Source organism: Poromitra crassiceps (assembly GCF_964638095.1).
Source record: "Poromitra crassiceps genome assembly, chromosome: 10".
In the NCBI taxonomy this organism is placed as follows: domain Eukaryota; kingdom Metazoa; phylum Chordata; class Actinopteri; order Beryciformes; family Melamphaidae; genus Poromitra; species Poromitra crassiceps.
Window position 1 is genome coordinate 45,558,917 of NC_139631.1, and position 143,488 is coordinate 45,702,404.

At 44.1% G+C, this 143,488-nt stretch overlaps 2 protein-coding genes across 3 annotated transcripts; both read right to left on the reverse strand.

Annotated features, from left to right (window-relative positions):
* Window positions 1-9,522: 9,522 nt before the first annotated feature.
* Window positions 9,523-66,889, reverse strand: hira (histone cell cycle regulator a). Its single transcript, XM_083645074.1, has 24 exons — window positions 66,766-66,889; window positions 64,700-64,762; window positions 64,365-64,475; window positions 62,045-62,135; window positions 61,163-61,257; window positions 60,782-61,038; window positions 50,922-51,089; window positions 50,519-50,632; window positions 49,592-49,662; window positions 49,259-49,364; window positions 45,848-46,051; window positions 36,264-36,349; window positions 35,771-35,965; window positions 31,698-31,841; window positions 29,957-30,179; window positions 26,901-27,008; window positions 25,071-25,219; window positions 24,206-24,367; window positions 23,718-23,776; window positions 20,754-20,859; window positions 15,478-15,600; window positions 11,915-12,078; window positions 10,903-10,991; window positions 9,523-9,804 (listed from the first exon to the last, which is right to left on the reverse strand). Exons 1-24 carry the CDS (start codon window positions 66,800-66,802, stop codon window positions 9,688-9,690), a joined length of 3,042 nt encoding a protein of 1,013 aa, XP_083501200.1. The 5' UTR covers window positions 66,803-66,889; the 3' UTR covers window positions 9,523-9,687.
* A 4,177-nt stretch (window positions 66,890-71,066) lies between these two features.
* On the reverse strand, window positions 71,067-111,987 carry slc2a8 (solute carrier family 2 member 8). Of its 2 annotated transcripts, XM_083645076.1 has the most exons (12): window positions 111,797-111,987; window positions 111,186-111,300; window positions 107,948-108,110; window positions 105,720-105,926; window positions 104,194-104,293; window positions 92,467-92,577; window positions 90,232-90,332; window positions 87,148-87,297; window positions 86,750-86,858; window positions 80,839-80,988; window positions 74,396-74,541; window positions 71,067-72,421 (listed from the first exon to the last, which is right to left on the reverse strand). In XM_083645076.1, the coding sequence occupies exons 2-12, from the start codon at window positions 111,281-111,283 to the stop codon at window positions 72,272-72,274; spliced, it is 1,485 nt and encodes a 494-aa protein (XP_083501202.1). In that variant the 5' UTR covers window positions 111,284-111,300; window positions 111,797-111,987; the 3' UTR covers window positions 71,067-72,271. The 2 variants fall into 2 exon arrangements, with proteins under 2 accessions (XP_083501202.1, XP_083501203.1); XM_083645077.1 differs by lacking the exon at window positions 105,720-105,926.
* Between the last annotated feature and the right edge of the window lie 31,501 nt (window positions 111,988-143,488).

The window sequence follows — 143,488 nt, forward strand, 5'->3', positions numbered from 1 at the left end:
GGCGCATGGTCAGGAAGGGGGTGGGGCTAGGGAATAGGGGCCGCAGTTAGTGATAGGAAGGTCGTATTCAGCGTATGTAGTAACTTGACCCGGTTGTGTTATGACTTCCTGTTCAAAACACCATCTTTACCTGGTCACTAGTAGTACTGTAGGCTACTGTGACAGGAAGTAACTGGCTGACGCATGCATGGTTAGGATTAGGAAGGGGGATGGACTAGGGAATAGGGGCCGTAGCTAGGGATAGGAAGGTCGTAGACAGTCAGGATTCGAAGGGTGGCTAGGGGGAGTGGCTAGGGGCATGTGGGTGTGGGAGGGGCATGGTCAGGAAGGGGGAGGGGCTAGGGAATAAGGGCAGTAGCTAGGGATAGGAAGGTCGTAGAGTCGGGTAGTGGCTTGTGGGTGTGGGAAGGGCATAGACACTGCATGAGATAGGCCACGCCCATCACGGGGGAAAAGCTCCATTCATTTCCACACCAGCGTCATTTACCTTGAATTAAACATAGCTAAAAGCTGTTGTGTGGTGGGCTGCGCAGACAGCAGATGTAAAAAATCGCCAGTTAAAGTTTTTTTGTACTCCCGAGGAAAAGGAAGCCATTGAGAATTGGAGAGAAGAAAAATGTGGATGTTGCTGTCAATGAAGTAAGTTGGAGTGTTCATCTTCCATTTATACGATATTTTTGTGCAAAACCCAACCATGCACGCGACATAGGAGAACGCCAGGATTGGACAGGAGTTTGTGTTTTCCCCCGTTTTGGGCGTGGTTTCTGAATGATGACGCGTTCCGCAGTGTCTCTATGGTCAGGAGGGGCTAGGCATAGGGGTCATAGCTAGGGATAGGCAGGTTGTTAGAGCCACACTTTCTGTTCTCAGTAGGCTATGTGTATTTTGTACAGTGACATTTCTGTGTAAAATGCAGAATAAAATTGATTAGTCTTACAATGGAATTCATAGTATCCAATGTCGTCACATGCTTTTTTGATTGTAATCACAATCGTGATTGTATTACAATCTCCTCTTATGTTATTTTCCTGCGAAGATGACCTGTGGTAATGTAACGGAATGTTAAGTGTAGCAGCTAAATAGATGACCTGTGGTAATAATGTAACAGAATGATAAGTGTAGCAGCTAAATAGATGACCTATGGTAATGTAACAGAATGATAAGTGTAGCAGCTAAATAGATGACCTGTGGTAATGTAACAGAATGATAAGTGTAGCAGCTAAATAGATGACCTATGGTAATGTAACAGAATGATAAGTGTAGCAGCTAAATAGATGACCTGTGGTAATAATGTAACAGAATGCTAAGTGTAGCAGCTAAATAGATGACCTATGGTAATGTAACAGAATGTTAAGTGTAGCAGCTAAATAGATGACCTGTGGTAATGTAACAGAATGATAAGTGTAGCAGCTAAATAGATGACCTATGGTAATGTAACAGAATGATAAGTGTAGCAGCTAAATAGATGACCTGTGGTAATAATGTAACAGAATGATAAGTGTAGCAGCTAAATAGATGACCTATGGTAATGTAACAGAATGTTAAGTGTAGCAGCTAAATAGATAACCTGTGGTAATGTAACAGAATGTTAAGTGTAGCAGCTAAATAGATGACCTGTGGTAATGTAACAGAATGCTAAGTATAGCAGCTAAATAGATGACCTGTGGTAATGTAACAGAATGCTAAATGTAGCAGCTAAATAGATGACCTGTGGTAATGTAACAGAATGCTAAGTGTAGCAGCTAAATAGATGACCTGTGGTAATGTAACAGAATGCTAAGTATAGCAGCTAAATAGATGACCTGTGGTAATGTAACAGAATGCTAAATGTAGCAGCTAAATAGATGACCTGTGGTAATGTAACAGAATGCTAAGTGTAGCAGCTAAATAGATGACCTGTGGTAATGTAACAGAATGCTAAATGTAGCAGCTAAATAGATGACCTGTGGTAATGTAACAGAATGCTAAGTGTAGTTGCTAAATAGATGACCTGTGGTAATGTAACAGAATGCTAAGTGTAGTTGCTAAATAGATGACCTGTGGTAATGTAACAGAATGCTAAGTGTAGCAGCTAACAGATGACCTGTGGTAATGTAACAGAATGCTAAGTGTAGCAGCTAAATAGATGACCTGTGGTAATGTAACATAATGCTAAGTGTAGCAGCTAAATAGATGACCTGTGGTAATGTAACAGAATGCTAAGTGTAGCAGCTAAATAGATGACCTATGGTAATGTAACAGAATGTTAAGTGTAGCAACTAAATAGATAACCTGTGGTAATGTAACAGAATGTTAAGTGTAGCAGTTAAATAGATGACCTGTGGTAATGTAACAGAATGCTAAGTGTAGCAGCTAAATAGATGACCTGTGGTAATGTAACAGAATGCTAAATGTAGCAGCTAAATAGATGACCTGTGGTAATGTAACAGAATGCTAAGTGTAGCAGCTAAATAGATGACCTGTGGTAATGTAACAGAATGCTAAGTGTAGCAGCTAAATAGATGACCTGTGGTAATGTAACAGAATGCTAAGTGTAGCAGCTAAATAGATGACCTGTGGTAATGTAACAGAATGCTAAGTGTAGCAGCTAAATAGATGACCTGTGGTAATGTAACAGAATGCTAAGTGTAGCAGCTCAATAGATGACTTGTGGTAATGTAACAGAATGCTAAGTGTAGCAGCTAAATAGATGACCTGTGGTAATGTAACAGAATGCTAAGTGTAGCAGCTAAATAGATGACCTGTGGTAATGTAACAGAATGCTAAATGTAGCAGCTAAATAGATGACCTGTGGTAATGTAACATAATGCTAAGTGTAGCAGCTAAATAGATGACCTGTGGTAATGTAACATAATGCTAAGTGTAGCAGCTAAATAGATGACATGTGGTAATGTAACATAATGCTAAGTGTAGCAGCTAAATAGATGACCTGTGGTAATGTAACAGAATGCTAAGTGTAGCAGCTAAATAGATGACCTGTGGTAATGTAACAGAATGCTAAGTGTAGCAGCTAAATAGATGACCTGTGGTAATGTAACAGAATGCTAAGTGTAGCAGCTAAATAGATGACCTGTGGTAATGTAACAGAATGCTAAGTGTAGCAGCTAAATAGATGACCTGTGGTAATGTAACAGAATGCTAAGTGTAGCAGCTAAATAGATGACCTGTGGTAATGTAACAAAATGCTAAGTGTAGCAGCTAAATAGGAAACTGTAGCTGAGCTCACAACCAATTTAGAGGAACATGCATAGCATTAGCTACTTAGTTAACATTACTCATCAAATAGCCTTCACTGAAAGTGCGTATGTACGCAGACACACACACACACACGGTGAAGAAACGGCAGACAGGAGTTACCAAAAAAAACCAACTGTTCTTCCATTTAATTTTCAGTTTCTTCAAAAACAAAAAACAAGTTCAGCTCATTAACACTCATCCCTTCTCTTTTTTTTTTAAGAAAATGGAAACAAAAAATTGCCTTTACAAACATTTAAAAATGACTAACTGCAAAGAAAAAAAAAGAAAAGAAACAGAAATGCTGTACACATTAGTAAGGGAAGGGGAGGTGAACTGTTCCTGTGTCTCACTGCCTGCTGTCCAGACTGAACAGTAGTACAGCACTAAACCAGCTCTCACATATATATACACAGAGAGCATCACTGCTGTGGACAAAGAAAAAACACCTCAATGGAATTATTATTTGACTAGAATTGAGCTTTGACATGTTAATATGTGTTGAGTGGGACTGGAAACCACGTTACAAAGAGCAAAGTTGCTGGAAAGAGAGAAGAATAACGACCCCCCCCCCGCCCTCAGTCCGGACTGTCTGCAGGAGCTTTTGACCGACAACAGAGAATTTCTGCCGTTACTCCTCTTGGTTTTCGTCCCGCTGTAGCACCGATTTCTTTCTATTTACAAAATAGACAAGAAGTTAAAACGGACCAAAAAGTAAAATGACCGCACACTGAACGCCACACACACACACACACACACACACACACACACACACACACACATCTCGTCATCTCGTCTCTACAACGCGTTCTCGTCTTTAAATTCGCCGGGACGCCCACATCCGAAACATTTTTCTCTTTATGGATTTAAAAATCGATATCGAACAGATATTGCTCACTTTTTTTAAGTAGGGTTGATTGCGTTAGTGTGAATATAACTGAGAATTTAAATTCTCATCAACTTGGACTGCCGGATGCTGAAAGTGGAGCAGCTCAAATTCACGGGGTGACTTGAGTTTACATGAGGTTAGAAAAACTGGAGCTCAGTGGTTCAGGGTGTGTGTGTGGACTTTAATGCTTTTCTAATGGATGGATGTTCTTTTCCGCATGTTTTGTGTTCAGGACGTGAGAGAAGGGAATTTGAGAGAGAATCAACATTTTCAAGTTTGAGATCTGTTCAGCATGTCATGAGAAAAGTTACGCGAAATTAAGATTTGGTTCCAAAATTGGATATCCATAATTTGGAGAAGAGTAACGGATAACTTCACAAAATGAAGTGAGAAATTTACCAAATGTTTATATATATATGTATATGTATATATATATACATACACATATATATACATAAACATACATATACATAAACATACATACACATATATATATACATATGAGGGTGGGAATTACATGAAGCCCCCTCCCTCTGGCCGTGATGCCCTGAGATCCCTAAGGCCACCTTGGCAGTGCCCTGCTACCAGCCTGCTACTGTCAGCTGCTTTAAAAGCATCAGTGGTCTCAGTTTAATGTAACCTGCTCTATGCAAAGGATGTGTCATTGGCTCACATTTCAGAAAAATGGCATTTCACGATGTCAATAATAGCCTTTGTGCCCCGGCATGTGGCCCTTGTGCCCTAAAGAAAATTGCCATGGCCTGCCCCCTAAAATGACGAAATTCCCACCCCGATATATATACAGTACACACACACACAATTTTGGAACATAAATCATCAAATGCTCATTTAAATGGCTTTGAACATCCCGACAGCTTGAGGTGCGCTTGATTTAACTTCAGACACGTGGGGACTATCAGCCGCTCAACCGGGGTAAACCAAGCGCTCATTAAGCACGTTTGCCCCAGATAACATGATTGAAAGGTATTGTTGGTGATCAAGTCTAACGCACAGTGACACTTAGGGAGGTCGTGCTGTGACCAATCCAAGCTGCTGCAGATCTAAAGAGGGCGGAGCGTGCCTTGTCAAATACAAACATGGAGATGTTGTTAACGGTTGTGCTACCCTGTTTTCATTTCTTAACATCAGCTGATTGACCCTTCGACCTGCAGGATGTTTTCAGGTCAACATCAGCTGCAAGGAAACCAAATATCAAGTGCTTCTGTTGGCCCCACCCAAACACATCTGAACTCATCTGAACCCAAACACATCTGAACTCATCTGAACCCAAACACATCTGAACTCCATCGCATTTACATTTTCCAACTATTTTGATAATCGATTGATCGGTTTGAGTAATTTTTTAAGAAGAGAAAGGAAAAAGGTCAAAATTCTCTGACTCTCAGCTTCTTATCTTCTAGTTTCAGGACCGACTCACATGCTGCATATTTTGCACGCGCGAATCCTTCCATGTCGATGACGGCGTGAGGCAAACACGTGCAAACAGTGAGGCAAATGCGGTCGACCTCCATGACCACGGCACACTGAGAAAAAACATTCCAACTTTTTGGAGTGCCGCAAAGGCACCGCATTATAACAAAGTCGTTTTTGGTTGCTTGGCAACGTCAGGCACACCCGTAGCGCAACATCCACTTGATAAACGTTCTGTACTGTCTCATGTGTTTTAGAGCGCTGCATGTGAATTGGCCTATATCCTCTATGACAGTAATATCCTCTGGGAAAGACTGATCGAGATTGTTCATCATTTTATAGACCAAACAAGTAATCGATTAATCAAGAAAATAATGGGTCAGATTTATCGATAATGAAAATAATTGTTAGCTGCAGTCCTATTCCACTGGTCCCAGTTAGGGCTAGACCGATATACCGGTGTGTCGATATTTGAGGACGATATTACCGGTAGTCTTTTATTAAAAATCTGATCCGATATGATGCAGTTTGATTGATTTCATATTTACCGTTGAACTGATCAATACTATAGTATTGATCAATCAATACTGATCAATACTATAGTATTGATCAGTATTGATCAGGTAATTCAGCCACAAAATCCCAGCAATCGGCAGCTTGAATCCAAAAATATATCGGCATCAGAACCCATATCGGTCGAACCCTAGTCCGACTGTGTTTCTCTCCTCATCTCTACGTCTCAAGGCATCACTTTGGTACAAGCATATTGCTCCTATACATCAATTACCACTTCCATTTGTGTGAGAGGGACCAGCCTAGTGACAGGGTATCCTCTCTGTCACTGTTCTTACAGTGAGAGGGACCAGCCTAGTGACAGGGTATCCTCTCTGTCACTGTTCTTACAGAGAGAGGGACCAGGCTAGTGACAGGGTATCCTCTCTGTCACTGTTCTTACAGAGAGGGACCAGCCTAGTGACAGGGTATCCTCTGTGTGACTGTTCTTACAGTGAGAGGGACCAGCCTAGTGACAGGGTATCCTCTCTGTCACTGTTCTTACAGAGAGAGGGACCAGGCTAGTGACAGGGTATCCTCTCTGTCACTGTTCTTACAGAGAGAGGGACCAGGCTAGTGACAGGGTATCCTCTCTGTCACTGTTCTTACAGTGAGAGGGACCAGGCTAGTGACAGGGTATCCTCTCTGTCACTGTTCTTACAGTGAGAGGGACCAGGCTAGTGACAGGGTATCCTCTCTGTCACTGTTCTTACAGTGAGAGGGACCAGGCTAGTGACAGGGTATCCTCTCTGTGACTGTTCTTACAGAGAGAGGGACCAGGCTAGTGACAGGGTATCCTCTCTGTGACTGTTCTTACAGAGAGAGGGACCAGGCTAGTGACAGGGTATCCTCTCTGTCACTGTTCTTACAGTGAGAGGGACCAGGCTAGTGACAGGGTATCCTCTCTGTGACTGTTCTTACAGAGAGAGGGACCAGGGTAGTGACAGGGTATCCTCTCTGTGACTGTTCTTACAGAGAGAGGGACCAGGCTAGTGACAGGGTATCCTCTCTGTCACTGTTCTTACAGTGAGAGAGACCAGGCTAGTGACAGGGTATCCTCTCTGTCACTGTTCTTACAGTGAGAGGGACCAGGCTAGTGACAGGGTATCCTCTGTGTGACTGTTCTTACAGAGAGAGGGACCAGGCTAGTGACAGGGTATCCTCTGTGTGACTGTTCTTACAGAGAGAGGGACCAGGCTAGTGACAGGGTATCCTCTCTGTCACTGTTCTTACAGTGAGAGGGACCAGGCTAGTGACAGGGTATCCTCTCTGTGACTGTTCTTACAGAGAGAGGGACCAGGCTAGTGACAGGGTATCCTCTCTGTCACTGTTCTTACAGTGAGAGGGACCAGGCTAGTGACAGGGTATCCTCTGTGTGACTGTTCTTACAGAGAGAGGGACCAGGCTAGTGACAGGGTATCCTCTCTGTCACTGTTCTTACAGTGAGAGAGACCAGGCTAGTGACAGGGTATCCTCTCTGTCACTGTTCTTACAGTGAGAGGGACCAGGCTAGTGACAGGGTATCCTCTGTGTGACTGTTCTTACAGAGAGAGGGACCAGGCTAGTGACAGGGTATCCTCTGTGTGACTGTTCTTACAGAGAGAGGGACCAGGCTAGTGACAGGGTATCCTCTCTGTCACTGTTCTTACAGTGAGAGGGACCAGGCTAGTGACAGGGTATCCTCTCTGTGACTGTTCTTACAGAGAGAGGGACCAGGCTAGTGACAGGGTATCCTCTCTGTCACTGTTCTTACAGTGAGAGGGACCAGGCTAGTGACAGGGTATCCTCTGTGTGACTGTTCTTACAGAGAGAGGGACCAGGCTAGTGACAGGGTATCCTCTGTGTGACTGTTCTTACAGAGAGAGGGACCAGGCTAGTGACAGGGTATCCTCTCTGTGACTGTTCTTACAGAGAGAGGGACCAGGCTAGTGACAGGGTATCCTCTCTGTGACTGTTCTTACAGAGAGAGGGACCAGGCTAGTGACAGGGTATCCTCTCTGTAACTGTTCTTACAGAGAGAGGGACCAGGCTAGTGACAGGGTATCCTCTCTGTCACTGTTCTTACAGTGAGAGGGACCAGGCTAGTGACAGGGTATCCTCTCTGTGACTGTTCTTACAGAGAGAGGGACCAGGGTAGTGACAGGGTATCCTCTCTGTGACTGTTCTTACAGAGAGAGGGACCAGGCTAGTGACAGGGTATCCTCTCTGTCACTGTTCTTACAGTGAGAGAGACCAGGCTAGTGACAGGGTATCCTCTCTGTCACTGTTCTTACAGTGAGAGGGACCAGGCTAGTGACAGGGTATCCTCTGTGTGACTGTTCTTACAGAGAGAGGGACCAGGCTAGTGACAGGGTATCCTCTGTGTGACTGTTCTTACAGAGAGAGGGACCAGGCTAGTGACAGGGTATCCTCTCTGTCACTGTTCTTACAGTGAGAGGGACCAGGCTAGTGACAGGGTATCCTCTCTGTGACTGTTCTTACAGAGAGAGGGACCAGGCTAGTGACAGGGTATCCTCTCTGTCACTGTTCTTACAGTGAGAGGGACCAGGCTAGTGACAGGGTATCCTCTGTGTGACTGTTCTTACAGAGAGAGGGACCAGGCTAGTGACAGGGTATCCTCTCTGTCACTGTTCTTACAGTGAGAGAGACCAGGCTAGTGACAGGGTATCCTCTCTGTCACTGTTCTTACAGTGAGAGGGACCAGGCTAGTGACAGGGTATCCTCTGTGTGACTGTTCTTACAGAGAGAGGGACCAGGCTAGTGACAGGGTATCCTCTGTGTGACTGTTCTTACAGAGAGAGGGACCAGGCTAGTGACAGGGTATCCTCTCTGTCACTGTTCTTACAGTGAGAGGGACCAGGCTAGTGACAGGGTATCCTCTCTGTGACTGTTCTTACAGAGAGAGGGACCAGGCTAGTGACAGGGTATCCTCTCTGTCACTGTTCTTACAGTGAGAGGGACCAGGCTAGTGACAGGGTATCCTCTGTGTGACTGTTCTTACAGAGAGAGGGACCAGGCTAGTGACAGGGTATCCTCTCTGTGACTGTTCTTACAGAGAGAGGGACCAGGCTAGTGACAGGGTATCCTCTCTGTGACTGTTCTTACAGAGAGAGGGACCAGGCTAGTGACAGGGTATCCTCTCTGTCACGGACTCTCTCACACATTTCAACATCATCGCTTCAACTTCGTGAAGAGGGGGGAGGAGCTCGGGGGAGCAGACCCCCAGAACACATTTTAGTGGTTAAACGATACAGCGCCTCTTTCACTTCTCAGGCGGAGAAGTCCAGCTGAAGGTCTGGATGGGACCACTACTGATGTGCTCAAAACAATCAGAATGATGATCCAGGATTGTGGGTCAAGGGTCAAGTCAAAGCCAGAAGATGTTCCAGTGTCAGCGCTGACTTCATGGTGCAGAGCTGAACCAGGCCGGGCCGAGCCAGACCGCTTTATATTGAGTCCAAGTCCGAGTGTGTGTGTGTGTGTGTGCGCGTGCGTGTTTAGGTTTCTGCATGTATCTGTGTGTGTGTGTTCCTGCATGTACAGTATCTGTGTGTGTGTGTGTGTGTGTTTTGGTGTGTGTGTTATTTGTTGCGCAGCAGCTCCAGCTGGTCCTGGTATTCGGTGAACAGTCTCTGGAATCGAAGGTTTTGACCAATGACGGGCAACAACTCCCGCAGCAACTCGCGTTTACGTAGACCCTGAACACACACACACACACACACACACACACACACACACACACACACAAAGAGAATAGAATTGTAAGAATATATAATGGTATGTGTGTGTTGTCAAAACAGGATTTGCCAGACTAATGGACTGACTGGTTGACTAAAGCCAAGATTATACCTAGTGAGTCTGTCTGCGAGGGTCCACATTAGAGGTCTTCACGGGTCTACTCGGACCCTAGGACATGGGACCCGCACGGGGTCGGATCCATATTTATTATGGTCAATTAGGGTAAAATGACTTCCTCGTTTACATGCGTACGCAATGCGCACACATGCGCCTCAGGCAAACGAGGAAGTGATTTTCGTTGCAGAGAGGGAACCCTCTTGCTAGTTCCTCTCGCTACAGAGCTCAACAGTCATGTGACGTTTCTTGCCCCAGAAGTGAATTCCCCGTTCATTCATTTTCTCCATAGATATTTGGAAAAATCCTTATATAACGAGTTTTAAGGCTTGAACCAAGACAACCAGTCTTCCAGAGAATCATGACTGATCATAAAACATTTAATTTTCAGCAAAAACAAAAAAACAAAAATTCGACCCCCCCCCCTTTTTTTATTTGTTGTTTTTGCAGACTCGACCTGGACTGGAGATATAATAGTGACTTGACTACAACACTGGGCTTAGTTCATTAAAGGAACACTCCGCCCATTTTCAACCAGCTTTGTATCATTAGAACATCAGTAGTATATCAGAAAACTGTAAACGGTTTTGAAGTCTGTCATTTAATTTGACAGTTATTGAGTGTTAAAGTGTGGACCAGTGACATCACTGGTCCACACTAAATCAAATTAATAACTCATTAACTCAAATCAACTCTCAATAACTGTCAAACTATGCATCATTCATCTAGTTTGACAGTTATTGAGAGTTGATTTGAGTTAATGAGTTATTCATTTGAGTTAGTGTCACTGGTCCACACTTTAACACTCAATAACTGTCAAATTAAATGACAGACTTCAAAACAGTTTACAGTTTTCTGATATACTACTGATGTTCTAATGATACAACGCTGGTTGAAAATGGGCAGAGTGTTCCTTTAAGTGGTTGACCGATGGTTGATCTCACCAGAGTGGTCGGCTCCCAGGCTGTAGCAGCAGACTTGTGGACGGGACCCAGCAGCTCCTTACAGAGCTCTCTGAGACGATACTCTGACCCTGCACACACACGCACACGCACGCGCACGCACACGCACACGCACACACACACACACACACACACACACACAGGGGAAGATTGTATGTCAAACAATGTGTCAACAGCATGAAGGCCTTTGAAGTGTTATGTGAAGCCTTGTGTGATGAGTCTGCTAACAGCAGCACAGCATCACATGCTGCATCCACACAGTGTCTCAAGATGTCTCAAGAGAAAACTGGGGATCCAAACACGGAATGCTGAGCGATTCATCACATGGCCTCTAGAGGGCGGCATTGACTCAGAGTCTTGACTGAGACTCTGCCCGTGGCTGTCAGTAACATTCATACTAATAATAATTAATGTGAACACAAACACTAATAATACTAACGGCAGCACTGACACTAAGACAACAGTAACAATTTAATTTACAGTCATAATTCTGATGGTCATACTAATGCTAATTTTAACTACACATCTATAACTAATGCAGTACAGAGAGGGAGACAGAGAGAATCTGCCTAAAAGTCAGGTAAGGGTTAGAGGGAGAGAGAGAGAGAGAGAGAGTGGGGAGGGAGAGAGGCTGCCTTGCCTTCTTGAAAACCAGTGGAGAAAGTCAGGTAAGGGTTAACAATCATGTTGTGTCTTGAGAGGGAGAGAGAGGATGGTCGAGTGAGCTATAGTGTGCATGAAGAGAGCGAGCGTGCAAAGGAAACTAGAAACTTAAGCTAATGTTATTTTGCCTTGGTGAGAAAACTGTGAACTACGTGTGTGTGTGTGTGTGTGTGTGTGTGTGTGTACGAGCGCAGCAGCCCCCTTAGTTTGAGACAGACAGCAGCAAGAGAGAAGTGACACCAAACCACGGTAGAGACTCTCCACACAGTTTTTGACTATTTTGGTGACAGTGATGTGAGTTTTGTGTATGTAAGTTAGGTGTGTTTGGTACCTTCGTTGACGAGGAAGCGGGCGTAGATGAGCAGCCAGTAGCGGTACTCCTGGGCAGACAGCAGGGTCAGAGCTGCAGCCAGCTGGTTCTCTAGGAAGGCCAGCGTCATGCTCTGCTGCAGCTGGTGAGGTGTGGAGGACAGACGAGACGCCAGCCGCCCCGCACTAAGGGGGGAGAGGTTCGAGACACAACAACAAAAGAGATCAAGTTAGATAATGTTAGATAAAGATCAAGTTAGATCATGTTAGATAAAGATCAAGTTAGATAATGTTAGATAAAGATCAAGTTAGATCATGTTAGATAAAGATCAAGTTAGATAATGTTAGATAAAGATCAAGTTAGAGCATGTTAGATAAAGATCAAGTTAGATAATGTTAGATAAAGATCAAGTTAGATAATGTTAGATAAAGATCATGTTAGATCATGTTAGATAAAGATCAAGTTAGATCATGTTAGATAATGTTAGATAAAGATAAAGTTAGATAATGTTAAAGATAAAGTTAGATAAAGATAAAGTTAGATCATGTTAGATAAAGATAAAGTTAGATAATGTTAGATAAAGATAAAGTTAGATAATGTTAGATAAAGATAAAGTTAGATCATGTTAGATAAAGATCAAGTTAGATAATGTTAGATACAGATCAAGTTAGATAATGTTAGATAAAGATCAAGTTAGATAATGTTAGAAAAAGATCAAGTTAGATAATGTTAGATAAAGATCAAGTTAGATAATGTTAGATAAAGATCAAGTTAGATAATGTTAGATAAAGATCAAGTTAGATCATGTTAGATAAAGATCAAGTTAGATAATGTTAGATAAAGATCAAGTTAGATAATGTTAGATAAAGATCAAGTTAGATAATGTTAGATAAAGATCAAGTTAGATCATGTTAGATAAAGATCAAGTTAGATAATGTTAGACTTAAAGGAACACGGCAACATTTTGGGAGAATCGCCTATTTGACATCTTCCTGATCTTCTCTTCTCTGTGCGTGTAGTAGAAAAATAGCGACCACTGCTAGTTAGCTTAGCACAATGAACGTTAGTCAATGGTACTGGCTAGCCTACCCCCATTAACATGAGCAAAAACATAAAAGAAAAAAATCCATACTGCTGACCTGGTATAATCCAAGTCTCCACAAGCCCTGAGATGCCAAGTTGACTTGAAAAGACCCTGTTTATTTCCAGTTTCCACCCCCATTTTCTCCTTAATTGTAGTTGGCCAATTTCCCCCCTTGCTGCCCCGGTCGCTGCTCCACCCTCTGCCGATCTGGGGAGAGCAGAGACTAGCATAATGCTTCCTCCGACACATGCGCAGTTGGCAGCCGCTTCTTTTCACCTGACAGTGGGGAGCTTCACTGGCAGGATGTAGCACGTGGGAGGATCATACTATTCCCCACCAGTTCCCTTGCATCCCGACCAGGTGCCCTGACTGACCAGAGGACGCGCTAGTGCAGCGCCCAGGACACATAACCCCAATGGTGGAGGTGACACGGGGGTGCGAACCTACGACGACACGGGGGTGCGAACCTGCGACCCTCGTGTTGGTTCGTGTAATTAATATTCATCTATTGACTTCCATATTTATATCCTATTAACCTATTATAATCTAATATTTATATATAATATATATATATTATCTATATCTATATATATATCTATCTAGCTATATATATCTATCTATCTATCTATCTATATATATATATATATAAACACATACACACACACAGTATATATATAATATCCATATTTATAATCTAATATTTACACATATAGTGTACATTGATATGCATGCATAAATCTAAATAAATATATACTAAATCTGCATACATACACACACAATCAACAAAAGAAAATAGATAAATAATAATGAATTCTGTGTGGGAACGCCCACAAAATGTTATTACGGCTGGCACACGAGTGGGGTGAAAAAACATATCTCAATGGGCTGACTCACCAAAGGACGGTGCTGTGGCTCTACACTACAGGATTGGGGATTCTAGAGCAGTACTGTTGTCTGCCTGGGCTGGGCTAGCAGCTAAATGCTAACTATGCTGAATGGGGAGAACGGGAAGATTTACCCCACCCTGACTACACCCCCAGCCAGCTACCCGAGCGTCTATGACGAGACAGCGACTATCTATTACAATGTCAGTGATTATGCAGATGGGCAGCCTTTACCTTGTCTTCATGTTTTCCTGCATCGAGAGCTCTGCACTTTATCCAGCACTTCCATATCAGAATGACGCGTTACGTGTCATTCTGGACCAGTGTTGGGCAGTAACGTTCCTTAGTAACACGTTACTGTAATCTTATTACTTTTTCAGTATCTAAGTAATGTAAGGTGTTACAATTCCAAAACAGTAATCAGATTACAGTTTACTAATCCAAGTAACGCAGAGTTACTATTTTTGCTTTATGCATATATATATATATATATATTATATATATAAATATATATTAGGCCTGCGCGATATGAGGAAAATCTGTGATGTGCAATAACATTGTTCAATATAGCGATGACGATACGACTTGCGATAAATAAACAAATATTAAAGTATGCATATTAGCTATACAGTTTCTATGTCTTCCTGCTTTAATAATGCCAACATAGACCCCAAACATAACCTATGCCCACTGAATAAAGAAATGAAATACACACTGACTCTAGCTGAAACTACACACAGCGTGTTTGGGCTTTGGCAGAGGGGTGGAGCGCACTGTTGCAAGGGGACGGTGTACGCTGGATTTACAACACAAGACAAAATGATCAGATGCTGAGTGGGAATGCATGACGCATGTAAATAAAACCACTTTTGTTATTCATTGTGTTTCAGGCAGTCTTTGCGATGTGTTTATTGCGCATGTTCATATTGCGGTGACGATGAAAATACAATTAATTGTGCAGCCCTAATATATATATACTGTATCCCATCACTTCAGGTTTGAGAGGCTGCAATGTTTACTGTTGCTGCAATGTTTAATGCAGTTTGGCCGGTCGTGGACTCCTGTATTTCAGTCCAAAAAAGTGGGTTCATTGTATGTCAATTTTTCGTGGGTGAAAAAGAATGGGAAAGTAACGTAACTAGTAGTGTAACTAATTACTTTTGAAAAAGTAATCAGTAAAGTAACATTCATTTTTAAGGAGTAATCAGTAATCAGTAACTAATTACATCGTTGTTGTGTGCTCAACTCTTGTGCGCGCGACTGCAGGGGAAAATAAAACGAAGCCAAAAAAACAGCTCTGTGCGCTGTGTTTTGTGCACAATGGAAGCATGAGATCGACATGATTTTCATAGCGTTCTGACTGAAAAAAACGCTTTTGGTGTGAATGTCCCCTAAGAAGACCTTACTGAACCTTATTTTCTAAGAGTGTGTGGTATTACTCGTCAAGTAATGAGGAAAACATGACCTGGAGCAACAAGGCAAACAATCGTGCTGTGAGGGGAACGTGAAGCATCTATTACTTTTTGAATGTGTGTGTGTGTGTGCGTGTGTGAGGGAGTGTGTGTGTGTGTGTGTGTGTGCGTGTGTGTGTGTGAGAGAGAGTGTGTGTGTCGTACTTGAGGTTGCGTCCCTGCATGACGGCCAGCGGTCCCGAGGACACAGGTGCATCTTGGGTAAGCAAGCATCCCCTGAAGTCAGCGCACTGGACCAGAGAGTCTCCTTTATCTGCTATCAGAGTCCTGAGAGAGACACAGATCAAGACAGTTTATCTGCTATCAGAGTCCTGAGAGACACACAGATCTAGTGAGTTAAACAGGAGTTGTGTGGTCTTACCATGTCTCTAGTGAGTTAAACAGGAGTTTTGTGGTCTTACCATGTCTCTAGTGAGTTAAACAGGAGTGTTGTGGTCTTACCATGTCTCTAGTGAGTTAAACAGGAGTTTTGTGGTCTTACCATGTCTCTAGTGAGTTAAACAGGAGTTTTGTGGTCTTACCATGTCTCTAGTGAGTTAAACAGGAGTTATGTGGTCTTACCATGTCTCTAGTGAGTTAAACAGGAGTTATGTGGTCTTACCATGTCTCTAGTGAGTTAAACAGGAGTTTTGTGGTCTTACCATGTCTCTAGTGAGTTAAACAGGAGTTGTGTGGTCTTACCATGTCTCTAGTGAGTTAAACAGGAGTTATGTGGTCTTACCATGTCTCTAGTGAGTTAAACAGGAGTTATGTGGTCTTACCATGTCTCTAGTGAGTTAAACAGGAGTTATGTGGTCTTACCATGTCTCTAGTGAGTTAAACAGGAGTTTTGTGGTCTTACCATGTCTCTAGTGAGTTAAACAGGAGTTGTGTGGTCTTACCATGTCTCTAGTGAGTTAAACAGGAGTTGTGTGGTCTTACCATGTCTCTAGTGAGTTAAACAAGAGTTTTGTGGTCTTACCGTGTCTCTAGTGAGTTAAACAGGAGTTGTGTGGTCTTACCATGTCTCTAGTGAGTTAAACAGAAGTTTTGTGGTCTTACCATGTCTCTAGTGAGTTAAACAGGAGTTGTGTGGTCTTACCATGTCTCTAGTGAGTTAAACAGGAGTTGTGTGGTCTTACCATGTCTCTAGTGAGTTAAACAAGAGTGTTGTGGTCTTACCATGTCTCTAGTGAGTTAAACAGAAGTTTTGTGGTCTTACCATGTCTCTAGTGAGTTAAACAAGAGTGTTGTGGTCTTACCATGTCTCTAGTGAGTTAAACAGGAGTTTTGTGGTCTTACCATGTCTCTAGTGAGTTAAACAGGAGTTATGTGGTCTTACCATGTCTCTAGTGAGTTAAACAGGAGTTGTGTGGTCTTACCATGTCTCTAGTGAGTTAAACAGGAGTGTTGTGGTCTTAACATGTCTCTAGTGAGTTAAACAGGAGTTGTGTGGTCTTACCATGTCTCTAGTGAGTTAAACAGAAGTTTTGTGGTCTTACCATGTCTCTAGTGAGTTAAACAGAAGTTTTGTGGTCTTACCATGTCTCTAGTGAGTTAAACAGGAGTGTTGTGGTCTTACCATGTCTCTAGTGAGTTAAACAGGAGTTTTGTGGTCTTACCATGTCTCTAGTGAGTTAAACAGGAGTTTTGTGGTCTTACCATGTCTCTAGTGAGTTAAATAGGAGTTTTGTGGTCTTACCATGTCTCTAGTGAGTTAAACAGGAGTTTTGTGGTCTTACCATGTCTCTAGTGAGTTAAATAGGAGTTTTGTGGTCTTACCATGTCTCTAGTGAGTTAAACAAGAGTGTTGTGGTCTTACCATGTCTCTAGTGAGTTAAACAGGAGTTTTGTGGTCTTACCATGTCTCTAGTGAGTTAAACAGGAGTTTTGTGGTCTTACCATATCTCTACTAAGCCGTTTTCCCACATGCGTTTTGTACCGCTAAATGACCGGAACGTGGTCTAATGCCTGCATGTGTGAAAGTCGTCGTGCCGGTATAAGCGCGACCCCGTCATCGCGGAGATTTCACCAGTTTCGATCCAGTCAGAAGAGCGGTATGCTCTTAACTCATTCATGGCCAAAGACGTCTTTGACGTGTTATCAGGAATAGCCCTCCCAGCCAATGACGTGTTTGACGTGTTTTTGTTTTTATTAGTGCAGCGCGTAGTTCAAACACTTCCCCAGCCTGTGACATGTTATCAGGTCCCTAGCCTCAAAGACAAGCCGACAACACGCGATCAAACACATACCGCAGCTGTTGTTTTGAAATGAGCAGGAGGAAAAACATAAAACAGAGAAACGCGCTTCCTTGTGCAGAGAGGAGAAACGCCATTGAAACGCCCCTCGGCGCGCTGCACGAACTGGTCGGCTTGCTGCAGGGCAGCGGACATCGATCAGTTGTTCGCGGTAGTCAAACCCGTGACCAACATGATCGATCCTGGTCCCTGGACCCCGTTCCTGTGCCCGAAAGAGACGAGACAGAGTCACAACTTTGTGAGCAGGAGAACAGCAGCCTCGCCACAGAAATGGCTTTCACACAGAGCCAAGCAGCACAGCCACTTTCCTGTCGAGGGCGAAGAAGACTGGACTCCAATGCGACAGGACCCGGATGATCTCGCGGTAAGGAGTGTGTGTGTGTGTGTGTGTGTGTGTGTGAGAGAGACTACACTGATCTCTGCATTCTATTCTATGATCACACTCACTCACACTGAGTAAACTGTATTGTTGAATGTAAAAAAAGCACTTCATGTATATATATATATATATTTTTTTTTTTTGTCATTTGTGTCATAACGAATAATATTTACATGTCTGATGTCAATACAGTTCAAAATAAAAGAATTGAGAGCGAGTTCTGCCTGAGATTGTGTGCTGTACAAAAATGCCATTTTCTGCAATTTCTCTTCTCAGAGAGACCTTTTTGGTGAAAACAGGGTGTATATAAATGGCTATGAGTAGAGTACAGAACATGCTAAAAGCTCACTTTTTTTTTCCTGGTGAACCCAGAGACGTACATCTTCATTTTGAGGTATTGCAAATCACTTTGGTGCAAATAGATAATTTACTGTGGGTCTTGAAAGATGACCAACAATTATGAAAATCTTTGGCCTGTGCTAAATATTGGCAGTCCTAAACTGGCCATGAATGAGTTAAGGGGACGCAAGTGGAAACGGGTCCAGTCATTTTCCGCGACAGCGGTCCTTCAATCATGGGCAAGGTGTAGCCTACACACGTTGCTTAATGTTCCAGCGGGCATAATCGAATCATTCGCGCACATTAAAGCAAACTGGCGAAATGATCTTGTGATAGCCTAATAAGAGCAGTATGTCAGCTTGCTGATTTCCGAAGGCAACCCCGGACACATCAAACGAAGCCAGTCTGTAAAAAGTGCTTCAACGCGACGCAGGTGAACGGATAAACATCGAACCAGCAACTATTTCTCTCAGACACGGATCCCAACTTCTTCAAAGTGCATCATCTAATCATTCGCGCACATCAAAGCAAACTACTTCCACATTTCGCTTCGTGCATTTGCTTTCTCTACATACATACAAGCGTTGGGCAGCTTGCCTTGCAAGCCTCTGCCATTCTCGCTGTGTCTGTCCTGTGTCAGGCTGCTGCGAAGTACGGAGGACTGAGTGAAGGACTGGCCTCTCTCAGAGGGGAGGGGGGAAATCGGCTGTGTTTATTACGCTGGCTTGACGCTGCTCTTGTCAAACGAGTGTGATTTATTGTGTGGCAAGTTTTGCCGACCCCCCAAATAAGCTCCCCCCTCCCCCCAACATACCGGCTATTTGACGACTAGATTCCCACATGCGCGCGCTAAGGTGTGAAGGGAAATTCAGGGAAATGTCCGATATTGACTTACAGGTAATTTTCCGGTACGCATGTGGGAAAACGGCTCTAGTGAGTTAAATAGGAGTTTTGTGGTCTTACCATGTCTCTAGTGAGTTAAACAGGAGTTGTGTGGTCTTACCATGTCTCTAGTGAGTTAAACAGGAGTTGTGTGGTCTTACCATGTCTCTAGTGAGTTAAACAGGAGTTATGTGGTCTTACCATGTCTCTAGTGAGTTAAACAGGAGTTTTGTGGTCTTACCATGTCTCTAGTGAGTTAAACAGGAGTTTTGTGGTCTTACCATGTCTCTAGTGAGTTAAACAGGAGTTTTGTGGTCTTACCATGTCTCTAGTGAGTTAAACAGAAGTTTTGTGGTCTTACCATGTCTCTAGTGAGTTAAACAGGAGTTGTGTGGTCTTACCATGTCTCTAGTGAGTTAAACAGGAGTTTTGTGGTCTTACCATGTCTCTAGTGAGTTAAACAGGAGTTGTGTGGTCTTACCATGTCTCTAGTGAGTTAAACAGGAGTTTTGTGGTCTTACCATGTCTCTAGTGAGTTAAACAGGAGTTTTGTGGTCTTACCATGTCTCTAGTGAGTTAAACAGGAGTTATGTGGTCTTACCATGTCTCTAGTGAGTTAAACAGGAGTTTTGTGGTCTTACCATGTCTCTAGTGAGTTAAACAGGAGTTTTGTGGTCTTACCATGTCTCTAGTGAGTTAAACAGGAGTTTTGTGGTCTTACCATGTCTCTAGTGAGTTAAACAGAAGTTTTGTGGTCTTACCATGTCTCTAGTGAGTTAAACAGGAGTTGTGTGGTCTTACCATGTCTCTAGTGAGTTAAACAGGAGTTTTGTGGTCTTACCATGTCTCTAGTAGGGATGGGCATTTCTAGCAAAAACACTATTCGAAATTCGCTGGCCAAATTCGAATTTAATTCGAAATTCGAAAATAAAAATAAAAATGTAAAAAAAATTAAAAATGTATTTTTTTTTTTTTTTTTTTTTTTTTTTGTGAGTGAAATGTTGCATTGTCTCCCCTGATTCTAAGTCTACGGCTTTATATAAAAAGCTTCTGCTGTGGATTTTTAGCTCAAACAAGCATTGCACCACTGAAGTAAAGAACATGTTACATGACATTGACATTTTCGAAAATAAAAAACAGTTTTGACAATCATGAGTGGTTCATTAAATATTTAGTAGGCTCAGGTCTGAGTGCCAAAGGGGTGCCAAAGTCACCCCCTCTCCCTCTTCATGGGATTTCATCCGCCATTCATTTTTCCATAAACCTTGCTTAAAATGCTTATAAAAATTGTTTTACTTGCTCAAACCAAGCGATTTGACTAAACTTAGAATCAGGGGAGACAATGCAACATTTCACTAAATTTTTTTTTTTTTTTTCCCCCCCCGAATTTCGAATTTCAATAATAAAAGTCGACCTTGATAATAACAACGATTATTCGAAAATTCGAAATTCGATGCCCATCCCTAGTCTCTAGTGAGTTAAACAGGAGTTGTGTGGTCTTACCATGTCTCTAGTGAGTTAAACAGGAGTTTTGTGGTCTTACCATGTCTCTAGTGAGTTAAACAGGAGTTTTGTGGTCTTACCATGTCTCTAGTGAGGAGTTGAAGCAGTAGGATTTCCCGTTGGACAGACCGATGACTGGAACTCCCTGCTGAGTCAGCAGAGACTGAGACACTGTGGTGTCAGCCGCTACAGAAAGACAAAGTGTCAAGAATTTGGTTCCAACATCAAAACTACACATGTGGACAACAGAGCATCTACTCTTACAAAAGTATAGACACAATGAAATAGGCCGATAAAGAACAAAGAAGAGAAAATAGAGGGCTTTCTTAGCGAGTTAAATCAAGATGAAGATAAAGGCAAAACTAAATTTCCAAGGTAGAATTCAGCTGCATCAAACAGGTGAAACATCCCCTTCTCAGGTGTTCTGGAGTGTTCTAGTCTCACCTGACAGTATGGTGAGCAGAGACAGTCTCACCTGACAGTATGGTGAGCAGAGACTCATTGGAGTGTTCTAGTCTCACCTGACAGTATGGTGAGCAGAGACTCATTGGTGTGTTCTAGTCTCACCTGACAGTATGGTGAGCAGAGACTCATTGGTGTGTTCTAGTCTCACCTGACAGTATGGTGAGCAGAGACTCATTGGAGTTAGAGCTGCCGAAAATAATCGATTCAGAGATGCATCGCGATGCTTAATAGGACGATTCTGAATCGATTAACAAATATCAAAAATCGATTATTAAAAAAAAAAAAAAAAAAAATTATAATCAAATAAAATAGAATGTAAGTACATGCAGTTGTTTATTTTAATTATGGATCATAATACAATGCAATTCCAAATGCACTTTTATTTTAAAAGTAGCCGCACAGTGAGGAAAAAGAAAGTGAGAAAAAATAAATCATGTATTGCGGAAAAAGTGATGCATCGATTTAAGATGCATCGTATAATCGAATCGAATCGAATCGTAGACTTGTATAATCGAATCGTATCGAATCGTGAGATCAGTGAAGATGCACAGCTCTAATTGGAGTGTTCTAGTCTCACCTGACAGTATGGTGAGCAGAGACTCATTGGAGTGTTCTAGTCTCACCTGACAGTATGGTGAGCAGAGACTCATTGGAGTGTTCTAGTCTCACCTGACAGTATGGTGAGCAGAGACTCATTCTGGAGTGTTCTAGTCTCACCTGACAGTATGGTGAGCAGAGACTCATTGGAGTGTTCTAGTCTCACCTGACAGTATGGTGAGCAGAGACTCAGTGGAGTGTTCTAGTCTCACCTGACAGTATGGTGAGCAGAGATTTATTGGAATGTTCTAGTCTCACCTGACAGTATGGTGAGCAGAGACTCATTCTGTGTTCTAGTCTCACCTGACAGTATGGTGAGCAGAGACTCATTAGAGTGTTCTAGTCTCACCTGACAGTATGGTGAGCAGAGACTCATTCTGGAGTGTTCTAGTCTCACCTGACAGTATGGTGAGCAGAGACTCATTGGAGTGTTCTAGTCTCACCTGACAGTATGGTGAGCAGAGACTCATTGGAGTGTTCTAGTCTCACCTGACAGTATGGTGAGCAGAGATCCATGCTGTGTTCTAGTCTCACCTGACAGTATGGTGAGCAGAGACTCATTCTGTGTTCTAGTCTCACCTGACAGTATGGTGAGCAGAGACTCATTGGAGTGTTCTAGTCTCACCTGACAGTATGGTGAGCAGAGACTCATTGGTGTGTTCTAGTCTCACCTGACAGTATGGTGAGCAGAGACTCATTGGAGTGTTCTAGTCTCACCTGACAGTATGGTGAGCAGAGACTCATTGGTGTGTTCTAGTCTCACCTGACAGTATGGTGAGCAGAGACTCATTAGAGTGTTCTAGTCTCACCTGACAGTATGGTGAGCAGAGACTCATTCTGGAGTGTTCTAGTCTCACCTGACAGTATGGTGAGCAGAGACTCATTGGAGTGTTCTAGTCTCACCTGACAGTATGGTGAGCAGAGACTCATTGTAGTGTTCTAGTCTCACCTGACAGTATGGTGAGCAGAGACTCATTCTGGAGTGTTCTAGTCTCACCTGACAGTATGGTGAGCAGAGACTCATTCTGGAGTGTTCTAGTCTCACCTGACAGTATGGTGAGCAGAGACTCATTGGAGTGTTCTAGTCTCACCTGACAGTATGGTGAGCAGAGACTCATTCTGGAGTGTTCTAGTCTCACCTGACAGTATGGTGAGCAGAGACTCATTGGAGTGTTCTAGTCTCACCTGACAGTATGGTGAGCAGAGACTCATTAGAGTGTTCTAGTCTCACCTGACAGTATGGTGAGCAGAGACTCATTCTGGAGTGTTCTAGTCTCACCTGACAGTATGGTGAGCAGAGACTCATTAGAGTGTTCTAGTCTCACCTGACAGTATGGTGAGCAGAGACTCATTCTGGAGTGTTCTAGTCTCACCTGACAGTATGGTGAGCAGAGACTCATTCTGGAGTGTTCTAGTCTCACCTGACAGTATGGTGAGCAGAGACTCATTCTGGAGTGTTCTAGTCTGACCTGACAGTATGGTGAGCAGAGACTCATTCTGGAGTGTTCTAGTCTCACCTGACAGTATGGTGAGCAGAGACTCATTAGAGTGTTCTAGTCTCACCTGACAGTATGGTGAGCAGAGACTCATTGGAGTGTTCTAGTCTCACCTGACAGTATGGTGAGCAGAGACTCATTGGAGTGTTCTAGTCTCACCTGACAGTATGGTGAGCAGAGACTCATTCTGGAGTGTTCTAGTCTCACCTGACAGTATGGTGAGCAGAGACTCATTCTGGAGTGTTCTAGTCTCACCTGACAGTATGGTGAGCAGAGACTCATTCTGGAGTGTTCTAGTCTCACCTGACAGTATGGTGAGCAGAGACTCATTGGAGTGTTCTAGTCTCACCTGACAGTATGGTGAGCAGAGACTCATTAGAGTGTTCTAGTCTCACCTGACAGTATGGTGAGCAGAGACTCATTGGAGTGTTCTAGTCTCACCTGACAGTATGGTGAGCAGAGACTCATTCTGTGTTCTAGTCTCACCTGACAGTATGGTGAGCAGAGACTCATTCTTCACCCGGGCCGTCTGCTTCTGGACGTCCCTGCACAAACAACACTTTACTTTATGTTTTGCTTTTTAGTCAAGTAAACATTTAGTATTATTTTGTACAAATGAAAGTAGCGACTTAAGCAGATTTGCAGTTAATTGTATTGCAGTAACACACTGCCGTGCCAGCATTGAAGACATAAATATATAGAACATAGACATAGATGAAAAATATTATATTATATTATATTGATAATATTCAATACCGACCCAGGCGTAGTGCGGGTCAGGTTTGTCATAAAGTACTGTGCAGAGCGACAAAGAACATGAACAGAGATACAAACTGAGAGACACCAACAAGGAAAGTTGGTGTCGTACTCGTCCTAAGAACAGCCAGTGAGCTCATGAATTAAAGGGATGACAACATCGTACTAAGAACAGCCAGTGGGGTCATGAGTGAAAGGTATGACATCAGCGTACTGACCAGACGGACAGCATGGCTCCCGCGGTCAGAGCCATGACGTAATGCCCGGAGCAGTGCAGTGCCGACATGGGCGTGGCCAGCTGGATGGCCGGGAGCAGCCGCCGCCCACAGGAAGAGAACACCGACAACATCCTGTCCTCGCACGCCACCGCGATGACATCACTGTGGGAGAGGAGCACGACTGGTTGACTAAAACAAGTCTGATGGCTGATTGACAGCTGCAGTAAGGCGGGACATACAGAAGTGATGGTACGTGATTTTGATGGCGTGCCAAGTCACGCCCTCTTCCGGGTTCGGCAAGGGACCGAAGGGATTTCATTCCCCATTCATTTATCCATAGACGTTTCATAAAATCCTTATGAAAAGAGTTTTACTTGGTCTCACTCCATTTCCCCTCTGGGATCAATCAAGTTATTCTGATTCAAATCAAGCAATTATGCTATATTCACAATCACAAGAGACAATAGCACATTTCACTATGACAGAAAAGAAGAAAAAAGCACTTTTTCTTGTTTTTTACTTTTTATCTGAGTGTCTCTCCTGATTCTAAATATAGCCAAATCGTGTCAAACTCTTTTTATAAGCATTTTACGAAATGTAGATGGAAAAATGAATCGTGGATGAAATACTTTGGTCAGTATGCTGAATGCGGAAGAGCGCCTGACTTTGGCTCTATAACTCATGTGTGAGAAACAAAAAGAGTCATAACAAACTAGTCATGACGCACGTGCACGCACGCACGCGCGCGCGCGCGCGCACGCACGCACACACACACACACACACACACACACACACACACACACACACACACACACACACACACACACACACACACACACACACACACACACACACAGCGGCCCACCTGCTCCCAGCAGCAGTGATGATGGAGCTGGGCAGCAGGGTGTCCCAGTCGCGTCCGTCTCTGGAGCATCTCAGCTGGCTGAGTCTGGACCCGGCCACCACCGACACCTCGTTCTCCACCTCCAGGTACACACAGGGCTCCATGCTCACCTACACACACACACACACACACACACGGCACACGCACACATACACATATTTTAATATCATTATTTGGGTTCATGTTTAGTTAAGAAATCCTTGCGCTATTAGTATTTTCTTGGACCATGGTGAAAGATTTTCATGCAAATGGAAAATCTGTCTTGAGAGATTACTGGAACAGCAATCATAAAGGCAGTATGGAATATGTGTATATATATATATATATATATATATATTAGGGGTGTCACAATATATCGTCCCACGAAATTTCGCGATAGTAAAACGTCACGATATGTATCGTTGAGATGAAATCTCATATCGTGAAAAAAAAAAAAAAAAAAAAAAAAAAAAAAAAAAAAAATTTCAAAAGTAGACAAAGAAACGTCTTTGTTTGTTGAAGTTCAATGTGTGGAAAGTAGTTCAGTTGAACAAGTCTCTGAAGAGACACATGAGAAGTTATACAGGAGAGAAACCATTCAATTGAGTTTCTGGCAAAACTGTTTACTTGACAGGAAAAACTGAAGATGGATAAAAAATAGACTAAGAAAAGTCTTGTTGTTTGAAGAAAAACTGAAGATGCATAATGAGAATTTATACTGCTGAGAAACCTTTTAGTTCAAAGTAAATCTAAGTGACGGTGTAACTCATTCTATTTCAAGATAAGCCTTATCTCCAATCTCATGTTTTTTCTAGTTGTTATTGTAATAACAATTTCCCACAACAGCATGTTTTGTATTTGTGCATTTCAAATAAAATACTACTTTTCCAGTCATATATTGTCATTATTCAAGTTTAAAAAAATATTGTTAAAATCGTATCGTATCGTTATCGTGAACCCAGTATCGTGATACGTATCGTATCGTGAACTGAGTGTATCGTGACACCCCTAGTAATAAGTAATGAGTTCCTCTACACAGACAGTAATATTGTAAAGTAACTTATTACTTTTAGATGAAAGTAACCAGTAATATGTAGTATATTACATTTAGAAAGTAACTTGCCCAACACTGGTCATGGCATAGTAAAGCCAGACTTCCTAAGCGTGTGTGTCTTGAGAGAAGTGCCACAGGAGTTTATTTTGGTTCAAAAGAGTGCAGTGAAGATGTTGAACTTCTTTTATATCTCAACTTTAGAACTGTTAAAGAGTTAAGTAGTAATCAGAATGAGACTCCGCTTTATTGGCCAACGTATAGACATCCAAAGGTTTTTGACTTGATATACATGCTAAAACAAACAAGGCCAGAGTTGACAGAGGAACATAAAACAAGTAACTGCTATTTACAATATATACAATAAGTGTGATGTAGAGTGACGGTTATAAATATGTATATAATAAGAAAAGGCCCATATGTAAACCACACTGGCTTAGTAAACTAGGCTATAAGTCAGATATTGCACAGTTGTTTACCGATCTACAACGGAAAATTTAAGACAGTTATTGTTACAGTTAACACATTTCACCTTAGAGAGAGAGAGTGTGTGTGTAAGAGTAAAACAAAACTTAGAATATGACATGTTCTTATTAGAAAATAAATACAGTTGTTTAGTGTGATTTTGATGCTGAAACAACAACAGCAAAAACAGAAAATTGGTGAAGAATCATCCTTGAAGGCAAACCTGCTGTGACAACACACTCTTCTTTGCTGTAGATGGCAGTAAAGAGGACAGACACCAGGTGTGGTGGTGGTACCTGCAGGCTGAAGGTCTTCTTTGTGGTGGGGGTTGGTAGTTTGAGGACGGCTACAGGAGCTGAAGAAGCTACTACTCTGCTGGGCTCCCTCTCTGACGGAGGAAGCAACTGGAGGAGAGAGGAACATTCATTCATTCATCTGTCTGCCTGCCTGTACATGTCTGTTCATAGGGGAGGTGTTCCTGTCAGAGACACATTTAAGACTTTTAAGACCCATTTAAAGACCAAGAATAACAAAGTGTAGAAAACAAGCTCAGAACAATTCCATGGCTTTCCATAATTAAAGCGCTATGTTAAAGTCGAGGTGAACCCATTGGTCACGTGCATCTGAGTCCGTTTCAGACTGAAACCAAATTGAGAGGCGGACCATATACAGTGTCGATGATTTGATTTGACAATTCTGTCGACTGGCTTTGGCATCGGCCAATCCTGGCGTGTTCCACCCCCAAATCGGGTGGGATTCAGCGTGTTGTCGTGCTACGCGAGTGGGATCCGCGGAGTACCAGGCAGCCACCGGCTTCGTGCGGAACGAGCGGACAATCGGAAGCATGGGTGCTGCCCGCCTGCCTGGAATCTCCGAGAGACGACCCCTGACAGCCAGGGAGGCTGTCAGGCTCGGAGGCGCGCGCCATTATCGTTATAAATGTAAATAATATTCCTGGCATGCGTGTTTTAACGAGCCAGTTACATTTCTTTGCATTCTTAGACATTACCATTTGATTTAGTTTGGACTAGAAACTCTGCCAGATGACAGCCACTAGGCGCCATTTTCCCTTTCATTTGGAAGAGAAAATTATCCTGAAATGAAGATTTGATTGACAGCTGCATGTCGTGAAATGATTGGTTGAAATGGGGTAGACATTTGATAGTACTAGGTGACGTCAGCAAACTGTACATTACTGTTATCAATGAAATCTTGAAAAATGAAAAGTTATTTTGGGGTTCAGCTCGACTTTAAAGGTCCCAATTCGTGCAGCTGTAACCTCTTAAAAACGTGTGTCTCTGGTCCATAAAACATGATTCTGGATTAATTTGTCGAAAATATAGCAACCCCGTTTGTTGTGACGGAGTTCTCACTTCCTCATCTCGTTGCGTCCCAAGAATGGTCTGTTTCTATTAGGGCTGCACGATTATGGCAAAAATCATAATCACGATTATTTTGATTGATATTGAGATCACGATTATTTAACACGATTACTCATTGACATTGAGAACATGATGAATTTATTGAACATTTACACTGGCTTTTTATTTAACATTGGATGTCTTTGGATTTTAGATATAATTGAAAATAAATAAGTGAAAATAAATAATAAAAGTGCAAAGATTTAGAAATAAAATAAAAACTAAAATAAATATACATGTATATAGGCCTACTATGTTGCAGTGAACTGCCACAACCAACTGCAACTATTAATCTACATTCAATATGTTGGTGAACTAGTAGTCCTTAAACCTCAAAACTAACCAAATGAGAACGCTAGTAACGTTCGTTTACATTACATTAAATTACTCATTTGGCAGATGCTTTTATCCAAAGCGACTTACGTCGTTTAGGTTCATAATAGGCTATTGTTAATGTTTATCTGTGAGCTCGTTAGCTGTTGAATATGCGGTCGCATTGTAAAGAGTGTCCTGAATCGATGACTGTATGCGGTGGCAGTAACTAGATGGGGCTTTGTATTTTTGTTCGTTTAGCGTTTATTGCTTGGTCATAGACCACTTTGTGAGTGGATTTCAAGTGATTAAACAAAGAGGGAGAGGTTGTGTGCTGCCACGACCGCGCATATCTTGCGCTGTTTGTTCCAAGTCTGTGGCTGTGATTGACAGGTGGGTCAAAACTCGCATCGCAATTCCGTGCTGTATATTCGCATCGCTCTTGATGTGTGGACCTTTAAACTCGGCGAAACCATACTAGTGTATCCACCCCACATACGTTGTTTCACCTCTCCTCTCGACCAGCGGCTCTCTTTCTGTGACTTCTCTCATCTTATTCTTGTGCTACCACGGAAATAAGCGGGGAGGAGAAACATGCAGTGGCTCTCTGTTCACATGACAGTCATTCCCAACTCGAGCGGTGTGTGTGTGTTTTGGGCTTTGGGGGAGGGGCCGAGCACACCGCTGCAAAGGAAGGGGTGCGCTCGTTTTACAACACAAGACAGAACGAGAGTGACAAGAGCCGCAAAATCGTTGTATGTCGATTATCTTGTTTTCATAATCGTGGACAGCCCAAATCGTAATCATGATTAAAATTCGATTAATCGCCCAGCCCTAGTTTCTATAATATATTCAGAACTAACAGTTCCAATTGGCCGCTGAGGAAGAGCCCGCCCCAGGCTCCCAGCGGCCAATCAGATTAGCGTCTGTGGACCAGCACGCTGGGTTGTGTCCACAACTAACGCTATCGCTAACTTAACGTTGCTACGCTAAAGAGGACATCTCAAAATGCCTAGACTTACCGAATGCACCTCCGCAGTTGCTGGATCACGTACAGTTGGCGTCGCTCCAGCTAGAAGTGTTAATTTTGTGGCTATAGACAAAATGGTGCAGATAGCTTGTGTGAGAGAGACCCGCGCAGTATGATTGAGGACCATCGTGACGTCCCGATACCCCGTCTGGGGGAACAGAGCGTTTGGGGGTGTGGCTTGAAGGAGACTGCAGGGGGAAGCTGGATAGGGACAAATCCAACTGTGGCAGTTCTGAGCTTGTGACCACTCATTACAGGGAGGGATGACAGCAGTATATATGCATTTACAAGTAAAAACAGCTTTTGCACGGAATGGGACCTTTAAGGAATGCTTCCATAACCTAGACATGTTCTTCCTTGCCGTTCCTAGTGCCGTTTCTCCACTCTCTGACCCATAAGCATCTAATGCAATGAATGTGTGAAACAAGTTGCCTTAACCAGAGACTTGACCAAATCCGCCTTTCTGAAAAACACACCTGAAACTTCCATGATATTCCAGGAATTCCATGACCAATGGGAACACTCCATCCATAGCCCTAGCCCTAGCCCAAACCCCAACCCAAACCCCGCAACCCCCCCCATGCTGTACCTGGGCGAAGGGCTGGGACATGGTGACGGCCATCTTGTCTTTCCTGGGTCGTCCCTTCTTCCTCTTCTCCACCACCTCTCCTCCCTCTAGCAGCAGGTCGGCCTTCCTCTTGGTCAGGTTCGTCAGGTTCCTGTTGATGGCGACCACCTTGTCCTCGCTGTCGCTGCTCGTCTCCTCTTTGTTCTTCACGTCCTTCAGGAGCGAGCCGCCATCTCTCACCCTGCTGCAGCGGGACACACACAGACCTTTACTTTTCCATGGAAGGGTTTGGGTGAGCACGTTTTTCGTTTTTTTAGCTTTACATATTCACACAGACTATCTGCCTCAGAAAGCCTACGTTAGGCAGTTTTAAACAACATCATTGGAATGTCAGTCTCACATGGTCACAGGCATTTCCGGGTTTTCCTGCACGAAAAGTGGCGGGAGAGCCTCTGATTGGCTGGGCTTTAACAGATGTTCGGCTCTCTGCGTCCACTGGTGCATCATTCAAAATGTACCGCCCCACGAGTTGCGTCGCGCAAATAAGGAGGTCCGTGGTTGGTCAATTCATATGTCTGTCACGCATTTTGTTTTGGTCTTAGGGGGCGATCCTCAGCCACTTTTCAAGAGTTGTGCACCAGACGTAGACATCTACCTATGGCTGGCTACTGCCTGAATAATGCAATGTTAACCATAGCAACATAGCAGAGAGTAGAACCCAAAAGACTGCTGTGTGCTGTGATTGGCTAGTTATGTTCTAGATAACCCTGATAGGTTGCCGGGTGTCAGACCAACTCAACCAAAATTGTAGTGAAATAATATTGCCTATAGAGACAGGGACGACTGAGCAAGAGAGTTGTTATTATTTTTTTGTTTAGACACTCTCTTTAATGTTAACATTTTAATGCAACCTGGAGTTAAATTTAAGAGCAATTTAACAACCAAAATGAAGAAAAAAGCAGCATATATCTGACTGAACAGTGAACACAGCTGCTCAACGGACAACAAGACATCGAGTGTTTAGGTACAAGATGCCCAACTGTGCTGAGAAATGCTTCAGTTGCAACAGTTGATTTCACTAAGTCACTTTGGATAAAAGCATCTGCTACATGACATAATGTAATATAATGGATATGCAATGAAAACAAAATATGTTTGTCATATTGTATTAACCCTGCTCACTATCTTCCATTAAATATCACAGGATGAATTTGTCAGTTCACTATCTAATTCTACAGTTGTATGAAACTTAAGAAACCTGAAACATTGTAACATGAACATGTAATTACTGAATGTATTTTAACATTTTTAAGGCCTTACATTCCGGTCAATTTTTAAGGCATTATGGAAACTCTGCTACAGAAACAAACTCAATATTTCATCCACAATCCATCTGAACTCCGATGTCCAAGCATTTGACTCTAATTCACCAAGATAAACTTTCTCCATGCATTTTGGTTTGTGAGATTTTATTTATTGTAATTTACTGTTTGGATTTGAAAGCTTAAAAAGCCCCAGCCACTGCAGCAAATACATACAATAACTTTATGTCTTGAAAAATAGATTTTGCCAGCAGCATCTCTTACTTTTTCCATTGTCCAAATACAGTATCAGAAATCTGATTTTTATTTATTTATTTTATTTATTTATTTTAATTTTTAACTCTGCTTGTTGTATTGCATGCTAGCTGAATGAAAAATGGAGTTACAGAAAATCCTCCTTAAAGACGCAGCTGATTCTACAGAGGAAACGAGTCGGTCACCTGTCTAGCGGTGTGAGCCCGGCGGTGGAGGAGATGGCGGCCATGACGCCCGGCGTGGCCTTTGACCTCTCGGTGAACCTGGAGTCCAGAGCTTTCATTGGCTCGATCTTGGAGGCGGAGGTCAGCAAGAGGCTGGACTTCACTCTGGAAGACAGAGAATCGAGAAGATGAGCAGAACCAGAAGGAGAGTGGAAATAAAAGGACGATAAAACAAGAGAAATGCGAGCGGACGACAAAAGGATGAAAAGAGAGAGGGAGAAGTAACTATAGAGCTGCAAATGAATCACCAACTATTTTTTTTTATTATCAATGAATCCTTTAGACACATTTTTAAGAAGAAAAAATACATTTTCTCGTTCCAGCTTCTTAAATGTGAATGTGTTGTAGATTCTTTAGTCTTCTGACAGAAAACTGATTATCTGATCTGACAAAAGAAGACATTTGAGGATGTCATCTTAGGGTTCGGGGAAAAAAGTGATATTTTATAGACCAAACGACTAATCGATTACTCAAGGAAATAACGGACAGACAGATCGATCTATGATGAAACATTATTGCAGTCCTAACTGAAACAGCACATAATAATTTAGAAATAAAAAATAGAAGAAAAATAGAACAGGGGGAGAAAAACAGAAGAGAGGAAAGCAGAGAGCAGAGCAACAACCTGAAAAACACATACCCACATCCTCACACACAAATAATAATAATTAAAGAAAGAAAGAAAAATAAAATAATGAAAATATATAAGAAAAACAAAAATGAGAACAAGAGAAAATAATGAATGAATGAATGAATGAATGAATGAATGAATGAATGAATGAATAAATAAATAAAATAACATTTCAATTCAATCACATCAAATAAGGGACTGTCTGATATTTACGTGGGGTAAGTTGGGGTAAAATACCGGTATGATATATTTTTAAATCAACTGCCCTCCCTGGCATTTATATATTATTTTCTCTCTGCCGTCCTCCTGCACCTGTAAAAAAAATTAACTGCCCTGCCCCACCCCACCCACAAGTTCAGCCTTTTATAATTTCATACACAACTTAAAACAGCAATATGAACTTTTTGTCACGTAACCATCATATCTGGTGAGACAGTGAGAGCCATTGGATTGCAATTGTATTCCTCCTATGCGCAGCAAGGGCAGCAAGGTTTAATGTGCTTTGAGCTGTTATAGAAAAAATAGCCTATGCACGGTAGATATTGATTTGGTACCTGTATAATTATGATTTAATGAGACGTGCGGCAGCTCTACTGCACCTATGGACAGATATCACGATCATATGGTGCCATTTTAATTAGAGACACAGACGGGATCACGGAATTGACCAATAAAAATACAGGACACTGAACGTAAGTAGAGCTGAAGCTTGAGGCAGGCACAGGCTGAACTGACGCCTAACCGTTCACACAAGAAGCCTTCTCTTTCCTCTCAGCGCCTCCTCGGCGCGCCTTGAACCCGCCCACAACTCCCATTGACTTGATGCCTGGCAGCTTCAAGCTTCACGCGTCACACCTGGAAAATAGGACTGAATCCTGAACGATCGCTCCAGCACAGCTTCAGCGTGGCTTCGGCATGGCGTGTGTGAGCGGTCTCACCTGTTAACAAGGACGCCCAAATGAAACTGCGTGGCTTCAGCGTGGCTTCAGTGTGGCTTTGGCGTATAGTGTGAACGGCCACTAAGATTCATGTGGGGAGTGGGAGCGGCTATCTGAACTCTTCTTCTACTGTCAGTCGGTCTACTACTGTCTTCATTTCACAGCATCTCAAAAGTGACCATTTTACAATAGTGTCCGACTGTCCGTAGTGGTGGACTGTAGAATACATGTAAATGACAGAACACAGATTTCTGTCTGTCTGAAGTCTGTCTAAAAACTCTGACTGAAGTGAATGTTTTGTTCATTTGTTTTTTCTTTACTTGAAGCACACAATGAGAAGCGTCTAACTAAGCACTTTACAATCAAAAAATGTAAATCATTTAAATATAATGTTTTGTACAGTCATCTACTATTTCTGACTTGAAGCACTTGTTAAAAATAGTGCACTGTTGTGTTGCATTAAATTGACTGTTGTATCTTATTAAATTGCGGACATTTGATAATTCCCAGTTCCCACTATTAGACACTATTCTGATGGTAAAATGAGTGTAAAAAGCAAAACACATGTCAGAACAATTAAAACGTAAAAACGGAATTTGGGAAAAAATAAAATGGAATTTGGAAAAAATAAAACTGATTTCATGGCTCTAATCTTAATCCATGTCATGTCAATCAGAAGATACAGGTGAAATAGGCTATAGCTGATGATTCTTTACCGTGGCTCCTCCATTACATGACTGCGAGCCTTCTATTTAACCTACACAAAATGATGAGAACGATATTCTTCAAATGCCTACAGTATATGCAGAAAGGAATGTAGGCTATATGTGCGGGTGAGCCCGTCACCAGTAATGTTCATGTTCATTCACATCATCAGTTGGTTGTGTGGTCAGTTATAGTTGACTAATGTAGCTATAAGCTCATGCAAATGTAAACTTGCCACCGTGGTTACATAACGAGCCACAACTTAACCGTGCATGTGCACGCATGCTCGTATAACGAGCGCACTACTAACACGTCACAATTCACAATAGGAAGAAACCATTTGTGTGGGGGGTAAATATAAAAACATACGGGCTAGCAGGGCTACATAGCGAAACACAATGCAAACTAATGCAAAAAAGAAAAATGTATATATGTATATTAGGGGTGTCACGGTACACAAACGTCACGGTTCGGTACGTACCTCAGTTTCGGGGTCACAGTTCGGTACGAATACGGTACAACGGAGAACAAAAGGAACAAATCCCAAATTAATTTTTTTTGCCCTTTGAATTTTTCTGAATTCTGTGTTTTGCTTTTTACGCTCATTTTACCATCAGAAATAGTGTCTAATAAATGGGAATGAATAAATGTCCACTATTTAATAAGATCTAGGCAATCCACACAAAAAGGTTTTACTCTAGAGCAGTGATTTTCAAAGTGTGGGGTGCGCCTCCCTCTCAGATGTCTGTATTCCAGCTGTTTGACAGGGCAAAGGCATTTCCCCCCACTTTAAATCTTTATTGTACACAAGTTTGTAAACAGAGCGCATGTGTGGAGTAGCCTACTACTCCCCCCAACCCCTCCCCCACTGTCTAGCCGACAGCGGGGTGGGTTTCACTTTCCCAAGTAAGTACACCAACGTTATTGGATGTGAGTTTTGTTTCCCATAATGATTATGTTGGGTCATCGTAATGGATTATTGGAACATGACAAGGAGTCATCCCCTCTTCCTCACCACATCTTGCTTGTCATCCCACGCGATGTAAGTTGCTTGTTTACAAGTTAACAGCTTTGTCAGTGTTATGTAACGTTTAGCCGCAACGCGCAACTATAAAGGACTTTGTCGCGGCTACGTAACGTTACATTAACAAGCTTACCTCGTCGGCTTGATGTTGACAGAATTTGCAAAACAGCTTATGGCCTGAGTCATAAAAGTCATTAGGATACTGCTCTGCACTTTTTTGACGATGGTAAACGGGGGGCAGGTGGACGCTTCAATATTGTTGTGGTTTTGTTAAGTAGCATGGAAGCTACGGCTTGTAAACACACTGGAGGGACCCCCGGTAATGTTTCCTCTCCACAAAACTTTCCATTCAGTGAACACGGATTTCTATGGCCCTTGTGTTGTTTTGGTGTGTCTTCTTCAGTTGGGTTTAATTCAATTCAATTTACCAGTGTTCAAACAGCGTTTAGGTGCTTTACTACCACCTTCTGGATTTGACGTATTCGTCGTGTCGCTTCACAGACCGAACCGTGACGCCCATACCGTGAATTCACGGGACGAATACACGTACCGCGACACCCCTAATGTATATATATATATGCCCTCCACCTCCTATCTCAAAATAAAATACCTTGCCCTCCCTAGTACTCAAAACAAAATAAAATCAAAATGCCCTACCCCCTTTTTTTTTTACCCCCCATCACCCCGCCTAAATATCGAACAGTCCCTAAAAGTCAAATAAAGACTGCCTCCCTACCCGTCCCTGTTGTCTTCTAGGCCCTTGGAGGTGGTGGGCGGAGGCGAGGTGAGCAGGGGGTCGTGGGCGGGCCGCAGCCCCAGAGAGGAGGCCTGTCCCTGGCTGGAGTCAGAGCTGAGCTGAGGGGTCAGGTGGCTGGGCATGGAGGAGCCGGGCAGGATGGGAACACTGTTGAACAGAGCTGGAGAGAAATCACTGCAGACAGAGAGACAGAGACAGACAGACAGAGACACAGAGAGTGAGTCATGTACTACTACTATTACTAACTCTACTGGATCTGTCATGTTGGAGTCAGCCTGTGTGTGTTTTGAGTGTGTTTCTGTCATGTTGGAGTCAGCCTGTGTGTGTTTTCAGTGTGTTTCTGTCATGTTGGAGTCAGCCTGTGTGTGTTTTCAGTGTGTTTCTGTCATGTTGGGAGTCAGCCTGTGTGTGTTTTGAGTGTGTTTCTGTCATGTTGGGAGTCAGCCTGTGTGTGTTTTGAGTGTGTTCACACCCTGTGTCCAGCTGAGCGATACAGAGCGGAGTGATCCTTCTCCGGCCGTCGGGGGTTCTCGTCTCCACCTGCTTCTTCAGAAGGTTCTGGAAGACGGAGAAATGTAAACGTTCAACCACACAGTCCATCCAGCAACGAGAAGAAGAAACTGTATTTGTCTGACAGGTTTTGAAATGGAGCTACGATTAAGATCGAATTATGAACTACAAACAATATATATATATTTTCTAATCAAAGCTCTTAAAGCCCCCCTCCAGTCAGTTTTTCCTACTTTTATAACTGTTGATGTTCTATGAAAACATACATGACGGCGCGTTGTATCAACGGACGTGACATTTGCACCAAAGAGATAAGAACCGAAGGCAATTAGCTTGTTCCACTACTGCAGCATAATAACTGAGACTGCAGCTTCACGTCTTGTCTTGATTAAACTCTTTGCGATAAAATGGACATGACCGGAAACAGTATGGCTACCTCCGCAAAAACATTTGTCTAGAAGCCACAATATTATTTGAAATATCATCAACCAGCTAACAGATATCAAAGGCTGGTGGGCTTTATGGAAAGAGCGTAATTTGAAATGGTTAAAAGTGATTATCACAGCGTTTTGAGGCTGGTGAACACTTAGTTAGCAAAACGTAGCTAACGGGCTAACAGCTAGCTAACAGTAGGGCTGGGTCGGTTTGAAATTTTTTAAACCGGTTCGATATTGCCGTCTAAACCGGTATACCGATTTTTTTTGTAAAAAAAAAAAATTTTTAAGCAGGGCTCCCGTGTGTGGCCCATAACTGTCTGTAGTGCAACTTCAGTCCACCTGATAGCGATAATACACCTCTAAGCTGGCAATGATACTGAATAAAAAGAAGCAGGACACCTGTGTAACAAACACACCCTGTATTTATTTCTCATAACTATTCAGCTTAACTTTTCTTCAAACATCAACATAATAAACAAAATAAGACTTTTGCATACTAGTGCAACTTGAGAAGAGGCTAATACGAACAATAGTGCAATCAGAATGGACTGGCAAAAAAAAATAAAAAAAATAAAAAAAAATAAAGGTTTTTTCGGTTCGCACGTGATCAAACCGGTTTGGGCTCGTACACCGAACCGAACCGGTAAAACCGGAAATCGACCCATGCCTAGCTAACAGCAGAGTGTATTTACTGTACATATTGTATAACTATCATACGTCACTTGTCAGACCATTATAGTGTCTGACGTCATCACCCGTTTTTTACCAACAGCTTATTTTTAGGACTTTGAGCCCAAAATAAGATTATTAATTTCAGCAAAATACACTGGTGGACACTGTGGCTAATCAATCAGTAGACCAGGGCAAAACCCAGCAAGACATTAAATATCTTAAAAATGACTAAATACACTGGAGGGGGGCTTTAAGGAGTTTCCTAACTTTAAAATGAATCAAGTATAATATGCTTTACATGCAGGAAGGACATCATCTTGAATGAGTGGGTATCGTTTTTTTCCAAATGCTTTATTTTATCATTTTGTAATGAAACTGTTCATATGTCTAAATGTATATTATATACATTTCTAGACGCTGGCTGTCCTCTCGTCTACCATCCTAAGCTGGTATTCACAGTTTTAAGGCAAATTTGGGCCAAACTTTGACAATCAGCACTGACTGAGCGACGGGGCAATGGGAAAAAGGTAACTGACAAATTTGACAGTTGGAGGAGTGAAAATGAATTCAATAAAGTGAATTGGTTGATCTTGAAACCTTGTCAGCAAAGCCTGCTCTCTGACCGAGCTTGACTGGTTTTCAAACTTGTTTTCTGCGAGAAAATAGATTTGCCCTAAAAATTCACAGATTTTCATGTATCATCAACTTCACATATTTCGATATTCTGCGCACTGTCTGAAATTAGCTTGTTGCCTCACCTGGTAAACTTAAGAAATAAAAAAACGAGGGATCAGCCGAGCAGCATTTTGGTAAACAAACCGCGTCACTGGGTGTCAACGGCAATGGAACCCTATGGAGCCCAAGTGGCGCGAGGCTAGAGTGTCCGACACTAGCCAGCTAACTCTGTTTACATTTTAGAAACTGTAACAGTTCACACAACTTTAACACGACATGTATATATTATACATCAAACTCTTGAGCTAATTCTGCTCTCACTCAGAATGTCAAAATATAAGCAATGTCATGTATAGTTTTTGAGATATTAACGTTTGTTTGGCACAACTCATACGAATAACTGCCGCAATGTTCCACATTTATGGGTGTCAAGTGACGTGATGTGCCGTTGGATGAGTGACTGATTCGTCCTATAATAATAATAATAAAAAAAACAAGAATAATTTTCAGTCAGTCAAAATAATTTATGTACAGATTTCCTAGATGTATGTCACCTTAGTTGTTCTCAATGCGATTTCACAAGCAAGTTAAAGAGACACTTTCAAAAAACAACGCTGATTTATTTTACACATGATCTCACACATATGTTCTGGAAACTGTAAACAGTTTTGCAGACATTCATTTAGTTTTTCAGTTATAGACCCTTTTCACAGCAACCGTTTTGCCGAGGTAGTAAAGCAGGTGTAACCAATAGCATTAATGATGTTTCCATTCCATTTAGGTGTTCCAGACAGTGCCAGGGCTGCAATGACTTATAAGTGACATCTGACGCTAACCTGTAATAGAATACCTCTTACCTGGATGATAATGGTTCGCTTCACAAAAAATATTTGAAGAAAAAGGAAACCCCTAGAGAGTTAATACAAGTTTTAGTTCAACTTCAAGATTCCACAACAGAGCAAACAAGCCATCGAAATTTGTAGTACATATTATGCACTTCCCTTTTTACGGGTGAATCGTCTCACACGATAAATGTGCTCCACAAGTGGCATTAATCAACAATCTGTGGTCTGGTTTTGCTCCTGGAGGTTGCCTGCCTCTGTGTGTGGAGGTTGCCTGCCTCTCTGTGTGGAGGCTTTTCATCTGGTTCATAGGGTGGGTGTGTAGTTTGGTTCCGGAGACCATCTCACGTTGATCCCTCATTGGTGCCACAGGCCAGCTCCAACCTTGAAGATGAGATTAGCCCTGTGCCTACGCACGCACACACACCTCTGTGTGTGTGTGTGTGTGTGTGTGTGTGTGTGTGTGTGTGTGTGTGTGCCTGTGTGTGTGTGTGTGTGTGTGCCTGTGTGTGTGTGTGCGTTTGTGTGTCTCTGTCTCTGTGTGTGTGGTGTGAGTCTCCAAGGAACCCAGCAACCTCCCTTTTTCACATTCCTCCTCAGCTCATCACAGTTCCCCACATGATTTATCTGGTCAGAGTTAAACATTTTGCATCGAATATATTGCAGTACACATTAATACATCCAGTGTTCTTGAGATGACACTTAGCACACTTTTGTTAAAACACAGAACTCAGCTAGTCATGATTACCACATCTATTAGTGTATTTCTACTATAACCTTTTTGGTGTTAACTACCCTGTTATAGCTAGTGCTTAGTTCTTCCTTTCTCAACACAATACATGTTAGTCATTACATTTTTCACGGCAGCCATGTTGTGTCTCAAACGCAGGGTAAACACAGACCAAGACACGATTGAGGGTTTCCAACTTCCAATCCATGTAGGTGTTCTAACACAGTGCTGGCCCCCTCATTAATGTTTTGGTTGCACCCGTGTTTACCCTGCCTTTAAAATACAAAATGGCTGCTGTGACTAAGGCCCATTGATTTCAAAAGTGCATTTCTCTCCCTCTCTCTCACTCAGACTTGACTTGTGAAAATCACATTGACGCCTGTGCGCACGCACTAGGGCTGTCCTCTAAAAGCACTAGGGCTGTCCTCTAAAAGCACTAGGGCTGTCCTCTAAAAGCACTAGGGCTGTCCTCTAAAAACACTAGGGCTGTCCTCTAAAAGCACTAGGGCTGTCCTCTAAAAGCACTAGGGCTGTCCTCTAAAAGCACTAGGGCTGTCCTCTAAAAGCACTAGGGCTGTCCTCTAAAAGCACTAGGGCTGTCCTCTAAAAGCACTAGGGCTGTCCTCTAAAATCACTACGGCTGTCCTCTAAAAGCACTAGGGCTGTCCTCTAAAAGCACTAGGGCTGTCCTCTAAAAGCACTAGGGCTGTCCTCTAAAAGCACTAGGGCTGTCCTCTAAAAGCACTAGGGCTGTCCTCTAAAAGCACTAGGGCTGTCCTCTAAAAGCACTAGGTCTGTCCTCTAAAAGCACTAGGGCTGTCCTCTAAAAGCACTAGGGCTGTCCTCTAAAAGCACTAGGTCTGTCCTCTAAAAGCACTAGGGCTGTCCTCTAAAAGCACTAGGTCTGTCCTCTAAAAGCACTAGGGCTGTCCTCTAAAAGCACTAGGGCTGTCCTCTAAAAGCACTAGGTCTGTCCTCTAAAAGCACTAGGTCTGTCCTCTAAAAGCACTAGGGCTGTCCTCTAAAAGCACTAGGGCTGTCCTCTAAAAGCACTAGGGCTGTCCTCTAAAAGTCAAATAGTCAAATCATCAGTCAAGAGACCCCTGAGTCAATGGAGATTCCTAAAGCGGCACCGGGCCCCGGACCGGTACCGGGGGGCGCAAAGCATTTGCTGCCGGGCCGCGAGAAAGCTATGATCAGGCAGGGAGCAAGAGAGAGAGAGAGAGACAGAGACAGAGAGCGAAAGAGAGAGAGAGCACTCGGCTTGCTCTCTCTACACACACACACACACACACACACACACACACACACACACAGAGGCAGCGTGAAATCGAAAGTAAAGACAGGAGCGCAAGCTAGAGCTGTGCATCTTCACTGATTTCACGATTCGATACGATTCGAATATACAAGTCTACGATTCGATTCGATTATACGATGGATCTTAAATCGATGCATCACTTTTTCCGCAATACATGATTTCTTTTTTCTCACTTTCTTTTTTCTCACTGTGTGGCTACTTTTAAAATAAAAGTGCATTTGGAATTGCATTGTATTATGATCCATAATTAAAATAAACAACTGCATGTACTTACATTCTATTTTATTTGATTATAAAAAAATAAATAAAAAAAAAATAAAAATAAAAATTTAATAATCGATTTTTGATATTTGTTAATCGATTCAGAATCGTCCTATTAAGCATCGCGATGCATCTCTGAATCGATTATTTTCGGCAGCTCTAGCGCAAGCACGCATTAAAGACTGGATCGATTAATTTGCACGTCGGGTTACAATGCACACCTCTTTTGTGTAGCCTAAGGCAGTGGTCCTCAACCACCAGGCCGCGGACCGGTACCGGGCCGCAACGCATTTGGTACCGGGCCCGGTCTAATTTTTTTTTTTTTTTTTTTTTTTTTACAAACATTTTTTTACAAACTACGAACATAAATAAACGTCACACTTGCAGGATGAAGCTATAGGCACGCTTCGACCCAAGCAGCCCAGCAGGCTGGTCCGGTGCTCTCAGGAAAGGGCAAGTCTTTACTTTTTGGATTTCATCCAAAGCGAAATCCAAAAAGTACTGTAGCACACGGATCAAGTGTAAATATAAACTTTTTATTGAACTAACGTTTCGACAGAGAGTGCGTCTTCATCAGAGTCCTGAATAACAATGACAATGTTATTTTATTTATTTTTTTCGTTTTTTCTCTTCAAGAAAACAATAATTAGTTAAATAAAAAGTGTCTATTTACACTTGATCCGTGTGCTACAGTACTTTGTGGATTTCATCGAAAGCCTCTGTTCATAAATAAACGTCAACTTGAAACTATGTTTCAACTACCACACAGCCTATAATATTATAGCCTATGTTTATTTATTTTTTATTTATTTATTTTTATTATTAAAATTGACAACTGGTCCGCAACTTTTTTCCATCTATCTACCGGTCCTTGGCACAAAAAGGTTGGGAACCCCTGGTCTAAGGTGTCTAATGACTAGTGAAGTCATAGTGTTGCAAACACATTTCTATGTTGTGGCCAACCACAATATGTAGGCTATCCATTTGAAGAAACAGTAGCATAAAATGTCTCACAGACATGAGAGAGAATCGCTTAATTTAATAAAAAGAAATATACGTGTCCTGCCTGTCTCATAATTCAGACAAATCCTTTATCCAACAGCCCGGCATCTGCAATTACATTCTTGCATGATCATACAGTCTCTTGTTGATTTTCAAATGCTCAAAAATATGTCCCCATCACTCTGTTGCATTGACTGTTAACACGTTCACTGCCGTTGACGAGATATCTCGTCTTAAAAAATCCAACGGTTGACTGCCGTTGACGAGATATCTCGTCTTAAAAAAAAAAAAAAAAAAAATTGACGGTGGGACGTGGATCTAACCCTTTTACGTCTCCTATACAAATATTGGAGGTATTGAATGTGTATAATCTATTTTACCGACCCACTGAGTGGCGACAGTGCTCTCCAGAGTAGAAAGAGCCGAGCCAAAACTGCAGGGGAAAGCGCGAGGAAACCATTCTCATACTGTAAAATGGATTGGCGAAAACGCTTTCGCTTTCGCGCTGACGCACAGCGGTGGCGCACAACGGTGGGGGGTTCCAAGAATAGACTGGGTGCACACTTTGAAACACGCAGCATAAATAAGCCCAGAATCGCAAGAGCTTCGTCAGAGCTCTCAACCGAAACCCCAAGAAACGAGCGAGCCCCATCCAGACTCGCCCCGACGAGGGGCAGCCAGGCAGCAGCCAGGCAGCAGCAACTCGCTTGTGACAGACCCGCTGCAGAGCCAAGGAGGGCGGAGGAGAACGCCCACGGAGGGAGGAGTTTGAAGGAGAGGGGGGTTTCCTGCTGTTATGGAGGAAATTACTGTTCAAAACTACCGTATTGTTTAGATGTCTGACGTCTTACTGATGCCAAAAATGAATGGTTAAAGTGACTGTTCTATCGAATTTCACAAAAAGCCGTTTATCTCAGCTTAAATTTTCAGACGCTGAAACCATGCTGTATTCAACTGCTAATGCTTACATAACTACTAACTCTACAAACTAACTCTTTTAGACAGAGAAAGCACACATTCTATTAGTTCTTTTGAGATATTTTGTGTTCACAAAATCCTAACAGAAAAGAATCCTCTGCTCTTGAAAGATGAGCCAGAATCCTCAAAAAAAAACCTTGGCAGAAGCTAACTACAGTATTGAAAAAACGGCTGGCAGTGAATGTGTTAATGTGGTCGAAACAATCACTGAAGATATTCTTATTTTGTATTTATTTGTATAGAATAGTCGAATATTCGTATTGGACAGTCGAGTCCGATCCGACTGGCAGAATCCTGAGATGAGGACAGCCCTAGCACACGCGCACGCACGCACGCACGCACGCACGCACGCACACACACACACACACACACACACACACACACACACACACACACACACACACACACACACAGACGCACACGCACACACACCACCTTGTGAACACTGAAGGAACATAAACACGTTCATTGTAAATCACGTGCGAATAATAGGCACACATTTGTTTTACACATGGCACATTGCGTTGATATTATGTAGGCTGCCTACAGTGTAGTAGACCCTGCCTACAGTGTAGTAGACCTTGCCTACAGAGTAGTAGACCCTGCCTACAGTGTAGTAGACCCTACCTACAGTGTAGTAGACCCTACCTACAGTGTAGTAGACCCTGCCTACAGTGTAGTAGACCCTGCCTACAGTGTAGTAGACCCTACCTACAGAGTAGTAGACCCTGCCTACAGTGTAGTAGACCCTACCTACAGAGTAGTAGACCCTACCTACAGTGTAGTAGACCCTGCCTACAGTGTAGTAGACCCTGCCTACAGTGTAGTAGACCCTACCTACAGTGTAGTAGACCCTACCTACAGTGTAGACCCTACCTACAGTGTAGTAGACCCTACCTACAGTTAGTAGACCCTGCCTACAGTGTAGTAGACCCTGCCTACAGTGTAGTAGACCCTGCCTACAGTGTAGTAGACCCTGCCTAGTGTAGTAGACCCTACCTACAGTGTAGTAGACCCTGTCTACAGTGTAGTAGACCCTGTCTACAGTGTAGTAGACCCTACCTACAGTGTAGTAGACCCTGCCTACACCGTCTGCTCACATGACTTTCTAGTTGGAGAAGGACCTGCTTGGTAGACGAGGACAGAGACGCGCTGATCGGTGGAATGATAGCAGGTCCCTCGCGCCGGTAACGGCAGTTGCAGTAACGTTACTTCACCAGGGTATATGCAGGAATCATTCAGTTAAATTCTATACCTTTTAAGACCTTTTTTAAGACTTTTTCCAAGACCTCAACGCCACTTTTGTCACATCAGCGATACAGGTGTAAATCACAAGTCTCATCACAATAGGATTTCGATTGAATTCAGGGGTCTGCGATCGATACGGGATATCACATTCTCATTTAACCCCATCAGCACAATAGCTACAACATTTAATACATCTCAAATAGCGATTAAGGCTTTTTAAGGGCCTGAATTTTCCTGAAATTGATTTCTCAACTTGTAATACTTTTCAAGACCCCGTGCTCGACCCTGGTATGTTGACGAGCAGCAATGCTTCGATGTTTCCCTCCTTTGCGCCTGGTGCTTTAATGCCGCCTCTCTCATGTTCAAAATACTGAACGTTTTGCCACAGACGACCTGCAGTTTGCTCATCTCAGGTGTTGGTCTGTTGCAGTTGCCCGTGACATGACGGCTACTTCTACATTAGCCAAGTGGTTAACGTTAGTCCCCGAGTTAATGGAGCTCTATAACAGGCACCCACTTCAGGTAACGTCAGTGAGCGCGTGCCTGCTTATATTGTGAACGTTACGTTATTTCTTAGCGCATTAATTATTTTAAACTCAGCGTAAATTAAAGTCATGAATATATAAATGAATATATAAATATGAAACATGAATATAAACATGAATATAAACATGAATATAAACATGAATATATAACAAATTTCCATGACTTTTCCAAAAGCTTTGTGATTTTATTTTTTCCTATAACTTTTCCAGGGCCTGGAAATTTTCCAGGTTCCAGGTTTTTCATGACCGTACGAACCCTGAAGATCCAATAGCATACATTTAGATTAATTTTGCTGAATAGCATCCTAATTCACTAGAATTCCCCTCCCTGTCATTCAGCCTGGCCCTCCTACTGATGCAGCCGTTGGAGAAAGTTCACTCCAGGCTCAGACTGATGCAGCCGTTGGAGAAAGTTCACTCCAGGCTCAGCTCATCCAACAGGGCCCTCATACACCTGCTCTACCACCTCAAAATGGCTGCTGTGAAAAGGGCCTATTGAGAGTTGATTTGAGTTTAGTTAAGTTGATGCCAGTGATGTCATCGGAAGACTTGTAATTATTATACAACCCAATGATTCAGTGCCTTCCGATGACATCACCGGTATCAACTCAACTCAAATCAAGTCTCAATAACTGTCAAAATAAATACATGCCTTCAAAACGGTTTACAGTTTTTGGATAGGTGTGAGATCATGTGCAAAATAAATCAGCATTGTTTTTCAGTGAAGTGTCCCTTTAACAACATTTGCTGCTTGGTGTATACAGTATGTACGTGAGTTCCAGACCTTACTGATGTCCTACGTTCATCACACTGTTGACTTTGGGTCTGGTGGACTCACCTTCCTGATGTCCTCCAGAGACTCTCCGTTCATCACACTGTTGAGTTTGGGCGTGGTGGACTCTGGGACCACAGCTGGGCCAGAGTTCTGCCTCTCCTGCTGGTACTTCAACATCTCCGGGTTCTCGATGATGGTGGTGGACAGCTGGGCCTCTGTGCTGGTGATGGCCAGACTCTTACCGTAGATGTTCTGGTGGATGGTGTTCTGCAGGAGAGAGAGAGAGAGAGAAAAGAGAGAGAGAGAGGGAGGGAGGGAGAGAGGCAGAGAGAGAGAGACGGAGAGGCTGACTTGGGGTTCGTGAAGTTGGGTGGGCTAGGGGTGGGGTGGGGAGGGTCGATAAAGTTGAATAAACTTTATAAATCACTTGATAAAGCGCGAAAGTTTGTGCATCACAATATTTTATTATATAAATTGTCAGGTGCATGCATCATTTATGAATGGTTTTCATTTGTATTGAGCCATTTCCACACATGAAGTCTGGACTGATTGGATCCGGGTCGGATTTATCGGATTCAAACCCAGGTCGGCCACGCAAAGGACCAGGTGAGCGACCGGGACGCCCGTTTTTCCCTTTGACGACAGCTTCAAGCACCAGTTTGGTGTCCTGATCAATTACTGAAACATGTAGAATCTAGGGCTGCACGAGATGCCAAAAACATCATGTTGCGATTGTACTGACAGATATTGCGATTTTCACACACACATAAAATAAAAAGCGAAACAAAAAAAAGTGATGTAATTTTTTCTGGGGTCTGTACCAAACAAGCATCTTCCATTACCTCTGGAGACTATGGGCCCTATCTTCAGCGTAAAGAACATTTCGGGGCCTAAAAACATGATGCTATCTTCCCGAGTCAGGCGCAAAGTGCGTTCTTTTGCGTTTAACGCCAGTTTAGCGCCTAAGGCCAGGGGGAAGATAGAGCCCTATAGCTATTTCCACACGTGAAGTCTGGACCATGCCCGGTAAATCAGGCCAGGGTATTTAGCGGGCTTACCCTTCCAGACATGAGGGATCGTTCTTTCTAAACATGAGGAAAAGGACCATGTTTTGTGGGGATGGGGCACTATGTGTGCTACACAGACTGAACTGCTGTGGCAGAGAGAGAGAGGCAGCGGGCCCTCTCTCTCTCGCTCTAATAATTGGTTCCTAAATAAATGTTTTTAATGCATTTATTCCTCTTATAGCTCTATAGTCGATCATTATTCCAATGTTCTCATTAAGAGATAGACTTTGCAGTGGGAATACGCCTACAGCCTATTTGTTCAGCATTCAACAGGCACGTCATTCTGGGCCAGCTTGGGACGCATTTGTTATTGAAACGCAGACAACCTGCACTCTCTGCATTTGTGGACACAAAAATGAGCCAATATTTCCTCGACATTGCTTTGATGAGAAAACAATGCAGCTTAAATCGTGTTTTAAGTAACGTCTCTCCCATCTGGCACCGCTGCATCAGGCTGTCCTCACTCGCTGATCAAAGCGAGTAGCCTACTAAACGCTGTTCGTCGGTTTGCTCATTTAATTATACGTGCGAACGATTACCGTAATTGATATACGTGTAACGTTAATAGCGGGCACTTATCACCCAATTAGGGATGTAACGATAACCGGTTTTAATGATAACCGTGATCGAATTCCTTACGATAACCGTACCGTTTCAAATTTTCATTGTCATTAAAACCGTGTTACCGTGATTACAGTGCTTTGAAAAACATGGTAAATACTGTCCATCATCAACCAAACTTGGCAACCGTCTCCCAGATGCAAACGTGCAGCCTTGGAGAAATGATTTCAGTGAGTGTATCAATCCTTTTTGGGTCTGAGTTTTCAATATAAAACGTGGCGAAATGATTTCTGTGAGTGTCTCAGTACTTTTTGAACATTTTCAGCACATTTTAACAAACCGTGATAATACTGATAAAGGTGCGTTCACACCGACCTATTAAAAGTTTTTCGCTGGCATCGAGTTTACATACAAAGTCAATGCAAATGAGCGGTTGAGCGTATATTCGCCCGGGAGAAAAATCGCTGGGCGTTCGAGCGACAGAGACAGAGCGAAAATTTGCTCGTTGCCCGAGATGAAATATCCCAACTTGAGCGAAATTATGCTGGCATCAGTCGCTCGCTGTTCAACGCTGATTGGCTGCCGTGTGAGAGCGAGTCAAGGATCACACTGGCTTGGAACAAACCGCTGGTTTATTGTGTGGCAACAAACCACATTGACAGCTGATTGACAGGCTGACAGCTGACATGAAGTGAAGTGACATTGCGTATATATATATATACTGTATACGCAATGTCTAGCCCCCAGATGTCCATCAATTCGTGTGCCTGTTGACGAGCGATTTAAACACAGCGACAGAGCGATTCCAAAGGGTTGAATCGAGCGACAGAGAGAAAAATAAATATCTCTGTGTGAACACAGCTTAACTGTGATAATTTTGGTCACTACTATAATCATGATATGAAATGTTCATATCATTCCATCTCTATAGCCTAATGCAGCATCATCTCAGTGTTGCATTTTCAAACTGACAGATGGAGGAAAAGAAACGATTCAACTTTGACTTTTTTACTCACCAATGTCGCTCTCTTACAAATAATCCAGCCACGTAACTACGTCCATTCATGAAATTATTCAATAGCACGGGGACATTAATGGTTTGTAAAAGTGCCATTTAACCACCCGCCCGCTCACAGCATGCTCTGGAACATGAGCTGGGAGCTACTAAACTACAGCTGCTCTGTCAGCGACGTGGACGTTGTACTAGAGGCTGGGGTGGTAATGTTCCGCACTCACGGGAGCGCACTCATACTGGATAAGTGTTGCTAAACATGCAGGCGGAGCCGGTAGCATCTGGGAATGTCCAGGAATTCACTGCATGTTTAGAAATGGCTTTAGTCAGTCTGCCTGCTTCACAATCCCATTTTGCTACAATAAAAATGACTGAAGTGAGATGGAAAGACAAGAAACTTTTTCACATTAGATAAAACAGATGTTGACTTTTTTTTTTCCTTTGGGGACATCATTTGCAGTTGAGAAAAGATAATAAATCACAATATTTATTTTTAAATCGCAATACTATTGTATCGTGACTTACATATCGTAATAATATCGTATTGTGGGGCCTCTGGTGATTCCCACCCCTAGTCTCCACAAGCTGTCATCTTGCTTGTGTGACTGTCTGACGGGAGGTTTGAGAGCCGCTGTCACAGCTGTCAATCATGACTTTTTATATCGTCAAATAACTATTTAAAAACAAACTTATCAGAACAATGAGCACTTCAACATATACATCAGTGTGATAACACCATATTTTTACACCAGTACTTGTACTTCAGTAAACTCTCAGCAGAGTAACAGACTACTTCTACTTGAGCAGGACATGTCGGTACTCTCTGGTCCTAACCTTCTCCTCCTCGTTAAGCGGGTCTCCCAGCTCGTCCAATGAGAAGTCTAGATAGGCCACTGTCCCATCCATAGAGCACACCAAGATCCCCAGGCCCGTCAGAGTCCTAGTACGCACGCACACGCACGCACGCACACACACATACACACAAGCACGCGCACGCACGCGCACACACACACACGCACACACGCACACACGCAGACACACACAGACGCACGCACGCACACACACACGCACGCACGCACAAAATTAAGTTCACTCATTGAATACTATATGGAGCATCACCGCTGCCTGTAACTGTTCAGTGGTTGGTAAAGTCTGTATGAAACTCACCAGGAAATGTCCATGATGGATTTATCAAAGAGGTCATGAATCACCACCAGGGGGCGCTTCAGAGAGGTCAGCTGGAGGACAGACAGACAGACTTAGTTATAGAGCCATTTGGAGTGGACGATGTCCGGCACTTCAAATTTGGCGATGTAGTTGGATCCTGGATCCATCCTGACAGTGAGTACGGGTCAGGTAACCTCACCCCATTGAAAGAGTTAGTTTATTTGTGTAAGATAACCTGTCTGTTGCTGGCGAAGCTTCAAAATACATGGAGGAGGCGTCCGGATCTTCCATATTTCTATGACAGCTGAACCGCTAGCTGTCACTTTCTGCAACCCGTTCGGCTCCGCCCACAAAATACGTAATCGCAGTTTACAAACATAAAAGCGTCTATAGTCTCTTTGTTAAATTCCGTTACTTTTATGAGGCTATTCCACAGCACAGAGAGAAACCTCCAGGTCCAACGTTGTTGTTCAGGTCAGAAGACAGAATAGGTTTCATGTGTAGGTCAGCAAGCATTACCAACATCAAAGATGTCATGGAGCAGAACAACAATACTCTGACAATATTACTGTGACCGCAAAATTGTTCAAATATTGCATTGTCTGTTCAATGGCTGTTTTTAAATCACTTTTTGGTAATGGATAAAAGTATAAATCGTGAGGGACAAAAGTTTGAACAAAATTGTCATGATAGCAAAAAGCAGGAAAATAAGGCCCAGGTTGGAAATAACCGGAATTATTCCTTCATGCTTTTTAATTCTGCATCCAACAGGTTTACATTTTCACAAATCATTTTGCACTTAGTACATTTATTATTATTATTATTTTTATCCAAACCTTATTCTGTCAAACTTCACTTGAGCTGTTTTGAAATATGCTGACTGTGTGGCACCAACGTACAAACTAAAGTCCTCAGAGAGTTTCTCACCCAGACGGAGAGAGAGCGGTCTTTGCTGCCGACGGCACAACAGCAGTACGGACAGCTGGGCTTCGGAGAGCTGCCGTTCTTCTGCTTCTTCTTAAAGATCTTTGGGTTGAATTTCTACAGACACACACACACACACACACACACACACACACACACACACACACACACACACACACAGACAGACAGACAGACAGACAGACAGACACACACACAAACAAACAGAGACAGACAGACAGACAAAGACAGATCAGTGTACAGCACTTTACACAGAAAGAGTATGAGTTTTATGGTAATACGGTGACATTAATGATACTAATTAGCTTAATAAGCGTCTAAGCAGCACAAGTCATTGCGGGTCAGATGGACTAAGCAGCACAAGTCATTGCGGGTCAGATGGACTCACCACCACGGTGACGGCTTTACGGTGGCCCACAAAGTCCATGTTGGTCTTCCAGCCGTCCCGCTCCACGATCTGAGCGGTGGGGCCTGAGTTGTTCATGGCGTGAGCCGACACCAGATACTGACCGTCTGGAGACCACGACAGACGCAACACGTGGGTCGTCCCACCACACTGAGAGAGGGAGAGAGAGAAAGAGAGAGAGAGAGGGGCAGGGAGAGAGAGAGAGAGAGAGAGAGGGGGGCAGGGAGAGACAGAGAGAGAGTTAGGCAGGGAGAGAGAGAGAGAGAGAGAGAGAGGGGCAGGGAGAGAGAGAGAGAGAGAGAGAGAGAGGGGGGCAGGGAGAGACAGAGAGAGAGTTAGGCAGGGAGAGCGAGAGAGACAGAGAGAGGGGGGCAGAGAGAGAGAGAGTAGGGCTGGGTATTGACAAGGACCTCATGATACGATTGTATCACGATACATTGCGATACAATACATATTGCGATATATTGCAATACTCTACATAATTTACTGAAAATTAGATTTGCTGTGTATTACCCAGGTAGTGTAATAATATGTATGTCACTTTATATTGATAACTTAGTGGACAAATTGAGTCAAAACTACCGAGTGTTGAGTGTGTTACAGAACGCACTGAAATAAAAAAGTATTTTTATTGTGTCACTGAACACATGGCTGTGCAAAAAAATCGAGATGGCGATATATCACGATATTTTTCTGAAATATCGATACAGTATTGCGGAAAAAGATATCGCGATATATTGCCGTATCGATTTTATTGCAGAGCCCTAAGAGAGAGGTGGGGAGAGAGTAGAGCTGCCGAAAATAATCGATTCAGAGTGCATCGCGATGCTTAATAGGACGATTCTGAATCGATTAACAAATATCAAAAATCGATTATAAAAAAAAAAAAAAAAAAATTAATAATCAAATAAAATAGAATGTAAGTACATGCAGTTGTTTATTTTAATTATGGATCATAATACAATGCAATTCCAAATGCACTTTTATTTTAAAAGTAGCCACACAGTGAGAAAAAAGAAAGTGAGAAAAAATAAATCATGTATTGCGGAAAAAGTGATGCATCGATTTAACACGTTGAGTGCCATGGACGAGATATCTCGGCTTACATGATCCAACCGTTAAGTGCCAAGGACGAGATATCTCGGCTTACATAAACATTTTTTTTTTTTGACGGTGGGACATCGATCAACCCCTTTTACGTCTCCTATAGCAGAATTGGAGGAAGAGAATGTGTATAATCTATTTTACCGACCAGTTAAGTGGGGACAGTGCTCTCCAGACAGAGAGGAATCCGAGCAAAAAACAGCCCCCGCGGGAGAAAGCCATTCTAATTTTCAAGGAAATAGCTGGGCGAAAACGCTTTCGCTTTCACACACACACACACACACACACGCGCGCGCGCACACACACACACTCGAGTACCTTTGAGCATAAATAAGACCAGAATCGCAAAAGCTTCTTCAAAGCTCTCAGCCGACACCTCAAGAAACGAACGAGCCAGTTTGACAGTCCAGACTGCCCGAGAGCGGCCGCGGAGCCTCCTCCCTCCGCAGCACAGACGGAGGGAGGAGTTTGGAGACACACACACACACACACACACACACACACACACACACACACACAATACAGTATACAGTAGGGGTGTCACAATATATCGTCCCACGAAATTTCGCGATAGTAAAACGTCACGATATGTATCGTTGAGATGAAATCTCATATCGTGAATTTTTTTTTTTTTTCCAAAAGTAGACAAAGAAACGTCTTTGTTTGTTGAAGTTTAATGTGTGGAAAGTAGTTCAGTTGAACAAGTCTCTGAAGAGACACATGAGAAGTTATACAGGAGAGAAACCATTCAATTGAGTTTCTGGCAAAACTGTTTACTTGACAGGAAAAACTGAAGATGCATAAAAAATAGACTAAGAAAAGTCTTGTTGTTTGAGTTTGAAGAAAAACTGAAGATGCATAATGAGAATTTATACTGCTGAGAAACCTTTTAGTTCAAAGTAAATCTAAGTGACGGTGTAACTCATTCTATTTCAAGATAAGCCTTATCTCCAATCTCATGTTTTTTCTAGTTGTTATTGTAATAACAATTTCCCACAACAGCATGTTTTGTATTTGTGCATTTCAAATAAAATACTACTTTTCCAGTCATATATTGTCATTATTCAAGTTTAAAAAAAGATTGTTAAAATCGTATCGTATCGTTATCGTGAACCCAGTATCGTGATACGTATCGTATCGTGAACTGAGTGTATCGTGACACCCCTAGTATACAGACTTGCCCAAGGGCACCCATAATAGTCCAGGCAAAGTAACTCATTTTGGAACCAAAAAACAAACTAATTGTAAAATAATTTTTTGCAGCTTAGATCATTTCTATGAGGTGTCCAGAACAACATACTAAAAGTCCTAAGAAATCCTAGTTGAGGAAATATGTTTAATTCTCATCAATCCAAGATGTGTGCCAGTAAGGCCAGACAACAATACACCCCAATGGGGCAATTTTCTTCCTTTACTCCTATCAAAATAAAACTTTATACAATGAAAGTATCCATGAAAAGTAACATTTTTTGTATTACAAGTTTCTTTGAAAATGAATTTGAATATGCAAATGAGCTATAAACTAGGCCTAATTGACTTGTCCAATAAGCCATAAAGTCACAAGTAAAACAGGGGCCAAATAACTAACACATTCATGTCTATTCAGTAAGTTAACCTATGCATAAACAAGATAAATTTGAAGTCACTTGCCACACTTACCTGGGTCACTTGCCACAAAAAGACTTATATTGACCTTAAGAATTGATTGCACAATCTTGCCTCCAGTTGCTTTCTAAATTATTATTTTTTATTTGCGAACAAGCCTAACCAGATAGAAATGTCTAGTTAGAGGGAGGTACGGTGGTGCAGTGGTAAGCACTATCGCCTCACAGCTCATAGGTCGTGGGTTCGATTCCCACCTGGGGACGAGGTGAACGCTGAAGGAATGCGTGCCCGTCCGCATGTCCTCGAGTGCCCACCGCCCGGGTGGGGTCGGCAAAAGGGCCTTTCTGTGTGGAGTTTGCATGTTCTCCCCGTGCCTCCCGGGGGTTTTCTTCATATAGGAACCCCCTTCACAAAAACATGCAATATCCTGGTTGCTAATGTGGTTCCTCCTCTGGTCATTAAGGGCGCCTGTTCAGATGGAGGGGAAGTGGTTGGAATAGCGTGAACCTCCGACGTGCTATGTCCTACCGGTGAAGCTTCCTCTGTCAGGTGAAAAGAAGCGGCTGACTGACTGCCCATGTCTCGGAGGAAGCATGGAGCCAGTCTCGGCTCTCCCCAGATCGGCAGAGGATGGAGTAGCAACCAGGATTGAGAAATCAAATGAGCACTAATGGGGGATAAAATGGGATAAAAAATTGGCCGGGGGGGGAAAGAAGTCTAGTTAGAAAGGAGTTGGTAACTTAAAATGTTCCGATTGGGTTTCTAGCCTAGATATTGCTGTTGCTAGCTTCTCATAACACTGCAAAGCTACTTTACAAACGGTGGAAGTCTGATGTGTGGCCCGCCTGGTCTGAAATACTTGCTTACTACAAAAACAGAAGCAGTTTTGGTGTCTGGCAAAATTATTTAAAGAGCTGGAATGTCTGGAAAGTGTGTCTATCTGGTTTTTCATCTGTCTTCTATGTGAGAGTGAATCGTTTAGTTGGTAAGAATGACTTCTGCCTGTTATCTCGTAATCTTACCAACAATACCAATTATTTGTAAATCTACCAGCCCAAAATGTAATCTCACCACGTTACTAATGACTAAGATGGCTATTCTGACTTTCTGTCATGTCATTAGGTTAGGCTTGTTCGCAAATAAAAAATAATAATTTAGAAAGCAACTGGAGGCAAGATTGTGCAATCAATTCTTAAGGTCAATATAAGTCTTTTTGTGGCAAGTGACCCAGGTAAGTGTGGCAAGTGACTTCAAATTTATCTTGTTTATGCATAGGTTAACTTACTGAATAGACATGAATGTGTTAGTTATTTGGCCCCTGTTTTACTTGTGACTTTATGGCTTATTGGACAAGTCAATTAGGCCTAGTGTTGAGCTCATTTGCATATTTAAAATAGATTTTTCCAAGAAACTTGTAAAACAAAAAAGTTCCTTTTCATGTATACTTTCACTGTTTGAGGTTTGATTGTGATAGGCTTCATTTTTTCCTTTACTCCTATGCGGGTATATTTTGGGTAGCCTATATTCGATTAGTGTATAGCTCATTTGTAGGGGTGTCACGATACACTCAGTTCACGATACGATACGTATCACGATACTGGGTTCACGATAACGATACGATACGATACGATTTTAACAATATTTTTTTAAACTTGAATAATGACAATATATGACTGGAAAAGTAGTATTTTATTTGAAATGCACAAATACAAAACATGCTGTTGTGGGAAATTGTTATTACAATAACAACTAGAAAAAACATGAGATTGGAGATAAGGCTTATCTTGAAATAGAATGAGTTACACCGTCACTTAGATTTACTTTGAACTAAAAGGTTTCTCAGCAGTATAAATTCTCATTATGCATCTTCAGTTTTTCTTCAAACTCAAACAACAAGACTTTTCTTAGTCTATTTTTTATGCATCTTCAGTTTTTCCTGTCAAGTAAACAGTTTTTCCAGAAACTCAATTGAATGGTTTCTCTCCTGTATAACTTCTCATGTGTCTCTTCAGAGACTTGTTCAACTGAACTACTTTCCACACATTGAACTTCAACAAACAAAGACGTTTCTTTGTCTACTTTTGGAAAAAAAAAAAAAAAAAAAAAAAAAAATTTTTTTTTTTTTTTCACGATATGAGATTTCATCTCAACGATACATATCGTGACGTTTTACTATCGCGAAATTTCGTGGGACGATATATTGTGACACCCCTACTCATTTGCATATTCAAATTCATTTTCAAAGAAACTTGTAATACAAAAAATGTTACTTTTCATGGATACTTTCATTGTATAAAGTTTTATTTTGATAGGAGTAAAGGAAAAAAATAGCCCTATTGGGGTGTATTGTTGTCTGGCCTTACTGGCACACATCTTGGATTGATGAGAATTAAACATATTTCCTCAACTAGGATTTCTTAGGACTTTTAGTATGTTGTTCTGGACACCTCATAGAAATGATCTAAGCTGCAAAAAATTATTTTACAATTAGTTTGTCATAAAACGCTACTTTGCCTGGACTATAATCACAGGCACGTGAGGTGGTTCTAAAAATCCATTTATCTCTAAACTCTCTGAAAATCTCTGAAACCATGCTGTACTCAACGGCTAATATCTACATAACTACCAACTCTGCAAACTAACTCTTTTAGACAGAGAAAGCACACATTCTATTAGTACTTTTGTGAACTTCGTGTTCACAAACTCCAAGCAGAAAAGAATCCTCGGCTCTTGTAAAATGAGCCAGAATCCTCAAAAAACGGCCTGGCACAAGCTACCTACAGCATTGAAAAAAGGGCTGGCACTCAATGTGTTAAGATGCATCGTGATGCATCGGAGATGCATCGAGATGCATCGTATAATCGAATCGAATCGAATCGTAGACTTGTATAATCGAATCGTATCGAATCGTGAGATCAGCGAAGATGCACAGCTCTAGGAGAGAGCAAGCGAGAGACAGAGAGAGAGGGGGGGGATACGTCTGTTTTAACTAGGGATGGGCAACGGATTTTCAAATAATCGTTTTTATTATCAAGATCGACTTTTATTACTGAAAGTCGAAAATCGTTTATTGACAATCTTGTCTTAAAAAGTACGTTTTCCATTGTTTTTACCGGCGCCTGTCTCTTTAAGTTTGTATGCAAGCAGCATTAGCGACAGTAGCTCCCAGCAGCTCCTTGATAGAAACAGTAGAAAGTAGAAATGGTGTCTACATTACAGCAACACTCAGCCACAAGGAAAAGGTTTCAAGGCTTTTTACTGCATGAAGAAATGCTGGTATTCTGTCTACTGTTCCCTGAGCCATCTCGGCTTCGTTCGGGAACCTAAGATAACGTGGCTAACGTAGTCTGGGTCTGAGTGCCAAAGTCACCCCCTCTTCCTCTCCATGGGATTTCATCGGCCATTCATTTTTCCGTAGACCTTGTGTAAAATGCTATTGTAAAATAGTTTTACTTGGTCAACCCAAGTGATTCAACTATACTTAGAATTAGGGATGTGCCGATGTGAAAATGTTGGCCGATACTGATAACAACATTGCTGTTATGGCCGATACCCGATATATATCGATCAGGGCTGTAGTGGTGGCTAAACACACGTAAACGCCGTTTAGGTACCTTTTTCAATGCTCTGCAGAGTTTAGGCACCTTTTAAGATAGTTTACTCACATTTTTAAATCGTTTATGCACTTATTATTGCACGAGTTTTGAAAAGTTTGAGTAAACTCTGTTGATGCTAAGACCACGCCAAGCACGTCACACACCAAAACAAAAGAAAAAAGATGACACATGGCACTGACCAGGAGCTCCGGGAACCATAGCCTACTAGTTGGTGCGCTCCGCGCGAAAGGTTCACGGCCCCGGTTACGTTGGTGCCTTTCTCGAGCTGTGCTTGCCTGGCCAGACAGCGCTCCCCTCAAACAACTTGACGGTGCCATTGTGCCAGCGATGCGCAATGCGCATTTGGAGACCAGCTCGTGGTGAGCTGAACGTAGGTTGGTTAAAAATGTGTGTCAGGAGTGGAGAAAATCATATAGGCCTACCGTTTTACAACTGAAGAGTGAATCACTGGTGTAAGATTGATGATTTCTTACACCAGATGATTTCCCTCTGATCAAGTCACGTTTGTAACATTAGGTGCGACTTGAATAGTCCAGGTGCTACTGTATAAAGCCAATACGACCATGTTGAAAACTATCTAGAAACATACTGGTGGCGAGATCTGTACCCCTGGCCTGGCTGCCGGGCAAATTCACAAAATGTTTTATTATTCGCGAAACGCCGAGGACGAACTACGGCATGCAGGTGATTTTCTTCTTCACGCAATTAAGACAACGTGACCATTTCTGACGCAGAAGAAGCAGAATGGACATTCATCCGTTTTTCACAAATAACCCAAAAAAACGAAGAATATAGGTTGCAAATGGTAAATTGCTTGTTAAATCAGTTAGTCAGATTATGCCTGACATTATTGTTGTCAAGTAGCAATGGTTGAAGCTTGATGTGCTGAGCTCAATCAAGCTAATGTTATTAATTTGCACTGCTCTGCTGACATCATTAAGCATTGATTAACTGAATGGTATTGCTGTTACTTTGAACATCCATTTGCAATGATTCTGGCTGGATATTAACTATTGTAAATTTGTCACAATGAATGCAATTTGTGTACAATGTGTAAATACATTTTATATTGATTGTTTAGGACTAATTATTTGTAAAGTCACAACACATTAGAGATGTGCGTAGTTCTTCATAGATTTAGCCTCTTCATTTTGCTCTCAAATGCACCAGGTTGACGAATTTTACTTGTACAACATTTTCTTCCGGGGGAGAATCCCCCCGGACCCCCCTTGAAGGTCCAAGGCCCATCCCATAGCCAGCTACTTTTCCTATCTGACTGGCTACTCAGAAATGTGGGGAACCCCCCGATATACCTTATAGGGCTATATGATTCAGAGTTGTTCTACTCTCATATTTTGTCTTATATATCGGTCACGCCGGTGCCGTGTGAGAAAGCTGCATCAAAAGTATAGTTTACCCACTTTTTTTTACCACTACAGCACTGATATCGATGTCGATATGATTTGTATAAAACACATTTCTATGATAATCAAATTTTGTACATACTGAAAAACACATGTAAACACTGTGTATTTGAAAAAGTTTTGTATTTCTTTATTTCAAAAACATTTGGAAAATCCCGTTAATAATAGATTTACCACATTTTTCCTCTCAATGGGAACATTTTGGCTGATACCAATAACCGATATTAACATTGCAACATCTGACCGATGCCGATATGTTAAAAAATGACTAACATCGGCGATACCGATATGATTGCCGATATATCGTGCATCTCTACTTTTTGCACTTTTTGCATTTATTTAACACGTTCACTGCCAATGGCGAGTTGACTCGTCAAAAAAATTCCAACGGTTCACTGCCAATGGCGAGTTGAGACGTCAAAAAAAAAAAAAAAAAAATTTTGACGGTGCTACGTGGATCAATGCCCCCCACGTCTCCTATAAACATATTGGAGCGACCGAACGTGTACAACCCATTCCACCGACCCACTAAGTGGCAACAGTGCTCTCCATTCTAGAGGAAGGCAAGCAAAAAGCACTGTGAGGAAGCCATTCTCATGAAAATGGATTGGCGAAAACGCTTTCGCGCTTGGGAGCTGGCGGTGGGGTTTTGCAAATTTGCATAATAGATTACGGGTGGAACACACTTTGAAACACGCAGCATAAATAAGACCAGAATCGCAAAAGCTTCATCAAAGCTCTCAGAACCCCAAGAAACGAGCGAGCCCATCCATCCAGACTTGCCCAGCGGCCGCCAGGCAGACAGGCAGACAGGCACAGCAGCAGCACAGACAAGCAGCAGCAGCAGCAGCAGCACACCGAGAGCGGAGTACGCCTCAAGATTGGAAGAAGGGGATCGCAAAGGAATTTCTCTCCCGTGTCCAACCCCCCGCCCTCGCCTCTCCTCTCCTCTTCCCCGCTCCTGCGATTCCCCTCTTTTTTTAGGGTCCGTGAGGCAACAGAAACTCGCCTGTGACCTACGGAGGGAGGAGTTTGAAGGAGACACACACACACACGCCGAGAGGGGGCCGCCAGGGAGAGAGGCTGCTCACTGCAGACAGGCAGTAGAAACTCGCTTGTGACAAACGCTGCTGAAAGCCACCAGACATGCCCACGGAGGGAGGAGTTTGAAGGAGAGGGCGTCAGAACTATATTGTTTTTGATGTCTGATCTCTCACTGATGCCAAAAATAAATGGTTAAAGTGACTGTTCTGCCTGTTTGATTGAATTTCACAAAACTGCGATTATCTCAGCTTTCAGTCTCAGACGCTGAAACCATGCTGTACTCAACGGCTAATATCTACATAACTACTAACTCTACAAACTAACTCTTTTAGACAGAGAAAGCACACATTCTATTAGTACTTTTGTGAAGTTTGTGTTCACAAAGTCCAAGCAGAAAAGAATCCTCGGCTCTTGTAAAATGAGCCAGAATCCTCAAAAAAACCCTCTGGCAGAAGCTAACTACAGTAAAAAAAAAAACGGCTGGCAGTGAATGTGTTAATATAATAAAATCGCGCATAGCTCTCCAAATTGTGTTCATATACACCGCCACACGGGTTGCCTCAGGGTAACTGCAGAGTGTTTCCCCTACCATTCTACAGGTCTGGCGGGCGCGCCAGGCCAACGGCGCGGCGCCCCGCCAGGCCAGAAAAAAAAAAGAAAAAAAGAAAAAAAAATCTGCTTCCCCCAAAATTTCAATAAACCTTTGTGGCATATTATTACAATACAACAATACTGTTATTGACAGTGCTGACAGTAATAGAGATGCCAAATCATTCAAAACAATAAGCATTTTGCTTTTAGGAGCATTGCGCCAGCGTGCAGCGCTGTTCCAAAACATGTCAACGTGTGTCGTTGCCTGGGAAACGCACAAGTTTAGCGTCGCCAGCGACGGCCCCCACCGTTGCGATCGGGTTACATTTCGAAATCCCTCCAGGCCTGAAAATGTTTCTGGGGGAAACACTAAGGCATGTTTGAAAGGGGCTATACTGTAGTAACTAGTGAGAGTGTACCTCTAGTAGTATGTTAGTAGTAACTAGTGAGAGTGTACCTCGCTGAAGGGCTTGGTGATGTTGGTCTCCAGCTGCCAGTCCATGGTCCTCCACACTTTGAGGCTGTGGTCGTCGGCCTGGGAGGCGATGTACTTCCCCACGGGGTCCCAGGTCAGGCCCTTCACCAGGCCCGTGTGGCCCCGCAGCACCATCACCAGCTCAGGGAACTTACGGGCGTTCCAGATCACGATGGTGTTGTCCACGCTGCACGACGCCAGCCACACGTCATGAGGGGACCAGGCTACGTCCATCACATCTGATGCACGCACGCGCACGGACGCACACACACACACACACGTTAGGAGAAAGTTTATGGTTAGGGTATATGTGTGTGTGTGTGTGTGTGTGTGTGTGTGTGTGTGTGTGTGTGTGTGTCCTACCTCCTGTGTGGTTCCTCAGTATGGTAACACACCTCCACTGCTCCACGTTCACCAGCTTACTGCTGGAGCCAAACACTGTGCTGGGACCGATTAACCTGCGCACATTGTAAGGAGTTATTTATGTCCACATGAATACCAGCATACAGAGGACATAAACATTATGCATGTCCTCAGACATTAGGAGCCAGTCAGTTACTTAAGTGCCTAACTGACAACCACATTGTTGCATAGCATACCTGTACACCTAGGATGAGAATAAGGTGGAAAGATCAAACGATAACAGACAGTATCCACTCCACAGACACCACCAACTACCAGCTTTGGTTGTCCCAAGTGTTCTATCTCTTTGTGTCTGTGTGTGTGTGTGTGTGTGTGTGTGTGTGTGTGTGTGTGTGTGTGTGTTACAATCGTTTAATCACAGTTAAGAATTTGATCAATCAAACATATATTAACCGATTAATCCACTATGTGTGTTTTTTTATTATTATGAAACGATTCAACACCACAAATGTAACTTTCACTGCTCATACAGAGGAAGAAGAAAGCCAAGCAAGCTGGCAAAAAGTCCAGTGTGGGAGAATTACAGCCCAAAAAGACGACAGTATTCATTGTAAACATGGTAATGCAATGTTGAAATCCAGCACGTCTACACGCACAATGACAGCTAATGCAGGAAGTTTGCTTGGTTGATTAACTTGTTGAGTCGGCCTAAAGACAGGTGTTTTTACACCTGACCCACATTTTGTATTTTGCTATTTTGCATGTGAAAATCTGCATTTTATATCATGTTTAATCAATCGTTAACATGATCAATTATGGATTAAGGGAACTGATTAAAATGTGTATCCCGTGTGTGCGTGTGTGTGTGTGTGTGTTACATACGCGGCTCTCTTCCACACCATGACCAGCTTGTCGTCTCCTCCTGAAGCGAGGTACAGGCCGTTGTTGGACCAGCGGACACAGTTCACACAAGCTGCAGACAAACACCAGCAGCTGTTCATATCATGGCCGGGCTAATAGTAATAATAATAATAGTCAGCAGTGTAAGACGTCGCCTTGTTACAGCTGATCTCTGAGATCTTTGTTGTTTTATTTTGCAGCACTTGGAGTGTTTGTTCATAAAAGTGTTGCACACAAACACCTTTTATTTCAAGCTTTATTTTCCCAGGGAATCCTCACTGATCACAAATACTTAATATACTATATACTTAAATACTATTAGTGGATGGATGCAGTAGTATTAGTAGTAGTAGCAGCAGCAGGAGCAGTAGTTCAATCAACCGATAATTAGTTAATCAATCATAAATCAATCAATCGACACAACTTTTCTCATTTTTATAAACATGAATAAAAATGGCAACAAAGAGAGGCTACAGGGCGGGCTGGTTACCTAGGTGATTAGGGTTAGGGTTAGGGTTAGGGGCTACGGGGCGGGCTGGTTACCTAGGTGATTAGGGTTAGGGTTAGGGTTAGGGGCTACGGGGCGGGCTGGTTACCTAGGTGATTAGGGTTAGGGTTAGGGGCTACGGGGCGGGCTGGTTACCTAGGTGATTAGGGTTAGGGTTAGGGGCTACGGGGCGGGCTGGTTACCTAGGTGATTAGGGTTAGGGTTAGGGTTAGGGGCTACGGGGTGGGCTGGTTACCTAGGTGATTAGGGTTAGGGTTAGGGTTAGGGGCTACGGGGTGGGCTGGTTACCTAGGTGATTAGGGTTAGGGTTAGGGGCTACGGGGCGGGCTGGTTACCTAGGTGATTAGGGTTAGGGTTAGGGTTAGGGGCTACGGGGCGGGCTGGTTACCTAGGTGATTAGGGTTAGGGTTAGGGGCTACGGGGCGGGCTGGTTACCTAGGTGATTAGGGTTAGGGTTAGGGGCTACGGGGCGGGCTGGTTACCTAGGTGATTAGGGTTAGGGTTAGGGGCTACGGGGTGGGCTGGTTACCTAGGTGATTAGGGTTAGGGTTAGGGTTAGGGGCTACGGGGTGGGCTGGTTACCTAGGTGATTAGGGTTAGGGTTAGGGTTAGGGGCTACGGGGCGGGCTGGTTACCTAGGTGATTAGGGTTAGGGTTAGGGGCTACGGGGCGGGCTGGTTACCTAGGTGATTAGGGTTAGGGTTAGGGTTAGGGGCTACGGGGTGGGCTGGTTACCTAGGTGATTAGGGTTAGGGTTAGGGTTAGGGGCTACGGGGCGGGCTGGTTACCTAGGTGATTAGGGTTAGGGTTAGGGGCTACGGGGTGGGCTGGTTACCTAGGTGATTAGGGTTAGGGTTAGAGGCTACGGGGTGGGCTGGTTACCTAGGTGATTAGGGTTAGGGTTAGGGTTAGGGGCTACGGGGCGGGCTGGTTACCTAGGTGATTAGGGTTAGGGTTAGGGGCTACGGGGCGGGCTGGTTACCTAGGTGATTAGGGTTAGGGTTAGGGTTAGGGGCTACGGGGTGGGCTGGTTACCTAGGTGATTAGGGTTAGGGTTAGGGTTAGGGGCTACGGGGCGGGCTGGTTACCTAGGTGATTAGGGTTAGGGTTAGGGTTAGGGGCTACGGGGTGGGCTGGTTACCTAGGTGATTAGGGTTAGGGTTAGGGGCTACGGGGCGGGCTGGTTACCTAGGTGATTAGGGTTAGGGTTAGGGGCTACGGGGTGGGCTGGTTACCTAGGTGATTAGGGTTAGGGTTAGAGGCTACGGGGTGGGCTGGTTACCTAGGTGATTAGGGTTAGGGTTAGAGGCTACGGGGTGGGCTGGTTACCTAGGTGATTAGGGTTAGGGTTAGAGGCTACGGGGTGGGCTGGTTACCTAGGTGATTAGGGTTAGGGTTAGGGTTAGGGGCTACAGGGTGGGCTGGTTACCTAGGTGATTAGGGTTAGGGTTAGGGTTAGGGGCTACAGGGTGGGCTGGTTACCTAGGTGATTGGGGTTAGGGTTAGGGTTAGGGGCTACAGGGTGGGCTGGTTACCTAGGTGATTAGGGTTAGGGTTAGGGTTAGGGGCTACAGGGTGGGCTGGTTACCTAGGTGATTGGGGTTAGGGTTAGGGTTAGGGGCTACAGGGTGGGCTGGTTACCTAGGTGATTAGGGTTAGGGTTAGGGTTAGGGGCTACAGGGTGGGCTGGTTACCTAGGTGATTAGGGTTAGGGTTAGGGGCTACAGGGTGGGCTGGTTACCTAGGTGATTAGGGTTAGGGTTAGGGTTAGGGGCTACAGGGTGGGCTGGTTACCTAGGTGATTGTCCAGCTGGCAAAGCATCTTGGGAATGTTCTCGTTCTTCTCGTCCTCCTCCCGCAGGACCGGCGCCATGTTCCAGATCATCACCTTCCCCGAATCCTCCCCTGAAAACAAAAAAACATCCGTTTGCTTTTTTATGGAGCTATTAGCAGTTGTTTGGTTCCTTTTTATTTCGACACGAGGACATCCTGAGAGGAATGTTTTGGTGGTACTGTAACAGTCATCTCTAATCTGTCGCAGGGACACATACAACACGGCCTGATGTGAATCCAGGCCAGAGGTGGAGGACTTACATGATATGATGTAAAATACACAGTGTCTGTCTTACCTTGCCCACCGGTGGCAAATTTAGTCCCATCAGGATGGATGTCAACCGAAAATATTGGTTTGCCTGCAAAACAGAATGCAACTGTCATTGTGTATATAAAACAAATGTGTTAACAGTTAGAGTTTTAATAGTTTGCCATAATATAATAGATAGATAGATAGATAGATAGATAGATAGATAGATAGATAGATAGATAGATAGATAGATAGATAGATTTAACACATTTAACAAATTCCATGGCTTCTCCCAGTAGACCGGGGAACCCTTTCAGAGTACAACACAAACTGTCTATTTTGCTGCAACTCGACAGTGCTGCTTAATCCAGGAGATGTCGGGACTCTCGGCTCTGGATCAAACCATCGCGTCACTAGCAATGCCACCATTGTCAAGGGATATGATTAGCTGTGTGTGAGTGGGGGCGGGTCATGGGGCGGGTGCACTCGGAGTTTGTCTGTTAAATGATTGGCTGTTTCCGTGTCACTTGTACTAACAAGGTACATGATTGGCTGTATGAGCCACGGAGCAGAGGGAAGCGCTCTATAATGTGCTGGATGAAAGTGGTAACATTTCATACATAAACGGAAATGATCGATTCTGGAATAAAAGATCGATTCAAAAACTTGTGACATTAAAAATCGCGATACTTAAGTGAATCGATTTTTTCCCCCCACCCCTAGTAGACAGACAGACAGACAGACAGACAGATAGCTGCTTTCTCACTGGGAACGATTGCTTTCGTTCCGTTCCGTTCCACACCCGGGAACGATTGCCCCCCTCCCCTCTCCCCCGCTGGTCAGCTTTCACATTTAACATTTCTTCCTCGGAAACGGAACAGAGTGCACTTTGCGTCATCAACTATGCCTGCAGTGTATCCTCGCTCCATGTGTTGTCTATGTGGTTCGGAACGGTTGGCTTTCACACTCGCAAGTGTTCCGTTCCCGGGCACGCCAAAGCGTTCCCCAGACCACCTTTTCAAGTGGACCCCGTCACGGTTCCCTGTTGCGCGCCCGGGCGCGGAACGGAACGGAACGCAACGTTCACACTCGTCAAATGTTCCGAAACTGGGGTCAATTTGGGGACAAGTGTGCTCTGGAACGGTACCGGGGCGGCGCAAGTGAGAAAGCACCCTAATAGATAGATAGATAGATAGATAGATAGATAGATAGATAGATATATAGATTTACAAATCCCATAGTGTCTCCCTGTCCGGAATATGCCCCTCCTCTAATTTCCACAATATTCCAGTTGTACATTTCTAAATTAAGTGATCATATTTTCCCATCTTGCAAGCAGACTTCCTTATTTAGCAGCCTAACGAGTGCCTGGCTGCAACAGGAACTGCTGAAGTGGAAACATGCACAATGGAATCGACATTACTGAGTAAAATCAATAGCATAACATTCACTTTATTATTAGAAGTTAGCTTGGAGGTTTTCACCAACACTGACTTATTAGCTTATTGTCCATCTGTGCTAATGTTAGTGAGCATTCATCAGAATCAGAATCAGCTGTATTGGCCAAGTATGTAACGTTACACATAGAAGGGATTGGACTCCGGTTTGCTTTGATCTCGTACTCACATACAGGGGGGGAAGAAATGTATGTAAGTTCAAACAGGCAAGGCAAAAGGGTACATTTAGACATTAGCGAAAACAATGACAGCAACTATTATGCAGAAATGCAGCGTGCAACGTCAGAAAAGAGACTGAAGACGTCACTTCCAAACAGCAACTTCAAAACGGCTCATCTTATCTGTCTGTCTGTCTGGCAGGTAGGGCCATGGTCAGAGCTAGCCGGGGCTAGCTAGCTAAACATCACAATCTGCCCTCAAATGACGTCCAAACACAACGGGGCAATATTATAATAACGCGAGTTCAGCTTTAATGGAAGGCGTCAGGTGTGTGTGTGTGGGTGTGTATGTGTTAGTGTCGGTTTAAAGCGGACAGTCAGTTAAGTGACAAAACAAGTGAAACAAGTGTCGACCACCATCTCTCCCTCCCCAACAACAAAAGCCCAACTCTGTCCAGCAGCAGATTCCTGCACGCTATAACTCAAGACACACTGACCGTTGTGGCTGACCCAGCTCGGCTTCAGCAGCTTCATGTCCGGTGAGCTTCTGTCGGCTTCAGACCCTCCCGAGACCAGCTGGCTCTTTGTCTCAAACTCCGGCCCCTTACTTTGTGTTTTTAATTCAACTCCATTTGTGCAGCAGCAGCATCCACCACACAGGCAGCCATGTCTCAGCACGGATGACAGGCGCGGTGACACACACCGGAAGCGCTCCGCTTATTTTTGCCCGCCAAGAACGCGCGGTGCAGCTGTCATATAGTTCCGCCTGTTTCTTTGAAAGGTAGAAATGTGTAGTGGAAAATGCTTGGTTGGACTGTTACTCGGTTGGCAGATTTTATCTTTTGCATCCAATGAATGCAGGTTTAGTTTGTCTGGATCAGATGGATCAAACACAAGAAGAATTGAGCAAAAACATGTAATAATGTGTGGCATTTTTGTTGTAAAAATCAATCTGGAAGGCTTTTCAACCCGAGCAATTTACTGTATAGGCTACACTTGTGGATGTGGAAAAATTACAGCATCTCAAATGTATTTATTTTTATTTTTATGAGGAAACATGTTTATAAAATAAAAGTAAATAGGAAATATACACAGCAACATTATCAAATTGTTTTCGTTTTTGGGTGTTGTGCATTGATACATTTGCTGAGGGAGTTTGTAATCCATGATACATTTTGATGGGTTTCTGCCTTGCAGGTGATCGACTGACTGGTTCAAAACTTGACAATAGAGGCTATAACGCACATCTCCAGGTTCTTGTGGACAGGTGCATAGAGATGTCCATATAAGAGAAGAATCCGATACATTTTGACCGACATTTTAACTTTGAGGCCATTTACACCTGGCAACATGTGTTTCCTGCCATCAGATTGCAATCAGATTGTGCTTGACCACATTAGCCTGATTCCATTTACACCTGGCGTTAACATGTGTTTTTCCTTATCCAGATAACTCATTAACACCCAAAATGGGTGTCCTCTCAATCCGCATACAGTTGCTGTATCCAGATTGAGAGGACACATTGCATTTACACTTGTGTACAATGTGTAGGCTGCACAATGCATCCCTGACCACCTCCGGAGGTGGTTTGGCCGATCAGATTGTAATCCTTCATCAATGTGTCTTGGGGGTGTTTACACCTGGCATTTCAAGTGGTCAAGCACAATCAGATTGCAATCTGATGGCAGAAAAAGCATGTTGACGCCAGGTGTAAATGGCCTCTTTGACATTTTTACTTTTTTACCTGATGCTGTCGGACTGAAACACATCAAATAAAGGTTTATAGCAAGTGCAATGCGAGTGTGTGGTTCTTGTCTTCTCTTGAACATGTGGAGGGTGTGAAAGTTAATCTGAGAAATGTATCTGGTGTTAATAATGTAGAACACTAATGGACAACCTACTCCAAACAAAAAAGTGATTTTATTTGCAGACACATGTTATGTTTCACAATTAAAGAGACCAAAATATTCAAATATCAAAGAGAAAGGTGGAAATTAATCTGAGTTTGTGTCCCATTTCATTGGGGAATAATTACTTCGAACTGTCCAGTCAGTCACTAGAGAAGTTATGATTTCAAAAACCACAGAGCCTTACTTTTTTTTGCCAGAGGAAAGTGAACAACAGTGTTTGTGAGTATCAAATCTGTGTATCAGTCATCAACCTTTAAGTTCCATACTCAAAACAAAACAAAACAATGAATTTACAAACAACAAATCCACATGTCCACGTCCAGTTAAGATTCTATAAAGTCTTTCTGTTTTAAGTTTTGGATGATGGTACAAAAGTCACAGAATCTGTTTTGTTAATTAATTTCACTGCTGATGTAAACAATGCAAAGTTAAATGAACAGGCAGTCAGTTGATGATGTGTCATCATTACATTTACATTTTGATTTTGTTTCTGCACAATTCCTTCAAGATGCACTTACAGTATTAGTGAGCTTCTGAGTAGAATGCCACACATTACGTCATTCTCTCACCAGTAAATAACTTCATTCTAAGAACATTTGGCACTGAAAATGAATATAAAGACTTTTTGGAGAAGTCTCCATACTTCTACATGAGGGCTGCACAATTCATCGAATCGTAATCAATTATTTGATAAAGGTCAAATGTGTCACAAGTTAGCATTAAATGAAGCATCGTGGTGCTAGAGCCTCCAAATCATAGTCTCCAGAGGTAAGGGAATATGCCTGTTTAGTGCAGACCCCAGTAAAAAATTACATTTTTTTTTTTTTTTGTGTGTGAAAATGAAATACAAAAATCACTAAAATCGCATATTGCAATTGCAATATCTGTCAGTACAATCGCAATATGATGTTTTTGGCATCTCGTGCAGCCCTAGATTCTACATGTTTCAGTAATTGATCAGGACACGGGTGCGTCCCAGTGGCTCACCTGGTCCTTCGTGTGGCCGACCTGGGTTCGAATCCGATAAATCCGACCCGTAGGCGTGGTCCTTTTGCCACGTGTCATCCCCTCTCTCTCTCCCCACCTTTCCTGTCAATCTACTATCATATCCAATAAAGGCAAAAATGGACCCAAAACAATACATATATATTAAAAAAGGGGAAACAAATAGTTCCGTTGACTGTCCTGTGTGCATTCAGGAAAATAGTCCGAGAATCAGAGGTGAAAATTTCATATCAATTTCCACTGGGAGAAGGAGATACTTGCAGAAGATCTAACAATGATCACCAATCTCATGCAATTTTGAAACCTATTTGTTCCACAGAAAAATGTGTAAAAAGTTGGTCAGTTAATTTCTGTATGCATACAAAAGCTGAACTTGAGTAAAACTATATTTTTAGTGCGGTAGGCCTATTAGACCTTCAGTTGTCCACCTGCTCAATACCTGAGGAGGTTTTCAGCCCGTCTGTCCTGAGTGGAGCAGTGAGCCTGCAGGGGGCAGTGCAGAGGAGTAAGCCAGTGGTTCTCAACGTGGGGTCCTGGGGTTCGAGAGGGATCCCCAACAAATTGATTCATTGTTAAACTTCATTCATTCATTTACAAGAAGTTAACACAATTAGAGAATGTAGAAGCATGGCTGTTGTGATCATAGTTTCTCTGTCATCTGTCTACCTACAATATAGACAGCCATGGAGTTCTGGACAAATTCAAATCTGACTATAAAAACTATTTTCAGATTTGGGTTTGAGAGACAAAATCTCATCAAATGAAGGTCCAGGGTTAAAACCATCCTGACCACAGGACCTCACATTCGGTTTCGCTCTACAAATCAGTCTGGACGTCAGAGCATGTGAGCGGAGCGGAGCATGGAGCGAGCGGGGGGATTTTGGCTTGAGCGGGGAGCGGGGTCCAGAGCGGTACCGGAGCGAAAGTTGGAGCGGCACCGATAACCCGCTCAGTACCGCTCAGTCTCAGTCCAGTTTCGATCACAACATGTTAGAAACAGAATGCATCGGTGCATGGCTATGTGCACGCCCACTATTTTCTTGCCAGCTGCTGCGAGACGAGAAGGAAGAGAAACGAACATGCAGCCGACTGCTGAGCTCATGTTATTTGTAGTGAGCAATGCCCATTGCCCAGGCGTTTAAACGCAAATGAAAAATGAAAAATAAAAAATAAAATTGTATCTCTTTTATTCTTTTGAGCGGAGCGGTGATCCGAGCGGGTGAAATCTGTATCGAGCGGGGAACGGTCTGGAGCGGGGTGGTCTTGAGCGGCCGTGAGCGCTGGAGCGGGTGGAAAGGACCGCTCCGGGAGCGAGGAGCGGTTATTATCACCGCTCCGCTCCGCTCACATGCTCTGCTGGACGTCCACAGCCATTTCAGTAGGCGGGAGTACTTGCCTCGACAGCCAATCACGGTCGCCAAATCAACTCGGAAGAACGGCGAAAACGACTTTTCCGACGAAGACACTACACACTAGACACACTCTACTAACGTTAACTCATTGAGTGCCAGCCACTTTTGGAGAACGGACGCTCCCAGTGCCAGAGTTTCAGAGCGTTTTCAGTGATTTCTCGAGGCCCACAGAATATTGTGTGATATTACTATGTAAACACCGAACACGCAAAAAGAACAAGGATACCATTTTCCGTTCTTTAGTTATCAGCCGGAGAAGATAGGTCAAAAACAGCAAAAACATGCATTTCTATCTAGAAGCTGAGATATTCTGCCTTTTGTGAAATGCAGCATTTCAAGCACATTCACTCTAGCTAATATTTTCTGATGTAGTGACCTGGTGTAGTTCTGTGGAGCCTGCGTGCCCCACCCCCCTCTCCCCCACTCAGCTGCAAACTCCTCCCCACACGCACCCAGTCTATTTTCGGAGCCTCCGTTTTTGCGGGCAGTGCGGCTCACAGCGGCTCACAGCGCGACAGCGCTGCGACAGCTCACAGCGCGACAAGGAAATGCCAAACGGGACTGCAGGTAAAGGTTTGGCGCTTCGGCGTCGGGTGCTGCCTTTCTGGTGGGTAATCGTGTGGAGAAACTATATGCAGACAGACAGACAGAGGCAGAGGAGCTCAGTTGTGTGCGCGGATTGATTGCTGTTGGCAGGCACCGTCAAGCAGCAGCCAGAGCAATCTACATGGCTCTGGGCTGCAGCATGAGCGCTTTCTCTTTGATCACGGCTTTTTCAGGCTGTATTCCTGACATTTCTGTAATCTGGAGAGCACTGTCGCCACCTAAGGGTTCTGTAAAATAGGTTAGACACATTCAATAGCTCCCATATTGTAAGACGCGATGTAAAAGGCTTAGATCGACATCCCCCCGTCAAAAAACGCAATTGACGACTTTAGTCGTCAATGGCACTCTACGTCACTAAATGAATTGACGACTAAAGTCGTCATTGGCACTCAATGAGTTAAGGTTACCTACCGCTCGTTGCTTCAGGAGACGCAATTACTGTTTTGCCAGCTGATTGGCCAGTTACAACGCAGTCCCTGATTGGACAGTTACATTGTCATTTCAGGAAGTGGCTGTGGGCAGCTGGAAGTCCAGACTGATCCGTGGAGCGAAACCGAATGTGAGGTCATGTGATCAGGACGGTTTTTACCAGGCTACGTCTGTGGCTTCCTTCATATGAAAAATCACTGGTGCTGGCCGGGTAACTGACCGGCTGCTGGTTCAAACCCCACCGCAGTGTGGGGTTTGAACTGTGTGTGTGTGTGTGTGGTGTGTGTGTGTGTGTGTGTGTGTGTGTGTGTGTGTGTGTGTGTGCGTGTGTGTGTGCGTGTGCGTGCGCGCATGTGTCCATCATCAGCAGTGTGTCCTGCTGTACCTGCTGACAGAGCTTAATGCATTTAGCCTTACAAAATTAGAGTGAATTATAAATGACAGTGCAGCAGGAACTTGTCAGGGAATTTTGATGCAGTATGCCACCAAACTGAGTGGTTTATTGTCAGAACGGTTTTCTGACTTGTCTCGGTCTCGTAACCGTTCTGACAGCAAAGGTGTGGATGAGTGAGATGTTCTGACAGCAATCTGAGGTGTTGATGCGTGAGCTCCTTCTCTGCACATGAGATGAGAGTGGGTCTTTATGGAGCTGCCGGCGTTCCTCTGAAGTTGGCTTGGATCTGCTCGAGCGTCTTGCCCTTAGTCTCTGGGACGAAGGCCATGGTGAAGATGACGTTCAGAACGCACATCACCGCAAACAGCCAGAAGGTCCCAGCTTGGGTGAGCAGATCCTGCAAGAGGCAGAACCAGAGCAACAGGGATTTGTTAGAGCAGAGACACAGAGGCAATTTACAGCTTCGCAGCACATACTGAAGCACTGCTGCAAGGACGAGTTTCAGTCAAAACTGTGTCATGTTTAAGAAGTGTCTTTAAATGAAATGTGTTAACACTGTGATGAATATTCATGAGGGTTCTTCATTAGTTATATTATAAATATGAAAATACATATGATTATTACCATGGTTCAAAATATTAGGGCTGGGTATTGGCAAGGACCTCACGATACGATACAATACAATTGTATCACGATACATTGCGATACAATACATATTGTGATATATTGCAATACTCTACAATACATAATTTACTCAAAGTGTAAAAATAGAGCTGAAAATACACCTTGCTTTGTACCAGGCAGGTAGTGTGTGTACATCACATTATATTGTGGACTCAGTGGACAAATTGAGTCAAAACTATTTAATTAAAAATTCTCATTCCAATTTATTAGAATTAGAATTAGAATAAAGTGTCTAAGTATTCTTATTGTGTTACTGAACACACGCAGCAGTACAAAAAAATCGACATCGCAATATTCTTCTGAAATATTGATACAGTATAGATAAAGTCGGTCACGTTACTTCCGGTAACGTACGTGTGTGTGTGTGTGTGTGTGTGTGTGTGTGTGTGTGTGTGTGTGTCAAGTCAAGTTTATTTGTATAGCACATTTCATACGGAGGTGCAATTCAAAGTGCTTCACATAAAATGGTTGACACAAGAAAATAAAAGAATAAAAGAAGAGAATAAAATGGACATTTAAAAGCATCACAACAAAACTTTAAAAAAAGAGTATAAAAAGTGCATTAAGCAACAGGCGCAGCAGGTACAAAAAGAGCTAAAAACTTATAGAGGACTCATTGGGTTTGCATAATAGAATAAATCAATTTTTCTATATTAAATCCTACGACATCATGACTATATGAGAAACATGATTACGGTACACACACGTGATTGGAAAAATGTCCATACCTTTATAATAGTTGGAGTCGAAACTTTATAGGCCACACATATCTCCTAAAAAACAGCTGTCAGCAGTTAAAAGCGACGGTAAACATAAAAGTCTTTAGTCTATTTTTAAAAGTAAGTTGGGGCAGATCTGAGGTCTCCAGGCAGTTTGTTCCAGCTAGCAGAAGCATAGTGGGTGAATGTGTGTGTGTTTTCGGCCTGACCCATTGACCACACGTCTATGACGAGACACCGCCTGAATGTATTGCGGGAAGAAATATTGTGATATATTATATAATAATAATTATATATTATATATATATATATATATATATATCATAATAATTGCATATATGCCATATCAATTTTATTGCACAGCCCTACAAAATACGAAGGAGGTCTCTAAAAGTTGCAATGCAAGTCCATCATCATTGATTTCCTCATGTAATTTGTTTTCTGTGATCACTCAAACTAAATGAAATATGTCACTACTATATAATAAGGCAGATTCTGTGGCACACAGTTGCTCAGTTGAGCAGGCGAAGTGTGCGAGCTGCGCGAGGCATGCTAGAAATGAGCGTGTGATATTTCTAGCATTATTGGTGTCCAACTGATGGTGAGATGAGGTCATCCCCTCACTCACATTTATGTTAGTGTTAGCATGAAGCTACTATCACTCAACACAGCGTATGCTAAAGTGTTAGCATGAAGCTACTATCACTCAACACAGTGTATGCTAAAGTGTTAGCATGAAGCTACTATCACTCAACACAGTGTACAGTATGCTAAAGTGTTAGCATGAAGCTACTATCACTCAACACAGTGTATGCTAAAGTGTTAGCATGAAGCTACTATCACTCAACACAGTGTACAGTATGCTAACGTGTTAGCATGAAGCTACTATCACTCAACATAGTGAATGCTAAAGTCTTAGCATGGAGCCCTGCAGCCAGCGACAAACAGACTTGTTTGTTCACACTCACCATCAGGTCCTGGAAGGTCTTGGTGATGATGAAGGCCATGCCCCAGTTGGTGAGGACACACGCAGCACTGGCAAACCCTCTCACTTTGGTGGGGAAGATCTCCGACATGATCAGCCAGGGGATGGGACCCCAGCCCAGAGCGAAACCTGAGCAGAGCAGAGGCAAGGCTGAATGTGACCACTTACACCCTGAGGCAGAGCAGTCATGACAAAAGCACAGTCTGTACGTTCAGAGTACGAGCCTGCATTGCAGGACTCAACGCAATATTATGCAGAGTGGAACAGTTTCCCATCTCAAGACCCTTGGAACATCTCATGGAAAATCTCAGCATGGCTGTGTTGTGGGTGAAAGCAATAACGTTGCAGGGAAGGGAACATATTATTACATATTATTATTTATTACATTATTTTACCTTGTGCAATTTATTTATCATTGTAATTGAATATTTCGTGTTGATTTGTTTAATAATTACTTTATCAAATCGATACAGGCAGAAGTTATTGCATGGGCGGGGTTACAATTCATAAAATGCTAAGAATGATTATGATTATGATTATTTATTATTAAGACCACACACATGGTGTTATGCTGTCTTCATACTTGTAGATTTGAGTTATTTACAGTTAGGGTTAGGGTCCCTTGCCCCATCTATTCCGGCATTGTGATGGCATGTATGAAAAGGTGCAAGACAGAGATGTTCCTGACTGTGGCTGCATGTGTGAATAGTGAAAATCACTAGCGGGGTCTGAAAACCTTCTCCCAGTAATTCACTGGCAGCTCTGTGTGAAAGAGGCTTTACAGTGCAGGAGAGAGCAGGGTGAAGGTTTTAAAATGTAGGGTGTGTAGGAGTTAGGGTGTGTAGGAGCAGGAGTGAGAGTGAGAGTGAGAGTGAACATGTGATGGTTGTGTCATGTTGTGACAGTCAGGGCGTGTCCACCCCTCAGCTTGTTTTACGGGTTTCATTTACTTCCAGCTGCCTGATGCTCACATGACAAACACTGATCTGAACAGCAGAGAGGTGGATAGGCAGATAAAGCACTAAAGGCCTGGCTGTGAGAGCAGGGAGGCTACATGTTCTAAAGGCCTGGCTGTGAGAGCAGGGAGGCTACATGTTCTAAAGGCCTGGCTGTGAGAGCAGGGAGGCTACATGTTCTAAAGGCCTGGCTGTGAGAGCAGGGAGGCTACATGTTCTAAAGACCTGGCTGTGAGAGCAGAGAGGCTACATGTTCTAAAGGCCTGGCTGTGAGAGCAGAGAGGCTACATGTTCTAAAGGCCTGGCTGTGAGAGCAGGGAGGCTACATGTTCTAAAGGCCTGGCTGTGAGAGCAGGGAGGCTACATGTTCTAAAGACCTGGCTGTGAGAGCAGAGAGGCTACATGTTCTAAAGGCCTGGCTGTGAGAGCAGAGAGGCTACATGTTCTAAAGGCCTGGCTGTGAGAGCAGGGAGGCTACATGTTCTAAAGGCCTGGCTGTGAGAGCAGAGAGGCTACATGTTCTAAAGGCCTGGCTGTGAGAGCAGAGAGGCTACATGTTCTAAAGGCCTGGCTGTGAGAGCAGAGAGGCTACATGTTCTAAAGGCCTGGCTGTGAGAGCAGGGAGGCTACATGTTCTAAAGGCCTGGCTGTGAGAGCAGGGAGGCTACATGTTCTAAAGGCCTGGCTGTGAGAGCAGGGAGGCTACATGTTCTAAAGGCCTGGCTGTGAGAGCAGGGAGGCTACATGTTCTAAAGGCCTGGCTGTGAGAGCAGGGAGCCTACATGTTCTAAAGGCCTGGCTGTGAGAGGAGGGAGCCTACATGTTCTAAAGGCCTGGCTGTGAGAGCAGGGAGGCTACATGTTCTAAAGGCCTGGCTGTGAGAGCAGGGAGGCTACATGTTCTAAAGGCCTGGCTGTGAGAGGAGGGAGGCTACATGTTCTAAAGGCCTGGCTGTGAGAGGAGGGAGGCTACATGTTCTAAAGGCCTGGCTGTGAGAGCAGGGAGGCTACATGTTCTAAAGGCCTGGCTGTGAGAGGAGGGAGGCTACATGTTCTAAAGGCCTGGCTGTGAGAGCAGGGAGGCTACATGTTCTAAAGGCCTGGCTGTGAGAGGAGGGAGGCTACATGTTCTAAAGGCCTGGCTGTGAGAGCAGGGAGGCTACATGTTCTAAAGGCCTGGCTGTGAGAGGAGGGAGGCTACATGTTCTAAAGGCCTGGCTGTGAGAGCAGGGAGGCTACATGTTCTAAAGGCCTGGCTGTGAGAGCAGGGAGGCTACATGTTCTAAAGGCCTGGCTGTGAGAGCAGGGAGGCTACATGTTCTAAAGGCCTGACTGTGAGAGCAGGGAGGCTACATGTTCTAAAGGCCTGGCTGTGAGAGCAGGGAGGCTACATGTTCTAAAGGCCTGGCTGTGAGAGCAGGGAGGCTACATGTTCTAAAGGCCTGGCTGTGAGAGCAGGGAGGCTACATGTTCTAAAGGCCTGGCTGTGAGAGCAGGGAGGCTACATGTTCTAAAGGCCTGGCTGTGAGAGCAGGGAGGCTACATGTTCTAAAGGCCTGGCTGTGAGAGCAGGGAGGCTACATGTTCTAAAGGCCTGGCTGTGAGAGCAGGGAGGCTACATGTTCTAAAGACCTGGCTGTGAGAGCAGGGAGGCTACATGTTCTAAAGGCCTGGCTGTGAGAGCAGGGAGGCTATATGTTCTAAAGGCCTGGCTGTGAGAGCAGGGAGGCTACATGTTCTAAAGACCTGGCTGTGAGAGCAGGGAGGCTACATGTTCTAAAGGCCTGGCTGTGAGAGCAGGGAGGCTACATGTTCTAAAGACCTGGCTGTGAGAGCAGGGAGGCTACATGTTCTAAAGGCCTGGCTGTGAGAGCAGGGAGGCTACATGTTCTAAAGGCCTGGCTGTGAGAGCAGGGAGGCTACATGTTCTAAAGACCTGGCTGTGAGAGCAGGGAGGCTACATGTTCTAAAGGCCTGGCTGTGAGAGCAGGGAGGCTACATGTTCTAAAGGCCTGGCTGTGAGAGCAGGGAGGCTACATGTTCCAAAGGCCTGGCTGTGAGAGCAGGGAGGCTACATGTTCTAAAGACCTGGCTGTGAGAGCAGGGAGGCTACATGTTCTAAAGACCTGGCTGTGAGAGCAGGGAGGCTACATGTTCTAAAGGCCTGGCTGTGAGAACAGGGAGGCTACATGTTCTAAAGACCTGGCTGTGAGAGCAGGGAGGCTACATGTTCTAAAGACCTGGCTGTGAGAGCAGGGAGGCTACATGTTCTAAAGGCCTGGCTGTGAGAGCAGGGAGGCTACATGTTCTAAAGGCCTGGCTGTGAGAGCAGGGAGGCTACATGTTCTAAAGGCCTGGCTGTGAGAGCAGGGAGGCTACATGTTCTAAAGGCCTGGCTGTGAGAGCAGGGAGGCTACATGTTCTAAAGGCCTGGCTGTGAGAGCAGGGAGGCTGCATGTTATCCAGGCTGGCTGTGAGAGCAGGGAGGCTACATGTTCTAAAGGCCTGGTTGTGAGAGCAGGGAGGCTACATGTTTCCTCAGGCCTGGTTGTGAGAGCAGGGAGGCTACATGTTTCCTCAGGCCTGGTTGTGAGAGCAGGGAGGCTACATGTTCTCCAGGCCTGGTTGTGAGAGCAGGGAGGCTACATGTTCTCCAGGCCTGGTTGTGAGAGCAGGGAGGCTACATGTTCTCCAGGCCTGGTTGTGAGAGCAGGGAGGCTACATGTTCTCCAGGCCTGGTTGTGAGAACAGGGAGGCTACATGTTCTACAGGCCTGGCTGTGAGAACAGGGAGGCTACATGTTCTACAGGCCTGGCTGTGAGAGCAGGGAGGCTACATGTTCTAAAGACCTGGCTGTGAGAGCAGGGAGGCTACATGTTCTACAGGCCTGGCTGTGAGAGCAGGGAGGCTACATGTTCTAAAGGCCTGGCTGTGAGAGCAGGGAGGCTACATGTTCTCCAGGCCTGGCTGTGAGAGCAGGGAGGCTACATGTTCTCCAGGCCTGGCTGTGAGAGCAGGGAGGCTACATGTTCTAAAGGCCTGGTTGTGAGAGCAGGGAGGCTACATGTTTCCTCAGGCCTGGTTGTGAGAGCAGGGAGGCTACATGTTTCCTCAGGCCTGGTTGTGAGAGCAGGGAGGCTACATGTTCTCCAGGCCTGGCTGTGAGAGCAGGGAGGCTACATGTTCTCCAGGCCTGGTTGTGAGAGCAGGGAGGCTACATGTTCTCCAGGCCTGGTTGTGAGAGCAGGGAGGCTACATGTTCTCCAGGCCTGGTTGTGAGAACAGGGAGGCTACATGTTCTACAGGCCTGGCTGTGAGAACAGGGAGGCTACATGTTCTACAGGCCTGGCTGTGAGAGCAGGGAGGCTACATGTTCTAAAGACCTGGCTGTGAGAGCAGGGAGGCTACATGTTCTACAGGCCTGGCTGTGAGAGCAGGGAGGCTACATGTTCTAAAGGCCTGGCTGTGAGAGCAGGGAGGCTACATGTTCTAAAGACCTGGCTGTGAGAGCAGGGAGGCTACATGTTCTAAAGGCCTGGCTGTGAGAGCAGGGAGGCTACATGTTCTCCAGGCCTGGCTGTGAGAGCAGGGAGGCTACATGTTCTCCAGGCCTGGCTGTGAGAGCAGGGAGGCTACATTTTCTAAAGGCCTGGCTGTGAGAGCAGGGAGGCTACATGTTCTAAAGGCCTGGCTGTGAGAGCAGGGAGGCTACATGTTCTAAAGGCCTGGCTGTGAGAGCAGGGAGGCTACATGTTCTAAAGGCCTGGCTGTGAGAGCAGGGAGGCTACATGTTCTAAAGGCCTGGCTGTGAGAGCAGGGAGGCTGCATGTTCTCCAGGCCTGGCTGTGAGAGCAGGGAGGCTACATGTTCTAAAGGCCTGGTTGTGAGAGCAGGGAGGCTACATGTTTCCTCAGGCCTGTCTGTGAGAGCAGGGAGGCTACATGTTTCCTCAGGCCTGGTTGTGAGAGCAGGGAGGCTACATGTTCTTCAGGCCTGGCTGTGAGAGCAGGGAGGCTACATGTTCTCCAGGCCTGGTTGTGAGAGCAGGGAGGCTACATGTTCTCCAGGCCTGGTTGTGAGAGCAGGGAGGCTACATGTTCTCCAGGCCTGGTTGTGAGAGCAGGGAGGCTACATGTTATCCAGGCCTGGCTGTGAGAACAGGGAGGCTACATGTTCTCCAGGCCTGGTTGTGAGAGCAGGGAGGCTACATGTTCTAAAGGCCTGGCTGTGAGAGTAGGGAGGCTACATGTTCTAAAGACCTGGCTGTGAGAGCAGGGAGGCTACATGTTCTACAGGCCTGGCTGTGAGAGCAGGGAGGCTACATGTTCTCCAGGCCTGGCTGTGAGAGCAGGGAGGCTACATGTTCTCCAGGCCTGGTTGTGAGAGCAGGGAGGCTACATGTGTTCTCCAGGCCTGGTTGTGAGAGCAGGGAGGCTACATGTTCTCCAGGCCTGGTTGTGAGAGCAGGGAGGCTACATGTTCTCCAGGCCTGGCTGTGAGAACAGGGAGGCTACATGTTCTCCAGGCCTGGCTGTGAGAACAGGGAGGCTACATGTTCTCCAGGCCTGGCTGTGAGAGCAGGGAGGCTACATGTTCTAAAGGCCTGGCTGTGAGAGCAGGGAGGCTACATGTTCTCCAGGCCTGGCTGTGAGAACAGGGAGGCTACATGTTCTCCAGGCCTGGCTGTGAGAACAGGGAGGCTACATGTTCTCCAGGCCTGGCTGTGAGAGCAGGGAGGCTACATGTTCTAAAGGCCTGGCTGTGAGAGTAGGGAGGCTACATGTTCTAAAGGCCTGGCTGTGAGAGCAGGGAGGCTACATGTTCTAAAGGCCTGGCTGTGAGAGCAGGGAGGCTACATGTTCTAAAGGCCTGGCTGTGAGAGCAGCGAGGCTACATGTTCTCCAGGCCTGGCTGTGAGAGCAGGGAGGCTACATGTTCTAAAGGCCTGGCTGTGAGAGCAGGGAGGCTACATGTTCTAAAGGCCTGGCTGTGAGAGCAGGGAGGCTACATGTTCTAAAGGCCTGGCTGTGAGAGCAGCGAGGCTACATGTTCTCCAGGCCTGGCTGTGAGAGCAGGGAGGCTACATGTTCTAAAGGCCTGGCTGTGAGAGCAGGGAGGCTACATGTTCTAAAGACCTGGCTGTGAGAGCAGGGAGGCTACATGTTCTAAAGGCCTGGCTGTGAGAGCAGGGAGGCTACATGTTCTAAAGGCCTGGCTGTGAGAGCAGGGAGGCTACATGTTCTAAAGGCCTGGCTGTGAGAGCAGCGAGGCTACATGTTCTAAAGGCCTGGCTGTGAGAGCAGGGAGGCTACATGTTCTAAAGGCCTGGCTGTGAGAGCAGGGAGGCTACATGTTCTAAAGGCCTGGCTGTGAGAGCAGGGAGGCTACATGTTCTAAAGGCCTGGCTGTGAGAGCAGGGAGGCTACATGTTCTAAAGGCCTGGCTGTGAGAGCAGGGGGAGGGAGGCTGACCTGTGATGAAGAGCCCCATGCTGGCGAGGGCGAGCGGGGCCAGGTCGGGGTGTGAGTGTGGCTCCTGGCTCGGCGAGGCCTCAGAGTGTTGTCTGGTCATCAGGTAGAAGTAAATCCCAAATGCACAGGTGCTGATCGCCATGGCAACGCCTGGGTCAGGACAGGGAACAAGGAAGCAAAACGTGTCATAACCTGTGCATCCATTTTAGAAAAATGTTGAAGCTTCTGTTCTTCTGGATATTATTAATTAATACACAGGACAAGATGTTACTATCCCTTGTGCCAAAATCCGAGGAAAAACACATTTAGAAGCCCAATCCAGAATAAAACAAGCTAACAGGCTAACAAACTAATAAACAAGACACAAATCACCAGTTACCTACCCTAGCCAACAGCAGTATGAAGCATGTCATTGGGGTTTTCAAGTGGGCACCTTCCTTCACCGACGTTTCGTTAAGTTAGGCCCACGACACCTCAAGAAGGCTTAACGGTGTAATTCAGCGTCCTGGAAACACCCCCCTCCATGCTACCACCGCACAACTGCATATTACCTCACTATCTAAGCCTAGCTATCCAGGTCGGTTCGGTATGACATTCCTGACTACACCACCACTGTCAATGATTCAGCCCTGTTGATGCGGACCGTTAATCATGACCAACAACAAACAATCCCTAACTACACCACCACTGTCAATGATTCAGCACTGTTGATGCGGACCGTTAATCATGACCAACAACAAACAATCCCTAACTACACCACCACCGTCAATGATTCAGCCCTGTTGATGCGGACCGTTAATCATGACCAACAACAAACAATCAATCTGACCTTAGCGAGCTCCCCAGCTAGCATGTTTCCTCCTTATCCACAGCCATTCAATTGCTCGTTCTGCTGCCTGAGACATGTTGCTAACCGCAAGTTTCAGGCTCCGTCCCCGAATGCCCAACTCAGTTAGTAAGGCAATAACGGACTTTGCCACAAAACCACGGCAGCCCACCTCTACAGGCCGCACTCGAGCCCTCCAACCTCGCTGCTCTGCCTCTGCTGCCATTTCAGCATACCTAGCTTTCTTGCGCTCATAAGCTTCCTCAACTCGATCTTCCCACGGGACTGTGAGTTCGATAAAATAAACTCTCTTCTCTACCTCAGACCAGAGTAACAAGTCCGGACGTAGCCGGGTGCTAACTATATATGCTGGGATGACTAGCTGTTCATTCAAGTCAACCCTCATTTCCCAGGCTCCACCTACACTTAGCTGCCCTAACTTGTGCCTGACCTTAATTGGTCTAATCTTTTCTCCCTCACGTACAAATTTGATCTGTCTAGTCTCTTTGCTAGCAGCTAGAGAATTTACTTCTAGCCGCTTTTCCTCAACTGCAGCTGCCAAACATTTCAACACCTGGTTGTGACGCCAGGTGTATCGCCCCTGGGAGAGACTGACCTTACACCCTGACAGTATATGCCTCAGTGTACATACACTAGAACACAACGGGCAGGCACCATCCTCGCCCAACCACTGATTTAAGTTCTGGGGAGATGGCAGCACATCATAAGTAGCCCCTAGAATAAATCTAATTCTGCTGGCCTCCATGCTCCACAACTCTCTCCACTTCAACTTTCTCTTCTCTACACTCTCCCAGTTCACCCACTGTCCTTGCTTTGCGTGCGACACTGCCTTAGTACATCTTACTGCCTCCTCTTGCCTATGTACTTCTTCAACTACCATCTTCCTCTTTTCTATTACTGATGCCTTGTTCCACACAGGTTTCCCTATGCACAACCCTAAGCCTCCACGCCCATGCTGCACCTGACCTATGATATCCCTGTGTCTAAGAGCTGACTGTGCTTGCTGTACTGCCTCCTTTGGGTTCCACTTCCTCCCTGTTTTAACTGTGGGCGCTACACTCCTAACCACTGGATCCTTTGACTGAGTCAGAGTCATTTCCAGTCTAACCTTAGCACACTTGAACTCCTCTGTCAGGCTAGATAATGGCAATTCCAATATGCCTTTCCCATATAAGGCTACACTGCTTAGGCAGCGTGGGACTCCGAGCCATTTTCTAATGAATGAGTTAATCATCCTTTCTAGCTTTTCTACCTTTGAAAGGGGAACCTCATACACTGTCAGTGGCCACATCAACCGAGGCAACAATTCAAACTGCAAACAACACAACTTTAACTTTCCTGGGAGCCCTGACCTGTCTATACTTGAAATACCTTGAATCATTTCCTGCCTCACCTCCTCAAACTGTCCCTTATCACTGAAACTTGCATCATACCATCTTCCCAAACTCTTGACTGGTTTCTCTAACACTGTAGGCACCACCTCATCATTTATAACAAACTTCTTACCTACTACCCTCCCTTTAATGATTGAAATACTCCTGGACTTACTTGGCTTCACTTTCATTCTAGCCCACTGCAGATTACTATTTAACTTATCCAACAATCTGCTAGTACATGGAGCGGTTGACGTCATAGTCGTCATGTCATCCATGTATGCCCTAATTGGAGGGAGCCGCAGCCCTCCCTGCAGCCTTTCTCCACCCACTACCCATTTTGAAGCCCTAATAATGATCTCCATTGCCATGGTAAAAGCTAATGGGGAAATTGTACACCCTGCCATAATGCCTATCTCCAGCTGCTGCCAAGCTGTAGTGTACTCTGCTGTGGTAAAGCAGAGTTGAATATCTAAGAAGTAGGCTTTAACTAAGCTCTTTATACTACCTGGCACTCTAAAGAAATCAAAGGCTGGATATGTATACAGGTATTGGTATATGGTTTCCACCCATAGACACAGCAGAGAGAGCGAAGCTGGGAAGTGGAAGAACAACAACGGCCATTTTCAGTGGAAAAGACAGGGGGCCCTATCGTCATAAAAACGTTAATTAGCGCTTGCACGGCTTTTAACGTGCGGCACTGCGCAAATTGGAGGCGTGCCCAAACGCTCTGCTATTCTCTGTGTGGCTGATGTAACGCCCAGACTCTGGGCGTTACATCAGCGCAAACTGGCCCGCTAGCGCAAAAAGCAAATAGCGCTTGTACGAAGATAAGGCCCAGGCTCTGGTATGACAAAAACGATTCGGAATTGGAAACTACGTAATATTTAAAGCAGCTACGAGCAACTTTTTCGATTGTTATTAAACAGTATAAATTTAATATCAATGCATCACATCTTACCTCTAATAGTAGACGAGACCAACGCAGAGTAGTCTCGCTTGAAGCCCGAGTGAATCGGCCAGTGTTAGTCTGTCTGTGGCCAGGGAAGATCAGGAAGTGAAATGAAACGGTTTGCAGCATCCACTTCGGCCATAACCACAAAATAACTTCCAAAAACCTGTTAGAATATAACGAGAGATGTTCGCGAGAGTATGCGTGGCGTTCACATTGTTTATGTTATGTTGCTAGGCAGCGCAAATGGGTGAAGGCAGGCAGCTGCGTTTCACTTCCGGGTTTCACTCCGCGTTTATCCGGTCCGGCGGTAAGGAGAGAGAGAGAGAGAGCCCCCTGTTGACGCGAGTTTAGACAGACAGAGACTTAAGAGAGCAATCTCCGATTCACACGGCTTTGGTCTCAGCTACTATTATAGGTAAGATGTGATGCATCAATATTGTAATTATACTGTTTAATAACAATCGAAAAAGTTGCTCGTAGCTGCTTTAAGAAGACGAATAGCATGACCCAACGGACAACAACCTTGTTGTATTGTGATTGCTACATGTATAAATAAGTAAGGCCATTTTGAATGGAACGCCTGCAACGCCATATTGTGGTGCTACGCCGACACTCAGAATGAGAAAAAGGCTGAGTCTCACGTCGAGGCTAGTGAACAGGTAAAGAAGAAACTATATTAGCACACACACACACACACACACACACACACACACACACACAGTATTTATAATTAATGCTTTAAACGTAATCAATGCCCACTGAAATGTGTTTGTTTCATAAAGACTATTCTTGTTGCTGGAAGGAAGGACTTTAATTTAATTTTGTTATGTTTTCGGTGCCGTTTGTCGGTGTCTCTCAGCACAGTGGTTCTCAAATGGGGGTCCGTGGCACTTTGCAAGGGGGTCCACGAAAAGTTTTCAGGAAAATAAAAATAAACACCTTTTTTCGCAAAAGCTTCATAGTTCAACAAAAATATTTTATGCTTCAAATCTAAAATGGTTCATGGATTACATTTTAACCTAACAAACACATCGATTTAAAAATCAAGCACGTTACCGTGGAAACAATTAAGCTTAGCCCAAAATCACAAATCAGAATGAGGGGGTCCCCGGTATATTTTCTATCTTGCAAGGGGTCTGAAAAACATTTGAGAACCTCTGTCTTAGCAGCATTACAGAAAAACTACTGGGCCGATTTTCATTGAACTTGGTGTAAGGGTGTACCATGGGTCACGGAAGAACCCATCACATTTTGGAGCGGATCCAATCCGATTTGGATCAAAGGGAGGGGGCGGGGCTAGGGAATAGGGGCTGTAGCTAGGGATAGGAAGGTCATAGCGAGCCGGGGTTCGAGGGTGGGTAGGGGGAGTGGCTGGGGGGATGTGGGACTTTGTGACTTTGTTCTCAGTATATATAAATGATTTAGCTACAGTATTTCTGTTGGTGACTCTCTCATTCACCTATATGCCGACGACACCATTCTGTACGCATCTGGCCCTACCCCAGATGCTGTAGTCACAATTCTCCAGTCTAGTTTCAACAGCATACAACAGGTTTTCTCCTCCCTATGCCTCATGTTAAACACCTCTAAAACCAAGGTCATGTGGTTCAGTAAACAGGGCTCTGTGCTCATGTCACCACCTCTGTTCAGTACCCTCAGTGGAGCGACCCTAGAGCAGGCCAGGTCTCTGAATATAAATATCTAGGCATATGGCTGGACAACACTGTCATTTTCTCAGCATATCAACAAGTTGCAAGCCAAGGTCAAATCAAAAATTGGATTTCTCTATAGACTGCGCTCCTCTTTCACTCGCTCTGCTAGACTCACCCTGGTTAAAATGACAGTTCTTCCCATGTTAGACTATGGTGACACCATCTACCGATCTGCCTGCAAAACTACTCTGCAAAAGCTAGACGTTATCTATGACTCTGCCATCCGTTTCGCTACAAATGCCCCTTTCAGAGCTCACCACTGCACTTTATATTCCTCTGTAAACTGGCCATCCCTAGACACCCGTCGCAAAATACACTGGTTCATACTAATTTACAAAACTCTCCTTGGTCTGTCACCCCCCTACCTGTGTAGTTTGTTGCATACTGCACCTGCCGCGTACAACACCCATTCTGCTAACCTCATCCTGCTGAAAATCCCCAAAACTCATTCTGTAATCGGTCAGTCGTCATTCCATTCTGCTGTGCCCACAGACTGGAATGGCTTACAAAAAACACTCAAACTCATCTCCAAGTCAGCTTTCAAAGACTCTATCATGGACATATTCACTGACACCTGCAACTGCTTTCTGGACTAGCTCTTATCCCCTGCCTGTCTGCTCCGACTGTTTTTCTTTTGTTTGCTCTGTCTGTCTGCTATGTTTTTAACTGTGTTTTAACTTGTGTTTTAATTTGTTCTAAGTAACTTTGTATTTATTTTATCCCCTACCCCCTATCCCTCAAAAGGCTGTTCCTTCTGCCGGGTCGCCATTGTAAATAAGAATTTGTTCTTAATGACTTACCTGGTTAAATAAAGGTCAAATAAAAAATTAAATAAAAAGTGGGAGGGTCAGGGGTTCTGAATCGACTAACAAAATATGCATATCACAGCAGCCTGGAGTATTGACCTTGGCAGAGAGTGCACTCCTAGTTTTGAATGATGTGTTTCTGTTGTTTATTATGGGGCTTCACATCTTCACCACCTAAACTCTAAAAGGCTAAAATTAATAATGCTTCAAATAAAAACCTGAGATGATGAGAAGGGCTTTCCTCCCCGCCCTGTCCATGATGAGCGCTGCCACTCCTGTGAACACCACCTGAGTCAGAGCAACGATGACTGTGGCCAGGTCGCTGTCCTGAGAGATACACACACACACACACACACACACACACACACACACACACACACACACACACACACACGTAATTCAGACTTTCAGGAAATTCTAAAAAAAGGGACGGTGCTAATCAAAACAAGATATCAGTTGAGTAAATGTCAGATTTAGTAGTGAAGCACTCTGAAGAAAAAGTTCATCTAATGGTACTTTACGTTCCAACAAAAGAGAACAAAATGAACATCACAAATTTGAAGATATCAAATTCTGTAACTTTCCCTGAACAAATGAAGATTTGAAGCCTCTTTACCTGGAAATGCGCCTGCTCAAATATGTTCTCGGCGTAGAACATAATGGCGTTGATGCCAGTCATCTGCTGGAAGAACATCAGCATGACGCCGATGATCAGTGGCTTGTAGACACCTGGGTCCTTCAGGTCTGAGGTCTGGAAGCTGGCACCCTGAGGTGGGCAGACCACAATCCTCAGCTGATACACGCCCTCATTATAAAACTCTTTAGCATTCCTCACTATGCACTACGACTGGTTTTCAAACATAATTCATTGATCCGATCCGAATCCAAACTGGACACCTCGGTCTTTTCTCATTTTAGACCAATCTCCAAACTCCCATTTCTTTCAAAACTTTTAGAGAAAGTTGTACTCACACAAGTAGAGTAAAATCTTTTTTAGATTCTCATGGCATTCTTGAGGTGTTCCGTCTGGCTTTAAAGCCCTTCACAGCACTTTTAAAAGACTCTGGGGACTCTGCCATTCTTGTGCTTTTAGACCTCACAGCTGCATTCGACACAGTGGACCATACCATCCTCCTCTCCCGCCTGGAGCACTGTGTCGGCATCAAAGGCACTGCCATGGACTGGTTCAGGTCCTAGCTGTCTGATAGGTGTTTTTCTGTCAGCCTTGGTGTCTCTGAGTCCTCCTCGTGCCCCAACACCTGTGGGCTCCCCCAGGGTTCAATTCTTGGGCCCCTGAAATGCACGGATGCCAACTCCCTAAACCCTTTGTTGAACTGTCTAAACGACACCAAAGCGTGGATGGCTTTAAACTTTTTAAACTTTAACGACAGTCAAACTGAAGTGCTGATGTTTGGGCCCAGTGGTTCCCCTCACATGGACTTGGGCCCCCGGGAACCCTTTTGTAAGACCCACTGTAACTAACTAACCTGGGTGTGAAAATGGACAGATTCTAAACTTGACAGACAAATTAACTCTGCTTAACGCTTAAATTTAGCTTCTTCCAGTTGAGGCGTTTATCTAAGGTCAACTTTTTTTTTTCAATCTTTCTGTGACCTTGAAAGACTCATTCATGCGTTTATTTCAAGCAGACTTGATTACTGCAACACCCTTTATGTTGGGGTGAGCCAGGCCTCCCTCTGGCGCTGCAGCTCATCTTTTAACAGGAACACACCAGCGTGAGCACATCACCCCTGTGCTGCCTCCCTCCACTGGCTGCCTGTGCGTTTTACCATTCATTTTAAGATTGTATTGTTTGCAACAATGACTAGTGACTGAGGTTGGGAGTAACTGATGGCTTGTTCAGTATCTCATGGACCTCCTGTGTGGGATCCCATGCATGTTGTCTCTTGCGAATACATACACCTTATGCGACTGGTAGCACCACGTTGTAATGTTGAATGTTCACTGTATTTTTTATTTTGTTCTTGTTACATCTTATTCAACACCAACATAGGGATTACGACCTTCGTTTGTGATTGACAGTGTGAAACCGCACCCGAGGTGGTGGGGATCTAGATAGGGTTCTCCTCGGGTGCGAAGCGCGCTGGATATACAGACTGGACACGACCGCTCCTATCAGACTCAATGAGGAGCTAGACCTCTCATGTTTTATTTAACCTGTGCCCGGGTCTCTGGCCTATGAGCCGCTGTGTTCTTACTGTTTTCTCAATCAGTCTCTGTTAGTATTATTATTGATTCCTCTTTGTGTCATTGTTGGTCCTGCGCATGTTTTATGCTTGTAGCCTATAGCCTACATGGCTTTAAATACTTGCTCACTGGAAGGTCTTTGCGTGTATATATTGTTACATACCCCACTCCACCATTCTCTGTAGCCTATATGGACACTAGACATATGCACACTGTGCGTCCTGTGTAGCCTATGGTGATTTCCTGCCTCTATGTATTTATTGTGATGTCTGTATTCATTATTCCCTGTGTTATCTGTTGTATCCAGTAGAGTGTAGTGTTGAACTCTGACGTCAGGGCTCTGCCCCTTCACGTCACTCCCTCTTACCTGGTGCCACGTATCCTTATATACAGGTTTGGCAGCCGACGCCCTTCCATACAGCCTGACGAAAACCCAACGGTTGAAACGCGTTGCAGTATTGATCTTGCCTGTATCACCTTCATGAAGATGTACTCTGTTTGTTAAACTCTTTGTAGTACACAGGTACAATTACTTCTAATTACATTTTGTTATTTAAATTCCTAACAGCTCCTTTCTTCAATTTTTGATATTCTACTGTGCCTGCTGAGCTGTTTTGGTCCACACATTGTGTGTTTTTCATTTTTTATTTTGTTTTAATTTTTTCCTGTGTCTGAGCCTTGTTCGTTTATTGTTCTATAAAACCTGAAAATAAAATATTGAAAGAAAAAAAAGATTGTATTGTTTGCTTTTAAATCACTAAATGGGTTCGCTCCAGCCTATCTCTCGGAGCTTTTAAAACCCTATGTTCCATCCAGGTCACTCAGGTCTGCTGACCAGTCACTTCTGGCTGTCCCAAAAGCAAGGCTTAAGCTCAGGGGAGAGCGCGCTTTTGCAGTTTCAGCCCCCAAACTGTGGAACGAGCTGCCTCTGCATGTTAGACTGGCCTCTACACTGCCCATTTTTAAATCTGGCCTCAAAACACACCTCTACTCCTCTGCGTTTTAATTAACTCAGTATGGGAGCTGCCTTTTTATTTTATTGTCATTCCATTTGAACTTCTGTCTGACTGCCGTAGTTCCTGTGTCTATTATTTTGTGTGTGCTGAGTTTTTTTTTAGCACTTTGGTCAACTGTGTTGTTTTAAATGTGCTTTATAAATAAAGTGGATTGGATCCCTGCGACAGTCGCACGTTCTATCTGTCTAGGAGCTGCTCGCTCACCGTAAGGCCAGTGGCTCCTAAACTTTTTCATTCAGATATTGAGCTGAGAGGTCAAGGGACCCTTTGAAAATGTTTTTTTTACATCACCAAAATTTAGCCTAACTTTGGAGCGTTGTTAGCCCCCTTGCCGACAAGCTAGCATAACATGGTTGGTACTAATGCCTTAGGCCCCCCCCAGCATCCCTCTGTTCGCCCCCCTAGGGGGGCGCGCCCCACAGTTTGGGAACCACGGCCGTAAGCTGTTTGAGAGAAGACGTCCGGCGGGTCCTCACCTGCTGGTCGCTGGCGTCCTCGATGCGGGCGCACTCCCACTCCACCGGGGCGTCGGGCCCGCGCAGGAAGCGCAGCGCCTCCTCCGCCTCACGCCTCTTACCTAGATGATTTCCACAAAGCAGACAGGAATCATGACATTTGGTCATAAAAATGGAATCACCTGTAAAACATGGAATATTGCAGAATTCCCCATAATTTGTCTGAAATTGTTAAAGAGGAGCTGAAGTGACATCTCAGTGTCTGTGATGACGTATTCGAGTGAAAACAAACATTGCTTTGACTGGAACAGGGTCGAAAGGCGGGACATAGCGTGTGGATGATTTGATTTGACTATTCTGGGGACTGGAGTTGACATTGGCCAATCCTGGTGCTTGTATGGCATGTTCTGCCCCCAAATGGAGTAGGATTCAGCGTGTTCTGCCCCCTACGCGAGTGGGATCCGCATAGAACCGGGCAGTGGCTGTCTCCGTGCGGACTCCCGTTTCCAAGCCATGGTAAATAACGTTATTCCTGGAATGTGAGTTAACGAGCCAGTTACAGGTCTTTGCATTGAACATTAAATGAAGACATTACCGTTAGTTTTGTTTTGTATGTTACTGTGCATACTTATTTGCCAATATATTAACATTTATGGACTAGAAAAATCTGCCCATGTACTGTAGGCACTAGGCAGCCATCTTGCCTGCTCAGAATTTTCTCCTTGCAATTAAGATTGATTGACAGCTGTCATGTCATGATATGATTGGTTGAAATGGGGTAGAAATGTGATAGTACTAGATTACATCAGCAAATTGTAGATGAAAGCTATGAATTAACTTTTGATGTGAAAGAAATGTGAAAAACTAAACCGGATTGTTGTGGGGTTTTTTTTTTTTGGCATACATTGTTAAATAGGTACACTGAACACCAGGGATATGATCTAAAATAGGAATATTTTTCATTTCAGCTCGACTTTAAAAGTAAGCCTAGTTATCAGAATCAAAAGTAGACCTAATTATTGTAGTCACCTAAATTATTTCATAGTTGATAATAATAATAATTACGTTCTCGACTGGGGTGACTGGGAAACAAATCAAAGGGGTTTGATATGGCCCTACTCACCCTGGGAAACAAATCAAAGGGGTTTGATATGGCCCTACTCACCCTGGGAAACAAATCAAAGGGGTTTGATATGGCCCTACTCACCCTGGGAAACAAATCAAAGGGGTTTGATATGGCCCTACTTACCCTGGGAAACAAATCAAAGGGGTTTGATATGGCCCTACTTACCCTGGGAAACAAATCAAAGGGGTTTGATATGGCCCTACTTACCCTGGGAAACAAATCAAAGGGGTTTGATATGGCCCTACTCACCCTGGGAAACAAATCAAAGGGGTTTGATATGGCTCTACTCACCCTGGGAAACAAATCAAAGGAGTTTGATGTGGCCCTACTTACCCTGGGAAACAAATCAAAGGGGTTTGATATGGCCCTACTCACCCTGGGAAACAAATCAAAGGGGTTTGATATGGCCCTACTCACCCTGGGAAACAAATCAAAGGGGTTTGATATGGCCCTACTCACCCTGGGAAACAAATCAAAGGGGTTTGATATGGCCCTACTCACCCTGGGAAACAAATCAAAGGGGTTTGATATGGCCCTACTCACCCTGGGAAACAAATCAAAGGGGTTTGATGTGGCCCTACTCACCCTGGGAAACAAATCAAAGGGGTTTGATATGGCCTACTCACCCTGAGAAACAAATCAAAGGGGTTTGATATGGCCCTACTCACCCTGAGAAACAAATCAAAGGGGTTTGATATGGCCCTACTTACCCTGGGAAACAAATCAAAGGGGTTTGATATGGCCCTACTTACCCTGGGAAACAAATCAAATGGGTTTGATATGGCCCTACTCACCCTGGGAAACAAATCAAAGGGGTTTGATATGGCCCTACTTATCCTGGGAAACAAATCAAATGGGTTTGATATGGCCCTACTCACCCTGGGAAACAAATCAAAGGGGTTTGATATGGCCCTACTTACCCTGGGAAACAAATCAAAGGGGTTTGATATGGCCCTACTCACCCTGGGAAACAAATCAAAGGGGTTTGATATGGCCCTACTTACCCTGGGAAACAAATCAAAGGGGTTTGATATGGCCCTACTCACCCTGGGAAACAAATCAAAGGGGTTTGATATGGCCCTACTCACCCTGGGAAACAAATCAAATGGGTTTGATATGGCTCTACTCACCCTGGGACAGCAGGAAGCGCGGCGTCTCCGGCATGAAGCACATCAACAGCAGCATGAGTGTGGGAGGGACCGAGCTGACGATGGCCAGCCAGCGCCAGTCCAGGAACAGTCCTACAGGTCAGTAGAGCTGTCAATCATACATGTGATCTGTACTCTGTCCTACAGGTCAGTACAGCTGTCAATCATACATGTGATCTGTACTCTGTCCTACAGGTCAGTAGAGCTGTCAATCATACATGAGATCTGTACTCTGTCCTACAGGTCAGTACAGCTGTCAATCATACATGAGATCTGTACTCTGTCCTACAGGTCAGTACAGCTGTCAATCATACATGTGAGTCAATCATACATGTGATCTATACTCTGTCCTACAGGCCAATACAGCCCAACAGTCACATGACAGTTCAGTTCTGGAAGAGTATTTCCCCATTCATATTCTGAATTGAGATTTTGATTATTAGCCATAATGTCGTCACCACCCACGGTAGACGTACCACGAGCTAGCTAGCTAGCTGTGAAACGATGGTAGCCACAAATCTGTATGATCTCATCCTTGTTTTATTCACGATGTCATGGATAACTACACTACCCACAATTCTAAAGTGTAATATCGACGTCTGTGATTGGTGGAGCTCGCTGACGGTGAGGTCGGCTAACGTTTGTGAAGCCCACTGCACTAGGCTAGGCTACTACTACTAGCTGTCAATCATACATGTGATCTATACTCTGTCCTACAGGTCAGTACAGCTGTCAATCATACATGTGATCTATACTCTGTACTCTGTCCCACTGCACTAGGCTAGGCTACTACGTAATGTAGGCTACAGTAAAGCTACCACTGTCATATTTTTGTACTGTGTTAATTAGGGATGGTCCGATCCGGTACTCAGTATCGGTATCCGCGCCGATCCAGCCAAAATCACTGGATCGGATATCTGATGGGAAAAAGAAGTAGAATCCGATCCGATCCATAGCCTGAACTATCACTAAATGCTTCACTAAACTTTGAGCAATGCACCGTCACGGACGCAGATGAACAACCGCAGCATCGTGCATGTGAACAGAGTGAGATTGCACTGTGCGTTGTCACCACAGCTGTGTTGATCAAGGAAGAAAAAAGCTGCGTGCAATTTAATACGATGCGAGTGTTTTAAGCGTCGGACACTTCAACACCGCAGACTGCCTGCCTGATACAACAGTCACTGTATCACACACAAACAACCTGACAGCAACGTTACAGAGAGAGGGAGAGAGGAGATCAGATGCAGATCCACTCCAACTAGACACCGGTGAGCCACAAAAAACACACCGCCAGCCACATCAATTCCGCAGCACAACATGCCACAATATCACGATCAATATAGGTTATCATTCCCAGAAGTGAAGTCAAATCTACGCACTTTCTGCATAACGAAGCGACAGATTAACGCTAATGAACACTCACCCAACTTGCCTCAGCAGTTAGTTGTTCTCTCCTGCCGATATTTTAGGCCTTATTATAATTAATCCCACACGTCCAAATCTTCCTTGAAAACACCAAAATAAAACTAGATTAGCCCAGGTGTCCCTGTTTACAAACACCATGATGCGTAAATTCCACCCCCCCCTTGTTTCACACAACATGAAGGTAGGGGAGACCAGGGACAGTTATGACAAGGATGTGCGCGCGCGCGTGTGAGTGTGAGTGAGTGAGTGAGTGAGTGAGTGAGTGTGTGTGTGTGTGTGTGTGTGTGTGTGTGTGTGTGTGTCTGTGTGTGTGTGTGTGTGTGTGAGTGCAGGGCCCGAAATTAGAGCCCGCCACCCGCCAATGGCGGGCATATTTTAGCTTTGGCGTGTTAGGTTTGGCGTCTCTCCGCCATGTGGCGGGTCGCAAAATAGTCGTCATGTAATATTAAAACTGTGTGTAGCCGCCTGTGTCCACCAAGCGTCTTTTTCCGACTGTTAAACGCTGGGAGTGTGCTGCGGAGCGCTGATCCCAGCCACAATATACAAGGAAGCAGTCTGAAATTAACGTTAGTTCAGTGCAGTAGTATACTGTAACACGAGTGCTTCCTGAGGCTGTTCCATTCTGGCTCTCCCGTATAAGCTACCAAACGTGCCTCTGGAATGAAATGCAGTCTCAATTTAGCGGAGGTAAATTGACAGCCGAACGTCGGGCGAATCAATCAATCAATGAATCAATCGCTCGCACTTGTTGCCGACACTACTCGTATGATACAGTATATATGAGGAGATAATAGTTATCATGTGTGTTTTGGTGCGCAGCTGGCTAATAGGCTACCAAACATGACTGGAGTGGAATGGAATGCAGTCGTCAATTTAGCGGAGGTAAAAAACATCTTTTAACCTCTGCTAAATTGACAGCCTACATCGGGCGAATTAATCAATGAATCAATCACTCGCACTTGTTGCCGACACCACTCGTATGATACAGTAGCCTATATATGAGGAGATAATAGTTATGTGTGTTTTGGTGCGCAGCTGGCTAATACGAGTGCTTTGTGAGGCTGTTTCATTCTGGCTCTGCCTTATATAGGCTACCAAACATGACTGGAGTGGAATGGAATGCAGTCGTCACTTTAGCGGAGGTAAAAAGCATCTTTTAACCTCTGCCAGCCTACATCGGGCGAATTAATCAATGAATCAATCGCTCGCGCTTGTTGCCGAGCTATGATGAGGAGATTAATCAAAATGCTTTCCCACCAATAAAGCCGAAGCGGAGCGGAGAACGAGTGCAGGAGAGCTAACGCAGGTGCCAGGTGTGAGTGGGAGAGAAAGGTGTGTAGCCCAAGTTGTGCGCTGTGCACTGAGACTGTCGCAGTTATTACTTTTAGCTGCGTTGTTTTTTTTTACAACAATTTAAGCTCAAGATTGACTTGACATGTATTGAGTAATCAATCATCAATCAATATATTAAAATAATTTGCTTCAAATTTTACTCTGGCCTCTTATTTAAGTGTGTATTCTTCAACGTAATACCTTATCTACTTGAAATTGATATATATGGATATATGTGACACAAAAATGCGTTTTTTTTTTGGCCGGTAAGAAATATGCTTGGCGGGTAGATGTTTTCCATCTACCCGCCACTGGCCGGTGGGTCAAAAAGTTAATTTCGGGCCCTGTGTGAGTGTGTGTGAGTGAAAGCTTAAAAAGAAGCAGCAGTAGTGCATTAGTGAGTCTATGTTCTGGGACAGCCTATGTCTTCCTTTGGGGAGTAAAATATTTGTTCCACAGTTTGAACATGATGTTTAGGTGGATGGATTAAGCAAAGTGCATCCTGATAAACCTATTATTAACAGCATAGTTGTATAAGCGAGGAAAAAAGATCGGAATCAGTATCGGCAGATACTCAAAAGTTGTGGTATCAGATCGGTATCTGACATGAAAATGTTTTATTGTGCCATCCCCAGTGATAATTGAATTTGATATATCGTCCCATCAGTAGTAGACCGGTCACCCAGCGCCACACAGTAGCTTCTATTGCTTAATGAGTAAAGATGGGTAGCATGCTGCTAACAGGATTAGCGAGGAGGACAGCAGCTGTCAGGAGAGACAGGCATGTGATCATGTTTTGTCTATTATAAAGACTAGCCTATGTCCCATATATGCTGCATTACATTTGTCTAATTACAGCCTATGTTGTCTAATTAAGCTATCATTACATGTGGTGTCTAATTACAGCATAATTAAAGGAGTACTTACCTCCAAAACACTTTTTTTCAGCTTTTAACCAATATATATGACTTTGGGGGTGATGTGTGAAGAATTCTGGTCAGAATTTCCACATTTGACACCAAACTGTTGCCATTTTACCATTTGTATCATTTTTCAGCAGCATATCTGGCATAAGCGCCCTCTAAGGGTCAAAGACTGCTTTTTTTTGTGCCCTCAAATGAATGGGATATTTGGTACAACCTGACGTCACGGTGGGTTTAGCGCGTGCATCTGGTGCATCTCCAAAGCCTATACAACTAGGCAAGATGGAAAAACCTTACTTAGTATCAGGCTCCAGAGGGCTCTAACTGAAGTAAAAAAAAATCTGTTTGCTCTTAAAATACTGAACCAAACGTCGTCAAAGTTGGCACATGTCTTAATTATAGTTAGTTTCCCGCTGAATGTGTCATTACTTTATTGATATCTTACCTGGATAAGCTCGAATGATGATGTTTATATTATCAGTCCGAGTTGCAAGCACTGTTTCCAGCCCAGGCAGGCGAGAGTCGTACTGTTACATGGACGAGCCCCAAGCTCCACGGGCGCGCGCAGCAGGCCAGCAGCAGCTGGGCTCTCTGTGCTCAGAGCAGCAGAGAGAGCAGTCTGATATTTCCGCAAACAAATCTCGTCGCAGTTTAGCGGACATGTAAAATATAACGCTATACTACGACGTGACAATGTGACAAAGCTTCTCTAAACATATCGGCTAATATAATATCATCACTGTGTACAAGCAACGCCAACTTTTATGGAAATCAAGTCAGCAGAGCAGAGCGACTGGCTCTGTCTGTGTGTGTGTGCTGCTCGGGGGGATTCGCATGGGAACAGTGTGAGGAGGAGAAGAGCTCTGCGCTGCCTCCTGCGTCCTGAGAGGAAAAATCAGAGGTGCCCCAAAACGAAAAGGTGGTAAAAAGCCCCAAAACGCAAATTAAAAACGGATTTCATTGCGCGGTTTATCTCTAGTTAGACGAGGGAATTACGTGGAGAAATCTCGCATTGTGTTACCCCAGAGCGAGAGGTTTGTCCTCACTGTGTGCTGTGTGCTGCGAGCAGCGAGGCTCTTAACGTAAGTTTAGACAAGCCACATGCAAGCCACGCACACACACATGGGACAAAATGGGACAAAAATAATTAAATTTCTAGTTCGCCACTGAATGGCCAAATTGATATAACTATCAACCATTTCAGGATTTTCTGTTTCCATACAGGCCACCAGCGTTGGCTAGTTGATGATATTTATAAAGATATCGCCCCTCTCAAATAAATTATTTTTGAGGCAGTATGCAAACTGTAATGGCGTCGATTTCCGAAAAAAAATCTTGACTTAACACAGCCAAAGAGTCTAGTATAGACAAGAGTATATGTCATTTCTTGGTTTTTTCAATAGGTATTTTCAAATCACTGTTCTAATACATATCTAGGGGGTAAGTCCTCCTTTAAGCTATCATTAAATGTGCTGTCTAATTACAGCATCATTTGGTAGTATAGCGTCTCACCAGCATATTTTGGATCTGATTTGGCATCATAGACTACGATCTTCTGAAGTGGCGTCTAATTCCTATTCAATGCCTATTTAACACTCCTCCAAATCGTGTATATTGTATTGGACTGCAATTTTTGTGATTGTCTTTTCTATATTATATGTCTTTATTTTTGTCTTCTGAATGTTGATATGACCCCTACAATAAGTCAAATTCCTCGTAGGTCATCTTTACATATTGTGACAATAAAAAGTGATTCTGATTTTGATAATATTGTGAGCTCCAATTTGGTTTCTAATTTGAGTATAATTTGGTATAATAGTGTTTAAAGCAGCTACGAGCAAGATTTTCGATTGTTATTAAACAGTATAATTACAATATTGATGCATCACATCTTACCTATAATAGTAGCTGAGACCAAAGCCGTGTGCATCGGAGATTGCTCTCTTAAGTCTGTGTCTGTCTAAACTCGCGTCAACAGGGGGCTCTCTCTCTCTCTCTCCTTACCGCCGGACCGGATAAACCCGGAAGTGAAACCCGGAAGTGAAACGCAGCTGCCTGCCTTCCCCCGTTCGTGCTGCCTAGCAACATACAAGGAGAACGCCATGCCTACTCTCGCGAACATCTCTCGTTAGATGTTTGTTTCTTTTCTTATTGCAATATTTTAATACTGCTGTTTCTGCACCTTACCTACGGAAGTTGTGTAACTTTTTTTTTATTTTGTGTAACTTTTTTTTTTATTGTTTAATTGTTTAATGTCATTGATGCTCTGTCATTGATGCTCTTGTTGCTGTCATTGATGCTACTGCTAAAGTACTCTATCTATCTATCTATCTATCTATCTTATATTCTAACAGGTTTTTGGGAAGTTATTTTGTGGTTATGGCCGAAGTGGCTGCTGCAAACCGTTTCATTTCACTTCCTGATCTTCCCTGGCCACAGACAGACTAACACTGGCCGATTCACTCGGGGTTCAAGCGAGACTACTCTGCGTTGGTCTCGTCTACTATTAGAGGTAAGATGTGATGCATTGATATTAAATTTAGACTGTTTAACTCATTGAGTGCCACGGACGTCGATCGACGTCAAAGTAAATAGTGACGTAGAGTGCCACGGACGTCGATCGACGTCAAATGCGTTTTTTTGACGGTGGGACGTGGATCAAAGCCTCCTGGATCTCCTGTACAAATATTGTAGCTTTTGGAGGTGTATAACCTATTTTACGGACTCATCAGGTGGCGACAGTGCTCTCCAGATTAGAGAAATGTCCGGAATACAGCCTGAAAAAGCCCCGTGATCAAAGAGAAACCGCTCATTCTGCAGCCCACAGCCATGTAGATTGCTCTGGCTGCAACTGACGGTGCCTGCCAACAGCAGTCAATCCGCGCACACAACTGAGCTCCTCTGCCTCTGTCTGTCTGTCTGCATAGTTTCTTCACACGATTAGCCGCTAGAAAAGCAGCAGCCGACACTGAAAAGCCAAACCTTTCCCTGCAGTCCGGTGTGGCTTTTTTGTGTCGCGCTGCCTGGGAGGCGGTGCACAAAAAGCACTCCGAAAATAGACGCTGAGTGTGTGAGGCTGTGTGTTACTAGTGTGGGGAGGAGTTTGCAGCTGAGGGGGGGAGAGGGGGGTGGGGCACGCAGGGCAGCACACAACTACACCACGTCACTACATCAGAAAATATTAGCTAGAGTCAGTGAATGTGCTTGAAATGCTTCATTTCACAAAAGGCTGAATATCTCAGCTTCTAGATGGAAATGCCTGTTTTTGCTGTTTTTGACCTATCTTCTCCGGCTGATAACTAAAGAACGGAAAATGGTATCAATAAACTTTTTTTTGCTGATGATACAATAGAGTCTCCTTGTTCTTTTTGCGTGTTCGGTGTTTACATAGTAATATCACACAATATTCTGTGGGCCTCGAGAAATCACTGAAAACGCTCTGAAACTCTGGCACTGGGAGCGTCCGTTCTCCAAAAGTGGCTGGCACTCAATGAGTTAATAACAATCGAAAATCTTGCTCGTAGCTGCTTTAAGTAGTATACTGTAGGCTAGTATATTGTGGGTCTAATAGGGCATCATTATATGCTGCTGAGGGTGTGTTTTCTCCCCTGTTTGTTTTGTCTGCAGGATATCTCACAAAGTTATGAACGGATTTGCATCAAACTTGGCAGAAAAGCAGGTCATGGGCCAACTTTGAAGTCATTCACTTTCCACACCCACTGGCCAAAAGGGGGCGTGGCAGTGGGTGTGTTCAATCACACCCATTGCCACACACCCTTTTGACGGAGGTATGCACTATGCACCCTACAGAGTGTCCTCTAGTTAGAGCATCATGTGTATGGTGTCTGATTAGAGGACATATACTGTCCAATAAAGAACATGTTATTTCTACTTTTGTTTGTGATCGCGTCACATGACGGACAGCTTTGGGCCGCCATTGGCCGGTTCTTCTTCCCGGCCTTTGACCGAGGCTTTTCCCCAGAGCTTATAGGGAACTTCTCATTTCTTGCTGAGTCGGCTCAAGCCGAGTCACACACATTTCTACAGCACTTTGTCACGAGGTGTTTGACACAGACACAGGAGGGAATCTATACAGACAGACGATAACCAGACAGAGCAAAGATATGACACGTGAAGACAGGAGGGCAGATCTACTGTGTGCTCTACACCAGGCCTATTCATCTGAAGACAGGAGGGTAGATCTACTGTAGGCTCTACACCAGGCCTATTCAACTGAAGACAGGAGGGCAGATCTACTGTAGGCTCTACACCAGGCCTATTCAACTGAAGACAGGAGGGCAGATCTACTGTATGCTCTACACCAGGCCTATTGAACTGGCGGCCCGCGGGCCAAGTCCGGCCCGCCAATCAAATCACACCAGTCCACGGACCAGTTCTGAGGAAAGGGGGGGAAAGAAAAAGTGCCTCGCTGCATGTGAATCCCCCCCCTCTCCCTCTGTCTTTCCTCTCTCTCTCCCCCCCTCCCTCTGTCTTTCCTCTCTCTCGCTCCATCCCTCCCTCTCTCTCTCCCCCTCTCTCGATGACACAGAGGCTTCAGCAGCAGATCAAAATCAAGTCGTGTTTGTTTCCGTTTTTCATCTGCAGATTGATTTGGATGTGTATTTTTTTATTTCTGTTTCTGAAAAGAAAATATAATTACAAAAATAATTTCAAAACATGCACCACAAGGCAATGCTTAGGTGACTTTTGCAATGTAGTAAAATCATAAATGTTACGATCACGAAAAACTCCTTGAATGATTGACAGCTTGTAAAGCGCTGTGTGGGAGGAACCTCGCAGGGCTTTTGCTGTTGTTTCCTGACTTGAATGGGAACTTTATAAACCACACAATGTGTTTAGTGAGTTTCCTTTGAAACCAGTCCAAAGACCAGTCAGACCAGTTAAAGTGACCGTTAAGGACAGCGGTAAAACTCACAGCTACCGTACGTACCTGTGAGATAGGCTCCCATGATGCAGAGCAGCTGTACGTACCTGTGAGATAGGCTCCCATGATGCTGAGCAGCCGTACGTACCTGTGAGATAGGCTCCCATGATGCAGAGCAGCTGTACGTACCTGTGAGATAGGCTCCCATGATGCCGAGCAGCTGTACGTACCTGTGAGATAGGCTCCCATGATGCAGAGCAGCTGTACGTACCTGTGAGATAGGCTCCCATGATGCCGAGCAGCTGTACGTACCTGTGAGATAGGCTCCCATGATGCAGAGCAGCTGTACGTACCTGTGAGATAGGCTCCCATGATGCAGAGCAGCTGTACGTACCTGTGAGATAGGCTCCCATGATGCAGAGCAGCTGTATGTACCTGTGAGATAGGCTCCCATGATGCAGAGCAGCTGTACGTACCTGTGAGATAGGCTCCCATGATGCAGAGCAGCTGTACGTACCTGTGAGATAGGCTCCCATGATGCAGAGCAGCTATACGTACCTGTGAGATAGGCTCCCATGATGCAGAGCAGCTGTACGTACCTGTGAGATAGGCTCCCATGATGCAGAGCAGCTGTACGTACCTGTGAGATAGACTCCCATGATGCTGAGCAGCTGTACGTACCTGTGAGATAGGCTCCCATGATGCTGAGCAGCTGTATGTACCTGTGAGATAGACTCCCATGATGCAGAGCAGCTGTACGTACCTGTGAGATAGGCTCCCATGATGCAGAGCAGCTGTATGTACCTGTGAGATAGGCTCCCATGATGCAGAGCAGCTGTATGTACCTGTGAGATAGGCTCCCATGATGCAGAGCAGCTGTATGTACCTGTGAGATAGGCTCCCATGATGCAGAGCAGCTGTATGTACCTGTGAGATAGGCTCCCATGATGCAGAGCAGCTGTACGTACCTGTGAGATAGGCTCCCATGATGCAGAGCAGCTGTACGTACCTGTGAGATAGGCTCCCATGATGCAGAGCAGCTGTACGTACCTGTGAGATAGGCTCCCATGATGCCGAGCAGCTGTACGTACCTGTGAGATAGGCTCCCATGATGCCGAGCAGCTGTACGTACCTGTGAGATAGGCTCCCATGATGCCGAGCAGCTGTACGTACCTGTGAGATAGGCTCCCATGATGCAGAGCAGCTGTACGTACCTGTGAGATAGGCTCCCATGATGCAGAGCAGCTGTACGTACCTGTGAGATAGGCTCCCATGATGCAGAGCAGCTGTACGTACCTGTGAGATAGGCTCCCATGATGCAGAGCAGCTGTACGTACCTGTGAGATAGGCTCCCATGATGCAGAGCAGCTGTACGTACCTGTGAGATAGGCTCCCATGATGCAGAGCAGCTGTACGTACCTGTGAGATAGGCTCCCATGATGCAGAGCAGCTATACGTACCTGTGAGATAGGCTCCCATGATGCAGAGCAGCTGTACGTACCTGTGAGATAGGCTCCCATGATGCAGAGCAGCTGTACGTACCTGTGAGATAGACTCCCATGATGCTGAGCAGCTGTACGTACCTGTGAGATAGGCTCCCATGATGCTGAGCAGCTGTATGTACCTGTGAGATAGACTCCCATGATGCAGAGCAGCTGTACGTACCTGTGAGATAGGCTCCCATGATGCAGAGCAGCTGTATGTACCTGTGAGATAGGCTCCCATGATGCAGAGCAGCTGTATGTACCTGTGAGATAGGCTCCCATGATGCAGAGCAGCTGTATGTACCTGTGAGATAGGCTCCCATGATGCAGAGCAGCTGTACGTACCTGTGAGATAGGCTCCCATGATGCAGAGCAGCTGTACGTACCTGTGAGATAGGCTCCCATGATGCAGAGCAGCTGTATGTACCTGTGAGATAGGCTCCCATGATGCAGAGCAGCTGTATGTACCTGTGAGATAGGCTCCCATGATGCAGAGCAGCTGTATGTACCTGTGAGATAGGCTCCCATGATGCCGAGCAGCTGTACGTACCTGTGAGATAGGCTCCCATGATGCCGAGCAGCTGTACGTACCTGTGAGATAGGCTCCCATGATGCAGAGCAGCAGTACGTACCTGTGAGATAGGCTCCCATGATGCAGAGCAGCTGTACGTACCTGTGAGATAGGCTCCCATGATGCAGAGCAGCTGTATGTACCTGTGAGATAGGCTCCCATGATGCAGAGCAGCTGTACGTACCTGTGAGATAGGCTCCCATGATGCAGAGCAGCAGTACGTACCTGTGAGATAGGCTCCCATGATGCAGAGCAGCTGTACGTACCTGTGAGATAGGCTCCCATGATGCAGAGCAGCTGTATGTACCTGTGAGATAGGCTCCCATGATGCAGAGCAGCTGTATGTACCTGTGAGATAGGCTCCCATGATGCAGAGCAGCTGTATGTACCTGTGAGATAGGCTCCCATGATGCAGAGCAGCTGTATGTACCTGTGAGATAGGCTCCCATGATGCAGAGCAGCTGTACGTACCTGTGAGATAGGCTCCCATGATGCAGAGCAGCTGTATGTACCTGTGAGATAGGCTCCCATGATGCAGAGCAGCTGTATGTACCTGTGAGATAGGCTCCCATGATGCCGAGCAGCTGTACGTACCTGTGAGATAGGCTCCCATGATGCCGAGCAGCTGTACGTACCTGTGAGATAGGCTCCCATGATGCAGAGCAGCAGTACGTACCTGTGAGATAGGCTCCCATGATGCAGAGCAGCTGTACGTACCTGTGAGATAGGCTCCCATGATGCAGAGCAGCTGTATGTACCTGTGAGATAGGCTCCCATGATGCAGAGCAGCTGTATGTACCTGTGAGATAGGCTCCCATGATGCAGAGCAGCTGTACGTACCTGTGAGATAGGCTCCCATGATGCAGAGCAGCTGTACGTACCTGTGAGATAGGCTCCCATGATGCAGAGCAGCTGTACGTACCTGTGAGATAGGCTCCCATGATGCAGAGCAGCTGTACGTACCTGTGAGATAGGCTCCCATGATGCAGAGCAGCTGTACGTACCTGTGAGATAGGCTCCCATGATGCTGAGCAGCTGTACGTACCTGTGAGATAGGCTCCCATGATGCCGAGCAGCTGTACGTACCTGTGAGATAGGCTCCCATGATGCCGAGCACCACCATGAGCTGCACGCAGGAGCCGATGGTCCCGCGGACTCGCTCGTGGGCCATCTCCGAAATATACAGCTGACAAACAGGAAGTGAGAAGGGAAAAGTGGAAAGTAAGTCACAGAACAAAAAATGCCAGAACAGCAAAAGTTACTGAAAGTGACGGGAGACATTTAAACTGATATTTTAACCATTTAGCAGATGCTTTTATCCAGAGAGACTTATATCAGGGTTCGGGCACATTTTCCTAGATAAAATGGCACGTGGTCACCATCCACGTTTGAAAGTTGGTCATCATTCCAAGCGCGTCGATTTGGGTAGGGTTGGTTGACATGTCACAACCCAACATTTCAGGGTGTCCAATTGTCCCTACCAACTTTTAAGCAACCTTATTTGCATTATCTTTGGAGTGCAGTTATATAGGTCATTTAGATTCTAGAGCAGGGGTGCCCAATACGTCGATCGCGAAGGTAGTGTGGTAGATCGCATGGCATTGAGGGAGGGGGGGGGGGTGGGGGGGGCCGTAGTGAGGATGGATGATAGGCTAACTTTTTTTTTTTTTTAAGTTAGCCTATCATCCATCTTCACTATGGCATTTGCCACTTGATTGACGTACAGGTGCGCCAGTTCTCACAGTACTCACAGAGGAAAGGTACCCAAACATTAGAAAATGTGCTACTTTCTTGACCGCATTATTCGGCACCACCTACTTATGTGAGTCAGCCTTTTCCCACATGAAGATCATCAAGTCCAAATACCGTTCCACCATGACTGATGAACATTTGGAAGTCTGCTTAAGGATGGCTATCAGCAGCTACTGCCCGGACTATGCAACCCTGGCTGATTCCATTCAGTGCAAGTCATCAGAGTACCGTAGTAAGCAAGGTAATGACCAAAAATGTAGCCTACTGTAAATGCAAAAAAAAAATGTAAAAATGTAAAAAAAAAAAAAATGTATGTTGTATTGTGCCCTCTCATGCAGTTATGCAAGGTACACCAACATAATGTATTTGTATACTCAGTGTATATATATATAAATAAATATGTTTGGTAGATCACTTTGACTTGGTCATTTTAAAAGTAGCTCCCAAGCTGAAAAAGTGTGGGCACCCCTGTTCTAGAGTCTTCCCATATTTTGCAAGGATAGAATTGACCCGACCATTATTGAGTGAAATTAGTTTGCATTATGTTCAAAGTTACATTTACCCCCGTTTTACACCACTGAATGTGCCAGTCCAATGGGCTATGGGCGTGGTCTCTGAGACCAAAACGACGCCCTTGCATCATTCACTTCCAATTGTTTAGGAGAAACGCTGTAACTCTGTTTCCCTCGAAAACGTCACAAACATTTTGTGGACTAAAAAACTTCACCCGTCCTTCCAGTGACACATGATTGCGAGTAGAAAATGACAAAATTTTCAATTTTGGGTGAACCCTTCCTTTAAGTCTCCCAAAACCAAGACGTGAAGTTTCCGTCTTGGTCAGCGGACATGACAGGACTCACGGGGACGACCAGAGAGGTGAGTCCGCTGGCCAGGCCGGTGAGGACACGGCCCAGGTACAACATCCACACGCTCTGAGCCGAGACGATGACGGTGAAGCCCAGGACGAAGGGCAGCGAGCAGCACATCAGACTCAACTTCCTGCCCATCTTCTCCACCATCCAGCCACCCAGCAGCCCGCCCACAGCTGCACCCACCGTCACTATGGACTGAGACACACACACCCACACACACACACAACATACACACACACACACACAACACACCACACACACCACACACACACCACACACACACACCACACACACACACACACACACACACACACACACACACACACACACCACACACACACACACACACACACCACACATGTTGGAGGTCCTCATGCCTTGAGACACATCATTCCACCGGCCCAAGCAGAGTGTGTTGTGCTTAGAAGCATGTGGTGACATCATCATACCCAGAACCAGGAGGCCTGGTCTACTATACATTAAAACAGCGATCCTCAAAGTCCGGACTCCGGTCCGCATCCGGACCCAGACGCCGTCCTATCCGGACCGAGCCCTATAACCTACAAATCACTGAATAGTTACATTTTCACTGAGCATTTCTATTTTAACCGGCACATTTTCTAGCCTTTATGGTACCACTGGTTTATCTGTTAGGAAGCTCACAGACCAATGCATGTGCTGTAAATCATCACACGTGATGCTACTCAGCCAATCAACAAGCGAATCGATTCTGCCTGCTGCTGCTGCGGGAGAGTTGACACACGGACGGAGGAGAGGCGAGACTCAGAGAAATGCGAGAGAAGTATTTCACATCGCGTGCTCAAAAGAAAGAGTAGCCCGTGAAAACAAAGCTTTAGTTTTAATCCAGAGCAGGCAGACTCATGTTCATTCATTGGTCTCACGAGCAGTTCAAAACCAGTATGTCTCGTGAAGTGTGATGCGATCCTGACCAGCTGTCTATGGAAGTGCCACACATGAGCAAACACACTCAAATCCAGGGCGCACACACATTCACTGCCCAACGGCATGCAAAGTTTGCATTGCGAGCGACCGATAGATAGAAAGACAGACAGACAGGCAGGCAGGCAGGCACAGACAAACAGAGTGGGAGCTCACTTCTATCAAGAGAAAAGGAGGTTTGTTGGCTGAGAGCCTGACTGATAAAATGTGAAATGGAGTTAAGAAAAGGAAGAAAAGGGGGAACTTATTTTTCTAAAATTAAAGCACTTTATTTTAAGATGCAAATTTTTCCAAAGCACTCTGTTGTGTTATTTCTAAATGCAGCCATTATTTTTACTTGAAATGAGAAAAGAACATGTATTTAATATTAGTGTGGGCTAGTTATTTATAATTAATCCAGTTAAATATGAAAACTGTAAATAAACATTATTGATGTTTATTTTGATTTAATGAGTCACTGACTACATACAGACGTTGTACCATTAGGCTACTGCAATCATTGAAGTAGCCTAAGTTCAATGGCACTGAATCATAACGCAAGCTCAATGTTCCGGACCTTCGCTTGAGGACATTTTCTCTATCTGGACCTCTTAGAATTTTAATTGAGTGCCCCTGCATTAAAATATAGTGACATCATCATACCCAGAACCAGGAGGCCTGGTCTACTATACATTAAAATATAGTGACATCATCATACCCAGAACCAGGAGGCCTGGTCTACTATACATTAAAATATAGTGACATCATCATACCCAGAACCAGGAGGCCTGGTCTACTATACATTAAAATATTGTGACATCATCATACCCAGAACCAGGAGGCCTGGTCTACTACTATATATTAAAATATAGTGACATCATCATACCCAGAACCAGGAGGCCTGGTCTACTACTATATATTAAAATATAGTGACATCATCATACTCAGAACCAGGAGGCTTGGTCTACTACTATATATTAAAATATAGTGACATCATCATACTCAGAACCAGGAGGCTTGGTCTACTATACATTAAAATATAGTGACATCATCATACTCAGAACCAGGAGGCCTGGTCTACTATACATTAAAATATAGTGACATCATCATACTCAGAACCAGGAGGCCTGGTCTACTATACATTAAAATATAGTGACATCATCATACCCAGAACCAGGAGGCCTGGTCTACTATACATTAAAATATAGTGACATCATCATACCCAGAACCAGGAGGCCTGGTCTACTATACATTAAAATATAGTGACATCATCATACCCCGAACCAGGAGGCCTGGTTTCCGTCCAGCCGCAGCCTGGGGTCTGAGATCCGGGAGAGCTCTGGGATCGCCGGCGAGCTGTAGCCCAGCACGAAGCCAAAGCTCATGGGTCCCAGCACCGACACAAAGGTGGCCAGGTACAACTTCCTGTTGCTCACTTTGCTGCACAGAGAGGGACAGGGACAGTGCCAGGTCAAAGAGGGTCAGGGACAGAGCCAGGTCAAAGAGGGTCAGAGACAGAGCCAGGTCAAAAAGGGTCAGGGACAGAGCCAGGTCAAAGAGGGTCAGGGACAGAGCCAGGTCAAAGAGGGTCAGGGACAGAGCCAGGTCAAAGAGGGTCAGGGACAGAGCCAGGTCAAAGAGGGTCAGGGACAGAGTCAGGTCAAAGAGGGTCAGGGACAGAGCCAGGTAAAGGTCAAAGCTCACTGTGTCCAGGGTGCCCCCCCCCCCCCCCCCCCCACCAGGGTTCTTCAAGTAAAATGTAAGACTTTTTAAGACCTTTTGAATATCACTTACAATGAAACTTAATTCCAACTTCACTGGCAAACGTTTTGAATGATATAATGGAAAATCAGTATGGATTTTAAGCCCTAACAGTGTCCCATCTGATTTGAGAACCGTTTAGTTCAGGGGTGGGTTCAGTGGAATTGCAATTTTTTTTTTTTTACAGTGCACCTGAACGCAACATGCAAGATACCCGCTGAATAAGTGTCCAAATGTTCACGTCATTCTGACCAATACTTCTGTTATAACATTTCAGTCTGGAATATGGAATATCTTTCAATAATCTTTATGAGTAAAAGGCTAAAAGTAATCTCATGTGTAAGAAATTACTCTTCTTCATTGAAGTAAAAATGTAAATAATTAACTCGGTTTTGGATTTATTTAGCTTCAAGAGTGCATTTTTGTTCTTGTGTGACCCTCAACACAGGCTTTGAGAATCCCGGGCCACTTACTGATACTTATGCTTAAATTAACCCACTCATATTCTGGTTTATTTCAAGAAAAACATTTTGGCTAGTGGAAATTCTAATTGGCTGGTAACTTTAAAATCTAGCAGCCATATTGGCAGGTGGTCAAAAAAGTTAATGTCAAGCCCTGCAGGAAGAGCAGGTGGTGACATAGGATTGAGTGAGAAAAGGATAAAATATTGGTGGTTAAGACTGAATAATGACAACACAAACTGTTAATTAAAAATAACCTGGCTTCAAATGCCCCAAATTCTTCACGCCCAGCCCTCAGCAAAATCTGGCTCTCTGGTAGCGAGGGCATTTTTTTGTGGCCCTCTCTATCATCAAAGTTGCCCGTCCCTGGTTTAGTTTATTGTTCAGTTGCTTACTTCAGTCTGGTTTGAGTGAAGTATTGTACTTTGCTACATTTTATAATTATTACCTGTGGAAACTGGCCAGTGAAGGTGCCATTAAGTTACTTTAGCATTGAACAGTCAGTCAGCAGAGAACAGTAACTTGCCTTTAGTTTAGTCATACACGTTATTTTGTAAAGCTTTTCAAATTAAATTAACCTATTTTGAAATATCTGTCCTTTTTGCATGGAAAAGATCATTATGGAACAATGGCTTATTTTAACCAGAGTATTTTAAATTTGTTACTTTTACTTATGTCCATTACACCAGTAATTTAACTTCTCCTTCAAAGTAAAATGTCAACAAAGTACTTGAAGCTACTCGAGTACTACTCAAGTACAACTTCTTAGCAGGCTACTAGTACTACTTTTGGTACTCTTTCCACTCCTGCTTAAACTGATGGACTATATACACCGATAATAAAATACAGTTGAATACTCATTTTCCCAGTGGTGTGTGTGGTGTGCCACCAGAACAAATAGTGAAAAAGTAGCTACTTGTACACACTAAGAAATGTGTGACATTGCTGAGTAAGCGGTTCAGTCTTTTAGGACTACAGGAAACATCCACTGAAATAGATGATCTATGGCAGAAAGCTGCTTTTGCCACACTGATGCTTTACAGATACAATTGTTACTCTGTGTGTGTTGGCCATGCTTTACTACACTGTGTTACTCTGTGTGTGTTGGCCATGCTTTACTACACTGTGTTACTCTGTGTGTGTTGGCCATGCTTTACTACACTGTGTTACTCTGTGTGTGTTGGCCATGCTTTACTACACTGTGTTACTCTGTGTGTGTTGGCCATGCTTTACTACACTGTGTTACTCTGTGTGTGTTGGCCATGATTTACTACACTGTGTTACTCTGTGTGTGTTGGCCATGATTTACTACACTGTGTTACTCTGTGTGTGTTGGCCATGATTTACTACACTGTGTTACTCTGTGTGTGTTGGCCATGATTTACTACACTGTGTTACTCTGTGTGTGTTGGCCATGCTTTACTACACTGTGTTACTCTAATCATTACTGATCATTATCAAAAATCTCATTGTGTCGGCCTACATATTTGGTGAAAGCACCAATAGTCTAACTAACCTGTGATCTCATCTCATTCTCGCATCGAGCCGTCTTGGAAGGTTCGCACACTTACTCCATGCCACATCATTTAATAAACAGACGTTTCGATCCGATGAGGAATCTGTCTGGTATTTTGTTTGATGGCACAGAGTTTTCATTGATATATATTCTTTTCTGATAGGCACATACGTGATCTCCTTTAATTTGACTTACACAACTGAACATTTAGCCCACTTCGTAGAAAATACTGAGTTAGGGGACATTCACACCAAAAGCGTTTTTTTTCAGTCAGAACGCTATGAAAATCATGTTGAGAGCGCTTCCATTGTGCACAAAACACCGTACGGGGCGTTTTTTTGTGCTCCGTTTGTTTTCCCCTGCAGTCGCGTGCAGTACAGATCAGAACACAACGACCACAAGGACGGTAGCCAGTCTGTTTGATGTTGTTCACTGTCAACATGAAAGCCAGATTATTGCCAATTCTGGCAGCAGCTGAGGTTGAAAATCCCTCGGGAGGAGAAAAGGTAGGAGGGGTGAAAGAAATGAGCAGGACGCTTTTCCTCGAATGTTCAACTTTTTTCAGCTTTAAAACACCCACAACGCTCCTCCAAAAACAACAGACGCCACCAGAGCTAAACGCCAGGTGCGTTCATTAAAAGAGGAGCATGTTAGCGCGACAAAACGCTTTTGGTCTGAATGTCCCCATAGCCTATATATCGTGTATCGCCATTCAGCCTAAAAACACAGACATGATCTTTGGTCCAGTCCTACAGTAGCTGTGTGTGTGTTACTCACTCCAGATAGGCGTCCTGCTCAGAGCTCTGCCCGCTGTTTGCCTCCTCATCTCCCTCTTCTGCATCCAGCAGACGCCTCCTCTCGTCCTGGATGTCCATGCTGACAGCTCTGTCTCCTGTCAGGGGTCGCACAGCTTATTAACAGTCACATTCATTCAACCACTTTCAATGTGCCTAAAGAACATTTTCAGACCCTCAAAGTCTTTTTTATCATGACATCTAAATTGTTGAATTGCAAAAAATAGTTTAAAATATTCCTCCATATACCCACATTAATCAATGCAGGCTTAATTGTCACTTTATTTGACCAGCTGTTCAAATTAACTTTGATTGTAGGGCTGTTTTGATTGTGATTATTTAACGCATGCTAATTCCCAGAGTATAATCTGGGATCAAAAAAGAGGAGTTATCTAGCTATGAGTGACGAGTACAAATATTAAAATATTTTTGGTTTGAAACATGAGTGATTGTGTATATGCAATGAAAGACCAGATTATGTTGAAAAGCAAGCCTTTTTCAATGAGTATTTGAAAACAAGTATAGCATTGGGCTATTCCTACCCTGAAAAACACACCGGTTAAATTTAAGCTTTCCCCCCAACTTTGTACGAACCCTGTCTTGTGGTCCTTCTGCCTTCCCTACATGGAGCCCAGCCAGGCCGATCAATGCAGCCGAGGAGTGGAGCCTGCAGCCCGGGAGGCAGCGCCTGGCAGCCTCGCTGTGTCACAAATCACCTCCACACATCTCACCACATCCCGTCCACTGCAACTACTAATGTCTGATGATCTGTGCTCTGTCTGAGCTTTTCTGCTTCCCTGCCAGCCAGCCAGCGGCCAACTTGCTTTGTCAACATTCTAGTCAGCTGATCGAGTGTGTGCCTGTCATTTCCTGGTTTGCTCCTTTCAAAATAAAAGTCTCGTTGTGGCGGTTGAAGAGGGTTGAAACGTGCTTTAGCCAAAGATCATCAATTTAGAAGGAAAAACACTGTCGCTCAGACAGAGTTAATTCAAACCTCTACTTAAGAAATATGATCGTTAAACAAATCTAAATAGAAAATATCATTTTTAGCAATGATCTCTAGATTCTACAGTAATGCGAAGCAAAATGACCATGATTGTGAAAAAGCTAGTCGGAAGCAGAAGTGAGCCCTCTCTCTGTTTGAAAGCCTCTGGCGCCTCCTAGAGGGTGTGGTGTAGACGTGCAGGTGTTAGACGGCTTCCATGGTAACATCTAGATTAACATCATAAACGCAGCAGCAAAAGTCTCTCAACTGTAATGTTTAAGTAAAGAGAACAAAACTAATGTGAGCACAACATTAGCTTCAGCTTATATCAGCACAATGGACACTTCTCCGGACAGAAATGACCAGCAGGTAAAATTACACTTATCTAAAACAATTTACAATTTAATAAAACATTTGTATACCTATACTCAGTAGTCAGTAATCAGTCATTTGAATTATTACCTAGCCTACATCTATTTTGTTTGGGAATTAGGCTACTTTATGTCACTCACTAAAGTTAACGACACTGGTTTGGTGAGAAAATGCTCAGATAGCTAACCTGACGCTGCCAGATCGATGAGTTTGCTTCAAATATCTGTTTCACAAACAACATCCATCTGGATTCGGCCAAGCTACATTGCTGAAGAGGGCGGTCACTTTTTTCAAGCTACTAGGCAGGTGATTGGATGGACCGTCTGTCTGTCACCGTCTGGGCTTGCCAGCGCCAACCAATCAGATCGACTTCCCTTCATGATGTAGCAGCGCCTGATCAGCTAGGACTACAATTGCTAATAGTTAGCATGGAGGTCGCAGATTTTTTGCTGTTTTTGTAAGGTGAATATTGGGTGCAACCATTGACTATTCAATTTGCCAAAAGAAAGAAGAATTACTGCAGATGTCTGACTGAGGATGAAGTGCAGGTAGGCCATTTTGCACGTTAAATGTAACTGATTGGATTAACTGATGTTACGCTAACGATAGCAACATTTGGAGGTTGGGGTGCTACGTCTGATGATTGATGATTAATGTTAACGTTAACAGCGATTCATTCATAACACATATCGTTGTTCGTTTCTTCAGGGAACTGATGACACGATATGACACCGAGTGGCACGCACCCTGGACGGCTAACGTCATGGAGACGCAACGCTCTCTAGCCTTTATGATCATGGCAACAACCAAATGCTTTGATACAATATAATGATTTAACGCTACTATTTAACTGGTGAATTTTAGCATATGTGTCAGTGGAATGGTAGATATTTACGCATGACTGGAGAATGTTATTTGCTTACTTTTGTAATAATAAACTAAACGGAGAAATGACGGCCGTGTGTGGTGTTGTTGTTACATAATCTGCTGGTCTTGAGGCACGATTGGGTCAAATGATAAGACGATGTAAATGCATAAAGATGTTGTCAGATGAATCTGCGAAAGGGAGCTGCCTGGAGCCCAGAGGACGTCAACAGAGAAGAGGAAAAACACCCTGGTTACACCATGCAGCATGTATTTGGATATAATCTCTAACTTTAAGAATGGTTCCTTGTTGATATACCGTACTCCTAGTATTGGCTCCCATGACGTTTGTTTACCCCCTATCTAAAGTACAAGTGCAAAATCTTAAGCTACCGGTATGTTCTATCGATAAACCAATTTCTCGAATAACAGCTCCAAAATATCAGACATATAGGACTACTATATGCTAGAGCTATATTCACACTTCACAGTATAATTTATGCAAGCGGGGGAAAATATCAGATAAACTGATTGTTGTATTGTATCCTGAGATCTTTAATCTCGCCTGTATAACATAATATGTCACTCGGACACCAACGTGAGTTAACGTGGTTTATTAAACAGCAGCCAACATTCCAATCATAGCAGAATACAGAGAAAATGGGGGAGCTGGCGTGCTCTGTCGTATGTGTCTGTTTGTTTGTTTATTTGTTTGAGGTGCTCTTGGTGAGGGAACTATTAATAAATATAGTGCCAGAGGCCACTTACTTGTGCAGTGTGGTGGCCTCAAGCAAATCCAAGGCGACACTCGTTGAGGGAGGTAAGAGGAAGTAAAGTAGGAAAAAGAGAAAGTTGCCTACGCGTTTCGGCCGCTGTGGCCTTCGTCAGGGCAAATGTTGTGTGCTCAGGTGTGCACGGAACTTGTAGTGGCTTATGCTTCCGGTTAGGAAAATAAGTGTTTCCGGAATACGTGAAAAAAATGATATCCAATTCCAAAATAAAAGTATGGAAAAAATTGCGTGAAAGAAATTAAAATTGAAAATATTTTTGGTAATGGGACAGTATTTATAAAAAAGGTCTATAATCGATCTCTTCATTTAAGCCAGGGAGAGCCATAGCATCAAATTTGAAGATCCAGAAAGTTTCTCTCTGAAGAAGTTTCTTGAGGCGATCCTGCCCTCTTGTGGTCTGCTGTATATGTTCAATTCCCTCTGCTCTGAGTAAAGTGTCATTGCTGTCATGTGAGTCACTGAAGTGCCTAGCCATAGGGTAGTCTGTGTTCTTGGATCTGATAGCATATTTATGCTCGCTGACGCGGTCTTTGAGTCTACGTTTTGTTCGTCCAATATAGAAAAAGCCACAAGGGCAGGTGAGACGGTATACAACATAAGTAGTGTTGCAGTTAAAAAAATGTCTATGTTGGTAGGTGTGGTTGGTTTTCAAGTCTGTGAAGGTTTTGTTACGTATGATGTTGTCACAGTGATTGCAATGTCCACATCTATAGTTGCCCATAGGTCTTCTGAGCCATGACTCTTTTTGTTCGGCCGGCAGGTAGCTGTGTACAAGTTTATCTCTGAGGGAGGGAGCTCTTCTGTAGGAAAAAATGGGAGGGGTGGGAAAAAGTTGTCTGAGCGTGCTGTCACAAGTGATGATGTTCCAATTGGATCTGATTATTTGGTTGATGTGAGGGGCCTGGGTGCTGTATGTTGTAGTGAAGAAGGTCCGGTTCTCATTCTCCTTGGTTGTTCTGGTGCTATATACTAGTGTGTCTCTGTTTAAGGTGGTAGCTGACACTCGTGCTCTTAACACATGGTGAGGTTTGTAATTGCGTTCAATAAAACGCTCTGCCATGTTGTGAGACTGTATAGTAAAATCTTGATCTTGATCACATATCCTTCTCAGTCTTAAGAACTGGCCCTGTGGAATATTTTTCTTGAGATGGGGAGGGTGGAAGCTGTCTGCATGTAGAATGGTGTTACGGTCTGTGGGTTTTTTGTAGATGGTGGTGTGCAGCTGTTGATCTTCTCCCCTGGAGATAGTGAGGTCCAAGAAGTTAATCTTTTCTTTTGAGTATTCGAGGGACAGTCTGATGTTGTTGTTGGTGGAATTCAGGTATTTATGGAAATCTAGTAGATCAGACTCACTGCCTTTCCACAGGATAATGATATCGTCGATGTAACGTCCCCACCAAATAATGTTTTGAAAGTATTTGTTTTTAGCTGGATCCTGTATGTATTCCTTCTCCCAGAGGCCGAGAAAGAGGTTGGCGTAATTTGGGGCAAAGGCCGCCCCCATGGCTGTGCCTTTAAGTTGTTTGTAGTACTCGTCTCTGAAGAGGAAAACATTGTTGTAAAGAACCCAGCGGGTGAGGTCAATGATGAAGGAGTGAGGTGGGGAGGTTTCTTCATTCATGTTAAGGAAATGTTCCATAGCACGGAGGCCCTCGGTGTGTTCGATGTTGGTATAGAGGGAATTCACATCACAGGTAATGAGGAAGTCAAAGTTAACCGTTTTAAGGGAATGTATTTTTTGCAGAACCTGGTTTGTGTCTTTGATGTAAGATGGAAGGAGTGGGACCAGAGGTTTAATGAAGTGGTCAATGTACTGGGAGGCAGGTTCAGTGAGAGAGCCATTGGCGGAAATGATTGGCCGACCAGGAGGATTGTCTTTGGGTTCCTTGTGCACCTTGGGCAAGAGGTAGAAGGCAGCAGTGGTAGGGTGTTCACAGTTTAAAAAGGAGAATTCATGATCAGAAACCCAGCCCTCTTCACAGTAGCTAAAGAAGAGGGCTGGGTTTCTGATCATGAATTCTCCTTTTTAAACTGTGAACACCCTACCACTGCTGCCTTCTACCTCTTGCCCAAGGTGCACAAGGAACCCAAAGACAATCCTCCTGGTCGGCCAATCATTTCCGCCAATGGCTCTCTCACTGAACCTGCCTCCCAGTACATTGACCACTTCATTAAACCTCTGGTCCCACTCCTTCCATCTTACATCAAAGACACAAACCAGGTTCTGCAAAAAATACATTCCCTTAAAACGGTTAACTTTGACTTCCTCATTACCTGTGATGTGAATTCCCTCTATACCAACATCGAACACACCGAGGGCCTCCGTGCTATGGAACATTTCCTTAACATGAATGAAGAAACCTCCCCACCTCACTCCTTCATCATTGACCTCACCCGCTGGGTTCTTTACAACAATGTTTTCCTCTTCAGAGACGAGTACTACAAACAACTTAAAGGCACAGCCATGGGGGCGGCCTTTGCCCCAAATTACGCCAACCTCTTTCTCGGCCTCTGGGAGAAGGAATACATACAGGATCCAGCTAAAAACAAATACTTTCAAAACATTATTTGGTGGGGACGTTACATCGACGATATCATTATCCTGTGGAAAGGCAGTGAGTCTGATCTACTAGATTTCCATAAATACCTGAATTCCACCAACAACAACATCAGACTGTCCCTCGAATACTCAAAAGAAAAGATTAACTTCTTGGACCTCACTATCTCCAGGGGAGAAGATCAACAGCTGCACACCACCATCTACAAAAAACCCACAGACCGTAACACCATTCTACATGCAGACAGCTTCCACCCTCCCCATCTCAAGAAAAATATTCCACAGGGCCAGTTCTTAAGACTGAGAAGGATATGTGATCAAGATCAAGATTTTACTATACAGTCTCACAACATGGCAGAGCGTTTTATTGAACGCAATTACAAACCTCACCATGTGTTAAGAGCACGAGTGTCAGCTACCACCTTAAACAGAGACACACTAGTATATAGCACCAGAACAACCAAGGAGAATGAGAACCGGACCTTCTTCACTACAACATACAGCACCCAGGCCCCTCACATCAACCAAATAATCAGATCCAATTGGAACATCATCACTTGTGACAGCACGCTCAGACAACTTTTTCCCACCCCTCCCATTTTTTCCTACAGAAGAGCTCCCTCCCTCAGAGATAAACTTGTACACAGCTACCTGCCGGCCGAACAAAAAGAGTCATGGCTCAGAAGACCTATGGGCAACTATAGATGTGGACATTGCAATCACTGTGACAACATCATACGTAACAAAACCTTCACAGACTTGAAAACCAACCACACCTACCAACATAGACATTTTTTTAACTGCAACACTACTTATGTTGTATACCGTCTCACCTGCCCTTGTGGCTTTTTCTATATTGGACGAACAAAACGTAGACTCAAAGACCGCGTCAGCGAGCATAAATATGCTATCAGATCCAAGAACACAGACTACCCTATGGCTAGGCACTTCAGTGACTCACATGACAGCAATGACACTTTACTCAGAGCAGAGGGAATTGAACATATACAGCAGACCACAAGAGGGCAGGATCGCCTCAAGAAACTTCTTCAGAGAGAAACTTTCTGGATCTTCAAATTTGATGCTATGGCTCTCCCTGGCTTAAATGAAGAGATCGATTATAGACCTTTTTTATAAATACTGTCCCATTACCAAAAATATTTTCAATTTTAATTTCTTTCACGCAATTTTTTCCATACTTTTATTTTGGAATTGGATATCATTTTTTTCACGTATTCCGGAAACACTTATTTTCCTAACCGGAAGCATAAGCCACTACAAGTTCCGTGCACACCTGAGCACACAACATTTGCCCTGACGAAGGCCACAGCGGCCGAAACGCGTAGGCAACTTTCTCTTTTTCCTACTTTACTTCCTCTTACCTCCCTCAACGAGTGTCGCCTTGGATTTGCTTGAGGCCACCACACTGCACAAGTAAGTGGCCTCTGGCACTATATTTATTCATAGCAGAATACACTTCAGCTAGCAGTAAAGGGACAATACATCACACTGATCTTTGCAGTTCTGTGTTGATTAGCTAATAATTCAGTGGCATTTTGATTAACGTTATGATTTATTTCGATTTGGAACAAAAATTATGGTTTAACAGATTGCATGTTTACTGGGCTGTGGTGAGAGTGAGAAGGGCTTTGTGTTTGTGTGACTTGCGTGAATGGCTAGCCGTTAGCCATTACAGCCTTACAGCTAATAACTTATCTCCCCAAATTCTACAACAATGTCTTGTTTACTAACGTTCATAGTTGATAACATTACAGCAATACAGTTACGGTTTCGTACTCACTGTAAGATCAAGTGTTTAACGTTTATGTTAGCTTATTGTTTTGAATAGAATGTTTGACTAGCACACTGGAGCTAGCCTCGGTAGCCGCCGCCATGTTGAATAGTGAAAGAACTACAAACGCAGAGGCGCCTCTCGGTGGCGTCACACCCGGTCTCGCCACAGCCCGCCCCTAGCTCACGCTGATTGGTGCGCCTGTGTGGCGGCCGGTTTGAATGCATCTCTGAGGCCAGGGCCAGACTGAGGTGGATTGTGAATTTGTGGAACAATGCCGCCCCCGTCTGGTGGAGTCAGGCTATCAGATAGCTGCCTTCTGTAACATAGAGGAATGTAACTTTGAGGGTAAACTAAAAAAAAGTTCCATTAAAAAAAAGTTCCATTAAACTTCCATTATAAATAGTATTTGACTTAGGCTATTTTAAGCCACATAAAAACAGATTATTTTCAAGACTAAAACAAAAATCTATATTATTCTGAAAATAATCAATCTACAGTACCTCGGTAGAGGCTAAGCTTCACAAAGCTTATTGTAGCCGGAATGTGTGATTTTCCTGTTACAGCTTTCTCAGTGGAATTTCCATCAGCAAGCAGAAGACCAGAATGTGTCACTGTTAACGACTGCTGTGTCAGAAGATAACCTGGAGGAGGCCAGGCTGTCTGGCTCCAGGAGGATCTCTGTGACACCAGGAGAGAAACACCCAGAGAGAGCAGACCTCCAGGTGACACCAGGAGAGAAACACCCAGAGAGAGCAGACCTCCAGGTGACACCAGGAGAGAAACGTCCAGAGAGAGCAGACCTCCAGGGGAAACTCATCATACAGAGCAAGGCTTCAGAGCAGTGAGCACACTAACAATATTACCGATAATAACTACTGTATATAGCTGTTATTGAACCAAAGAAAATATGTAAAGAGTGAAGAAAAAGATGCTTATTGTTCGCCTCATATTTATTTTTCAAATTATATGGTGGGATTTTAACGCGTCATGAAAGTCAGATAAACACGTACATTTCTCTGGCAAGGACGAAGGTTATTGATTTGATTTGATTTGATTTGATTTGATTTGATTTGATTTAAGTGAAACATGAGTCCTGGTGGCTCACCTGGTAGCACACGTACCACGGAGGCTCGGTCCTTCGTGCGGGTCGACGCGGGTTTGAATCCGACCCGAGGTCCTTTGCCGCATGTCATCCTCTCTCTCTCCCATTCCTGTCTGCCTACTGTATTGTCTAATAAAGGCACAAATGTCCAAAAAATAATCTTAAAAAAAAGTGAGACCTGATTTTACAAATCCACTCAGTGGGTGTGATGTGTTCATGAGGGAATAACCGATTTTCCCTCTGCAGTTATTCAAATGGACAAGAGGCAATGGGACGGTCCCAGTATGAGAAGGCTGTGACCTGCTTCTCCAAGGCCTTGACTCTACAGCCTCAACAGGTTTGACACAGTTTAAGACTTTTCAAAGGCCTTGACTCTACAGCCTCAACAGGTTTGACACAGTTTAAGACTTCTCCAAGGCCTTGACTCTACAGCCTCAACAGGTTTGACACAGTTTAAGACTTCTCAAGGTCTTGACTCTACAGCCTCAACAGGTTTGAAGCAGTTTAATACTTTTCAAGGCCTTGACTCTACAGCCTCAACAGGGTTGACACAGTTTAAGACTTTTCAAAGGCCTTGACTCTACAGCCTCAACAGGTTTGACACAGTTTAAGACTTTTCAAAGGCCTTGACTCTACAGCCTCAACAGGTTTGACACAGTTTAAGACTTCTCCAAGGCCTTGACTCTACAGCCTCAACAGGTTTGACACAGTTTAAGACTTCTCAAGGTCTTGACTCTACAGCCTCAACAGGTTTGAAGCAGTTTAATACTTTTCAAGGCCTTGACTCTACAGCCTCAACAGGGTTGACACAGTTTAAGACTTTTCAAAGGCCTTGACTCTACAGCCTCAACAGGTTTGACACAGTTTAAGACTTTTCAAAGGCCTTGACTCTACAGCCTCAACAGGTTTGACACAGTTTAAGACTTCTCCAAGGCCTTGACTCTACAGCCTCAACAGGTTTGACACAGTTTAAGACTTCTCAAGGTCTTGACTCTACAGCCTCAACAGGTTTGAAGCAGTTTAATACTTTTCAAGGCCTTGACTCTACAGCCTCAACAGGGTTGACACAGTTTAAGACTTTTCCAAGGCCTTGACTCTACAGCCTCAACAGGTTTGACACAGTTTAAGACTTTTCCAAGGCCATGACTCTACAGCCTCAACAGGTTTGACACAGTTTAAGACTTCTCAAGGCCTTGACTCTACAGCCTCAACAGGTTTGACACAGTTTAAGACTTCTCCAAGGCCTTGACTCTACACTGTACAGCCTCAACAGGGTTGACACAGTTTAAGACTTCTCCAAGGCCTTGACTCTACAGCCTCAACAGGTTCGACACAGTTTAAGACTTCTCCAAGGCCTTGACTCTACAGCCTCAACAGGTTTGACACAGTTTAAGACTTCTCAAGGCCTTGACTCTACAGCCTCAACAGGTTTGACACAGTTTAAGACTTTTCAAGGCCTTGACTCTACAGCCTCAACAGGTTTGACACAGTTTAAGACTTCTCCAAGGCCTCGACTCTACAGCCTCAACAGGTTTGACACAGTTTAAGACTTCTCAAGGCCTTGACTCTACACTCTACAGCCTCAACAGGGTTGACACAGTTTAAGACTTCTCAAGGCCTTGACTCTACACTCTACAGCCTCAACAGGGTTGACACAGTTTAAGACTTCTCCAAGGCCTTGACTCTACAGCCTCAACAGGTTTGACACAGTTTAAGACTTCTCCAAGGCCTTGACTCTACAGCCTCAACAGGGTTGACACAGTTTAAGACTTCTCCACGGCCTTGACTCTACAGCCTCAACAGGTTTGACACAGTTTAAGACTTCTCCAAGGCCTTGACTCTACAGCCTCAACAGGTTTGACACAGTTTAAGACTTCTCCAAGGCCATGACTCTACAGCCTCAACAGGGTTGACACAGTTTAAGACTTCTCCAAGGCCTTGACTCTACAGCCTCAACAGGTTTGACACAGTTTAATACTTCTCCAAGGCCATGACTCTACAGCCTCAACAGTGTTGACACAGTTTAAGACTTCTCCAAGGTCTTGACTCTACAGCCTCAACAGGTTTGACACAGTTTAATACTTCTCCAAGGTCTTGGCTCTACAGCCTCAACAGGTTTGACACAGTTTAATACTTCTCCAAGGCCTTGACTCTACAGCCTCAACAGGGTTGACACAGTTTAAGACTTTTCAAAGGCCTTGACTCTACAGTATGTTTCTCATGTATAAACATGTGGTAGTAACATGTGCTTGTGTGTTTCTCATGTTGTAACCTGTGGTAGTAACATGTGCTTGTGTGTTTCTCATGTAGTAACCTGTGGTAGTAACATGTGCTTTTGTGTTTCTCATGTAGTAACCTGTGGTAGTAACATGTGCTTGTGTGTTTCTCATGTAGTAACCTGTGGTAGTAACATGTGCTTGTGTGTTTCTCATGTTGTAACCTGTGGTAGTAACATGTGCTTGTGTGTTTCTCATGTAGTAACCTGTGGTAGTAACATGTGCTTTTGTGTTTCTCATGTAGTAACCTGTGGTAGTAACATGTGCTTGTGTGTTTCTCATGTAGAAACCTGTGGTAGTAACATGTGCTTGTGTGTTTCTCATGTAGAAACCTGTGGTAGTAACGTGTGCTTGTGTGTTTCTCATGTAGAAACATGTGGTAGTAACATGTGCTTGTGTGTTTCTCATGTAGTAACCTGTGGTAGTAACATGTGCTTGTGTGTTTCTCATGTAGAAACCTGTGGTAGTAACGTGTGCTTGTGTGTTTCTCATGTAGAAACCTGTGGTAGTAACATGTGCTTGTGTGTTTCTCATGTAGAAACCTGTGGTAGTAACATATGTGCTTGTGTGTTTCTCATGTAGAAACCTGTGGTAGTAACATGTGCTTGTGTGTTTCTCATGTAGAAACCTGTGGTAGTAACATATGTGCTTGTGTGTTTCTCATGTAGTAACCTGTGGTAGTAACATGTGCTTGTGTGTTTCTCATGTAGAAACCTGTGGTAGTAACATATGTGCTTGTGTGTTTCTCATGTAGAAACCTGTGGTAGTAACATGTGCTTGTGTGTTTCTCATGTAGAAACCTGTGGTAGTAACATGTGCTTGTGTGTTTCTCATGTAGAAACCTGTGGTAGTAACATATGTGCTTGTGTGTTTCTCATGTAGTAACCTGTGGTAGTAACATGTGCTTGTGTGTTTTTCATGTAGAAACCTGTGGTAGTAACATGTGCTTGTGTGTTTCTCATGTAGTGTCCTGTGGTAGTAACATGTGCTTGTGTGTTTCAGGCCCGGCTGTATGCGAGCCAGGGGGAGGCCTACCTGCAGCTGTGTGACTTCCAGTCAGCAGCAGTCTGTTATAAACAGGCTCTCCTGCTGCAGCCAGGGGCCCACAGCGCCCCCTACAGCGGCCGCCTCGCCTGCATCTACTACCTGCAGGTCAGACTCCTCCTCATCCAGGGCGGGGGGGGAGGGGGGGGGGGGGGGGGGGAAGGGGAGCGAGGGGGGCAAGGGGAAGGGGGGGGGGGGGGGGGGGGGGTGCTCAAGTAGCTACTTTTAATTTGCGGATCTTTTACTGAAGTAGAAGTAAAAGTACTGGTGTAAAAATAAACATATTCAAATAAAAGTTAAATTAGTGACTTTAAAATGTATTCAGAAAGTACAAGTATACCAAAGAGCTACTCAGTTACAGTAATGTGAGTAAATACTGGTAGTTACTTCCACCCTTGGTCACATCATTACATTACTTTTACATGTTTAGATGATGCTCGTATACCTACACTACACAACAGTACAAGCTTCACTTCCTCCTAGATCACCAACATCACATGGAGCTGATGACAGGGAGGTCAAGGGTCAAAGCAGAGACACCCTACTCCAGGCTCCGCCAATTGTAAGAAATAACGAAATAACGGGGGGGGGATTGCGATAAAAAAATTATATAAATATTAATAGATTCAACAAACATAACATAATTTACATAACAAAAAGAGAGAGAAGAAACAAATAGAAACATACACAAAACAGAAAACTACAATTCAGCAGCAAAGACAGACCTACATCCATAGCAGAGTATATGCACTATGCAGGAATGCCAAAGCTAAAAGATAACAAAAAAATGAATGAATGGGAAATACTCTTCCGGCGCAATGGCATGTGACTGTTGGGCAGGGGTTCTCAACCTGGGGGCCGGGACCCCCCAGGGGGTCGCGAGATTATTTTGGGGGTCATGGGATGATTGTCCAGAAAAAAGAAAAGAAAATTATTTTGTTTCCATGATGATTAAATCTCCCATACCAATGTATTATATATAAAGCTATATAATCTATAAACTGTATAAAAAAGATTTCAGTGAGTGTGTGAAATCAGTGTGTGAATGCGTGCAGACTAGGAAGTCGTTGTTCAGTTGGGCAGCGGCGGGAGGGGCATCACGAACCATAAAGGTTTTTGAGGGTCGCGTATGTGGCTTCTTCATGTGTGGGCGTGCTCCCCTCCCCCTCCCCTCTCTGCTCGCACTCTGGCCAGAGTCCTTCAGTCCAGCCCGACAGGGACACAGATAGCGAAAAGGGCAAAGGCTTGTTCTGAGAGTCTTGCAAGCCGCCCAACGCTTGTAAGCAGATGCACGAAGCGAAATGTGGAAGTATTTTGCTTACGTTGCTGACAGCGAAGGCAAGCCCCCTGGACACATCAAACGAAGCCAGTCTGTAAAAAGTGCTTCAATGCGACGCAGGTGAACGGATAAACATCAAACCAGCCAGACTATTTCTCTCAGACACGGATCCCAACTTCTTCAAAGATTTCAGTTCAAAGACTGGTTAGCGAATGTGAAGGATACAACATACATGCCCTCTTAACACATTGACTGCCAGCCGTTTTTTTCTTGCTGTAGGTAGCTTCTGCCAAGCCGTTTTTTGAGGATTGTGGCTCATTTTACAAGCGCCGAGGATTATTTTCTGCTTGGAGTTTGTGAACATACAATATCTCAAAAGTACTAATAGAATGTGTACTTTCTCTGTCTAAAAGAGTTAGTTTGTAGAGTTAGTAGTTATGTAAGCATTAGCAGTTGAATACAGCATGGTTTTAGCATCAGAAAAAATATTCAGAGATAAACGGCTTTTTGTGAAATTCGATAGAGCTGTCACTTTAACCATTCATTTTTGGCTCTCTCTCTCTCTCTCTCTCCCTCCCCCTCTCGCTCTCTCTCTCTCTCTCTCTCTCCCTTCCCCTCGCTCTCCCTCCCTCTCTCTCTCTCTCTCTCTCTCTCTCCCTCCCTCTCGCTCTCCCTCCCTCTCTCTCTCTCTCCCTCCCTCTCGGGAGGGAGACGCACTAGGTTTAATCCTAGTGAGAGGGGGAGAGGGAGAGAGAGAGAGAGAGAGAGGGAGGGAGGGAGAGAGAGAGAGCGAGAGAGAGAGAGAGAGAGAGAGGGAGAGAGCGAGAGGCAGAGTTGCTTCAACTCCTCCCTCTTCTTGGCTGGAGCGGCCGTCACAGTCTCAGTGCTTTTGCTGCTCCTGTGCCTGTCTGCAGGCTGCTGTTTGAGGAAGTCGGCATGGACTCGCTCGCTTCTTGGGAGTTTTGGTTGAGAGAAGCTTTTGCGATTCTGGTCATATTTATGCTGCGTGTTTCAAAGTGTGTTCCACCTGTAATGTATTATGTAAATTTGCAATCCCGCATCGCCAGCAATCAGCGCGAAAACGAGAGCGTTTTCCCCCAACCATTTTCATGAGAATGTAATACTGTAAAATCGCCTCGCCATTTCCTTGAATGGCTTGCTCCCTTTTTCTTTGATTTCGCTCGTCTGGGGGAGCACTGTCAACACTTAGTGGGTCGGTAAAATAGATTATACACATTCAATACCTCCAATAATTGTATAGGAGACGTAAAAGGGATTGATCAACGCCCCACCGTCAAAAAAAAAAAAAAATGTTTTTGACGTATCCATACGTCGCTGGCAGTCAACGGTTGGATTCTGCTTGACGTATCAGTACGTCGTTGGCAGTTAACGTGTTAAGTCAAACGAGTGTGATTTATTGTGTAACAAGCAAACTTATTTCACCATCGGAGTTTTGCCGACCACCAAAATAAGCCCCCCCCCCAACATACAGGCTATTTGACGACTATATTCACACATGCGAGCGCTCAGGTGTGAAGGGAAATTCCGGGAAATGGCCGATATTGATTTACAGGTAATTTTCCTGTACGCATGTGTGAAAACGGCTTATGTTACTGCATGCTGCAGATCTCTCTCTGGGTCTGATACACTATGTTACTGCATGCTGCAGATCTCTCTCTGGGTCTGATACACTATGTTACTGCATGCTGCAGATCTCTCTCTGGGTCTGATACACTACGTTACTTCATGCTGCAGATCTCTCTCTGGGTCTGATACACTACGTTACTGCATGCTGCAGATCTCTCTCTGGGTCTGATACACTATGTTACTACATGCTGCAGATCTCTCTCTGGGTCTGATACACTGTTACTGCATGCTGCAGATCTCTCTCTGGGTCTGATACACTATGTTACTGCATGCTGCAGATACACTATGTTACTGCATGCTGCAGATCTGTCTGGGTCTGATACACTACGTTACTGCATGCTGCAGATCTCTCTCTGGGTCTGATACACTACGTTACTGCATGCTGCAGATCTCTCTCTGGGTCTGATACACTACATTACTGCATGCTGCAGATCTCTCTCTGGGTCTGATACACTACGTTACTGCACACTACAGATCGCTCTCTGGGTCTGATACACTACATTACTGCATGCTGCAGATCTCTCTCTGGGTCTGATACACTACATTACTGCATGCTGCAGAGCTCTCTCTGGGTCTGATACACTATGTTACTGCATGCTGCAGATCTCTCTCTGGGTCTGATACACTATGTTACTGCATGCTGCAGATCTCTCTCTGGGTCTGGGACACTGCTCGCTCCAAACTGATGTTTGAATCCTGGCCAATGATTGGTTTCCCTCAGAATCCTGGGGAATCCTGCGCGCCCACCCAACCTGACTCTGTTGACTTTTGAAAAGCAACCACTCATTGGTGCTACGACTTGTCAGTCATTCAATCGTTCCACCCTCAAAACAGCTGTGAAGTGGCACAGACTCTATTATGTAGCGCAGCGATTCAGTGTAATATTTGAGTCTGGGGAGAGACTAGTTTTTACTTAACGTTAGTAAAGAGGCTATGTTCTGCTGCGTGCCCTCTCTCTTTTTACTTGTCTGTGAGGTTCTGTAATGCCTGCTGGGTCTCATTAGAACAATTATCATTGTTGTAATTGATCCGTGTCTCAAACTAGGCTGTGTTCGTGTGTTGTCCTTGAATTGGAGGGAATTGGGCCTGGAAAGTCCTTGAAAACTCCTTGAATTTGACACTTAAGAAGGTGTGGGAACCCTGAATATAGCCTGGATAAGAGTACCAATTAAAAACATAAACATACAAAGTGTGAAGATGATCTTGTGTGCTCTTGTGCTCAGGGTCAGTGTCTGTTCGACGGCGGCCTGTTCCCCGAGGCTCTGGACTCTTTCACCAAGGCTGCCCAGATGAAGCCCAGCTGCAGGGCCTACCAGCTGAGGAGGTGGGCACCTTCTCCTCTCAACTTTGTGGAATCTGGACATCCAGAGTCTGACGTATCTCCATCAGTCTGACGACTAATAAGACCCTGGGACAGACCCTGATAGTTCAGGGTTTCCGGTGTCGAGAATGCGGTTGGATTTGATTGATCAATACGTTTTGTAGGTGTTTTAGGTCCAGATGACATTTCGACTCATCTCTATAAACAGACATCATATAAACAGACATCATATAAACAGACATCATATAAACAGACATCATATAAACAGACATCATATAAACAGACATCATATAAACAGACATCATAATAAACAGACATCATGTAAACAGACATCATGTAAACAGACATCATATAAACAGACATCATGTAAACAGACATCATATAAACAGACATCATATAAACAGACATCATATAAACAGACATCATGTAAACAGACATCATATAAACAGACATCATGTAAACAGACATCATATAAACAGACATCATGTAAACAGACATCATATAAACAGACATCATGTAAACAGACATCATGTAAACAGACATCATATAAACAGACATCATATAAACAGACATCATATAAACAGACATCATATAAACAGACATCATATAAACAGACATCATATAAACAGACATCATATAAACAGACATCATGTAAACAGACATCATGTAAACAGACATCATATAAACAGACATCATATAAACAGACATCATGTAAACAGACATCATGTAAACAGACATCATGTAAACAGACATCATATAAACAGACATCATATAAACAGACATCATATAAACAGACATCATGTAAACAGACATCATATAAACAGACATCATGTAAACAGACATCATATAAACAGACATCATATAAACAGACATCATATAAACAGACATCATATAAACAGACATTATATAAACAGACGTCGTCGTCGGTAAACAACAACGGAAGGGGAAGTCTCGGCGCGGACTTCCACTCTACACTGAAAACCCAGAAATATGGTCCGTCTGTCCCACAGTCTTATTAGTCGTCAGACTGATCGACTCTGGGTGGCCAGAGTGGTATTTGTGAGACTGCAGGCCCTCGGTACATTACACACAGTCTGCAGTTTACAGTCTGTAGACTGTAGGGGTGCCCAAACTTTCTTTTTTAGGATGAGAGCTACTCACAAAAAATAAAACTAGCTACTTCTTTTACCCTTGTCCCCGCCAAGTACATATTTAGTACATTTTAACAGTATTATATTATTTATTAAACTTTATTTAATAATGTTATCATGTTAAATACTATAGATCAGAGGTTCTCAAATGTTTTTCAGCCAAGGACCCCTTACAAGACCCCTCATTTTGATTTGTGATTTTGGGCTATAAGATAAAATGTTTCCACGGTAACGTGCTTGACTTTTAAATTGATAGGTTTGTTAGATTAGAATGTAATCCATGAACCATTTCAGATTTAAAGCATAAAATATTTTCATTGAACTATGAACCTTTTGCAAAAAAAAAAGTTTTTATTTTTATTTTCCTGAAAACTTTTCGCGGACCCCCTGCCAAAGGTCCCCGGACCCCCATTTGAGAACCACTGCTATAGATCACGGGTCGGCAACCTTTTTGATATGAAGTGTAATTTACAAATTTGCTTGTCAATCGGTGTGCCACATCAAGATTAATGACTCACATCAAAATTTAAATCTCCAATGGCTATGTAATGTTACTCCGTCCAAAATCGACATTGAACTGAGAGCACGATACAAGATACACAGCACGATCCACGCTGGCATTTCTCATCTGCTTTCTGCTGCCATGGAAGGCAACCAATCAGAGGCAGAGTAGAGTGGGTCACTATCGTAAAATATCGTAAATAACAGGCTGCGCAACTGCAAATGCCTGTGAAATATGTATCTCAATAGGTCATCTCAATTGCGCACATATTGCTACTTTGTGCTGCCGTGCCAGTGGTTAACACTTCACGTGCCAGAGGTGGCACCATAGCTTGCTGACCCCTGCTATAGATACTGAGTTAGCTTTACATTTTGGATTTCTTTGGCGAGCTACTTATTGATGGCCTGAGATCTACCGGTAGATGATGACCTACCTATTCTTCTATTCTAACTTATGCAGCCCCGCCCACTTGACCCATTGTGCAACTTCACAACTTCCTGTTCAAAACGCCAGCTTTTTTACCTGCTCAAACTGATCAAATCTGATTCACCTGGTCAAACCTAGTTTGACTCACATTATGAGTGTCAGACTAGGTTTATGAGTCACAGGAAGTGTAAACACAATCAGAACTTGCGATTGTGTTTACACTTCCTGTTAGTCTCTCAAGCCAGACTGTCCCTTCTACATAAGGTGAATTGGGCACCTCCTGGTGTTGGAAACGTCATGACTGAAACAGACTTTTTTTGTTTATTTGCACACATTTAAAAACAGACGGGTGAGACAGATGGGCTTATGCAGGGTCTCTACCTCACAAAACAATATTAATAAGAATCCGTACAAAGCATCAACATCACAGAAACAAGAGAAAGGAAATGAGAAAATGATTCCCTGTCTGAAAGCGACTGTGTGAATATGACTATCCTGCAAGTGGTCAGGGTGGGGTAAATTCAGCATAGTTAGCATTTAGCTGTTAGCCCAGCCCAGGCAGACAGGATCGGTGATTCAACCACCGCAGTAAACGCACATCTGAACAGACCTCTATGCACCTGCTCTAGAATCCCCAATCCTGTAGTGTAGAGCCGCAGCACCCTCCTTTGGTGAGTGAGTCCATTGAGATATATGGGGGTTTTACCTCGCTCGCGCGCCAGCCGTAGTACATTTTGTGGGCGTTCCCACACAGACCGACTGTATCTATATGGGCCAAGAAGTGATAAATACAAGTCTAAGTCTATGTCTGTGTTTTTTGTGTGATGTGTGTTTTGTGTGATGTGTGTTTTATGTAATGTGTGTGTTTTTTGTGTAATGTGTGTTTTGTGTGATGTGTGTTTTGTGTGATGTGTGTTTTATGTAATGTGTGTGTTTTTTGTGTGATGTGTGTTTTGTGTGATGTGTGTTTTGTGTAATGTGTGTTTTGTGTGAATTGCAGTCTGGCCTGTCTGACGGCTCTGGGTCGTTACAGTGACAGTCTGAAGCTGCTGGATGACTGGATGCTGTCAGCCCCGCCCACCGCCGACCTGCACACGCTCAGAGCCCGACTGCACCAACAGCTCAACCAGGTTTGCTAACCCCCCTGCTGGCGGCTGCAGGAACAGCTACATTTTACATTTTGCCATAACTGATGCTCTTATCCAGAGCAACTTGCAGTAAAATCAGTGAGACAGAAGAAGCTTCAGTCTAGGGGTGTGGCATATCGAATCGTTATTAAAATATTGTGACAGTTCATATTCATATTGTTACAGTTCATATTCATATTGTTACAGTTCATAGTCATATTGTTACAGTTCATATTGTGACAGTACATATTCATATTGTTACAGTTCATATTGTTACAGTTCATAATCATATTGTTACAGTTCATATTGTTACAGTTCATATTCATATTGTTACAGTTCATATTCATATTTTTACAGTTCATATTCATATTGTTACAGTTCATATTCATATTGTTACAGTTCATATTCATATTGTTACAGTTCATATTGTTACAGTTCATAATCATATTGTTACAGTTCATATTGTTACAGTTCATATTCATATTTTTACAGTTCATATTCATATTGTTACAGTTCATATTGTTACAGTTCATAATCATATTGTTACAGTTCATATTGTTACAGTTCATATTCATATTGTTACAGTTCATATTCATATTGTTACAGTTCATATTGTTACAGTTCATAATCATATTGTTACAGTTCATATTGTTACAGTTCATATTCATATTTTTACAGTTCATATTCATATTTTTACAGTTTATATTCATATCATCAATTGTGGCACGGTCTGGTGAAAGGGGTAACAAGTAGGCAACTGTGAAATCAAATCAAGATTTGAAAAAAAAAATCTATTTTTTCATATTACGCAAGTTTACATGTTGAAGAATGCACTCAGTATAACAAACAACAGTTTACATGTTGAAGAATGCACTCAGTATAACAAACAACAGTTTACATGTTGAAGAATGCACTCAGTATAACAAACAACAGTTTACATGTTGAAGAATGCACTCAGTATAACAAACAACAGTTTACATGTTGAAGAATGCACTCAGTATAACAAACAACAGTTTACATGTTGAAGAATGCACTCAGTATAACAAACAACAGTTTTAGGATCACTAAATACTGAACAAGCAAACTAAGCTTGTTCAGGGAAAACCAAGCTTTTTCACGAACTTTCAGGGCGATTTGCTTTTAGGAGTAGGCTACCAACATTCAAATAAGCAGATCTTCTTCAACTATTTTCAGATTTCAGTGTGACACATCATTTGAAAGCTGACAATCTGCACTTTCATCATCCGTAAAAAAAAACAGCAAAATGACCTTGGCCTACTTAAAACACCAGTCCCTGTCACAACTCATATCATAATATTGTGATAATTGTTGCACTGCGTAAAGAGAAATGTGTTCAGATCCAGCAGCAGACAGTAACCATGCCCTGTCCTGTACAGATGTCCCGGTGTCACGGTGACGTGAGTTCGGGCCTGGCTCTGAACCCGGTGGTGGAGGCCAGGCAGCAGGCTGTGACCCAGGCACTGGGAGGACAGCTCCCCCTGGAGGAGGCCAGTGAGAGGGTCAGGCAGGAGGCTGTGACCCAGGCGCTGGGAGGACAGCTCCCCCTGGAGGCCAGTGAGAGGGTCAGGCAGCAGGCTCTGACCCAGACGGTGGTGGGACAACTCCCCCTGGAGGAGGCCAGCGAGCGGGCCAGGCAGGAGGCTATGACCCATGCATTGGCCGGACAGCTCCCCCGCGCCCTTTCCAAGATCAACACTGCCCTGGAGCTCCGCCCCAAGGACACGCACTACCTGTTCAGGTCAGGCCGAGTCGCAGCTTTGAGCCCTTGTGGTTGTGTTACCTCCGGCTTGGTCAGACGTTCCTACAGACACAACTGGCCGTGTCTGTGGGTGGGAAGCTGGTGGGGTATGTGCCCTGATCGCTGCATTAGTGCCTCCTCTAGTCGGTCAGGGAGGCTGTACAAAGGTTGAGGGGAACTGGGGGGAATAGCGTGTCCTGCTGGTGAAACTCTTCACTGTCAGGTGAAAAGAAGTGACTGGCGTCTGCACATGGATCGGAGGAAGCATGTGCTAGTCTCCAACTCTCCCCAGATCGACAGAGGGGGGTGGAGCAACGACCGGAACAGCAGGGGGAATTTTCCAAGTACAGTTTGGGAGAAAATGATGTGGAAAATAAAAGATAAAGAAAACTAGAAGCACTGCACCGTGGACCTCCGCCATTAGTTCATTCTTGAGTCCAAATCGCCATTTGAGGCAAATTGGAAGAAATTCCGTCAAGGCACTCCTGAGATGTTGCGTGTTGCGGTGTGTGAGGTCACAGTGACCTTGAACTTTGACCTTTGATAACCAAAATGGAATCAGTTCATCCTTGAGTTCAAGTCGATGTTTGAGGCAAATTTGATTAAATTCCGTCAAGGCGTTCCTGAGATATCGTGTTAACAAACATTGGACAGCTTTCGCCAGCGGATGCATAATAAAACCACTTCAACCCCACCACTCTTACTGTCTCTCCATCAGGGGGATCATGTACCACTCTTACTGTCTCTCCATCAGGGGGATCATGTACCACTCTTACTGTCTCTCCATCAGGGGGATCATGTACCACTCTTACTGTCTCTCCATCAGGGGGATCATGTACCACTCTTACTGTCTCTCCATCAGGGGGATCATGTACCACTCTTACTGTCAGGGATCATGTACCACTCCTACTGTCTCTCCATCATGGGGATCGTGTACCACTCTTACTGTCTCTCCATCAGGGGGATCATGACCACTCTTACTGTCTCTCCATCAGGGGGATCATGTACCACTCTTACTGTCTCTCCATCAGGGGGATCATGTACCACTCTTACTGTCTCTCCATCAGAGGGATCATGTACCACTCTTACTGCCTCTCCATCAGAGGGATGATGTACCACTCTTACTGTCTCTCCATCAGAGGGATCATGTACCACTCTTACTGTCTCTCCATCAGGGGGATCATGTACCACTCTTACTGTCTCTCCATCAGGGGGATCATGTACCACTCTTACTGTCTCTCCATCAGGGGGATCGTGTACCACTCTTACTGTCTCTCCATCAGGGGGATCATGTACCACTCTTACTGTCTCTCCATCAGGGGGATCGTGTACCACTCTTACTGTCTCTCCATCAGGGGGATCATGTACCACTCTTACTGTCTCTCCATCAGGGGGATCATGTACCACTCTTACTGTCTCTCCATCAGGGGGATCATGTACCACTCTTACTGTCAGGGATCATGTACCACTCTTACTGTCTCTCCATCAGGGGGATCGTGTACCACTCTTACTGTCTCTCCATCAGGGGGATCATGACCACTCTTACTGTCTCTCCATCAGGGGGATCATGTACCACTCCTACTGTCTCTCCATCAGGGGGATCATGTACCACTCTTACTGTCAGGGATCATGTACCACTCTTACTGTCTCTCCATCAGGGGGATCATGTACCACTCTTACTGTCTCTCCATCAGGGGGATCATGTACCACTCTTACTGTCTCTCCATCAGGGGGATCATGTACCACTCTTACTGTCTCTCCATCAGGGGGATCATGTACCACTCTTACTGTCAGGGATCATGTACCACTCCTACTGTCTCTCCATCATGGGGATCGTGTACCACTCTTACTGTCTCTCCATCAGGGGGATCATGACCACTCTTACTGTCTCTCCATCAGGGGGATCATGTACCACTCCTACTGTCTCTCCATCAAGGGGATCATGTACCACTCTTACTGTCTCTCCATCAGGGGGATCATGTACCACTCTTACTGTCTCTCCATCAGGGGGATCGTGTACCACTCTTACTGTCTCTCCATCAGGGGGATCATGTACCACTCCTACTGTCTCTCCATCAGGGGGATCGTGTACCACTCTTACTGTCTCTCCATCAGGGGGATCATGTACCACTCTTACTGTCTCTCCATCAGGGGGATCATGTACCACTCCTACTGTCTCTCCATCAAGGGGATCATGTACCATCATGTGTTTCTTTGCACAGGCTGAGTGGGGCTTTGCACTGGCAGACTACCAGCAGGGGGAGGAGATGAGTCCTGACGAGCCGGCCGTGCGGCTGCGCCTCGGTGTCCTCCACAACACCCTGGGCTCCCACAGCTTCCAGGAGGGGTCAGCTGTAGATATTACTGCTTTGTACATATCTGACATATTTCATACTCTCTCATTCTATATTACACTACATACTGAAGCACATATTAAACACATTTTTTTTTTTACATAATCTTCCTTTTTTTTTTATCTTATTCAATTTGTACTGCCTTAGTCTAGTCTTCCTATAATTTCCCTATGCCGATATATTCCCTTACTTGAATGTGAGCAACTGCAGTATTGCATAATTTCCAATCAGGGATCAATAAATTATTTCTGATTCTGATGAAGTACTGTGACTGTAGAGTGTCCCAGCCAAACACACACAAAGGCAGGCATGAAGCTGAACTAACCTTGATTAGAGATTATAATTCATTACTAGGGCTGTCTGTCAGCATTAACGCGTTAATTGCGATGCGATTAAGGGCGACCATAACGCGTTATTATTTTTTAATCGCGTTAATCGCATGCCGCTATTTTGTCCCTTCGTCGCACCCGTACTTGTAGTCAAGCCCGTCGCAGCCGTTTCCTGTCTCCTGCTTGTGCAGGCATGGAAGAGAAAGACAGCAATACGCTTCTAAATGGCTCGTTTTACTTAAAAAAAACTCCCAAATGGCACAGTGGACAAGTCAACAGTAGTTTGCACCTTGTGTAAAACGGAATTAAAATCGAGTTTGAGCTATCACCTAAAAGCTAAGCATACCGGAGCAGCTAGCGGCCAGCTAGCAGCCAGCTAGCTAGCGCGAGACTCATCACTCATTCTTCCTTCAGAGTCTCGGATGCGTGGGTCCTCTAACCACTGGGAGGTCGGCTCCAATGGCTTCACGCGATATACACGTTATCAATACACAGTTTCCAATACCGAGCCATTATTCACATGGAAGTACCAAAGTTTTTAGCTCAGACACAGCCTTCTTCGGCTGTGTCATTTTGGGTTTCGACTGCTCCACAGCGCCGCCGCCGGAAGTATCAGTTCTGGAGCGTGTACTGCACTGTTTACAATTGTGCATTTATTTTCTATTCAAGATATATTTTGTAGACATTGTTACTTCCTGTCTACATTGCACTTCTATTGAATTGAAAATAAATCTAAAATTCAAGATCACGAAGTACATTTATTTGCATTCATTTGATTCCCAATCACGACACACTGGTAAGAATTATTAATATCTTATTAAAAATGCTTTGAAATGCAAAATAATGGCATTTTAAACATGTGATACAAAGATGCGATTAATTAACGTTTGACAGCCCTATTAATTACACAATTCTTCTAAATGTTATGTTTTCCCCTTTTCGTTGCTACATCTGTGTGTGTGTGTGTGTGTGTGTGTGTGTGTGTGTGTGTCTGTGTGTGTGCGTGCGCGTGCGTGTGTGTCTGTGTGTGTGTGTGTATGGGGGTGTGTGTGTGTGCAGGCGTTTCCAGGAGGCGGCTGACAGCTTTTCTCTGGCTGTGCAGTATGAGCCAGGCTCCAGTCAGTACTATGGGAACAGGGCCAAGGCCTTCCACAGGCTGCTGAGCCTGCAGCGCGCCCAGAGAGACCTGATCCACAGCCTGGTGCTGGACCCCACCAACCAGGAGGTCAGAGTACACCACACCCAGGGAGAGAGGCTTAGCAACATTAGATTACATTCAAAAAAGTCTCCGCACCCAAGTGCAGAATGAGTCATCTGTCCAAGCTTGGGGTTGGACAGATGAAGCTAAGTGATCAAATCTGTAGTTCCTCAAATGGCCACTTGAGGCTGGCTCCCAAAGCGAGTAAATCCTCATTGACCCCAATGTTCAAATGCCCGAGTTTACAGCATAAATAAACATGTTTACAGTCTGGTCTATATATTAGATAGTTAATTTCAGCTTTCATGACTTCTTTGCGGCTGAGTGAATCTTTATATAACTCACTCGTTTAGAGTTAAATAGACGATAGAAAGGACGATGTTTTGGGCGTGATTGACAGGTCATCTGTCCAGTGATCACGCAGCTTGCCGATCACGAACCAATAGCTTGTGTGGGCTGCGCAAGGACCGCAAGATGGCAATGACCGCACTCCCATACTCTAGGCCAGTGTTTCTCAACCACTTGGCCGCGGCCCACTGGTGGGGTTCAGAGCGCCATCTAGTGGGCCGCAGGGCGGAGGACCTATCATTTATTTGGGAAGGTGCTCCTCGGAAATGTTTTAACAATCAGAAGTGGGCCTTGAATTATATATTATAAAAGGACGAAATAATTTTGTTTAGCTTGTATTGGTAAATAGGACAGTGTATCAAACCCTTTTCATTTTACACCAGCTTTTTTATTTGTGGGAAGTTAGTGCCAGATTCCTATCTGTTTCTTTTTGTATCACTGCTAGTGCAGATCAATGAAGTCTGAAACCATAATCACATAAAAAGAACATCCCGTTTTACTTATTCTTATATTCTTAAGGACGTATGAATGACTTGTGTGTGTGTGTCTGCGTGGGTGTGTGTGTGTGTGCATGTGATGTGTGTGTATGTGTGTAGGTGCTCCCTGTGCTGCTGAGTGTGTTTCCAGGCTGCAGTGTGTGTGATGTTCTGTCCAGTACGGCCGGCCAGGAGGTCCAGCTCCAGCTAGTGGAGTCACTCCGCTCCAGGTCGTCCTCTCATCAGCAAAGGTCAGCAGCAGCAGCACAGACAGCAGTCAGCACTGTTACACTTTAATAATACATAATACAAGACACTCAGATCACCTTCACCCCCCATACTCTCACACAACTAATAATCAATTTTCAATATGCTACAGATATACACCTATATCAATATTGCCAATCAAACATGATCTCTTAAAGGGGCCATATACAGTATATGCTTTTCGTAATTTTGTATCATATATACAGTATACTGGTACAATCTTGGATGGTCATATTAAACGTGGACTAAGCTTCAAATAAATAGGTGAAAGTGTTTGAATATTACCCCCATGAAACCCCTCCCCCCACCATGAAATCCCATGCACGAGATGGCACGAGATTTGTGCGAGAGCCACGGGTCTAGGTGATGTCAGATAATCCTTGTTGCCTTGCCAACCTGGCTGTCAGACAAACAAACAAACAAAAAACTGGCTGTCAGACTGGGACTTGGCAAGGCAACAAGGATTATCTGACATCACCTAGACCCGTGCCTTTATACTGTGTTGTGTTGCTAGCTGTGCCCTGGTGCATTATTGTTTGCGGTCAGTGCGGTTAATTGTAAACGTATAACGTCCGCCGCGGTGTGTGTGACCATTGGTCGTGGCTGTGCATTATTGTGTGAGGTCAGTTGTGTTGTTATGAACATTATGTTGTTGTTGATATACATTGTAAATATAACGTCCTCCTCGCGGTGGGTTAAACAAGTGTGATCATTTGCATTATTGTGTGCGGTCAGTGCATAGAATTGTTGTTATGAACATAATGTCAGATGTGTGAGACAGTTGGTCAAATACTTGCCTCATATTAGCCTTCCCAAACCTCAGCCCCACCCGCCGCCTATGGCTGAGGAGATCATAAGAAATCCAGGTAGGGTTTCCTGATTGATTTATCTGTTTAATTGGGTTGTACAACATGTTACTTAGGCATGAATACTTAAATGGTCTTAAATTACATGTCATCTAATCTAGATTAACTCTGGCTAAATTAAACCTCACTTAGTTCACTGTCAATGAGCTACAGTAACACAGAACTGCTCCTCTTCTGACTCGGCGTAAATTATTGTCCTGTGGTCTCACGTGTTCCCAGACTGTGCAAGGAGATGAGAAAGATGACTCTGACCAATGAGAACAGAGAGAGCCAAACTGACAGCCAATCAGAAGGCCAGCGTGAAGCGGAAAAGCATCTGAAGCCGTGTGTGAAACGACAGGAGCTGCAGAAGATGGTGAAGGATGCTCTGCAGGTCAGGAAACCACTCACTACAGCTCAACATAGGACATACTGAGAGAAGACATCAATTTAGCTCCAAGTCTTCATACAGATATACATTTTATATCCATACTAATGAAATTATGTGGAATTAGGATCAGAATTTCGACCATGAACCATGAACAGTGGATACCGAGGGTCTACACACCTTTTGAAACCTTCTCGTCCAGTGGTTCTCAACCTGTGGTACCACTGGTGGTGCCCGCTCCCTCTCATCAGAACCACTGTTCTAGTCTTTATTGCCTTGAGGCTTTTCTTTTTTATTGAAGCAGGAAGCCCCATTGAGAGTAAACATCTATTTTTCAAGGAGGTCCTGGCCAAGATAGGCAGCTGCATTCAGTTACAGACACTGTATCAAACAAAGTGCAAAAATGTACAAATGACATTAGAAATAGGACCTAGGTGTACAATACAACATTTGCAATTATGGATGTAGACAAAAAGCAACTTTCTAGTAGCTGAAACGTTCACAGCCAATTTCTGTAAAGCTGTGCGTGTGTGTGTGTGTGTGTGTGTGCGTGCGTGCGTGTGTGGGGTCCACCCACTATGCCGACCACCCGCAGTGCCGACAGCCTGCAATGCAAGTTAGGTTTAGGCGTTGGGGGTGGGAGAGGTTAGGTTTAAGGTGCGTTCACCGTCCTATTTAAGTTTTTCGCTGGCATCGAGTTTACATACAAAGTCAATGCAAACGAGCGATTGAGCATACGGGAGAAAAATGCTGCACGCACCGAGCTGCGCTGATAGGACGGCGAGCTGCGGCGACCCCCTCGGCGCAGTCAGCGCTGGCAATTTCGCTCGAGCATAATTTGCGCTTAATTGGGATGAATGCTCACCTTGGATTATGGCACAGTAAGTAATTTATTTTTCCAAAGTGTCATAAACCATGGCACAAGGAATAGTAACACTTTATCCTTTGTATGGGCATCAACATGGACATATGTCACTTTACACTTCATAATTGAATTTATAATTTGAAGATTGTCTTTCTGTCTGCTCCATTTCTTTGTATTGCTGTGATCGCTGTGTTGACTGCACAATGACAAATTCCTCACTAGTAACATGTTTACTTACTATGCCTGTTAAATAGGGGTGTCACGATATTTCGTCGCACAATATATCACAATATCAAAACGTCACGATATATGTATCGTCAGAAAAAAATGACGATACAAAAAAAAAAAATGTTTTTTTTTTTTTTGCTCCTGAATAATAATAGAACAAATTTAGCAGAATCAACACGCATGAGTGAGGGGGTAGACTACTACTGGCATGGCAAAACAGCTCAAGGGGTACATAAGATTACATAAGTTTAGGGACCATTGAGCATGAGTTATTTAAGAAATAGATTGTATACTTTATTTTTCTTTCACCATGCAACAAACATTTAGTTTGTGACAGTGTGACACATTCTATTGCAAGAGAAGCATTATCTTCCATGTTGTTTTATAGTTATTATAATAACAATTTCCAAAAACAGCATTTGTTTTGTATTTTGTGTATTTCAAATGAAAGACTATTTTTCCAGTATTTTCCCAGGGCTCCCTTGAAAAGAGGTTTCGATTTCAACGGGACTCACATGGTTAAATCAATTATAAATAAATACATAAAAATTATTCACTTTTGTTAAAAAGAATATTGTTAAAATATCGTATCGTATCGTTATCGTGAACCCAATATTGTGTATCGTATCGTATCGTGAAATTAGTGTATCATGACACCCCTACTGTTAAATCATCTTGATTTGATTTTCTTTGCTGCGACAGGTAAAGGAAGCCGTTCGGTCGTTCCTCCATCACCGGCCTCCTCTGCACCGGGCTGGTCCGCGCCTGGCGACCGCCCCCACCCCCACCTGCAGTGGAACAGGACCGGTCTGCCATTACACGAGAGGAGAGATCGTACCACTAGAGTTGGTTTGGGAGGGTATGGACTCCACTGGGATTACATTGTGTGGGGGAAAACTTGATACTGATGATTTCTTTACATAGCACTTGTGACTTTTGTACCCCTTGATTGGTTGCTGCTTGTAATGTTGGTGATCTACAGAGGTGTGACTAAAGTGGTGTGATTCATCACCACCTCTGGATTGAAGTTGACTCTACTCTGGATAAGAGAGTCGGCTATCTTCTGAAAGTGTAATTAGCCCTTTTCACTTCCCATCCAACTCACCCATGATGGGCCCTATCTTCGTACAGGCGCTATCCCCTATTAGCGCTTGCACACCTGTTTGCGTGTGCCTTAAAGCAGAGAAGATTGCAGTCCGCTGTCCAGGTGTTATGCTGAGTTTTGCACCCCCGCCCAGCATAAAAAAAAGCATCCCCACCTCACGGGAGCATGTAATGATTTATACAGAAATGTAACGTTTAAATGTTTAAAAGTGATATAATTGTCTGGTAGACGTGAACTCATACTGCAGACAGTGTGTGATTGTATTTCTCTATCCGTATACACCTCTTTGGTTTTTGTCCTACGCACCTTTCACTAACTGTCACTAACAGACGTTTAGGTGTGCAGACATTCTCTTTTCTTTGATGCTGAAATTCCAAACAGCTGTCTGGTGACGGCACCTTTTACTTTGTAGTGTTAAACACACATTGTATAATAAAAAAAATAAACATAGGTGTAAACATGACAAAACATGAAATGAGAGAATGAGCAATCCTTTCTTCATTCCTGTAAAAACCTACTTTTCGTGCACACTTGTCTTTAGTACGACATCAACGGCACACAATCACCGTGTGGCCCCACCAAGAACTACAGCCTCAAGTGTCTTCTGTCACCGTGTGGCCCCACCAAGAACTACAGCCTCAAGTGTCTTCTGTCACCGTGTGGCCCCACCAAGAACTACAGCCTCAAGTGTCTTCTGCCACCGTGTGGCCCCACCAAGAACTACAGCCTCAAGTGTCTTCTGTCACCGTGTGGCCCCACCAAGAACTACAGCCTCAAGTGTCTTCTGCCACCGTGTGGCCCCAACAAGAACTACAGCCTCAAGTGTCTTCTGTCACCGTGTGGCCCCACCAAGAACTACAGCCTCAAGTGTCTTCTGCCACCGTGTGGCCCCACCAAGAACTACAGCCTCAAGTGTCTTCTGTCACTGTGTGGCCCCACCAAGAACTACAGCCTCAAGTGTCTTCTGTCACCATGTGGCCCCACCAAGAACTACAGCCTCAAGTGTCTTCTGTCACCGTGTGGCCCCACCAAGAACTACAGCCTCAAGTGTCTTCTGTCACCATGTGGCCCCACCAAGAACTACAGCCTCAAGTGTCTTCTGTCACCATGTGGCCCCACCAAGAACTACAGCCTCAAGTGTCTTCTGTCACCGTGTGGCCCCACCAAGAACTACAGCCTCAAGTGTCTTCTGTCACCATGTGGCCCCACCAAGAACTACAGCCTCAAGTGTCTTCTGTCACCATGTGGCCCCACCAAGAACTACAGCCTCAAGTGTCTTCTGTCACCGTGTGGCCCCACCAAGAACTACAGCCTCAAGTGTCTTCTGCCACTGTGTGGCCCCACCAAGAACTACAGCCTCAAGTGTCTTCTGTCACCGTGTGGCCCCACCAAGAACTACAGCCTCAAGTGTCTTCTGTCACCGTGTGGCCCCACCAAGAACTACAGCCTCAAGTGTCTTCTGTCACCATGTGGCCCCACCAAGAACTACAGCCTCAAGTGTCTTCTGTCACCGTGTGGCCCCACCAAGAACTACAGCCTCAAGTGTCTTCTGTCACCGTGTGGCCCCACCAAGAACTACAGCCTCAAGTGTCTTCTGAAAGGTTTGAATGTGGACGAAGAGACAGTAATAAGATCAATGTGAAGGTGCTGCTGGACAGGTGCTGAGAGCGAGAGGAGAGGTGTTGATGTGTTGAGTGTGTGTGTGTGTTCTCTGGTGGGAGGTGTTGATGTGTTGAATGTGTGTTTGAGTGTGTGCGTGTGTGCTGAGGTGTTTTTTGTGTGTGTGTGTGTGTGTGTGTGTGTTCTCTGCTGGGAGGTGTGGGGAGATAATAGACGTTCCTCATGGGGGCCATTTTGTGTCAAAATGGCAGGGTAAACACAGGTGCAAGCAAAACACTGATGAGGGTTTCCAACTTCCAATCATGGAAGTTTGACAATAGGGGGCCTTTCAACAACAACAACAAAAAAACTGAAGCCAGCAGTATTAATCCACTCTTTCTCTCTGACTCCTCTCACCTCCTTTGAACTGGAAGCAGATGAGAGTGAGGGCCTGTTTAATTAGTGTGACAAGGAGAGGTGTGGGGAGGAGAGAGAGGGAGGAGGGGGAGAGAGAGGGAGGGAGAGGGATGGGAGGGAGATTATCCATCATTTATGACACAACGCTTCCCCCCATCAACTGAATTTCCATTTCATTTATTAATATAGGGACAGATACATATAGTATAGCTAAAACATATACATGTAACAAGATACATAAGATACATAGCTTCATATAACATAACATTTGCCAACATCCGATGACATGTAACACATTTATAGCCTAGGATAATTTGCAATGCCCATCCCTGTGTTATTAAAAGCATCTGTTAAAAGAAAAGTACAGTAAAAGACAGTAAAATATACAGTAAAAGATAAACAAGGATATCATAAAACTATAAAATCAGTAATTCAGTAAATCAATCAATCGTGGAGCAACAAAAAGCAATCATACACAAAGGATATAAACATCATAGATCATAACCCACACACCATGAACACAGTCATTTAGGGGAACATTGGTAGTTACTCTTCAGCAACTCCTTTAGTTTGGGTTTAAAATGCTCCCAGCTTCCTGTGACAGCACCTCTGGTGGCTGTGCCCGAGGTCCCCAGAGGTTTTACCATATCACAGAGAACACGCGCTGCCTGTTCATGTTCATACATGTTCATAGATACATTTTAACTTAGCAAAACCAATGAAGTCATCAAAACATCTTAGAATATTTCCCAGCAAACCATGTTTTCACTATTATGTGGTAGAGGGTGCTGTTAAACACAACTGTGGAATAGTATTAGGCTACTGCATTTCCAGGTCCAAAAACAAGCCAAGAAGAAGCTCCACCAGAA

What these genes read in the sequence shown, in the direction of transcription:
- hira (XM_083645074.1), bottom strand. Translation starts at nt 66,802, where the DNA reads ATGAAGCTGCTGAAGCCGAGCTGGGTCAGCCACAACG. An exon ending in CGCTTAACGAGGAGGAGAAG is followed by an intron (nt 46,052 to 49,258) that starts GTTAGGACCAGA and finishes TCTCTCCTGCAG; the next exon opens with AACACCATCCACCAGAACAT. An exon ending in ATCACTGCTGCTGGGAGCAG is followed by an intron (nt 24,368 to 25,070) that starts GTGGGCCGCTGT and finishes CCTCTCCCACAG; the next exon opens with TGATGTCATCGCGGTGGCGT.
- slc2a8 (XM_083645076.1), bottom strand. Translation starts at nt 111,283, where the DNA reads ATGGACATCCAGGACGAGAGGAGGCGTCTGCTGGATGCAGAAGAGGGA. An exon ending in CATGGGAGCCTATCTCACAG is followed by an intron (nt 92,578 to 104,193) that starts GTACGTACAGCT and finishes ACTGACCTGTAG; the next exon opens with GACTGTTCCTGGACTGGCGC. An exon ending in AGACCTTCCAGGACCTGATG is followed by an intron (nt 72,422 to 74,395) that starts GTGAGTGTGAAC and finishes TGCCTCTTGCAG; the next exon opens with GATCTGCTCACCCAAGCTGG.